Below are 144,179 nucleotides of genomic sequence, written 5' to 3'. Positions count from 1 at the left end.
GTTGTACATTCTGCATGGCAATTGATACTTGGTCTATAGCTTGCATACTTCTCTTGTATTTGCATCGGATACCGCTAGTGTGCAGTGCGGGTAAAAAAATTAAATTACCCTCGTATCAGAGGTGGCAGTGCAACATATTCATAGTGGCTTAACCTGAGAGTAGCTTTAACCAAGCCCCATGTGAAACCTGATCAAGCACCTAGAATTCAGTGTAGCTTCAACACCGTAAGTCTGAAGATGAATTCACATACATGAACAGGAGTAGATGCATATTCATGTCTAAAGGTATATGGGCAAGGCAGGTTGTCACTACACTGAAAAACTGGTATGTAAAGGTGGATAATTAAAGCCATAGCACCAATTCAACTGTAGTCTGGCAAATATTTAGTAAGGGATTTAGTCCAAGCACAAATATTTCTACAGTGATTCTTTCCAGTGTCATCCATTATCTGATTCAAGGTAAATTAACCTTGATATCCTTTATTAAAAAAAAAATATTTTGTCAGAAGTGACTTCTGGAGGCACAAAAAAAGAAGGGGAAAATATAGCAATGTGCTTTGTATGTACAAAGACAAATCCAGGGACACTGCAAAAGTGTTTTTGCGAACCAACCAGTGCAGTAAAAAAAATATGTAGGCAAACACTGAATACCAAACACACTTTGCACATGTAAATCATTTTTAGCAAGGTGGAAGCATGAAGTGATACCTTAGAGACTTAAACTAATAAGATCTAAAATGGTTTAATATTTTAAGTTTTATTTAGCTCCCTGGTGGAAGATGTTACAGAAGTTGCTATACAAACTGGATGCTAATGCAGTAAAGTAAGGCCTTGGCTACAGTGCAGCAATAAAAAATGTCCCCTGTAACAAAAGAAATACTAGAGCAAAGATTCACTTGCATGAGTCAAGCACCCTGCTGAGATCTGCCAGTCAATGAAATTACAAAGTCAAATTACCCTCAGGACTTTGACAGCCAGGAAGCTAGGTGTTGCGGGGGAGGGTTGAAGTAAAAGAACTGGAATTCATTGTCTCACAAATTAGTGCCATTTAAACTAAATTAGAAAAAAGGCAGCAGTAAACAGCACTTTCTGTGTGTTCTGTGACATTTGCACTGTTTCAGTTTTAAGTAGTCATTCAACAGCAAGGAATGTTACTTTAACTATTCTATTTTACTAAGAACTTTATATGCATGCAACATCTATGAAATGACAAGAGCTTTAGGCAAATGCAGGCCTGCATGATGTAACATTTCTGAACAAAACAATGACTTGTGGGATACTGAGTGGCAACCTGATTTATCCAAACCACGTCAATATGCTGTACTCCAGGTGGTCAGAGTCTGTAATTACATATAAAAATATTTAAAATCCTGTAAATAACCCCAGAGTGCTGTTAAAGTGTAGGAAACATCATGCCATGATGTTTTAAATATATTTTTTGAGTCTGTGGGTGCGGTACTCCTTTAAATAAAATTTTAAAAAATGCAAAGCTTTTGGGAACACCCTTCCTCAGTACATAAACACTTAGAACAAATATTTAAACAGAGCACAAGACCCCAACAGCCAGTAAAAATCATTTCCTTTTTCCACTTAATTTAAAATGACAGCACCATAAATAGAAATAAATACTAAATTTACATGAACTTAGGATCTATCTAAATACTGATTGAAAACACTTAATAACATAAACAATCAGTTCAACCTTCTTATGTATTTATTTCAATTTAATTTCTCAACTTTTTAAAATGGGTTTCTAACTAACAGATATATTTAACATGGGCTCTCTATCATCTTGTAACCTTAAAATCTATCTATATTCTACAGCTTCTGTACCATTCAAAATATCACCCCCCTCTTACATTAGGTAAAATCTTTTGTATCACCCTGAACTTAATGGTATCTGCTACAGTATTTTTTTAATATGTTTAGCTAAGCAACTGGTCATCACACCTCCTTACTTCTGATAAATGTTCAGATATACTTTCTTTAAACTACCTGCTGCACTTACCCACATATAAACTTTTACAGGCAACGCAAACAGCTGGATAAGCTAAATTCTCAGTATTAGATGTAGCAGAAAAAATTTAAATAAAAAAAAAACTCAGTTATAGGGTGTTCAATAACAGTGCCCAATTCCAAATACTTACAAAAAGTGCAGTTATAGCATGGGAGGGTTCCTTTCCTTTTAATTTCCATAGGTTCATATCTATTCACATTCATTTCTCTATAGCATATCCTCTGTTTTAAGTTTTGACATTTTTTTATAAGCAAACTTAGGAGTCTTGTCAATATACTTATTTAACTCTGGCACAGCAGATATATATATATATATTAATAATTCCATTCATGTTAATACTATATTGTGTGATATATCTCACACTATTATAGTTCAAGCAAATATTTTTCTTCATAGGCAAATTATGCACCCTAAACATGTTTTTAAGGGCATAATGAAAAGTCGGTTCCTTTGGGTGAGTAGACTCATGACTGATGTGGCGTTATGTAATCAGCAGTTAACTACAGTTAGACATGAGTCTGAAGCAAGAAAGTGTGATGAGGCTCCCCTGAATGAGATGTCAGCTTATGTTAATAAAGAAAGGGAAGGGAAAGCTAGACCTTACTTCACTCCACATCGGACAGAAGTTACTTCTTATAGGGTCGTGAATAATAGTGTGAGCTATATCACATGATATAGTATTAATATGAATGGAATTATTAATATAGTTAGGAATAACTGAAGTATATTGAATGGGATTATTAATATAATTAGGAATAACTGAAGTATATTGAATGCCTTGCCAGATTTAATAAGTATATTGGGAAGACTCCTAAGTTTGTTTATAAAAATGTTAACTAGGATTATTGAATTAATTTTGATTTTGAGGGAGACAGCTTTATGGTTTAACCTTACCAGGGAGGACATGACACTGGATGAGGTACAGCGTTATCCGATATTTGTGAGTACAAGGTCCAGAGAACTGGAGACTCTAGTGGGAGTATGCACTAATTGGTCAAAGGTGTTTGTATTTACAAAGTCCAGGAATCTCTGTGCCTGCAGATTTGAGGCCATGTAGGATTTTCAATCTATAATGGGGTAATTAAAGTCCCCCATTAGCAGGGTGTTTGGGTGGATGGTAAGTGTCTCCAGTAAGTCCACATAAGTGCTATGAATTTCTTGATACATGGACAGTGACCTATAGCTAGCTATGATATGGTATAGGATTTTTATCTATGTTGATCTGCATGTGGAGAAACTCCAGCATGTCACCCTTTTTAATCAAACTAGTAGTATGCTTGCTACAGATGTATATCAAGACACCTCCAGCTATAGCTCCTGTCTGAGCAGCTACTGGTCAAAAAAGTGGAAGGCAGTGAAGCCTTCCACTGAGGGTTTTAAACCATGTCTCAGTAACTGCATGAATGTCTTGTTTTCTTGAGGGTGATGAGAGCTTGGGAGGAGTGTAGTTGTTTGTTTAGGCTCCTGGCATTGAGCAATAACACATTGAGTTTCAGTTGAGTTGATCTTGCCATGTTAGTAGGCTGGTCATTTTGGCATTGCTTAAAAAGGCACTATGGGGATGGATAAAGTTTTAGTCAGTATTTGAAAGCCTAGAGGGGACAGGTGCAGACCATCCCTGGCAAAGCAACGTGTTCTATTAACCATGTCCTCTAATGCTGACACATACTGGATCCCCTTAGAATAACACCAGAAACTCAGCCAGTTGTTAAAATAAATCTTTTGTTCATATTGTGGCATTATCCTTGGTGAAGGTAATAGTCTGCTCAGTGTTAGGCTCATACCAGCCTGAGACATAGTCTGAGAGCTCTATAATGTCTCTCATCCTCATCTAGTCGAGGGAGGCATGTCTCAGGTCTTTTACACGTACGGAGACTATGATGAAATCATACCGGTACCTGTGGTGCAGTGACTTGAGTGCTTGTGTAATTCGGCAGATCCTGACTCCAGACAGGCAACTAGCCATGATCTTCTCCTTGTTCAGCCTGGTTAGAGGGACATCAGTATATCTTACCATGGAGTCCCCTGTGACAAGAGTCCAAGGGAGTGTGTTTGCTTGTCTTATGGGCTTTGTATCTGGAGCTCCATGGAGTGTGGCTGTATATATGTTGTCAGGTGTTGTTTTTGCTGACTAGGGTTGCCAGCTGTCCGTTTTTTTGACAAATTGTCCAATTATAAATTTCATTCAAAACCGGACACGTGAAGTCCAGGTTTTGAATTAGCCAAAATTAGGGACACCTCGGGGTAAACATAGAGGTGATTTTTGTCCTTTTGCATAGGCGCCGGAACCATAGTGCAAGGGGGAGGGGCTTTTACAGCTCAACCTGCAAGACTGTAATGTTTTAGGACCCAACGGAGGACTCATGCCTGTGTGTGCATCACACGCAAACGTGAATTTTAAAAAGTATGCGGGTTCCCTATCAACACACTAAGCCTGCTATCAGAGTCATCACCCACAGTAAGCAAACTCCATTTTATCATGTAGGTACATGAAAAAATCATTGTAAGCTGTACTAAAACACAATGCACAGATTTCCCCTGCTCAGCTGCCTGCACCTGCAGACTTCTTGTCTTCAGCTGAGTGATCTGCTAAAAATAAATAAATAAGCATCCACCTTTGTAAAATCAGGGGAACTTACTATCTTAATTCTGCATATATCAATACACTTTTACATCATCCCAGTGGTCCAAGATTACATTATATTAACTTTAACTCATTTCTTACCAACCTTTCTTATCTTGTTAAAAGCCTGTACTTCTTACAATTAAAAAGAGGGGTACATGCTTGCTTTAACATCTTTTGCATATAAAGCAATCACTGATAAGACCCCTCCATCTCACATTTAAAATACCGCTGGCTGCACTCTATGCAAAACTGCTTTACAATATAACACGCAGTTTATGGCATGAATTTTTATACAACTATTAAGTAAAAAACACAATGGCAAGTAAGCACTAAGAGCTGAGCAGAATATTTAATGGATTAAGCGCTTTCGTCAGTCCTTTCACAATGACTTCTTCAGAATAACACATCAAAGTAAAAAGCACAATGTAAAGCCTCATCTACAAGTAATTACACATGTAATTAACGAATTAATCTATGAACTCCTGACTACTAACATTTAAAGTGACAAGTGCATTTTCCTATCTAAGCAGTGAAGTGCAATACTAATGCCACAAATCCCCCTGGGCTAAATGAGGTTGTATCCCTGGCCAGTTATTTGAAACTAAAATCTGAATTCTACCTATAATAAAGTTTCAAACAGCACTCATATATCCATAGTTATTTTATATATATCATATGTAACATAGGTATTTTTAAATATATTTTATGAATGGTCTTGTTTAAAAAACAAAATGATTTGTTAGGATGTTTTTAGTATGGTAGTACATTTTATATATGCAATTTTGTGTGCACTTCAGTATTGCACTTCACTGCTTAGATAGGAAAATGCACTTGTCATTTTAAATAGTAGTAGTCAGGGGTTCATAGATTAATTGGTTAATTAGATGTGTAATTACTTGTAGGTGAGGCTTTACATTGTGCTTTTTACTTTGTGTTATTTTGAAGAAATCATTGTGAAAGGACTGACGAAAGCGCTTAATCCATTAAATAAACTATTAAGAAAAACAAAACAGCTTTACTTACAGTTACCTCTTCATTTCCGTCAGAATCCTTCTAAATGTTAATGACATATACTGGGATATGTGCTTTGCAGTTCACACAGAAGTATAACAAAGTCAACAGAATTCCAATCCTTCACAACCACTTTTTTCTTGCAAAGACATATTTTATGTCTATTGTTATAGCCAGTGGGATTGTTGTTTTATAGTCTCCAATTTATTGACTAATTTCCATGTTGATAATCTACTTCCTGATCATCTCCATCTCCCAACAACAGTCCCTGATTCAAATGTAAACTACTCCAACTTTTTCTAGTCACCTCCCGAGCTTCCTGTCTCTAAAGCATTTTCCTTTGGAACACTGGAAAAGATTACACTAATGAAGTCTCTCAATGGGCTTTGTTGTGAGAAACCCAAGAAGCAGAGTCCAGTTCTGCTTGCTGGCTCACTGTTTGTTGGATAACCTTTCTTTCTTTCCTCCTAGCCTGTTCTGCATCAAAAATGTCTTTAATCCTCCAGGAAAAAATATTATGAAAGCAGCTGGATGCAGCCACTTGAATCTCATGGCTGCGTCTTGACATCCCCTGATTGTTCTGTTAACTTTCTTCTGTTGTACAGCAAATTATCATTTTCCACAAACACAACACTGTCTCCAGTGGCAGCTGGTGACTTCAAATCAAAGGGGGGACTGCAGGAGACAGCTGAATGGGTGTGGTCAATTGGAATGGGTGTGGCCAACTAGAAAGGGGAAGAGCTATGCTGAAAACCACAAAAACTGTAACTTTAATTAAATACACTGCCCTGGGTGCCAAACCATCATTATGAGAGTCCAATCAAGAAAAAAGGAAAGTGTAGAAGAAAAAAAATATTTCAATCCATTGGCTGCATGGCAGCTTACTTAATATCTTGATGGAAACAAAAAGGTTTTGAGGCATGAAAAAATAAATTACTTTTTAAATACATTACTGGAATGCTAGTCAAAATCAAGTATAATAAAAACAAGCAGCACTCAACTCAAACCACTTCTCCTTGCACTCCAGTTCTAATTATAATTTATATTCAGCTTTATTAAAGTACCAAGTAACATACTGAAAGTAGCAATCTCTGTGATACCCCCCACTTGTAAAAATGTTTCTTATCCAAAAAAGACCTGCTGCCTGACAACAACTATCTACTTGTTTTATGGTGAAAACATGATCAAAGTAAAAAATGAAAAGCAAACAGGAAACAAGCTCAATATACATTGCTTAAAGGATTACTGCACAGGATATGGACCACACATGATAGATTGGCATTCTGTTTAGTTTGCAGGTAAAGCCTGTAATGAGCTCTTAAAATAATGTAATCCTGTCCTTTATTACAAATACTGTCATATGCATTTCAATACCCATGGCTTATATGTTATCTAGTTATGTAAGTATTCTCTGCATGGCAACAACAGAAAGGCTTCCAATGTTGGCAATTCATTAACAGTATGCTTATTAAAAGTTACCTGCATCTTACAATCTCAGACAAGCTTACCAGATGCCATGGTCGTTAAAGCATTGCTACTTAAACACAGAGCAACAGGCACTTTCTGAATAAATTATTCTGCTCTTCAGTAACTTGAACTGAAGCTAGTGTTGGCTGAATTTTGTTATTTGCTAGTAATTACAGGTGTGGGGGTAGCCACATTCTTTGATTTCCTGTCCTTGCATATTTAAACTGGTGCATATGAAATAATTCCTGCTTTAAAACTTCAGCTTGGCCAGCTAAGAACTTGGTTATATTCAACTGGACGTATAAGAGAATTTAAGTACCTTTATCTGCACTTTTTAAAAAAAAAATACAGTATTATACAGTATTTAATTTGATTTAAACTGTGTATGAAGGAGTGTTGAAGGAATTTTTAACTGAAGTTATTCTGCTCTTCAGTTATTCCCACCCACCTGCCCTGATTTTGTTTTGGTGTTAATCTTAATGGCATTGAAACTGCCCGCCCCTCAGCCTGCCTCTGGGCCCATCTCATTTGCTCACTCAACTGAGTGCAGTGAGATCATATTCTGATTTCAGGCACTCCTACTGTGTACAAAGAGAGCATCTGGGAAATAGAAAAAAAAATTAAGCTTATTTCCTGCCTTTCTTGTTAAGCGGTACAGACTATTTGTAGGCTTCTGAGCCCCCAAGCCCTTCTGTGTTTGAGGGAAGCCTTCTAGCTTGTTTTTTTTCTTATAACTAGCCAGTTTTCTAGTTTCAGCACTCAAATCTGTTTCTTTGATCTCAGCACTTGTTCAGAAAAAAAAAAAAAAAAAAATTCATCTGCTTTTACTGTACTTGTGTTTTTACCTACTTCTTTTACTTTTGCATCATCTTAAAATACTCAATTGTATTTATTACTGCTTGGTGTAACTCATTCTAAGCCTTTTGGTTTAAACACTTGGGCTTCGGACCAGTTAGTTGTTTTGCACTGAGAGGGTTTGTGGTCTGCACTGTTGTGGCAGAACAGGTAGCTTACATCCTTCTAGGTTGAGAACTGCTGATTGAGGGCTCAGTGTCTATTATTCTAAAAGTGTATTAATTCTGGTTTAAGCACTTGGGCTTTCAAGCCAGTTATTTTACATTAAGAGGGTTCGTGGTCTGCACTCTTGTGGGAGGAGAGGCTGGACTCTGCCCTTCTGAGCTGGGAATTTCTGGTTAAAGGCTTATAGTGCATGCATATCTGAACTGTTTCTTACTGAAGTTGGTGCCTTGTTTGCTGTGGCATAGACTGGATTCGGGCCTGCTGGATCTAGCTTTGTTTGTGTAACTTGAGCACTAATCCAGACATTCTCTAAAGTATTCAATGGTATTTATTACTGCTTGGTTGTAACTTGATTAAAGTGTAGCTATCATTCAAGTCTTTTGGATTAAGCACTTGGGCTTCAGACCAGTTGTTTTACATTAGGAAGGTTTGTGGCAAGCACTGTGGTGGCAGGACAGGTAGCTTTCATCCTTCTAAGTTGGGAACTGCTGATTGAGAGCCCAGTGTCCAAGTGTATTAGTTCTGGTTTAGGCACTTGGGCTTCAGGCCAGTTATTTTACATTAAGAAGGTTCGTGGTCTGCACTCTTGTGGGAGAAGAGGCTGGACTCTGCCCTTCTGAGCTGGGAATTTCTGGTTAAAGGTTTATAGTGCCTGAATATTTGAACTGTATCTTACTGAAATTGGTTCACCTTGTTTGCTCTAGCATAGACTAGATCCAGGCCTGCTGAATCTAGCTTTGTTTATATGCTTGTTGTTTGTTTGCTTGTTATTTCCCTGGAAGCTAATTCCACCTAATACGCAACTTCTCAGTGCTTCTGTGGATCACTAGTGATATCTGCATTGCTTACTGTACTTATTTCCTTGTTTCACTTGAAAGAAAGTTACTGTATGTCGTTTTTGCATTTAGTTACTTGTAACACATTGCACTCAAGTTACCTGGCTCTTGCTCACTAAAGCAATTATATAAGTCAGCACTAAAAATTAAAAGCACTACACCCTCACTCCCCACTGGCCCTTGTTTTCAATTAAGGATTTCCCAATATTATTCTAGCATGTCCAAAGGTCAGTTGTCAATCTCCTCTCTGGTCCAGCTGGTGAATCTGGGAATCTTGAGGCAATGTTATAACTGCCTCATGTACACAGACAACCCTCTCCTCCTCCCACATAACACAAATACTTGCAGAGATGCAGCTATTTAGCCAAACTGGAGGCTGAGCTCTCTCAACTCAGGACTGGCAAGACCAGACAGGAGGAGAAGGCAACTACACACACCACAAAACCAGCTTCACATAATGCTACCACTCCACTGAATCAAACACATAAACACACAAAGACATACTCGGAGGCTCTGAGTAAAAATTTACCTAAACAGCAGAGGCCTCCAAAGCAGACACCCAAACAACTGCTACCTCAAGACACCCCACAAGCAACACATAAACCACAAAAGCAGTGTGCAAAGCAGTCACAGCCCTTAAGGCCAAATACAGCACCAAACATACTTGTCATAGGTGACTCCATAGTCAGACACACTGACGTCCCACTCACCAGGCTGAACAAGGAGAGGGTCACAGTAAGCTGCCTATCGGGCGCTAGAATCCGGCACATAACACAAGCACTCGGGTCACTCCACGGCAAGTACAAATATGACACAGTCATTGTCCATGCTGGTGTGAACGACCTGAGACGTACCTCCCTGGACTACATGAAAAGAGACATAGAGGAGTTCTCTGATTATGTAGCCCAGGCAGGTATGACCCAAACCCTGAGCAGTATCCTTCCTTCACCAAGAATGATGCCACAATATAGAGACAAGATGATCAGCTTTAACAATTGGCTTAATGTCTGGTGTCATTCAAAGGGGATCCAGTGTCTGTCTGCCTGGGATGACATGCTTGACAAGCCACGCTGCCGCAAGGGACGGCTTGCACCTGTCACCCTGGGATTCGGATATTGGCTAAGGCTCTTGCCACCCCATAGTGCCTTTTTTAGGCAAGGCTCAAATTCTAAACCTACCACCCTAGAAAACAAAAATGGGAAGAAACTGAGGGTAATGCTGCTCAATGCCAGAAGTTTAAATCTCAAAATGCACGCACTCGAGGCCCTTCTCAGTATGGAGAACATCGATGTCTGTGCTGTAACTGAAACCTGGTTCAAGGCTCCTGAGAGCACCCGGCACTATTAGGTTTTACCTCATATCATGCGTTCGGCCCCAAAACCCGGACCACACCACAAAGGAGGGTGTGTATCCATATTCATAAAGGATACCCACACCTCCAGGTTGGTGGCAACGCACAAGCTTGAAACCATCCAGGTGCAACTAACCATAGGCAAAACTGCTTTACAAATTGTAGCATGCTACAGGCCACCCTCTCAAACTCAGGAACCCCACACAGCCTTCCTGAAGACACTGGAGGGTATAAATGTATCTCCAAACACCATCATATTGGGTGACTTCAACTACCCGAATATAGACTGGGAACATTACTCAAGCCCTAACTTTCTAGCCCAACGGTTCCTGGAGTTCATAAATTCAAATGCCATTGAACAGCTAGTCACTGTTCCCACGAGAGGAGAAAATATACTAGATCTCATAGTCACAAACATGGGGACAAAATGCTCCACACCGGAAGTATATCCCTCATTGGTGAGATCTGATCATAAACTAATCTCACTGGAAATCCACATCCCGCCCCCACCCCAAACAAAAAAGACCATAGTGAATAACTTCTCTAAAGCAAACTTCACACTACTCAAGACTGGTGTGGTATCCTTCAAGGCCCCTGAGCCAGAGGAAACCACAACCCAAGCTGCGGAAGCCCTTACAAATGCCTTCTATGAACACCTCCAGGACTGCATGGATCAGGCAATCCCAAATAAAACCAAGACTCTTTCCACAAAGGGCAAACATCCAGTCTGGTGGACCCCAGCCATTAACAAACTTTACAATAAGAGGAGAAAGCTATTACATGATAGAACAAAATCCATAAGAGGGAAGTCACCCTGATCATTATTAGTAAAAAAATACGTGCACTCATAAAATCAACTAAGGCCAATTTTGAGAGAAAAATTGCCATGGATTCAAAGGACAATCATAAGGCCTTTTTCAGCTATGTTAGGAACCTGGGTGGAAACTCCCAGATATGCTCAGAATTAGTTCAAAATGATACAAAAATCACTGAACCCACAGACATTGCCAACATACTGGCAGACAGGTTCAGTGCAAACTTCACCCCTCTCCCCTAAAGGAGAGATAACTATCCCAGCCGAGTGTAGCCTCCCGGACATCTCAAATGCGCAGGTGAAAGCTGCTCTCTAAAGCTAAAACACAGCATCAATGGGACCGGATGGTGTCCCCGGCTGTGTGCTACATGAGCTAAATGAGGAATTAAACCCGCACATAAGGCAGCTGTTTAATCTCAGCCTTACCACAGGATCGTGCCCAAGGAGTGGCGTGACGGCAACTGTGGTCCCACTCCACAAAGGCGCCTCACGGACCCTGGTAATTACCGCCCCATAAGCTTAACAAGTCTAGTCTGCAAAGCTATGGAGAGGATCATAATGGAGCTCATAAACAAAGATATAGGGCACTTGCAGACATTGGACCCGACCCAGTTTCGCTTTGTCAAGGGATGATCTTGCCTTTTGAACTTGGTCGACTTCTTGAAACAGTCACCAAGGCCATTGATGAGGAAAGGCAGTCCATACAGCCTACCTTGACCTTGCAAAGGCTTTCGACACAATACCCCACTCAGGTATTGTAGAAAAACTTACCAGCTTAAATGAAAACCCATATGTCACAAGATGGGTTGCAAACTGGCTTAAGGACAGAACCCACAGGGTTAGAGTTGCTGGCGGTCAGACTCCAAGCCGGTCACAAGTGGTGTCCCACAGGGCTCGGTCCTTGGCCCCCTATTGTTTGGCATCTACTTCTCAGAAGTACAGGCCAACATGGGAGGACTTTGGCTGACAAAGTTTGCAGACGACTGCAAACTGGGCGCCATAGTGGAAAGTGCATCGGACACGGATATCCTTCAGAAGGGACTCACGGAAACAGATAGCTGGTGCCAGAGCCATGGCCTGAAGTTAAACGCCAAAAATGTATAGTCATACCCTTCGGGAAAAACAAGGTAACCCCAAGCTACCATATAGGTGGCAATCCACTAAGCACAGAAGAGGTTATCAGGGACCTGGGGACCCAGGTTGACAGTGGCCTTTCTTTTGACACTCACATTGCTAAAGTGGTTAGAAAGACCTTCTACATTGCCCACCTGATCATGAAGGGATTCACATCCAGATCTAGTGAGGTCATTGTTCCCTGTACTCTTCACTTATCAGACCAATGATCGAGTACAATGCCCCATTCGGGATGTATCTCACCCGACATCTGCAGCAATTGGAGAGACCCCAAAAGTTCCTCACCAAAAGGATAAAGGGACTCCAAAATCTGTCATATGCTGCCAGATTGAAGAAACTCCAGCTCTATTCAGTCGCATACCGTCTGCTCAGAGGTGACATGTGCCTGACATACAAGGCCATGTCCAACCCGGAATTAATGGACATGCTCCACCTCAAAAAATCCAAATCCACCAAAACCACTAGTGCAAGCGACTTAAACCTTAGCACGCCTATAAATAGGACGTGCTGGAGGGATAGATTTATCACTCAGAGACTCCCTATGCTGTGGAATAAAATCCCAGTCCATGTGAGGCAGAGCACCTCGCTGACTCTGTTCAAGAGAAATCTAGACCTGTGGATGGGAGATCGTAGGTTTACCCCGGGAATCATATCTCTGTCACTGCTGGACAGAGGCACAACAAACTAATGGGCACAGTATTTTTTCATATAAGGGGTGGCGTAAGCCACAAAAATTTGGGCTAGGCTTATAAATGCCTTAGGGCAGATAGCCTAGTATAAACCTATGAACCTATAAATCAACAGTATAAAAATATGACAGAAACCAGAACATTCTGCAAAATCAAGGACAGATGAAAAGCCATTGTAGTACTTGTGTCTACCTTGGATGGGGGGATAGTCTGCACATTTACACTGCATAACTGCTCCTTGCCTTGCTTGGACACATCCAGAGTCACTACATGGGGGAGTGGGGTGCAACAAGTATGTCACAATTTGAAATGTCTCTGGCTGACTGCGATGGCCCTGACACATTTGTCATACCTCTCAACCTCAGAGCAAGAAATCTGGACAAAGCCATACATCAAAAACAAAATTGAAGAGAAGTCACCACGATGCTGAGGATGAACACTATTTATTAATAAAACGAGCGCTTTCACGTACTGCCAAGGTACGCTTCTTCAGGTTAATACATCTACTTAAATTCATCCATTTTATACAAAAAAGCTCATCAATTAACTAAGACAATTAAAATCAATGAATTTCATTCTATTTAATCAATCAATCAAACAATTAATTAATTATGCAATCATGTTCCTTTTTATCTTGCTTTTTGAAACGCATAGCCTATATTATACTATATATAAAACCTATCTATAACAATGCCTGTGTTCAAAAGATCTATCTAAACATCTTCTTAATAAAATGAATGTATAAAATACATTTAATAAAAATTAAGATATAATTATGCATGTGCAAAATACAAGGTTTATATGCATTAGATCTCATATTCTGTTAGTCAAAAATATATGCTCCATAATTCCAAGATGTATTGTGTTCAATAATACATAAGAACAACGAATCATTGTATACTTCATTGAGATGTTATATAGAATAAATATACAACTCATGTTATGATGCATAACGTATATATAATGTATAATGTACTAAAACAAAAACCTAACTATGACAATAACTGTATTCAAGAGAATTCTCTCGAAGTATCTAATTAATGAAATAAATAAATAAATCATATATACTCAGTAAAAATTAACATATGTCTATACGTATACTACTAATCTAAAATGTATATTTAAAATATAATGTGTTCACCATTACATGAAAATGACAAATAACAACTACTTCATTACAGTAATATATATCATGAATACATAGTATGCTATTGAACTGGAATATATTATAATGTAACAAATATATCATAATGGATGAATTATGGAACCATTAACTGTCTCTAAGTGATTATAATGGTTCAAATTTTCCATTGGTTATATTATATTTATTCCTAGTCTGAGCTAATTTCATCTCCGCCTTGCTAATATTGGTTTCATACTTATAGCTTGATTCAGTCCTGGTTCCATATGTGCTCTTAACCTCAAAATCCAGTTCAATTCAACAAACTCAAGATAGCCCATATTGTTACCTTCTCTTCTATTTATATGAATTAACTGTAAAACCCTGAACCTAAAATGATGGTTGGGAAACATATAATTGTGTTTGGCTAAAGCATTAGTCAAGATGTTTCTTTTCATATCATAATTATGATTATATATACTATCTTTGAGCCTTCTAGATGTCAACCCCACATAGTATGCCTCACATGCTTCACAGGTAGCCAAATAAACTAGATTTTTGGACTCACAAGTTGCATAAAAATGTGGTGTAAGGGAGTGGGGTGCAACAAGTATGTCACAATTTGAAATGTCTCTGGCTGACTGCGATGGCCCTGACACATTTATCATACCTCTCAACCTCAGAGCAAGAAATCTGGACAAAGCCATACATAGAAGTGGGACAAAGGCCCAAAAATAAGGACAATTTTTAAATATTGCTCTTATAAACTTAGAAAGATAATAGAATAGTAGGTCTTGCATTAGTATGAATTTTCTGAAAGGTATGAAATCTGAAACTGAAATGTCTGTCATTATTTTCTAACTTCAGTCTTTAATGATTTGCCACTAATTTGCCAAAAAAATAAAATTTTATGAAAAATGGACCAAAAATGTGATGCAAAAATATAAAATAGGTTTGTGCTAAGCTAACTGCTCTTGCAAGCCATTTTAAGCCTAGCCAATTATCCCTTGTGAGACTCAAACCCTGCACCTTGCATTTGTAAGGCAAGCACCTTAACCATTAGGCCACCCTCCCACAATACAGCTGGGAGCCTGTCAAAGAAGGGATACTTTTTAATATTAGTACTGCTAACTTGAGCAGCTGACAAATTAAAAGGATCTACATGCATTTCTGAAATAAAAGCAATCTATAACTGATTATTACAGTTATTTATTAATTGTAAACCCTCCATGTTTTCTTCCAAAATTGCCATTTTTGCGGAGGGATTATTAGGGGAAGAGCAACATTTTGAGCCAAAATCAGGGACAGTTGAGAGTTTTGGATATGCCTAATTCTATAAAGCAATTCATTTGCATGTACCTCTCAACCTGTTAATGCAGGAAATCTGGACAAGGCCAAATATATGGGGGGAACATATAAACAGCACTAAAATTGCTCTTGTATAAACTGAGACAGTTGATAGAATAACAGGTCTTGCTTTAGCATGCATTTTTCTGAAGGTTATGAAGTCTGAAACTCAGTGCCTGTCATTATTTAGTGACTTAATTCCTAAATGATTTGACAGAAAACCACAAATGTTATGAGGAACAAATCAAAAATAAGAAGCAGAAATCTCTTCATTCTGCAAAAATCTGGACAGTTGAGAGGTATAGTTCAGCCGGGGCTGTCTGAGTTTGCTGCCCTCTTCCCCCCTCATAAAATCATGGTCGAATGGAGCTTCCCCTCTACAGCCATTCCAATGAACCATTACTTGGCTATTTCACCCCATTTACCATAAACACTAACCGATAAAAGCCAAAAAACAAAAACCATAAACACTAATGTGCATACTGCTTTACTTCTGGGATGATTTGGACTTCATTTGAAAGTTTTATTTTGCATTTTACAGAGCAAACACTAATAGATATCATATCTGCTAAACAAAGCAATGCAGTCTCACAATGAAAACGGACTTAGCATTAAAACTTCTCTGCCCTTGAAAACTCACATTCACTGAAACAGCATTGAAACCCACATTCAAAGAAAATACATTTTGCCAGTGGCAGATTAACTTTGGGTTTGGGCTGTTTTCAAATCACAGGCCCCTTGCACACAAAACATACACATGCTCTTTCATACACCTTCCTGATTGTATTAAATTATATTCCTTGTACAATACAGTACAGTTTTAGAGGGTGTTTAAAATGTATTGTTTTGAATTTTTTCCAGTAAACAATGAAATAAAATGCATGCACCAGTAATGACAAAACTGCCCAATTCAGAACATTTCCATAAAAGTCTACTCAAACTTCTACAGTCCACCAGTATCAGTACATATGCACAATCTCTGAATAAGTAAAGGTCATCTAAATAATTCCACATTAAAGAGATCTGTAACTAATGAAGAGGTTGCTGCTAGCAAACAACTTTGTATTTCATTGTTTCATCTACAAATAGTGCCCGTTACCCTTGAGGAATAAATTGCCTATGTTACACTAAAAAAATGATAAGCTAGCAATACTGCAATAGGGAATGGATGGCAAACAGTAACAGGTTCATAGTTACTAGGTATCTTCCCCAAAAAGGAGTGCAGCATCCACCCCCTTTGCACAGTACATATCAGCAGTACATCTATCTACTGTGGGAGTAGAACCCACAGCCTTCTGCATCAAAAGCAAGCATACCACCTGTTGTGCTATTAACAAGGCAAGCAGACTCACCATAAGCAGCACTAAACCTTTGCTCCCCTGCAGCTCTCAGCTTCTTGTAAAATCTACTCACTTAGCTGTATCTCTTGAACTTTGCAGCACAAAGAAATCTGGAAAAAGCCAAAGTTTATTATGGGGGGGACAAAAGCCCAAAAACCAGGAACACATTTTAAACATTGCTTGTATAATGTTGGAAAGTTGCTAGAATAAAATGCTGTGTTGCAACCATACATTTCACTGCCAAGCCTTAAACCCAGGACCCTGTGCAAAACAATCAGAGCAACATACCACTATGCCATATCAGCTGTTTTGTGAAAGAGGAAGACGGAAACTTAAATGGCTACCATTTAGTGAATTCAGTTCTCACCGTAGCACAGCTGTCAAACTCTTAGCACAAAACACCTGAACAAAGCCAATAATGGGTGAATACAGTCCCCAAACAATTAGTGAATTCAGTTCTCATCATAGCTCTCAATCTCTTAGCAAAAAACACCCGGACAAAGCCAGTAATGGGGAATATAGCCCCCAAACATGTTCAGTGAATTCAGTTCTTACCATAGCTCGCAACCTTAGCACACAAAACCTGGATGAAGCCAATAATGGGGGAATACTGTCCCAAAAATAGGGACAAATTTCAAATATCCATCTTATAAGCTTGGAAAATTGCTAGAATAAAAGCTTTTGTGTTACCATGCACTTTCTGAAGAATATGAAGTCTGATATTCAAATGCATGTCATTTTTAACATTTGTTAACCAGGAAAGTCTGACTTGGAACAAAAGCTAATTTTTAGCAGAGGCCCGGGGAGAAACACTCCAGACAGACCCATGTCTTTGTAAAATAGGGGGACACTAGAGGAAACAAACACAGGGAAGGGCATACAGACTCCACAGAGAAGGTAAGGCACCCCAGCCAAGAATCAAACCAGAAGGTGTCAGGCAACAATGCTACCACTGCACCAATGCACTACTGGCTTTGCAAGGACACAAACATACAGAAACCACAGATTTTATGAGGAATAGAACAAGTATGAGGGAAAAATCTGCAGTGCTTTTACAAATGGTGGTGGGTAGGGAATTCAGGCTCCTGCCACCTGGACTCAAGGTACAGAGTTCAAGCCTTATTCTCTACCCACCACCAAGTAGCAACTGGGGCATTACACACACACACACACACACACACACACTTTTGGCATTGTGTACTGAAGACAGAGCTCTGTTTTCCTTGTATTATTTTGCCATTGCTCCTTATGTCATGGATTAGTGTGTACATGTCCCATGTGTATACATACATAATAAAACTGGTCTATATTTATGACTCCTGCAGTTATTGATTTCTTGCCGAATACTGCTTCATTCTCAAACAGGGACAATACTATATAGGTAATTTGCAGAGTCCGGGACACTATGGCACAGTGCAATGTGGATACATCCTTGCGAATGAATTTATTTATTTATTTATATTTGTTGACCGGGAGTGTCTGACTGGACGTAGGTCCATTTTCAGTGGAGGCCCGGGGAGAAAAGCTCCACAGTTAAAATAAACAGACAGTAGTTACATTGGATTACATAGCGATTAACAATTTAACACAGCAATTACTTACAACATATTTACAGATGAACAACATAGTACATCAGTAGACAACTAGAATCTTTATCTGTGAAGTACATAACAGACATTAACAAATGTTACAATGAGAAGTTCCTGCTGTATAATAAGTACTAGGCTTATGAGCATCTGAGCTTGCTATAATCAAGGTAGTTAGTGGAGTGGAAAGAAAGGTAGTGGTTGGATGGGGTGGGTGATATTAGAGTGGGAGTTGCAAGGGCATAGCCAGCATGTTTTAGGTGCGCTTTTAGTAAAGTTTTGAAGTGGGTGCATGATGGTATGGAGGTAATTGTGGGTGGGAGGGAGTTCCATAATTTGGCTATGGTGCAAGAGAATAGTGCTTCACCAGCAGAGTTATTGGCTTTAGTGATCTGCAAGTGATTTTTGTTGCTGGCTCTTAGTGGTCTGGTGGTGCGATAGGGTTGGAGTAGATTCTGGAGGGATGGGACATTTAGTGGATGGTTTACTAGTTTGTGGGCGAGTGAGAGTTGATACCATTGAAGGAGGTGAGGGAGTTAAAGCCAGCCCAGTTCAGCAAGTGAGAGACAGTAGTGACTAGGGTAGGATGCCCCTTTGGTGAATTTGGCGATTTTGTTGTAGCAGGTCTCTAGCTTGTTTAGATCGCATTGCCTTAGGCTGGTATATATTGGAGAGGCATAAAGTAGGGTGGAGATAAGGTGGGAATTTGCTATTGAAATCTTTGCTGCTTTGGTGAGAAGTTGCTTATTTCTGTATAACGCTCCTAGTTTTTTGTGGACTTTTTTTTATGTTCATGGATATGTGATTGTCAAATTTTAGTTTATTGTCTATTTCCACTCCTAGCAATTTAGTGTGTTCAGTTGGGTATATGGTGGTGTTGACTTTTGCTGTGATGTTAAAGTGAGAGTTGTTTTGAGTATGTTTGGTGGGTTGGAGGATGAGTAGTTTAGTTTTGTTTGGGTTGAGTATTAATTGGGCATCAGATAACCAAGTTTCAACAGAGGAAAAGGCTTCCTGTGTGACTTTTTGCAGATTGGGTAGGGACTGGGCTGAGCAGATGATGGATGAGTCATCTGCGTATTGTATGAGTGTGCCATGTTTGGTGGCATAGGCTAGATTATTGGTGAAAACAGAGAAGAGTAGGGGTCCAAGGATGGATCCTTGGAGAACCCCAATGGAGACAGGTAGTTGGGGAGATATGTCATTCTGCCATACAACAGATTGTTGGCAGTCAGACAGGTAACTCTGAAACCAGTTAGTGACTGATTGTGAGAAGGATAGGTTATTGAGGACAGAGATAAGTTGTTTGTGTGGGACCATGTCAAATGCTTTAGATAGGTCTAGGAAAGTTGCAGAGGAGAGATAGCCATTGTTTTTATGCTGAAGGATAGTGTTAGTAAAGGAGAGTAAGGCAGTGGTGGTGCTATGGTTTGGTCGGAAACCATGCTGAGTATTGGAAAGGAGGTTGTTAGTAAGGAGGTAGTATGAGACCTGAGAGTGTATGCATCTCTCTAGTATTTTGGAGAGTGGAGCGAAAATAGCTGTGGGGCGGTAATTGGTTAGTTCTGTGGAGGGTCCACCTTTGTGAAGGGGAATTATATGTGATACTTTCCACAGTGTGGGAACATAACTTTCTGACAGAGATCGGTTAATCAAGATGGATACTGGGTAGGCCAGAGCATCAGTTGCAATTTGTAGGTATTCACTTGGGAGGTTGTCTGCTGCTAATTTGGTGGGCTTAAGTTTAGTTAAGAGTCTTTTATGTTGGAGGTAGGTACAGGAGAAAAAGAGAAGGCAGTGGGGAGATTACTAGTTGAAGGTGTGGATTGGAGGGGAGGGGGGTTGTGTTGTTTAGCTAGTGTTAGTATGGTTTGTGTGAAGTGTGTGTTGAATGAGGTAGCAATACTTTCTGAGGAGTGAGGGATGTTAGGAGGAGGGGTACTGACTTTACCTGGGTGGAGGATGGAGTTTATGGAGGACCAGAATTGTTTGGGGCTGTGTTGGGAGGAGTCTTGGGCAGATTGGTAGTATTGGAATTTGTCCTGTTTTATTAGCTTTTTGACTCTATTGCGTAGTTCTAGGAATTTCTGTCTAGTTGAGGGGGTTTTGGTTTTGCGCCAGTGCTCCCAGGCTTTATCCCTGTTTTTCATTTCTGACTTAGTGGTTTTCTGTAGCCATGGGGAGGGTTGTGCTTTGATTCTGGAAAGTCTTATGGGGGCATGGTAATTAAGGATGCTCAGGAAGGTAGTATTAAAACATTCAACTGCGTCATCAAGACTGAGGTACTTTAGAGGATGCCAGTTACATTCTTTGAGGGATGAGATGAATGTGAGTGGGTTAAAGTTTATTTTTTATGTGTTTGACGGCAGATGACAGGTTTAGCTTGGTATACGTATTTTTTGAGTAGGAATGTTGTGGAGTGATCACTGAGGCTATCTGATAAGCAGCCTGTTATATATAACTAGGGGCTCTTACTGACTAGTATCCAATCCAGGGTAGTGTGCTTGCTGGAGTTTTTATTTATCCTGGTTGGCGACTGGACTAGTTGGGTGAAGGTATGAAGGTTTACATGATGGGTTGGATGGTTGCCAGAGCAGGATTGCCAGTCAATATTGAAATCACTTAAAATTATAGTTTCCTGGGGAAAGTGGTGGGTAGACCAGCTGAGGAGGTTTTCTAGTGGAGGGATGTTTTGGCCAGGTGGGAAGTAGCATCCAATTATGTTGATGGTTTTGTTTTGGTTTATTTTGAGGTTGGTATATATTATTTCTTCATTGCCTATTTGTGGAGCTGATGATTTTAAGATCTGGATGTTTAGATGCTGTTTAAATATTATAGCTATACCGCCTCCTTTCTTGTTTAGTCGGTCTACTCTTAGTATGCCGTAACCTGTAGGGAGTATTTGCTCACTGGTAATGTGAGGTTTTAGCCAGGTTTCTGTCAGGATGACTATATCTGGGGAGTACAAGTCTATGGTGGCATGGAGTTCATGGACTTTGTTGGATATACTCCTAATATTTAGGATTAGTAGAAGGAAGTCACTTGGCTTTCTATTGGCTGTAATATGGGAGAAGTTATGGTTTCTAGTCTGATTATGAGGATTGGGGTTGGAGATGGTAGGGCCAGGGTTGGGGTGGATGTTTCCACTTAGGGCTAGTTTTGATATGCATGAGGTTATTAGTTTTTTTCAGTTTTTGAATGTGTTTGTTTATATGGGAAACTTTATGATTGTGCTCTGTGGGTAATAGGTATGGTGGTAGCGTTACTATGTTAAGTTGTAGGGATGCTTTATGTTTGAGTAATATAGTTGGTAGAATATGTGGGGGGTGTGTAGGGATGGTTCTTGAGTTGGTGGGAGGGGAGCTGAGTGTGGGTGAGACATGAGTGGTGGTGTGAGTAGTAGTACAGTGGTAGTGGTTGAGTGGGGGAATGATGGAGTTTTGGTAGGATGTAAGACATGCAAGGAGAGTGCATGCAGTGAGCATAGGTAAGGTATGCTTGTACATGTTAGTTGAGGAGGTGTGATAGTAGTGGGAAGATGGAGGAGGTAGTGTTGGGTTAGCACTGTGGTTGGCTATTGGAAAGATAGGAGGGGTTTGTGAGTGTAATAAAGGTGGGACCACTGGGGGTGGGAGAGAATAGGGGGCAAGGTGGGGAGCAAAACGGGTAGAGACCCTGTTAGTTGCTCTTATGAGGGAGCTGGAAACAATCAGGTAACAGAGTTAACTGATAAATGAACATATGATAGTGACAAGGGTGGTTGTAGTTTTAAAAATGGTGCCTGCCACAGGTAATATTTATTATCTTTGGGATTGTCTTAAGGTAATAAACAGGGAAGGGGGAGGGGAGAACAAGGGTGTGAGCAGGCAGTTCTTTGTACTGCTGCTAATGAGCCAAAGCAAAGACAAGTTTGTGTTTAAGAAACAATCACAGTTGACCAAGGACTGCTCTGAAACTGTAAGTCATTTCTTAACCATTTCTCAGGTGGAAAAACAGGATAAACTTGTATCAGTAGGCTACTGTGGTTTCAGTTTAAATTAACAAACACACAGTATTGATCAGTTATGGATACTATTTGCTAACAGAAGTAAATAAGAGAGAAAGTGGAAGATGTGTGTGTGTGTGTGTGTGTGTGTGTGTGTGTGTGTGTGTGTGTGTCTGTGTGTGTTTACAAGCCAAAGCAGAGTGCTCTCCAGGGGAAAATGAATATTGGCTCAAACAGGTACACACATACTCAGAGTTAAACCCGGACTGAGCTTTTTTTATAAGAATGATAAAGGTGGTACCACAGTTGAATACTTAAGAGTGGTGTTAGTTTCAAAGGTAACTTTAGCTGTTTGCAGACAGTTCAGACCCGGACTGCACTTTTCTTATAAGAATGATAAAGGTGGTACCACAGTTGAATACTTAAGAGTGGTGTTAGGTTCAAAGGTAACTTTAGCTGTTTGCAGACAGTTCAGACCCGGACTGCACTTTTCTTATAAGAATGATAAAGGTGGTACCACAGTTGAATACTTAAGAGTGGTGTTAGGTTCAAAGTTAACTTTAGCTGTTTGCAGACAGTTCAGACCCAGACTGCGCTTTTCTTATAAGAATGATAAAGGTGGCACCACAGTTGAATACTTAAGAGTGGTGTTAGGTTCAAAGTTAACTTTAGTTGTTTGCAGACAGTTCAGACCCATACTGCGCTTTTCTTATAAGAATGATAAAGGTGGTACCGCAGTTGAATACTTAAGAGTGGTGTTAGGTTCAAAGGTAACTTTAGCTGTTTGCAGACAGTTCAGACCCAGACTGAGCTTTTCTTATAAGAATGATAAAGGTGGTACCGCAGTTGAATACTTAAGAGTGGTGTTAGGTTCAAAGGTAACTTTAGCTGTTTGCAGACAGTTCAGACCCAGACTGCGCTTTTCTTATAAGAATGATAAAGGTGGCACCACAGTTGAATACTTAAGAGTGATGTTAGATTGGAGAGACGTTGAGCTCCTCATTGGGGCCTGTAGCAGAGTGGATTGTAGTTTTAAAAAATGAAGTGCACCGTAACTTGTTTGTGCGACAACTGCATGTATTGTGTTGTGTTCTTTTGCCATACAGCAACATTCACAAGGCTGCGCAGTTAATTATTTATGAGCCCCCTCATAAGCTTTTGCTGAAGCTATGCAGTGTAGGTATCTCTTTGGAAATATATGAAGTACAAATATTGTGAACTGGCAGTGTTCTGATGAAAAATGTGCCCAACAAATGACAAATAAAGGCAGTGGTGCTGGTTTCCTGTTGTGTTAAACATTTCTATAGCGCTGTAATATTCTCCATATTCCTGATTGTGTTGTGTTGTGGGCCTAGTTGTTTGTTAGAGGCTGTTTTCTGAGCTCATTGTGCAGGCCATCTTAGTTAGCAAAGACTATCCCTCACTTCAGTGAGAGTTTAGTGTTTATGGTCATTGTCTAGTTGGGTCGCCAGGTCTACGGCTTGGAGAAAACACTTCATTGGTTCCTTTGAGCTTTTTTTAAAGTTGTTTCAGGTTTCAACTTTCTGTTACTTAAGAAGTTAACTTGAGTGTTTCAGCCATTACACACAGAGCTGTCTGAGGAGGAGCACCTGATCTGTGATATATAACAATAAGTAGCCTGTTTTCTTGCTTATTTGTAGTAGTTATTGTTCATTCTAGATATTTATAGTAATTTTATTGTATACTGCATACTTGTACTATATTTCATAGCTATTGGCTCACTGCTGGTTTCCTGCTGTGTTAAACATTTCTGTAGTGTTATCTGCCTAAAATAGCTTCCCACCCTTCCTCCCTATTGCTGGCCTTGCAGTTGCCCACCCCTACTCTAAATTTGATCTTTGACACTCTTTCCAGTCTAGTGTCATTAGCTCATTCTTCCTAATACAGGGAGAACATCTGAGAAGGCCAACCCACTTAGTTTCTTTCTTTCTGTTAGTCATTTCCCCCTTTCTTAAATTGCCTGAATTTCCTTGTCTTCTGACTGTGCTTCTCAAACATTTTGGAAATATAGACTATATTTTAGTGCATTTATTAAAACTGTATTTGCCTTAATATTGCTACAACTCAAGTGCTCTAGGTTGCACTGCATCTGAATTGTTTTAGAGTGTTTTAGCTGCTTTTCTGTATATGTAGACTAGCTACTTATTCTACTGTATTACTGCCTCTTAAATTGTTTTTCAGTTGTGCACTTGCCTTGCTTCATTTAAAAAGCTTGAAATTGCTAATTTTGTAGAGTTTTAATTGCATTTACTGTTTAGGGCTACACACTCAAGTGTGTTAGCCTTTTCTGTGTTTATTTACTGTATTATTGTATTGTTTACCCTGTTTTAACTAAAAAAAAATACTATCTTGTTTGCTTGTTTCCCACTTTTCCTAACTAGTATAGTCCAGATCCCAGGCTTAAAAATGCGTGTGTTTGTGCATTTTTCTCATCCACCGTGGGGCCACGGTTAAACTATTCCAAGTGCCAGAAAGTCTGCTCTTTAAAATTTCCCTTAGAAATAGCTGGTTTCTTAGTGGTAGCACTAAAATCTGAACCCCTGTGACTAGTACTTGCTCTAGATTAGAACCTGCTGGAAAGCACTAGGAAGCCTTAAACTGATACAAGCACTCAACTTTCCTTGTTAATAAGGAGAAATTAATCGTAGGCACTAAACAGCCTATAATTGCAAAGTACCTTGCAAAGGTAAGGGAAAACAGCTCTTGTACTTTACCCTAAACAGGCATGTCCAAGGGTCAGCTTCCAGTGATTTCTCCTGTCCATCTGGTGAATCTGGGCATACTGGGGCAATGCAGCAACTGCCTCATGTACACAGACAACCCACTCCTCCTACCACCCAACACTACAACCTGCGAGAGATGCACTTACATAGCCAAACTGGAAGAAAAGCTCTCTCCAGTCAAGATTGTGCTAGACAGTCAAGAGGAGAAGGTTAACACCTGCACTACACCTCAAGCAAAACATAGCCCTTCAAAACTCACACCATCACCCACACATAGCAACATTAAACCCACATATGCAGAGGCCCTTAACATTAACCTACCCAAGCAACAAGGACCTCTGAAGCTGAAATGCAAACAAACACCAGTCACAACCAAAGTGACATGTAGCTCACAACACCAGCCCCTAAGGCAAGACAATGTACCCAACGCTTTAGTCATAGGTGATTCTATAATCAGGCACACTGATGTCCCACTCACCAGATTGAACAAGGAGAAAATTACAGTCGGCTGCCTGTCGGGTGCCAGGATCTGCCACATAACGCATGCACTCAAGTCACTCCACAACAAGCACAAATATGACTGTCATTGTCCATGTTGGAGTGAATGACTTGAGATGTACCTCCCTGGACTACATGGAAAGAGACATGGAAGAGCTCTCAGATCATGTGGCCCAAGCAGGTATGACCCTAGCCCTGAGTAGTATCCTGCCTTTGCCCAGAATGATACCACAGTATAAGGACAAAATGATTGACTTCCACAATTGGCTAAGCTTCTGGTGTCATTCAAAGGGGATCTAATATCTGTCTGCCTGGGACGACATGACTGACATACCACAATGCTTTGCCAGAGATGGTCTGCACCTGTCACCCCTGGGATTCAGGTTACTGGCTAAAGTTGCCACCCCTATAGTGCCTTTTTTAGGCAAGGTTCAAAGGACAAAGCCACCACCGTAATAAATACAAGCATGCAAAATCTGAAGGCAATGCTACTCAATGCTAGAAGTCTAAACCTCAAAATGCACTCTCTTGAGGCACTCCTAAAAATGGAGAACATCGATATCTGTGCAGTAACTGAGACCTGGTTCAAGGCTCCAGAGAGCACCCCTGCAATATCAGGCTACAACTCTTGCCACACTTTTCGGCCACCAAACCAAGACCGAAACACTAAAGGTGGAGGAGTGTCCATATTCACCAAGGATATTCACACCTCCAGGATAGTTGCCCAACACAATACATCTGAAATTCTCCAGGTGCAACTAACACTAGGTAAGACTGCAATCCAAATAGTAGCTTGCTACAGATCCCCCACCATACCCAAAGATTCTCACTACAGCTTTCTAAACATATTGGAAAATATTAAGATACAATCAAGCACCCTAATACTGGGTGATTTCAACTACCCTGCCATTAACTGGGAAAACTACTTGGGTACCAACACCTTTTCCCAACGGTTCTTGAAATTCATAAATTCCAATGCCCTGGATCAACTAATCCATTGTCCCACCACGGACTCCAATATCCTTGACCTGGCCATTACCAGCATGGGAGATAGATGCTCCACACCAGTGGTCATCCCCTCATTGGTCAAGTCTGACCATAAGCAAATCACCCTTGACATCTACATCCCACCCCCACCCCCCAGTAAGGAAACCTCCATAAAACAAACTTCTCCAAAGCCAACTTCATGCTACTCAAGTCAGAAGTGACAAACTTCATGACACCCATGCAGATGGGAATTGAAAGTTCGACTGCCGAATCCTACACTAAGGCACTGTACAAGTACATCAACTCGTGCATGAATCGTGCCATCCCAAATAGAACCAAGATGCTCTCGTCCAAAAAAAGGAAGCCAATCTGGTGGTCCCCTGCCATAAACAAACTATACAACAGAAGGAAGAAACTGTTGCAGAAAAGAGGAAAATCCCAAGATGCAAAAAACTCCCTTACCAGCCTCAGTAAGAAGCTGAGATCCCTCATAAAATTCTCCAAAGCTAGTTACGAAAATAAAATTGCCAAAGATTCCAAAGGCAACCGCAAGGCATTCTATAATTATGTCAAGAATCTAAATGGCAATGCTCAGATCTGCACTGAGCTACAACAGAATGGCATTAAATATACTGATCCCAAAGATATTGCCAATATCCTGGCAGATCAATTTAGTGCCAACTTCACCCTCCTCTCACCCCCTAAAGGGCCCATCTCAATACCAAAAGATTGCCATATTTTGGTAATCATGGCCACACAGGTAGAAACCGCACTCTCCAAAGCTAAGAATACAGCATCCATGGGACCAGATGAGATCTCGGGCTGTGTACTACATGAACTACAAAATGAACTGGCACCTCACCTAAGTGTCATGTTTAATCATAGCCTCACCTCAGGCTTCATGCCACTGAGTGGCGCACAGATACAGTTATCCCACTCCACCTTGTTTCCCGGGAACTACTGTCCCATCAGTCTGACGAGCCTGACCTGCAAAGGCATGGAATGCATTATCATGGAACTTATAACGATCTTGTCTCCTGAACCTGATTGACTTCTTTGAATCAGTCTCCAAAGCTGTAGACGAGGGTAAGGCAGTCCACACAGCCTATCTAGACCTTGCCAAGGCCTTCAACACCATCCCCCACTCTGAAATCATAGATAAACTTACTAAGCTGGGCATAAATCCCTACATCACTCCATGGGTTGCCAACTGGCTTACTGACTGAACCCAGACTGTAAAAGTAGCCAACTCCAAATCCAGCTCCAGACAAGTGACAAGTGGAGTACCTCAGGGTTCAGTCCTGGGACCAGTCTTGTTTGGCATCTACTTCTCTGAAGTACAGGCCAACACTAAGGGACTCTGGCTAACAAAGTTCGCAGATGACTGCAAACTGGGAGCCATTAGTGAACCCCCAAATTATGTGAATATTCTACAAAAGGGCCTTACAGAGATAGATGCTTGGTGCCAGAGCCATGGGCTCAAGCTTAATGCCAAGAAATGTATAGTTATCCCATTTGGGAAAAACCATGTACCCATGATATACCACATAGGTGGCAGTACACTAAACACCAAAAGTGTGATGAGAGGGTTAGGGATACAGGTGGACAGTGGTCTCACCTTCAATAACCACATCGCCACAACAGTCAGGAAATCCTTCTTTGTGGCACACCTCATCACCAAGGGCTTTTCATCCAGAAAAAAGGAGGTCATTATCCCACTGTACTCATCCCTCATTAGACCCATTATAGAGTACAATGCCCCATTTGGTATGTACCTCACAAGACATCTGCAACATTTGGAAAGGCCGCAGAAATACACCACTAAAAGAATCACAGGCCTAAAGCAGATGCCCTATGCTGACCATCTAAAAAAACTCCAGCTATACTCTATGGCATATCATCTACTCAGAGGCAATCTGTGCTTAACATACAAGTCATGTCAAACCCTGAGCTGTTGGACATGCTCCACTTAAAGATATCCCAATCCCTCAGAGCCATACGCTCCAGGGATCTAAACCTTGTCATCACAATGAGCAAAACATGCTGGAGGGATAGGTTCCTGACCCAGAGACTCCCCATACTCTGGAATAGAATACCCATACATGTCAAGCAGAGTGCCTCCTTGGCCCTCTTCAAAAGGAACCTTGACAATTGTATGGGAGACAGGAAATTCACCCCAGGGATCACGTCAGTCACCCTGCTAGACAGAGGTCCAGGAAAGTAAATATTGCAGGAAGAAATATCCTGGAATTGTTATGGCTAGGCTTGTATAGGCCCATGGGCCGATAGCCTAGTACCAACCTATGAACCTATGAATATTTTTTGACCAAACTTTCAGAATAGTCTTATTTGAAGAACTTATTTGATGTCTTAAATTCTTTTTAGTAATTCTGTCTGGAAAGCTGAATTCTCATTTGGTTATGTCAAATGATGTTTTCAGACAGAACTGTGCAGTGAAAGTTTGCAGTTCCTGAGGTGTGGAGTCATAGGTGGTATGCTGCAAATACCATGAGGAAATGTTAAACATTTTTGTGCTCATTTCCACAGATCTTACCAAACCTTGGTTACTTGCCTGTGCTTTGAGATGAGTTTCCACCAAATATAGTGCCATCCAGGAAAAGATAAGTTCTCAGCTTTATTACTGAATTTGTTTTTCACTGTTTAAGTGATTGCTTCCTGTATTTTGCAATTTTCTGAGCATTTAAAGTGCATTTTTACTACAAATCACCTTTTCTCCTTACTGTTTGGTACTTGAAATATTTTGTCTTGTAATCGTCTTGTAGTGGAATGATTTAGCTACTGAATCAGTTGTTTGTTGTTGCATTGCACCTGAGGCTGCTTTTTTACTGTGCTTTTACAATAAGTGGTTTAGGGTCATCCATCTTGTGGCAGAATGTGTTTGCCTGCTCTAGCAGAGCTGGAAAGCATTTCAGAGGGGATCAAAGTGTAGTCAGTTTATTGGCCAGAGGCCTCAGGAGCTAGATTTCACTTTTGTTTCTGCTTGTATAAATTAGGCACATTTGTGCGGCACTACTTGCCACAGTGGCAGTTGGCAGTGTCCTGTACAGACATAAGCACCTGGACAGTTGCATTTACCTATAACACTAGTACTAGGACTGTAACACATAATTTATTGAAGCAGTGCATGGAGTTAAGCTCAGAGCAGCCAGCTTGTGCATCAGATAGCAGTCATACCTTATCCTTGCACAATCTAATATCATATCCCAGCACTATACATCTCTACTCCCTAACTGTAGAGACCACCCTAGGAGATCTCTGTAAAAATTAGTTCTTAAACCCTAACAGCCCACCCTAATACATTGCTGGACAACATGCATATGCAATTTTTGAATGTTTCCATAGCTAGCTTGGTAGATATGGGCATCCTGAAACAATGTAGGAATTGTTTCATGTACACAGACAACTTTTTAATCATTAAAGAAACCAACAGAGTATGCAAGAGATGTACATACATATCTTCCTTGAAGACACAAATCTTGCTGATAAACATGGTTGTCAAAAAGAACAAGCACTCTACATCCAACACACACAGTGTCCACCACAAACATAGTCCATCTTATGCTGAGGCACTAAAAAGCAGCCTCCCTAAACCTCAAAGACATCCTAAGCCTGCAAATGATAGCATACATCCTCAGCAATCTGTAAAGTACACACCAAAAGCAACACCTAACACCACACATATGACTACACTCAATGGACCCCAGAAAACAAAGCCCATATGGCAAGACACGATTTACCCAGGACACCATTGAACGACACACAGATACCTCACTCACTAGACTGGACAAGGAGAAGATTATGGTCAGCTGCTTATCTGGAGCCAGGATCCACCAAGTTATAGATGCATGCAAGTTTTTGCACCATAGGTACCAGTATGATTCTATCATAGTCCATGTGGGTATAAATGACCCAAGACATACCTCTCTGGACTATATGAAGAGAAACCTATGGGCCTCTCTGAATATGTGTCTCAGACAGGTACATAGCTTGCACTGAGCAGCATTCTACCTTCACCAAGGATGATACCACAGTATGAACAAAAATAATTGACTTTAATAACTGGCCTAGTTTCTACTGTCAGTCTGGCGTGATTCAATATCTGTCAGCCTGGGAGGATATGGTCAACAGACCACTCTGCTTTACCAAAGATGGCATACACCTATTTTCCCTTGGCTTCTAGATTTTGGTTAAAACTTTATCTATCCCCTTAGAGCCTTTTCAGACAATGCCAAAGTGGCCAACCTACCAACATAGCAAATAAAACCCTATGGAACTTAAAGGTGTTGCTGCTCAGTGCTAGAGACCTTAACAGAAACACCACACCCTACAAGGTGTCTTCACTCTGAAGAATATAGACAGCTGTGTCATTACCGAGACATGGTTTAAAGCCACAGAATGTACTCAGGCAGTACAATGCTGCAGTGCCTTCCACGCATTTAGACCATAAGCTGCACAGACACGGACTAGAGGTGAAGGTGTCTCTATTTACATTAGCAACAAATATATCTTAAGGTTGGTTAAACAGGATTATTGCCAGGAGTTCATTCATGTGCAAATCAACCTAGATAGAGACACTTACCATATCTTAACAAGCTTTAGGTCACCATCAATGTCACAAGAATCCCACAACTTTTATCTAGATCTACTAGAGGCACTATCCATTCAACCAAACACCATATTCATGGTGGACTTTAATTATCACACTAGAAACTGAGAAACATACACTGTTTCAAATATGCAGGTGTAATGTTTCCTGGATGTTATTATTACAAATGCCCTTGATCAGTTAGTGTGCACTTCAACCAGAGGTTGAAACATACTAGATTTACCTCTCACCAGTATCAAAGTGCACTGCCCCCCTGACGCACACACACGCACACACACACACACACACCCACACGTCATGGCCTCACTGGGGAGGTCAGATCACAAAGCTATCTACTTTGAAATAAAAATCAGCTTGGAAAACCCAGCAAAACCTGTTGCAGTCAGGAACTGTTCTAAAGCAAACTATATCATATAAAGTGACAATTTGTCAAAATTCAACGCCCTGCCTAACACTGAGTTCACAACAGTCTATGCACAATTGCTCACATAAAACTGCACAAACTTGTAAATGGCTGTACAGAAACTGCTGTAGTTAGCAGAAGTAAGCCCTTAACAAACCTAAAAAACAAACCTCATTGGTGGACTCCTCATTTTAACATGGTATATAACAAAAGGAAAGAAGTCTTGGCCAAAATCAGAAAGATCAACTCTCACAACGACAAGAGAACACTAATTAAACTTAACAGGAAACTAAGAGGACTAATTAAATGCAACAGGACCAGTTATGAGGTCAAGTTAGCCTCTCAGACTATAAACAACTACAAGCCATTCTACAGCTGTGTCTGAAACCTCAAAGGTAACACACATCAGTGTGCTGAACTGGTAGTCAATAATAGAACCTTTAGTGAGCAGAGTGACATAGCAAACTTGCTGGTTGACAAATTCATCTCTAACCTCAACCCACACCACCCCCACCATCCTCTGGGAAATCTCTACTAACATAATCCCCCCCCCCCAACTATTAGCAGAGAGCAGGTTATAGTGGCACTCACTATGGCTAAAACCACAATCTCAACAGGATCCGACAATATCATGAGCTATCTCCTAAATAGTTTGAAACATGAGCTATCAGGAGCACTTGAGGTACTTTTCAACAGCAGCCTTAAAATAGGCTGTGTACCAAGAGAATGAAGGATGGCAATGGTTATCCCTCTTCACAAGGGTGGACCATCAACTGACCCTGGAAATCACAGACTTGTTAGTCTAACTAGTTGTGATGCCCGTGCCCTGGCCCAGCAATCAAGGAGCCTCAATCCTCACCACTAACTCCAGTGAGAGGCATCTCATATAGGAAGAAAGGATACAAATACACAAAGTAAAGTGCAATTTCCCTTAAGAACACACATAGATCACAGTCAGTCTGGGGCTGGTTGCTCCCTTGCTCTCCAGGTCCCCAATAAGACTCCCCACTGGCACAGCTATAGGGTCCAGATCTCAGCCTAGCTGGCCAAGCTAAAACCTCCAGCACCCACTCTGTCCAACCAGTGCTTTGTGTCCCTGCCCAAGTAGCTGACACACATACACTTTGAGATAAGAGTTTATACAACCACACAGACACTCCTGGGAAAGGCTGGCACAGGTTCTCCAGCTGTGCCCCTATTACCCAGACTATACAGGAGTGCTGCCTGCCACCACCCAGCTAATGTTTATCAGCTACTCAAAGGCCCTTAAAAGGGCGTCCAGTTATTACTGTGCAGTATTGTTATCCAATTGGTAGTATAACTAAATAGTCAAGACTTATTAGAGTGACTTGGTACAGTAATCACTATAAATATGCAATGTACTCTAGAGCTTAAATTATCTCTACACAAAACAGCCACAGTTGAAAGGTTTTAAAATATTTAATAATAAATAATAAAAACACAAGACAATACTTACTACACAGTGCTAGTCAAGAGTTCAGAGATCACAGAGAAATACTTAAAACAATTCAGTAGTACAGTTCTGACATCACAGAAAAACACTTAGTCTAATCTTTCCAGTTTCTAGCTATTTTCTAAAAGAAAACTCAAGTCTAAGATAACTTACATATGAACAAGACAGTGCTGTGAGTTGGATGGTCAAGACAAAAATGCTTAATAATCTCTGGTTCTCTCTGTTTAAATTGAACTTGCAGTTCTGATTTTCATTACATCATTCTTCACACTTTCCTGGTGTTCCCAGGCTACACATTACATCATTCTTCACACTTCCCTGGGTTCCCAGGCTAAGAGAAATACATTTACATTCTTAACATCTCCTTTTGTTATCCTGCAGCTGGCCAGGAAGCAGAGCAATAAAAATGCATTTGCATGTTTAAATCTAGCAATTTAACCCTTGGTTAAAACAATAGAAATAATTTATTCATCTAGACCCTTCGGCACCACTGTCTACATCAAAGGGTCACCACATGCTTTACGTTTGTCAGTAGAGTGCACTGTTGTCACATTTATTTCCAGTTCCACATGTAACACTATTTCTTTACATTTAAGACAACAAGTCTGTAGTTTACATTCATATTTAGAAATGACAGAATTATCTATACAATTCTCTCTGGCTAGGCTGGCAGCCTTCACACTAGTCTAATATAGAAATTCATGGAATGAATTATTTTGGAAATGATCACTAAAGGCACTGGTAACCTACACACACTGGACCCATCCCAGTTTGGTTTTGTCAGGGAAGGTCATTACTACTCAGTTTGGTAGACTTTTCTGAGAAGGTAACTAAGGCGAGGGGTGAAAGGAAAATGGTGCATACAGCCTACCTAGATCTGGCTAAGGCATTCAATACAATATATCACTCAGGTATTGTACTAGCCATAAATCCATTCATAAGCTGATGGATTGCTAGCTGGCTCACTGATAGAAATTAGGAGAGGCAGGGCACCAGTGGAGTACCACAGGGCTCTGTGCTGGGCCAACTCCTATTTCTCATCTTATTCTCAGAGGTCAAGACTAATGGCAAGGGCCTTTTGTTCACAAAGTTCACTGATAACTGTAAATTGGGAACTATCATAAATTCCCCCCGTGGCACCAACATCCTGCAGGAAGGTCTAACACAGACAAATGACTGACTCCAAGGCCATGAATTAAAACTCAGTACAAAGAAGTACATTGTAGTGCTTTTTGAGAAATTGTCAACACAAGCACATTAATCTATTGATAAGACCCCCTTCAGAGTTGACCCAATAACATATGTAGACTGTAATCCGGCCTTTGATCAACACATAGCCAAGGTGGTAAGAAAATCATTCTACATTGCCAAGCTTATAAGTAAGGGTGTGGCATCCAGGTCCAAAGAAGTTATAGTACCATTCTGCTTGGCCCTTATCTGACACATCATTGAGTACAATGCCCCTTTAAGCATGTACCTGACTAGGCATATTCAACAACTGGAATGCTCACAGAGGTTTCACACCAAGAGAATCTAGAGTATTGACAGATTGTCTTATACAGCTTGCCTTAGAGGCCAACAGTAAACATTCCCTACCTAGCATAACTCCATCCACATAATGTTTTAACAGCCCCCTTACTAACATCCCCACCTAACTAATATCCTCCTCCAATTTAGATGCACATGTTACAAGGGTACGCAGTTGGATTGGGTTGCATGGTTGGCTTATAAAGGGCCTGATGGTCAGCCTAGTATATATCTATGAATCTGTGAAGTTATTGGTGTTTAACTTGCCAGTGAAAAAAAAGAGGTTGTGGCATTTTGGAAAAGAGTCCAAATGAATGAAAATGTGCCTTTTCTGTGTCTTGAGGAAGAAGATGGCCTACACGTTGAAGAGGTAAGTATCTGCTGGAGGGGAGATTACTGTTCAGCAATGAGTTTTAGGATTGTATATTTTAATGGAGAACTGGGAGTATTTTAGGTTACTAATTTGTTTTGAACTGGGGAGATAATTTGCAGTGGGTGGTACAGATATTTTTTTCTTTTCTTGCTAAGTATTGTGAAGGTAAAAAGGGGGGATCATTTTTTGGTAGTACAGCTTTTTATTACTAAGTATTTTGAAAGTAAAAAGGGGATTATGTTTTACTAATGTAATGCTGCCATGCCTTAATTTGGTACTAGATTACTGGAAACTCCCCAGTCTGCTTTAGGAATTCAGGGTTTTTATTGGGTATGAGGAGCAGTATGTGGGCTGTCAGGGTTTCAGTTAACTGTACTGAGAATCAAAGTAGAAAGAGTGTTTGGAATAGATTGATAAATTCTGTGTTCTGACACATCCAATATTTTTTCCTGGTGGAGATATTTTATGTAGCTCATAGGATCATAAGAAGTTACTAGGCTATTAGGCTATTGGCCCCGAGGCCCTTATAAGCCTAGCCAAGAGTTTAGCCCATGCATAGACAAATAAGCACCTAATGCCCCTGTCCAGCAGGGACATGGGTGGAATCCCAGGGATGTATTTTCTATTTCCCATCCAGTTATCCAGATTGCGCTTAAAAAGGGGTAAAGAATTACTTTGCTTGATGTGGAGAGGGAGTCTATTCCATAGATGTGGGAGTCTCTGGGATACAAATCTGTCCCACCAGCAAGTCTTATTATCACAGACCAGGTTGTTCCAAAGTCAGAGTATGATTGCAATTCATAAAATTAGTATTGTTTCAGTCTTTTATGTCAGCCAAAAGTGCTCTTTGCAGCACCCACAATGTGTGCAGTAATTACTCCTTCTGCAATTCGTATGGAGTGACATTGCTTGGTATTGTATTTAAATAGGATTGTAGACTCTTTATTATAAGACCCATTGCTCCTACTGCTATTGGAACATTCTGGGCATCTTTTTTCCACATTGCTCTCATTTATGCTTGCAATTCCTCAGATTTTATGACTTTGTGTCTCTCTGTAGGCAGGACACTGTAGCCACTGATTGTGGTAATTGCAATGATCACAGCTACTTTTGCCTTCCTTTCCTGGACCACTGTTTCTGGTTTTCTAGCAACTATCTTTTCAACTATTGGTCTTGGGTGATCCTATGTGAAGTACACTTCTTCATTTTCTGTGATGCTTTGTGGCTCATATCACTTTTCTGAGGGAATAACAACATGATACAATGTCCATTTTTGTAAGCAATATGGTACATTCATGCAGAAGTCTAACAAAAATAAGCTACAGGGTTTTCATAATTAATCTGTTCCTTTACTACTGGCTTCTATTAGGAGTCGACAAACTGAAGCACTAGCAGTGAATCAAACATCTTTTGCAAGTCAATCATAACACCGGCTTTAAACAGCATTTGCAAGGTTAAGTGATCAGGGACATAGGAATAGTTATCAACAGATACTTTAAATGTGATCCAAACTTATTATTTTTTATGAGCATGACTTCAAGCACATTTGAAAGATTATTAAAAGATTGAAAGATTATTAATTCCTATTAATAAATCAGTGATAACAACCCAACACTAAGTACTGCATAGCCATTTGTATGTGCAGCACTTCACAGAATCAAAAGCAGGGAAGGATACAGTACTATCAAGCTATGCAGATTTCATTTGGAGTAGTAAGAAAAGGGTAGAGTGTTTATCTTTACTTTCTGTTACATATAGGCTAGCCATTGCTCACATGATTCTCATGTAGAAATGTTACCAAATTTACATCATGGTAGCTAATATGGGGGTTGAGTTTACATGTCATTTATATGGTACTAGGAATAACAAGTGTATTTGCTTATGTACTGGCTCCAAGGACTGCTTTGAGTACAAACTAAGAATGACATGGAATGCACCTACTTCAAGAATTAGAAAGGATGATATCCTCTTGACATTTTAAAGCTGTGTGGATGGATTCTTTTGCTTGATGGCATATGACCCCTTAGTAGTTGGTAGCCAACTCCGAGAAAGACTTTCCTGAGGCTTTGAGCTTGATTCACATCTCAAGATGAACACTGATATAAGGTGCTACCAAACTTCTGAACTTCTGTGAGAATTACACTGTGATGCCTGTGCACTGGCCCAGTAATCAAGGAGCCTCAATCCTCACCACTAACACCAGTGAGGGGCGTCCACATTGAAAAAGAGAACAATTACACACACAGTAAAGTACAATTTCCCTTAAGAGCACATAGAGATCACAGTCAGTCTGAGGCAGGTTTCTCTCTTTCTCTTTAGATCCCCAGTAAGACTCCCCCACTGGCACAGCTATAGAGTGGAGTCCTTAGCCAGGGTTCCAAGCCAAGTCCTCCCAGCACTCCCTTTGTCCAACCAGTGCTTTGTGTCCCTGTCCAAGTAGCTGACACACACACACACACACACACACACACACACACACACACACACACACACACACACACACACACACACACACACACACACACACACATACACATACACACACACACACACACACACACACACACACACACACACACACACACACACACACACACACACACACACACACACACTTTGAGATATGATTTATATACAAACACTTAGACACTCCTGAGGAAGGCTGGCACAGGTTCATTAGGTATGCCCCTTCTGCTCAGGCTATAAGGTAGTAATTCACCACCACTAGAACCCCTAATATCAGATACTAAAAAGGCCCTTACCAAAGGGTGTCCAATTATTACTGTGCAATATTATTATCCAGTTAGTGTGACCAGAACCTCTAAGGCTTATTGGAGTGGCTTTCTACAGTATCACTATATACATGCAATGTACTCTAGAACAAAACAGCCACAGTTGAAAGGTTTTAAATATTTAATAATAAATAATAAAAACACAAAATAATACTTCTTACTATACAGCGGTAGTCAAGAATTCAGACATCACAGGAAAATGCTTAAAATAATACTGTAGAATAGTTCTGACATAAATATAGGAAACAGTTAGACTAAACATACTATTTTCTATATTTTCCTAAGAGCAATCACAGTTCTAAATAAACTTACACATAGAGCAAAAGCAGAGTACTGGTGAGTTGTTGTCAGCTTTATTAAAATCCAAAATGCTTTCTCTCTCTCTGAGACAGTCTTTTATATTGATAATGCATCACTGCTGGAAAAGAACAGAAATGTGTATGGACTATGTGCCTGTACAAATGTGTGTTTTCATGGTAGAAGTTGGAACATACAGAGTTAACTTGCAAAACCTCAAGAAAATAAGTGGAAATTGTTTTATAGGTTCATAGGTAGGTACTAGGCTATCGTTCCAAGGGCCTAAGTAAGCCTAGCCAACAAGGTTCCCTGGCTTACGCAACCCAAGAAAGTTATTTTCCTGTACCCCTGTTGAGCAGAGCCACAGAAGTGATCCCTGGGGTGCATTTCCTATTTCCCATCCACTCATCAAGATTTTTCTTGAAGAGTGCTAATGATCACTCTTCTGATGATTCTGTAATCTCTACAGACACAATGTCTAGCATTGGAGGTTTTCCTATTGTCTTAAAACAGAAATAATTACTAGGTTTCAAATGTAAAAGTGTTTAACTGTTTTATGACTTCCAGTTCTAGGCAAACGTCTGAACGATATGCACCTCTGACAGAGAGGTGCTAAATTCTAAGTTTCTGTTAGCCTGGGAACTGAAGGCAAGTGACAAAGAGTGATGTCTTCCCAGCTAACCCAGCAGTGATGTGTGATATGTGTGTGCTCTTAAAAGAAATTGTACTTTACTGTGTGTGTATTTGTCATACTCTCAATATGCACATCCCTCACTGGTGTTAATGGTAAGGATTGAGGCTCCATCATAACTGGGCCAGCACAGGGGGATCACATATTAATTGTTTGGCAGTGGTGGGATAGCCTCATCATATATTAATTGGCTTGTAGTGGTTTGGATATTAAACTCCTATAGCCTGTGTACAGTGGTCACTTAAGGTGTTTGCACTCCTATTCAGCCGTGCAGTGAACATTTAGAGTTCATATCACAATTATTTTATTTTTTGTTAGCTTAGCTAGTCAGGGAGAGAAGGCAATCATGTCAGCAGAGGGGTATGCAAGCTGACAAGGAGTCTCTTAGCTGAGATGTGCCAGGCTAAAGGACTGGTGTGTGCCAACCTGACTAAAGCAGACATGATTGCCTTTAGTCACAGCTGCATCACAGAATAGCAACCAAGAGGACAATCAGACTGGCCGTGGGGATGTACAACTGTCAAAAAAATGGGCAGCTCAACCTTTCCACAGAGGACTTAAAAATCCATCTGGAGTTAGAGAGTTGAGCTAGAGGCCAAACATTTGGAAACAGAAGCAGCAGAGAGACTGAGACATCTGGAGGCTGAGGAAAATGAGAAACTCCAACATCTGAAGGCTGAGGAAAATGAGAAACTGTGACGTCTGCAGGCTGAGGAGAATGAGATGCTGACTCTTCGCCAGAGTCATGGAGGTAATGGGGAAGGGAGTAACTGAACCCCAGAAGCAACAAAGGTCAGTATATTTCTTCCACAATTTACAGAGGGGGATACTTTTGATAGTTTCATTTATATGCTTGAGAGGGTATGTAAACAATATAATGTTGACCAAGGACTCTGGGTACGCTTCCCGACCCCTTTACTCTATGGTAAAGTTGTAACTGTAATGTACAAACTGTCTGATACGGATTGTTTAAATTATAATATTGTAAAGGACTGTTTGCTAGAATATTTTAAGTGAACACCTGAAACTTATAGGAAAATGTTTTGTGAGCATGGACGCAAGGCAGATGAAACTGTGTGTAAATATGTTGCTGAACTAAGCACTTATTTTCATAGGTGGGTGAGTGGATGTCAGATTACCACTTTTGAAGGGCTGGCAGTCCTTTTGGTGAAGGAACAAGCCCTTAGCACTTTGCCTGAGGACATGAGAATCTGGTTAGCTGATAGACAATGCACTACTGTAGATGAGTTGGGGAAGAAGGGAAACCTATTCTTAGCAAGCAGGGCATCCCTGCACAGGAAAGGGACACCCAGTGCTGCTCATGGGTCTAAGGGAACCCATGGTGGGCAGCCCAAACTGTCCCAACAGACCAACAGAGTCTGCCAGTAGCACAGTAACAGGGGAAGCCACTAGTCCAGGTAAATGTCCAGGACCAAGGGTTAAATGTTTTAAATCCAACCAGTGGGGCCATGTAGCATATAGATGTTCATAGAGGCAAGCTCGGGAACAAAAGATGGGAGAGCAAGTAAGTGGGAATGACATGCCAACAGTAGGTTGTCTTGAGACAACAAGGGTACCAAACTACCACAAGAGGTTATATCCTGTCTTAGTGAATGGGAAAGAGGTCATGGCTAAGAGAGACACAGCCCCTGACCTAACCATTGTAAAGCCTGCAATGGTTACAGAGAAGCACTACTTGCTTAGGCAGTCTACTCCAGTCAGAGCTTTAGGAGGGACCATATTCCAAAATCTTTAGCTAGGGTTCATCTTGACTGGGAGGGTGGAAAAGAAAGCCAGCAAGTAGGTGTGTTTGAGGATATCCCTGCAGATGTCCTGATAGGGAATGATTTTGATAATGTAGTGCTGTGTGTTCATGCAGTTACAAGGCTTGGAAACAAGCATGTGGGTCTGCTAGCCTGATGGAGACCCAGACTGACTGCACACTTGCAGCCAGGACTAGTGAGGTGGTTACTCAGGGAGGCCGCTACCCTGTAGCAGTGAGAGTAAAGGTGAGACACAGCTGCTTGTGGGAACTGATGTTCCCTTGGACAGAGTGACTGCAAGGGCAGAGGTGAATAGTAATAACCAGGCTGACAGTGAGGCACCTCTGCCAGAGGATGCCAGACTTCAAGTGCAAGTGGAGCTTGGAAGGGTTACAAACAGAGAGTTGAGACAGGCTCCTCTCAGACCCTACATTACAAGGCCTGAGGGAGGTAGTTAGTGAGGCACCTGATTCTCAAGGGGAATGGGGAATCTGTATACTGGAATAAAAGATTACTGTATAGAGAGTGGACCCCTGAGGGAGAGCTAGAGGGTGAGAGAATACAGCATTTGGTAGTGCCAAGAGCTTACTGTCTGGCACTTCTAGCCATAGCCAATAATATTCCCTTCGCAGGTCATATGGGCATAAAATGTACAAAGAGATATATTATGCAGAACATCTATTGGCCTAGGACTTCCAGAGATGTAACATACTGCAGGACCTGTGAGCAGTGCCAAAAGGTAGGCAAGTCAGGAGACAAGGTGAAAACTCCTTTGATGCCTTTGCCTGTGATTGACAAGCAATTTCCGAGGGTAGCTATGGATATTGTGTGGCCTCTGAGTACCTTAAAGTTCCACAGGAAAAAAGTATATCCTAGTGGTAGTAGATTATGCTACCAGATACCCTTAGGCAGTGGCTCTGTTCTCCATTGAGGCAGAAAAGGTGGCACATGCTTTGTTAGAGATTTTCAGCAGGGTAGGTTTCCCAAATGAATTATTGACTGACAGAGGTGCCAATTTCATGTCAAACCTGCTGGGTTGTCTGTGGAAGTACTGTGGGGTGAAGCACCTAAAGACTGCCCCTACCATCCCCAGACTAATGGTCTTGTTGAGAGGTTAAACTCTGCACTCAAGTCCATGCTATGGGCATTTGCAGATCAGTTTAAGAGGGAAAGGGACAAATATTTGCCCCATTTGTTATTTACAGAGAGGTGCCCCAGGAATCCACAGGTTTTTCACCCTTTGAGTTGTATGGGCATAGGGTAAGGGGACCTTTAGATGTGATTCGAGATGAGTGGGAGGGTGAGTGTGAATCCCACAAGGAGTCTGTTGTGGTATATGTCCTAAACCTCAGGACAAGGCTCAGGGAACTCATGGGCTTTATTCAGGAGAAACTGGCAGAAGGCCAAGAGCAGAAAAGGGTCTGGTATGACAGGAATGCTTGAGCTAGAGAGTATGCTGGGGGCAGCAGGTAATGGTTCTCATTCCTGTCAGACACAATAAGCTGCAGGTAGCTTGCAAGGGACATACAAGGTGGGTAAGGAAGGTCAGTGATGTTAACTACATTGTACCATGTTAACATGATGAAACCTTACCGTGACAGGGAAGCCCTTGTGTTGAGTATTTGTAGCATATTGCAGAAGTAGTCTGATGGGGATCTGTTGACTGATCTCCTCAGTGAGGCTCGGACTGATACCTCAGTGGAAATGGTAGCAGTGTCCTAGCAGCTATCCCCTACCTAGGTTTGAGAATTCTGAGCACTGTTACAGGAGCTTGGGGACATGTTCACTGGGAAACCAGGGTGCACCCACCTGGTGCAGCACCACGTTTATAGAAGATCTCAAAGGCCTATTAATCAGACCGCATATAGGGTGCCTGAGAGAGTCAAACAGACTCTGAGGGAGGAGATACAGGAAATGTGGTTACTAGGGGTAATTCAAGAGTCCAGCAGTCCCTGGGCCTCCCCAGTGGTGCTGGTACCAAAGAAGGATGGCAACACCAGGTTCTGTGTGGACTACAGGAAATTAAATAGTCACACAGAGTCAGATGCTTACCTCATGCCTAAGACAGCTGAAGCCCTAGAGCAGCTGAGTGGGGCTAAGTATCTTACCACTATTGATCTTACCAAGGGTTACTGGCAGGTGCCCTTGACTCCCACTGCTAGACAGAGGTCAGCCGTTGTGACTCCTTTTGGCTTGTATAAGTTCAGAAAGATGCCTTTTGGGATAAGAAATTCCCCAGTGACTTTCCAGAGGCTGGTAGATCATATCCTGGTAGGAGCAGGAGATACCTATATGATATTGCCATCTACAGCCATTCCTGGCAGAGGTCTCCTACCTGGGACATACAGTGGGGAGTGATAAGATCAGGCCAGAACCTGCCAAAGTGGAAGCCATTCAGGCATGGCCTGCTCTTGTTACCAAAAAGCAGCTGAGGGCATTTTAGGGACAGCAGGGTACTACAGAAGGTTTGTCCCCAGTTATAGTATCATAGCTGCTACCCTCACAGATCTGACAAGGAAAAACAGGCCAGATAAGGTAGTGTAAACCCCAGCATGTGAGCAGGCATTTCAGAAGCTTAAATGAGCTTTAGGTGAACCCCCCTGTGTTAGCCAGTCCAGATTACAGCAAATAATTTGTTGTGCATATGGATGCTTCAAACCATGGGTTAGGGACTGTACTTAGCCATATTTACTCAGAGGGAGAAGAGTACCCAGTGGTATATCTCAGTAATAGGCTCCAACCCAGGGAGGAATGCTATGCAGCTGTAGAAAAGGAATGCCTAGCCATAGTGTGGGTACTGCAGAAAATTCAGCCTTATCTGTATGGAAGCAAATTCACTGTAGTTACAGACCACAATCCATTAACATGACTACATTGAGCCAGCCAGCAAAATGCCAAGTTGCTAAGGTGGAGCCTGGGGTTGTAAGCATATATGACACTGCAGCAGCGCAGTGGGGTTAGCAATGCTGACACAAATGGGTTTTCAAGACAGGGAATGGGGTAAGGTATTCCCAGATAGGCTCAATCCTGTCAAGCAACATTTCTCAAGGGTCACTTGAAAAACTAAGTTGAGTTTTTGGGGTGGGGTTGGGGAATTGTAAGGCTGCCAGCCCAGCTAGCTGGAATTTTGTAAATAATTCTATGTCATTTTTGAATATTAATATGATTCATATGCTTGTCTTACAAATGTAAGAGAATGGTATGTTATGTGGATATTAAACTACTGGTGCAGAGCTGTTTGTTGAACTGTATGTTATGTACTGAGCTTCAAGAATGTAACCACATTGTACCTTACTGGAAAAGAACAGAAATGTATATGGACTATGTGCTTGTATAAATGTGTGTTTTCATGGTAGAAGTTGGAACATACAGAGTTAACTTGTAAAACCTCAAGAAAATAAGTGGAAATTATTTTATGATTCTGTTATCTCTGTTTCAACTCAGAGCAGACACAACATCTAGAGTTGGAGGTTTTCCTATTGTCTTGAAGCAGAAATAATTACTAGGTTTCAAATGTAAAAGTGTTTAACTGTTTTATGACTTCCAGTTCTAGGCAAACTTCTGAGAGATATGCACCTCTGACATAGAGGTACTACATTTAAATTTCTGTTAGCCTGAGAACAGAAGGCAAGTGACAAATAGTGATGTCTTCCCAGCTAACCCAGTAGTAATGTGTATTATTAATTTTGTGTTTGTCTTTGGATCTGACAACATCCACTCATCAGCGCTTGCCTTGCTAATAGTAACTAGATTACAGTGATTTCTCTTAGAGATAGATAGGAATACAGTAAGATTAGTTTAGATGTTTTCTGTATTTATTTGAGAATGTCATGCAATGTTGTTTTAAAATATTTCCTGTGATTCTGAACTATGTAGTTACTGTATTATTTTAGTATTGTCTTGTTCTTTTATTATTCATTATTAAATATATTTAAACCTTTTAATTGTGGCTGGTTTGTTTAGAGATATTTAAGCTCTTAGAGTGCTTGCATATGTATTTGGTGACACTGTATAGGCCACTCATAATAGCCTTGGCCTTGGTGACACTTACCATTTGGATAATAGTAAAATTACACAGTAAGATTGATCACCCTTTGGGAAGGGCCTTGAAGTAGCTAACAAGGGGTTCTGGTGGCAGTGCTAACTACCTTATGGTCTGGGCAAAAGGGTTATAGCTAGTAAACCTATGCCAGCCTTTCCCAGGTGTGTGTTTGTGTATAAATCAAATCTCATTGTGTGCGTGTCAGCTACTTGGGCAGAGACACGAAGCATTGGTTGGACAGAGAGAGTGCTGTGAGGACTTGGCTTAGAACCCTTGCTAAGGATTGAGGCTTCTTGTTTACTGGGCCAGTGCAGGGGCATCACAGAATTAACTGTGGAAGCCAATAACATTGACTCTTTAATTACCTCAGACTTGCTGTTTGAACAGTACAGGCAGCAATACAAAGATATTTTTTTGAAAATTGATAGATCAGGGACATCAAGAAGAGTAAGGAGAAGAAAATGGACAGGGACAAGTCTGAATATTCTGAAGGGCGTACATATCCCATAATTCTGGTGGCCAAATCCAACAATTCTAACTTATATGATAATCACCACCTATTGGACAGAGATGAACAAGCACTTAACACTGAGGAGGTGGCCATCCCTTTAGAGCAAGTCCCTGTCAGGAGATCAAAGAGATTATGAAATCAGCGAGTATGTCAGCAGGACTCCCCCAGGCACAATCCCAACTCAGGGAGCTCACAATATGGAAGGAATATGAACCCAGACCCATGCAAGAAAAGCCGGTTGTGGAGGAGGTATTAATGGGCTGTTCAGCCAACAAAGATGATTTTTTTTTGGTTATGGTCCCCAGATCATGCAGAACCTTTCAGGTGATTTTAAACTATTTAATTTCTCCAACCAATGTTTCAACATTGCCTACACTGACTTGTTTAGCAAAGGATACAATTTTGTTTCCTCCTGTCATGCACAAATTGATAAGGTATTGATTGACTTAAACATTTTTTTAAGGAAACTGAATTTCAAGATTGTGTTTAATGACAGACGGTATTGTTCTGAGATTCTGCACTGGAGCAGAACTTTCACCCCCCCCCTTTCATTGCTTGTTCTGTTATTTGAAAAACTTTGTGAGAATGACCTGAGACATTTTTGGTAAGGCATTCACAAGAACAGGTCATATTATAATTTAACCCAGATTGAGTATTCATTGCTGACTGAATTAGCACACAATAAAGACCTAAGGGTAATGAAACCTGATAAGGGGGTAGGTGTTGTTATTATGAACAGAAATAATTATTTAAATAGAATGAATGAGTATGTTTTGCAAAACAGTTTTTATGAGGAGGTTTCATTCAATTTTGTCCATATTGCTTACAAGAAGATTGACTATTATTTGAAAGATTTGTTTTATCAGGGACGAATTACTTTTAAACTATTTCAGTTTTTTGAAATGAAGTACCCAGTGATGCCCACTTTGTTTGGTATTCTTAAGATTCACAAAAGCACCACCGACCCACCAGTGAGACCTATTGTTAGTGCACGGAGTTCTAAACCCCACCCTCTTGCCAAGTATATTGACTATAAACTTAAAAAGTGGCTGGAATCTTTTTCACACTTGTGTCAAGACTCCCGGGATTTCCTGCTCAAACTCAAGCGGTTAGGATATTTGGAAGATTTCATTTTTCTTACAATTGATATGGTTGAATTATTTAATGTTATACCACATTCCATAAGACTGAAGTGGTTTCACGATTTTTTAATTGAATCCATGTCCTTGGACAACAACGACATCAACATTCTTACTTTATTCATGGAATTTGTTCTTAAGAACAATGTTGTGTACTTAGATGGGCAATATTTCCAACAGATTTAAGGAGTCGCTATGGGGGCATCTTGTGCCCCTATTTTTGCAAACATAGTTCTTATACAATGGGAGAAACAGTTTGTGTTTAACAACTTTAGGTCCCTCCCCATTAAGATGTATTTACGTTATTTGGATAACATTTTTATTGTTTGGGGGGGGACCCAGCAATGGTATTGAGCACTTTGAGTATTTAAATTCTACTGACCCTTTTTTGAAATTCTCTTTTGTTTATAACAACTTGGCCATTAATTACTTGAATGTTAACATTACCAAAGATGTCAGCAACAGTTGCGTTGTGCATATGATTTATAGAAAATCTACGTACTGTAACAGTTTACTACATTACACCTGTAATCATCCAGAGCATTAAAAAAGAGAGATTATTAAAGGGCAGTACATTAGGTTGGCCAAAATGGTATCGGAAGACAAGCTGTTTGAAGAAGAATGTTTGAAACTAGTGGATATGTTTGTGGCAAGGGGGTATCCTTCCAATTTGGTCAAGGACATTAGCCCTAGTGTTGCACTGAAAAGAGAAGAGTGGAAGCTTTTACCTCTGTTAAGGTCTTTTTAATAATGTTCAAGAGCTGTTTGCTGATTCCCCCAAGTAGGTGAAGGACAATACCTTATCTTTTATTGCTGAACACACCTTAGAGTCCAGGCACATTAGAGAAGTCCTGGGGAAAAACTGGTGTGTTTTTTCATTCTTTAATGGTGCAGCCGAAAACGTGGGTGCAAAACCTTTGGTGGTATATCATAAGACGAGATCCCTTAAGAATATGCTGGAAGTAGAGAGCCAGGTTGGTGGTCTCACTAGTAATAAAAGACATGGTATGGCCAAATGTGGCTTCTGCCTCAAATGTAGATACATCCTGGTGGGTGATTCTGTCAAGGTTAATCAGAATGTTATAAAACCCTGTTTTCACTGTAACTGCAATGCTAGATCTATTGTTTACCTTGCTGTATGCCAACATTGTGATGGGTTTTATGTGAGGAAGAACCAAAGAAAGTTGAAAGAAAGTATTTATGAGCATCTTTTAGACATCAGGAAACAAAATGTTAAGAATGCTTTGTATAAGCATATTTCAAACCACCCTGGTCATCATTTTTTGTTTTTTGCTTTGGAGCAAAACCTCAGGAATCCAAGGGGTGGGCCCTGGGAAGATTATGTTGAAAAAAAGAAACTACTCTGGCAACTAAACTTGAATGCTACTGTTTTACCTGGTCTCAATGACTATGCATCTTTTGTCAGTGTTCTTAGGCTTAAATCTTACTATGTTTAAACTGCATTTGGTCCTGCTTGGTTCCTGATTTTCACACCTGTTCAGGTTTTAATTACATTCCAATTACATTTAAAAACAACAATAAGTGCTGCCAGGGGATAAATGCTCCTTAAGCTCAAATAGAAGATATAATAAAACAATAAATAGCACAGGAGCAATCCACAGCTATATGAGGCAGTTCTCATAGGCAAATTCCTCAGCTTCAAAGTGAAACATCCAGCAAAACGAAGTATTAATATGAAGTCAGTTTATTCTCAGAACAAAATTGGTTAGCGCTTTCACCCCATGTGGGCTTCCTCAGACTAAATACAAATCATTTGAAAAGCACTAAAATATATACACCTGTTGAGTGAGTCATAGTGACATCACATCCTAGCCACTGGAAACGTATAAAAACTACTAAGAATTAATACATTGCCTACTTCAACGATTCATTAATAATTCATTAAATATAATATAATGTAAAAATTGGTACTTGCGTATTATCGCAACCAGATTTGGAACTCGCCCTCATTGCTAAATTTAGAGGGAAACTACTTCATGTTACAGTGGAATGGGGTGTGTAAACTCCAAATTACTTTTTATTGCATTGCTTGTGAAACAGAAAGGGAACAATGGAGAAAATACTCTTCCTGGGTACCATCCTTTAGCACCGTGAGGGAATGGGAAGTTTCGTTAAGGCATTCTGTAGCAGCTTGCCAGTAAGAGCAGCTATTCGGGGTTGTGATTAATGTGTGTCTTTACATGTACATTTCTACCCATTTTCTTTTGGACTGACTTAATGGAGGGCTGAACTAAGGCATGCAATCAGTTATTTTATTTTCCCTGCACTGATGTGTTGGTTATAAGTTGTGTTTTGGTATTTATAGGGCTGCGAACGACTGTAACATGCTTCGTTTGGAGAGAGACTACAAAGCCCATGTTGTTTACATGCCGTTCACTGATTTCTATTTTCCTGGGAATCGGTTTTCTGAAATGACTCTTCAGTAAGAGTAAATAGTATGATAATTACATTTCACCGGGGAAGAATCTGGGCTTATTTATGTTATAAGTGCTGCATTATTTCTCTTCCCTGCTGTTTTTCCTTTGCATTTCATTACGGTGCTAAAGCGCTACCCAGGAAGAGGAATTTGGCTGTTATTCCTGTTCCTCATTTGGAACCCACATGAGACAATAGAGATTTTCAGTGCACAGACCCCTTTTCAGTTTACTATAAAGTCGTTTTGCAATAATATCAGCAATTACACCAGGTTCAAAATATGGTTGCGATAATACGTAAGTACCTAAAAATCAATTATACGAATATATTAAAACATATAAAAAAAAAAAATATATATATATATATATATATATATATATATATATATATATATATATATTTATAAAAATAACACTTTATATACATCATATAAACTAAAGCACTTGATAACATTCAGACAACATTGTCATATAATGTTCATTGTATAGATACATAACATTAAAATCTTGTAGAAATATATATTCACAATTAGCTAACAGTCAACCTCCTAGTCTTAGGCTCAGGTCTAATAGATATCGTATCATTTAAGCCCGGTTTATGGTCAGCCCTCAGCCTGATGATCCATTTCAACTCACATCTCTCGGTGAAGTTCCTAATATCTCCACCCCTCAAGCTAGGTGTATTGGCCTGTAAAACTAAAAATCTAAAGCTATGATGTCAAGAACATGTTTAGATAAGGCATTTGTAGTAGATTTTATATGTATATTGTAGATATGTTCTCTTATTCTTTCTTTTTATCATCTATCTGTCTTACCTACATAAAATATGGTGCAGGCTATACACCTAGCTAAATATACAACATGTTCAGTTTGACAGCTTGCTCTAACCTTAATTTGATAACATTTAGATGTGACAGGATGTGTAAAATGATTATCGCTATCTAAAAAAAATTACAAAAGTTACAATTATTACATGGTATAGTGCCACCTTGTGGAATATCCCTTGTATGGCTTTTTGTGCCCTTTGGATAGCACAATAATCTATGTAAATTCATCCTATTCCTATATAAGAATTGTGGTTTTTCACCTATAACTTCCCTAAGGTTAGGGTCCACTGTGAGAACTCCCCAGTTCTTATAAAAAATGTCTCTAATGTTGTTAATATCCTGTGTATAATAAAGAGACATCTTAACCTCTGAATTTCTTATAGGTGTACCTTCTTTTGAAAATTCCAAGTGACTATCTACTCCATTTTTATCAGCAAAATAAGGGTAGGCAACATTTCTCCTTAATGAATGCACCCCTTCAAATCCTATTTGTACTTCTTTCATTTTATAGGATCTATCCATTAATCTATTCCTCAGATTCGAAGGTTCACATTCAAATCCTTCATTAGTTGGATTAAGTCACGATGCACGCATAGCTTGACCTCTAATGATGTTCTTAAAGACAAAAGTAGGATGCATGCTATCTCTATGTAACAAAACATTCTTATGGCAGGATTTCCTATGGACACCTGTATTTAGTAGCCCATTATCAAATCTCTCAATATATACATCCAGGAATGATATTCTGCATTCAGATTTTTCTATAGTAAACTTCAAATAGTCTGTAAGTGAATTAATTTCATCAAAAAATTGTTGTAACTCTGTGTCATTACCTGTCCATAAAAGGAACAGGTCATCCACAAAACGAGTATAAAAAATCACATTCCTATTAAGGTTGACTAAAGGAAAAAACTTATCTTTCTCCCAAACAGCCATGACAAGATTGGCGTAGCTATTGGCACATGAAGTGCCATCTTTTTGAATGTAAACTACATTATTAAAGAGAAAAATATTGTTCTCTAATATGACTTCCAATAATGAACATAGTAAATCAATATGTGAGGCACTATAGTTGGTATTTTCCCTTAGACATCTTTGTATACTTTCCACTCCTTTCCTGTTTGGTATAACAGTGAAGAGTGATTGTACATCAAGTGTAACCATTTTGTAATGGAAATCACTAGGTAACTCAGCCGTCTTACTATATAATGTTAGCAAGAACTGTTTTGTACATTTTAAAATATGAGAAAATTTATCTATAACAGGTCTTAGGGATTTTTCAAGGTACAACGATAATGGTTCTGTCACCCAACCCCTAGAAGCAACAATAAGCCTCATAGGGGGCTGTATAGGGTTTTTATGGACTTTCAGTAGTCCTTGGATGATAGATAGCAGAAGATTTTCAACATTCAAAAATTGAAAAATCTCTAGTTTAATAATTTTACTCCTAACTAAATCTTCTAACATATGCAGGATTCTCCTAACACGTAGTTGTATTTCATCCATAGAGATATTAGAGTAAAACTTCTCATTACTCGACATACATATCATACTCTCATAATAATTAATCCTGTCCATTACCTCTACTGGTCCACCCTTATCTGCTGGTCTTATCACAATTGTTTCATCATTTCTTAATCTGTTAAGGGCTGTTCTTAATTTGATTGTTAAATTACCAAACCATTTCTTCTGACTGTTATCACTGTTCAGTTTGTGTAGGTCTTCCTCAACCAACTTAACAAACGCATCAAGTATGGGATGTTGATTAGGTATATAACAACTGGGTATCCTATAAACTGGGACTTCTCTACCTGTGGTTGAATTACCAAAATCCAACCTCAGTTGCACATTGCGACTGAACAATTTAACATTAGTAACTGTATCTGCCAAATTACTCTTAACAGAAGGTTGTTGTGTTGTGTCTTTCGGCTTTTCCCGGTTAGGGGTCGCCACAGCGGAACTCTGGTCTGCTAATGATTGGTAGTTGATTTTTACGTGCCGAATTACCAGCCCTGCCACACAACCTTCAACGAAGGTACGCCCATTCACGCATGTCTCCACTCAGAAGACTTTCTAGCTGAGAATCGAACTGGACAGCGTCTTACTGTGAGGAGACAACACTACCACAGCACCACCACTGCGGGTCACACGGTATAAATGATAAACCTTTATTTAAGACTTCTAGTTCATCTAATGACAAAATTTTACTGGAAATGTTCCATACTAACGTGTGGGCACCCGCTCCCACATTTTCTTCAGGGTTGGTCCAACATGCTCTTCCCCAGAGATATCCTGCAAATGCTGGGCAGCTGAGAACTATGGTAGGTGCTTGCTTCATGTGGGGGAGGTGCTGTAGTTTATGAAAAAAAAATGTACAATCAGTGTTTCATCTGCCTAAGCTCATAGGTAAGTACTAGGCTAGCTGCACTTGAAGGCCATTTTAAGCCTAGTCAATCTCCCTTTTGAATGAACTTATCCCATGTGGTTTGAGATTGGCCTTACCCATCCCATGATCGATAATTATATATTAACCCTAATGAGAATACATGGGATCATACCATAGATAATTTGAGGAGACACATGCTTGGGATACAGAATTTAGGATCTGTCTCTGTTCAGTGGTACAGAGGGCAGTCCTGGGGTAGATTTTCTGTTTTTCATCTATAGATCCAAGTTGCATTTAAATATGGACAGGGATGAACTTTGTTTTACGTGGATGGGAAGTCTGTTCCAGAGCAGCAGCATCCTCTTCAAGATATACCTGTCCCTCCAAACCATTCTTTCGTAGAAGTGGTTTATATTCCTAGACCATGTATTTTTGATGCCATTTGACTTGCTACTGTGGAGTAAATCCATCAGTATTGGGTCGGAGGATGTCTTTCATGTCAGACACACGTCACCTCTTAGCAGAGTGTAGGATACCAAATATAGTGACAGGGCTTTGAGATGGTCCATGTAAGATATGTTGTTTAGGCCTTGGATTATTTTAATAAGGTATCTCTGTGGGCATTGCAGGTATTACATGTGTCTGGACAGATAGATGCCAAAGGGGGGATTCAATTGGTTATAATTGGTATGGGGTGGTGATAGTGTAGGTGGAAGTTAAAATTCCCATGACTGTTACTGGAAAGAAAACCATACAAGAAAAGAGGAGTTTGTCTGTTATCCTGGACAGACCCTGACATTCAGAACAGTTTTCACATCACGTAAGCTGAATTTGCATAAAGATTGACCATGTGCTGGTAGGGGGCAGTTCAGAGAGGCACTGAGTATGTTTGTCGAAACCCTAGAAATATTGTGGCTTGTATAATATGCACATGATGCTAAATAATATAGAAGTGAGCAACATTATTAAAATTCTGGCAAATGTAAATGAGAGTAAACAATATGGTGGTGCAATACAGAAACGTACATATTTTGTGCCAAAAAACACTAACTCCAGAGCTGTTGAGTATGGCTAAAGCTTGGAGTTATAGGAGACAGACCTCAAAAACATGCAAGGGCTAACTACCACCTAGTAAATCTGTATATACAAGAGATTGTTATCACTATTGGCAGTCAGGGTGTTGCATGTGATAACCCATGGCAGCAGTGAGCCATCCATCCATGCCTAACATATGCTGTTTACAACTCAGAAACTGTGGACCACTATATTGTGGATAGAGACACCAAGAAAGAGCTGGTTGAGACGTGTGACCCTTATGTGTAGGCCCTGAGGATGCATGGAGTACATATTACTGTGGACACCAAAGTAGGTATGGCTTTGAGAGTATGAGCTACAGGGACCATTCAGCAGTCAAGGAGGACTAATGATAGGTGTGTACCAGGCATCTGCTTCAAGAATCCTTCACCAATTCCTCAATAATATGCTGCAGCTTGTAGGGAAGGATACATGATTTCCACACACTACAGAAGAGATAACCAACATCATGTAGACTTTTTATGATGTAGCCCATTTTCCAGGTTCATATTATATGATTGAATGATAGAAATAGCAAACAATCTATTATCTAACCCAAATTCACAAAACCACAAAATTTCAAAGGTGCGGATCAGAGAATTTTTTCCCAGGGGAAAAATTTCCATATCCAATAAAAAAAAAAAATAAAATAAAAGAATGTACAGGCAACATAAAGTGGGGGCTTCGCCCCCACATCCCCAGATGTGGGGGGCTGTGTCCCCCACCTTAAATATACTAACTCCGAAATTGCACCACAGTGAAGAAAACAGCAATGTCTGGAGAATGGCCCAGCAAGTTTTTCCCCTGGGGAAAAAAATTGCTGATCCATTCCATCGATATTCTGTGGTTTTGTGCATTTGGGTTTGACAAATGAGTGTTCCTATTTTTAGAATCCGCTCATGTAATAGGAACTCCATGTTCCTGAGGTACTGAGGGCCATAGACTGCAACAACTGCAACAACATAGCAATCAAGGCACCACCTGGGGAGCATGAACAAAAGTATATTTACCTCTTCAAACTCAGTCTGGTTGATTGGATGGGTAACCATAAATTCACCCTGGGGATTCCACCTGTGTCCCTCTTGGACAGGGGCAATATGTGCTGATTGTGGAAATAAGGGTAGAACTTGGCTAGCTTTGTAAGGGCCCTAGGGCCATTAACTTAGTAACTTCCTATGATCCTATAAGGGGTTCAACTCTGTAAACTTCCAGGTGGTGTGCACTGCCCAGGGAATAGTATATAATGTGGCTGCAGGCCACCCGGGTAGTGCCCCCATCTCCCAGTGATTTATGTGGATTATTTTATCCAGGGACATCTTATTGGTAATGACATATATGCCCAAAGAACCATGGTTAATGATGCCTATTAGAAAAGCCCAGACCATGTTAGGGAATAGCTACAGCACTCCCCTGTCACATACCTGGGCAATTGTTGAATGTGCATTGCCCAGCTGAAGGCCTGCTTGGCCTGCTTCTGTTGTCTAGATATATCGCTGGGTGCAGTGCCATGCAGTATGACTCTGCAGCATGAAGTAAAATCTTCGTAGTCAGTGCACTGTTACACAACATCTGGCCACACTGTGCATCAGGCATTGGCTATGCATTTAACTGAGTACTGACTGTAGGGGATAGTTATCATTATATGCACAGGTGGGGAAGACCACAGTGACAAGTGTCAACAATGGGCATTTTGGGAGTGGGTGGTGTTTGATCAGTATTGGTGTGTGTGTGTGTGTGTGTGTGTGTGTGTGTGTGTGTGTGTGTGTGTGTGTGTGTGTGTGTGTGTGTGTGTGTGTGTATGTGTATGTGTATGTGTGTGTGTGTGTGTGAGGGTGTGACATATCCAACAGTATTGTGAGAGTGGAGTAGACTGTCCAGGCAGAGAGTGCTGTCTCTAATGCTGTGTGAGGGTATGGTATTGGGCACAGCAGATGTATGTGCTGACCGTGCACTTCCCTGTCCATGGGGGTACTGTATCCTAGGTAAGTCACAACCACGATCTATACCACACTGAGAGGACAGAGTGCTCCATGACCATCATATTGGGATGGACTTGGCATGAACACGCTGTCTACATATACAGCCATGTGACAACAGAGGTCCCTCAGCACTGGATGGCAGAGTGAGGGTGTTGGCACCACATGTTCCTGACTGTGCCCTCCCCATTCCTTGGTGGGCCTCTGTCTGGATATAGAAAAGAACCGGCCATGGCAAGTGCATCACCCATGATGTGCGGTTGTAAAGGTGCACCTTCTTCACTCAAATTCCCAATGTTATATGCCCATGGTGTTACACATGCCACCCATGCATTCCCTCAGGTCATCACACAGACCATATACTACCCCAACCTGTTCAGCAGTGCATAAATAGGTGCCTGCCCACCCTTGTATTATGGCCTTCACAAACACTTTGTAGCAGCCATAGACACATCTAACTTTGGAGGTGGATGGTACCCATGGCATGCTCAGCTGCTGGTACTCTGTCCCCTGATGTTATCTTGATGTTATATAGAGCTTGTAGTAACCAGTGGGGATTACGTATGTGCTGACCGTGCACTTCCCTGTCCATGGGGGTACTGTATCCTAGGTGAGTCACAACCACGATCTATACCACACTGAGAGGACAGAGTGCTCCATGACCATCATATTGGGATGGACTTGGCATGAACATGCTGTCTACATATGCAGCCATGTGACAACAGAGGTACCTCAGCACTGGATGGCAGAGTGAGGGTGTTGGCACCACATGTTCCTGACTGTGCCCTCCCCATTCCTTGGTGGGCCTCCATCTGGATATAGAAAGGAACCGGCCATGGCAAGTGCATCACCCATGATGTGCGGTTGTAAAGGTGCACCTTCTTCACTCAAATTCCCAATGTTATATGCCCATGATGTTACACATGCCACCCATGCATTCCCTCAAGTCATCACACAGACCATATACTACCCCAACCTTTTCAGCAGTGCATAAATAGGTGCCTGCCCACCCTTGTATTATGGCCTTCACAAACACTTTGTAGCAGCCATAGACACATCTAACTTTGGAGGTGGATGGTACCCATGGCATGCTCAGCTGCTGGTACTCTGTCCCCTGATGTTATCTTGATGTTATATAGAGCTTGTAGTCACCAGTGGGGATTATGCTGCAGGTGATGAGATCCCTTCTCTGGCAAATCTGTCTGTGTTTTCCTGTCCATGCGTGTCATCCTGGTTTTGTGGGTGGGTTGCACAGGCACAGAAGCTGTGTTCTGGAAAGGGATGGGTCTGTTGCCATCATACTGACACTGTGACACCTGCCTGTGTTGTGATTCAGCTGTCATCATCATCAAAGCCTGATAATTACCTAACATCAGGTATTTCTATAGCCATAGAGGATAACCCTGATAATACAGCATCTGTGAAACACTAAAAAGATCCCCCTAAACTGTGTAAGAACCCTTTATCAGTAGCTGCATTCCTGTGAAAAAGATACTACTACATAATGTGGTGATACAGGAAAGTACTAAATAATATAACTTGTACAGGTGGTCTCTGAACCTGAAACCTTAAAAGTTTCTGAAAAATGAAGTTGCCACAGTTGTATGCTCTATAAACCCAGACACAGTTAGTATGGTAGGTAGTTGTCCATGTTAAGACATACACACCTGAGGCATCACCGAAAGATATGTGTGGAGGTCTAATTATCTCTGCACCAATGTCTGCTTCTCCACCATGGATGCCAGAACTGTCTAGTACCCCATACACAGATGCCAACAACTCATCCATCTTTGTTACTATTGGTTTGGTCAGCAGACTGCCTCCTGTAGGCCTCTGCTCCTGTGCCAGGTTGGCTGTCTGAGTAATGGCAACACTGATCATGTTGGTGACCTGTTGTATGACTTGAATGTAATTTCAGTTTTGAAAATCTACCAGCAGAAAGAGCAGCACAGGCAACCACAAACTTTGTAAGAAGCCACTGTCGATAATTCTAATAGTTAAAATAGCAATCTATTGTGCACAACAGTACAAACGGTAAGCGCTTTCACTATTGGTTCATCAGACCTTAAATACAAAACACAACAAATGGTCTGCTTTTATATTGATGTTAATCAGCTAATTAAACCTAGTTTAGCACCATTCAATTGTAAATCTTCTTCTTCTTTCGGCTTTTTCCAGTTAGGGGTCGCCATAGCAGATCATCTGTCTGTTCATGATTGGCAGTGGAGTTTTACAGTGTCGAGTTGCCAATCCGGTGCCCAACCTTCCACAGAAGACACACACACACACACACACACACACACACACACACACACACACACACACACACACACACACACACACACACAGACACAGACACAGACACAGACAGACACACAGACAGACACACAGACAGACACACACACAGACACACACACAGACACACACACAGACACACACACAGACACACACACAGACACACACACAGACACACACAGACACAGACACAGACACAGACACACACACACTTTTAGAGTGTCCAATTCACCTACTGCATGTCTTTGGGATGTGGGAGGAAACCGGAGCACCAGGAGGAAACCCATGCGACCACAGGGAGGACATGCAGATTCCACACAGAAGGCACCCCAGCCAAGAATAGAACCGGAGAACCTCTTGCTGTGAGGTGGCAATGCTAACCGCTGCACCAATGTGGCCGCCCATCAATTGTTAATGCTATACACTAATAAAACTAATAAAAACATGACAACAATCAGTGATACAAAACTATGCAGAATATTAAAACCACATACTATAGCATCTATACATAATGCCCTCCATAATAATAAAACAAATTGAAAAATATGCATTTTGAGACATCCAACTCTAAATGCTTCTACACAACTACTAGAGAAGCATCTACATGGAAAATAAAAAGGGAAATGAAAAAATGTGCAATAAAGAATAAAAATAAGAATAAAAATAAAATAAAAAATATAAAATATAAAAAATACAACTAACATTGCTCACCTAGCCTTGCATCCCCTTGATTTCAATACCGGTCTTAATGAAGCTCTCTCATTGAGACCCTTTCCGTAATCAGCCCTTAATCTCATAATCCAGCCCATCTCCCTCTTTTCACTGCCATTTTTGATGTCTCCTCCACATTTAATAGGCTCTATAGCATCTATAACCTTGAACCTAAACCAATTCTCCACACCATTAACTTTAATATGCTTAGCTAAAGCATTGGTGGGTGAATTGATCCTGATAGTATATAAATGCTTCCTAATCCTAGTTTTTAACTCCCTGTTAGTCTTTCCAACGTAAAATGACCCGCAAAGGTCACATATGGCTAAGTACACAACATGTGCAGTGTCGCAACTGGCCAAAACATGAAACTTGAACAACTGTTTGGTTTCCGGCTGCAAAAAACTGTCACTAGTGTCAGTGTAAGTACAAAAGTTACAATGACCACAAGGAAAGGAACCAGAAACATTCATTACCTCCCTATCCTTATAACTCATATGATGACATAACATATTCTTTAAATTAGGTTTATTTTTAAAAATAAACTTGGGCTCATCACCAACCAATGCTCTAATATCAGTGTTTGTAGTCAAGACTCCCCAATGTCTATTGATAATATTTGACAACATCTTATTGTCAGCAGTAAAAAGCATAGGTATACTAATTTCCATCTGCACAAATGCTACTCTGCTAGACTCTCCACTCATTAAGTTAGAAAAATATGGACTAGCCCTATCCTGTCTTAACACATTCATATCCAGCAATCCTGTATTCACCTCTGCTTCACTATAACCTCGATCAACCAGTCTTGTCCTTAGTGAGTCCAATTCAATTGTAAAACCCACTTCAGATACATTAAGCCTGGAGGCTCGCATTCCTTGACCCCTTATGATGTTCCTAAAAACGTATTGCGGATGCATACTCCGTCTGTGAAGTAGGGTATTCCTGTAACATTGTTTCCTAAACACCCCAGTGTTAATTAAACCACCATCTAGTCTCTCAACATATATGTCCAGATAAGCAATCTTGTTCTGTGTATGAGTCATAGTAAATTTTAAATAGGTAGTCATGTAGTTCATATCCTCAATGAATCTTTCCAACCTATATTGACATCCTGTCCAGACGGAAAAAAATATCGTCAACAAAACGTCGATAGAATGGGACAGACTCTCTATACTCATCCAGAATGAACAATTTATTTTCCTCCCAATGGGCCAAGAACATGTTGGCGTAGCTATTGGCACAAGATGTGCCCATAGCCATGCCATCAAGCTGTAAATAAATCACATCATCAAATAAGAAGATGTTGTTCTTCAAGACCACTTCCAAAAAAAGACATATGAGATCTCTCTGTTTTTCATCATAATCACTATACTTCATTAAATATTGCTGTATAGTGGTTACCCCTATATCATTGGGGATGACTGTAAATAGACTGTACATCCAACATTACAAAAATGGCATTAGGGTCTAACTCCACACTACCAATGAAACTATACAAATCTAGCAGAAATTGCTTCATGTCTTTCAAAACCACCTCATTCTTATCCAGAATTGGTCGCAGCATTCCCTCTATGTAAACAGAGAATGGCTGGGTACACCAGCCACGGCCTGAAACAATAGGTCTCATGGTGGGATTCTCACCATTCTTATGAATCTTAGGGAGACCATTGATTACTGGTATCATCGGGAACTCTACTAATAAGTATTTATATAACTCACTAGTGATAACATGGGTTCGAATTAAATCATCTAACATATATTTTATATTTTGTATAAGCAAAGGCACTTTTGTATGTCCATAATTCTATAATAGCTTATATCACTGAGCATCTTTCTCATAGTCCTTAAGTAGTCATCATTATTCATGATGACTACCGGACCACCTTTATCTGCAGGTCGAATAGCTATGTTCTTATCAGCCTGTAATCTGCTTAAAGCTTTCCGTTCATCATAAGATAAATTATATCTAGTTGTCCTATATCTATGGGAAAAACCTTCCTCTTGTTATTTCTTCTAAACATCATTTTCTACAAGTTTATAGAAAGTTTCTATGAGAGGATGATTAGTGGGCATATATAAACTTGGTTTCCTAAAGTTGTTAACAACACTATCATTACTAGTACCAAATTCAAGTTTTAAATTCACATTCCTACTAAAAAGTTTAACATCTGTCACTACATCAACAATATTACTACATTGAGTTGGAATAAAACTCAAACCCTTTTCAGGAGCGAAAATTCATGTATGTCCAACTCACGTCTGGAAATATTCCAAACTAAGCGGTCACTACTTGATTCCACATCTTCTTTATTGTCTGAGTTTAGTGTCTCTCAATCGAGGATTTGCATTTCTGCCTGCCATGGCTGACCGACCGTGTCCTGGTCACACCTTTCTCCTCTCTGATCGGTAAAGGGAAATGATAACACCCCAAAGCTGCGGCAGCACCATTGCCTTTATTATGATTAACATTCTCTATTTGAACTAGTTTAGGCCGTACATCCATGTGCACCATTTCACTATGTGTTAAAGCTTCATTCACGGTCTGCAACCCAATGCGTGGGTCGATCTGGTCTTGTATCCCGGTACCACCAGTTCTTACATTATTAACATCAACCATGCCCGAAGTGGACGCCTGATTGCTGTCAGCTACTGAGGACAAAAGTTTGTCTTGTCCACTACCCATTCTCTCTTGCCTGACAAGCTCTACAATCGAGCGGTTATTGGAACGATTGTTAGAAGCATTGGCTTTAGGCCAAGTAAAGACATGGCCTTCACGAAAATCTCGTACATCCCTTTCTATCTTAGTTTTTTTGTGCTGAATCAATCTTCTTTCGTAAACTAGCACACCATCCAATACTCCATTTAACAGTGGATTAATCACACGGTATGGAAATTTATTATACAAAGCCTGTTGCTGCTCCAAAACAGAGTCTCAATGACTCTTCCTCTGGTTTGAAAAAGTCAATAAGTAAATAAATGTATTTCATGCTCACCTCAAGATTTAATTGCTGCCATTTCGTTAGCAACGCTGGGTATTGTACACCATATGCTGGCATCTTGAGCACCCGTAAGCCTCTTGGTATTATTTTCCTTTCCAGGCACACTTCAAAGTGTTGCCTCTGTGAAGTTAGCCGCTTCAATTTTAAACAGTCCCCTTCAAGTTATTCAATCACATTCGCTAACATATCAGAGTCAACGGCAATGCCCAGAGCCTCCATATCACCGGAACTAACCTCAAATGACTTGAGTGGATTCTCAACATTCCTCACACATACTTGGAATCTGTCCAGTAGGCTTTCTCCCCTTATATCAGACCCGACAGGTCTGTATTCCAATTCCATGTCATTCGATAAACCTTCAGCCATGTCTCCATTAAATGCAGCACAAATGAACAATAAAAATCCAACCAACAAAACTGCAACAAACGGAGCAAATGTCTTGCCGCTACTGAAATAAATAATGAAAATCCACCTGCAGAAAGAGCAGCACAGGCAGCCATGAACTTTGTAAGAAGCCACTGTCGATAATTCTAATAGTTAAAATAGCAATTTATTGTGCACAACAGTACAAACGGTAAGCGCTTTCACTATCGCTTCATCAGACCTTAAATACAAAACACAACAAACGGTCTGCTTATATATTGATGTCAATCAGCTAATTAAACCTACTTTAGCACCATTCAATTGTTAATGCTATACACTAATAAAAACATGACAACAATCAGTGATACAAAGCTATGCAGAGTATTAAAACCACATACAATAGCATCTATACATAATGGCCTCCATAATAATAAAACAAATTGAAAAATATGCAATTTGAGACATCCAACTCTAAATGCTTGTACACAATTACTAGAGAAGCATCTACATGGAAAATAAAAAGGGAAATGAAAAAATGTGCAATGAAGAATATAAATAAGAATAAAAATAAAATAAAAAATATAAAATATAAAAAATGCAACTAACATTGCTCACCTAGCCTTGCATCCCCTTGATTTCAATACCGGTCTTAATGAAGCTCTCTCATTGAGATCCTTTCCGTAATCAGCCCTTAATCTCATAATCCAGCCCATCTCCCTCTTTTCAGTGCCATTTCTGATGTCTCCTCCACGTTTAATAGGCTCTATAACATCTATAACCTGAACCTAAACCGATGCTCCACACCATTAACTTTAATATGCTTAGCTAAAGCATTGGTGGGTGAATTGATCCTGATAGCATATAAATGCTCCCTAATCCTAGTTTTTAACTCCCTGTTAGTCTTTACAATGTAAAATGACCTGCAAAGGTCACATACGACTAAGTACACCACATGTGCAGTGTCACAACTGGCCAAAACATGAAACTTGAACAACTGTTTGGTCTCTGGGTGCAAAAAAACTGTCACTAGTGTCAGTGTAAGTACAAACGTTACAATGACCACAAGGAAAGGAACCAGAAACATTCATTACCTCCCTATCCTTATAACCCATATGATGACATAACATATTCTTTAAATTAGGTTTGTTTTTAAAAATAAACTTGGGCTCATCACCAAGCAATGCTCTAATATCAGTGTTTGTAGTCAAGACTCCCCAATGTCTGTTGATAATATCTGACACCATCTTATTGTCAGCAGTAAAAAAACATAGGTATCCTAATTTTCATCAGTGCAAATGCTACTCTGCTAGACTCTCCACTCATTAAGTTAGAAAAATATGGACTAGCCCTATCCTGTCTTAACACATCCATATCCAGCAATCCTGTATTCACCTCTGCTTCACTATAACCTCAATCAACCAGTGTTGTCCTTAGTGAGTCCATTTCAATTGTAAAACCCACTTTAGATGCATTAAGCCTGGAGAATCTCGTCCCTTGACCCCTTATGATGTTCCTAAAAACGTATTGTGGATGCATATTCTGTCTGTGAAGTAGGGTATTCCTGTAACATTGTTTCCTAAATACCCCAGTGTTAATTAAACCACCATCTAGTCTCTCAACATATATGTCCAGATAAGCAATCTTGTTCTGTGTATGAGTCATAGTGAATTTTAAATAGGTAGTCATGTAGTTCATATCCTCAATGAATCTTTTCAACCTATATTGACATCCTGTCCAGACGAAAAAAATATTGTCAACAAAACGTCGATAGAATGGGACAGACTGTCTATACTCATCCAGAACGAACAATTTATTTTCCTCCCAATGGGCCAAGAACATGTTGGCGTAGGTATTGGCATACAATGTGCCCATAGCCACACCATCAATATGTAAATAAATCACATCATCAAATAAGAAGATGTTGTTCTCCAAGACCACTTCCAAAAAAAGACATATGAGATCTCTCTGTTTTTCATCATAATCACTATGTTTCATTAAATATTGCTGTATAGTCGTTACCCCTATATCATTGGGGATGACTGTAAATAAAGACTGTATATCCAACATTACAAAAATGGCATTAGGATCTAAATCCACACTACAAATGAAACTATACAAACCTAGCAGAAATTACTTAGTGTCTTTCAAAACCACCTCATTCGTATCCAAAATCAGTCATAGCATTCCCTCTATGTAAACAGAGAATGGCTGGGTACACCAGCCACGGCCTGAAACAATAGGTCTCATGGGGGGATTCTCACCATTCTTATGAATCTTAGGGAGACCATTGATTACTGGTATCATCGGGAACTCTACTAATAAGTATTTATATAACTCACTGGTGATAACATGGCTTCGAATTAAATCATCTAACATACCTTTTATATTTTATATAAGCAAAGGCACTTCTTGTATGTCCATAATTCTATAATAGGTTATATCACTGAGCATCTCTCTCATAGTCCTTAAGTAGTCGTCATCATTCATGACGACTACCGGACCACCTTTATCCGCAGGTCTAATAGCTATGTTCTTATCAGCCTGTAATCTGCTTAAAGCTTTCCATTCATCATAAGATAAATTATATCTAGTTGTCCTATATCTATGGGAAAAACCTTCATTTTGATATTTCCTTATAAACATAATTTTCTACAAGTTTATAGAAAGTTTCTATGAGAGGATGATTAGTGGGCATATATAAACTTGGTTTCCTAAAGTTGTTAACAACACTATCATTACTAGTACCAAATTCAAGTTTTAAATTCACATTCCTACTAAAAAGTTTAACATCTGTCAATACATCAACAATATTACTACATTGAGTTGGAATAAAACTCAAACCCTTTTCAGGAGCGAAAATTCATGTATGTCCAACTCACGTCTGGAAATATTCCAAACTAAGCGGTCACTACTTGATTCCACATCTTCTTTATTATCTGAGTTGTGTGTCTCTCGATCGAGGATTTGCATTTCTGCCTGCCACGGCTGACTGACCGTGTCCTGGTCACACCTTTCTCCTCTCTGATCGGTAAAGGGAAATGATAACACCGCAAAGCCGCGGCAGCACCATTGCCTTTATTATGATTAACATTGTCTATTTGCACTAGTTTAGGCTGTTCATCCATGTGCACCATTTCACTATGTGTAAAAGCTTCATTCACAGTCTGCAACCCAGTGCTTGGGTCGATCTGGTCCTCTATACTGGTACCACCAGTTCTTACATTATTAACATCAACCATGCCCGAAGTGGATGCCTGATTGCTGTCAGCTACTGAGGACAAAAGTTTGTCTTGTCCACTACCCATTCTCCCTTGCCTGACATGCTCTACAATCGAGCGGTTATTGTAACTATTGCTAGAAGCATTGACTTTAGGCCAAGTAAAGACATGGCCTTCACGAAAATCTCGTACATCCCTTTCTATCTTAGTTTTTTTGTGCTGAATCAATCTTCTTTCGTAAACTAGCACACCATCCAATACTCCATTTAACAGTGGATTAATCACACGGTACGGAAATTTATTATACAAAGCCTTTTGCTGATCTAAGACAGAGAGTCTCAATGACTCTTCCTCTGGTTTGAAAAAGTAAATAAGTAAAGAAATATATTTCATGCTCACCTCAAGATTTAATTGCTGCCATTTCATTAGCAACGCCGGGTATTGTACACCATATGCTGGCATCTTGAGCACCCGTAAGCCTCTTGGTATTATTTTCCTTTCCAGGCACACTTCAAAGTGTTGCCTCTGTGAAGTTAGCCGCTTCAATTTTAAACAGTCCCCTTCAAGTTATTCAATCGCATTCGCTAACATATCAGAGTCAACGGCAATGCCCATAGCCTCCATATCACCAGAACTAACCTCAAATGACTTGAGTGGATTCTCAAAGTTCCTCACACATGCTTGGTAGGCTTTCTCCCCTTATATCAGACTCGACAGGTCTGTAGTCCAATTCCATGTCATCTGATAAACCTTCAGCCATGTCTCCATTAAATGCAGCACAAATGAACAATAAAAATCCAACCAACAAAACTGCAACAAACGGAGCAAATGTCTTGCCGCTACTGAAATAAATAATGAAAATCCACCTGCAGAAAGAGCAGCACAGGCAGCCATGAACTTTGTAAGAAGCCACTGTCGATAATTCTAAGAGTTAAAATAGCAATTTATTGTGCACAACAGTACAAACGGTAAGCGCTTTCACTATCGCTTCATCAGACCTTAAATACAAAACACAACAAACGGTCTGCTTATATATTGATGTCAATCAGCTAATTAAACCTACTTTAGCACCATTCAATTGTTATTGCTATACACTAATAAAAACATGACAACAATCAGTGATACAAAGCTATGCAGAGTATTAAAACCACATACAATAGCATCTATACATAATGGCCTCCATAATAATAAAACAAATTGAAAAATATGCAATTTGAGACATCCAGCTCTAAATTCTTTTACACAATTACTAGAGAAGCATCTACATGGAAAATAAAAAGGGAAATGAAAAAATGTGCAATAAAGAATAAAAATAAGAATAAAAATAAAATAAAAAATATAAAATGTAAAAAATAAAAAATACAACTAACATTGCTCACCTAGCCTTGCATCCCCTTGATTTCAATACCGGTCTTAATGAAGCTCTCTCATTGAGATCCTTTCCGTAATCAGCCCTTAATCTCATAATCCAGCCCATCTCCCTCTTTTCAGTGCCATTTCTGATGTCTCCTCCACGTTTAATAGGCTCTATAACATCTATAACCTGAATCTAAACCGATGCTCCACACCATTAACTTTAATATGCTTAGCAAAAGCATTGGTGGGGGAATTGATCCTGATAGCATATAAATGCTCCCTAATCCTAGTTTTTAACTCCCTGTTAGTCTTTCCAATGTAAAATGACCCGCAAAGGCCACATATGGCTAGGTACACAACATGTGCAGTGTCGCAACTAGCCAAAACATGAAACTTGAACAACTGTTTGGTTTCCGGCTGCAAAAAACTGTCACTAGTGTCAGTATAAGTACAAAAGTTACAATGGCCACAAGGAAAGGAACCAGAAACTTTCATTACCTCCCTATCCTTATAACCTATATGATGACATAACTTATTCTTTAGATTAAGTTTGTTTTTAAAAATAAACTTGGGCTCATCACCAATCAATGCTCTAATATCAGTGTTTGTAGTCAAGACTCCCCAAAGTCTATTGATAATATCTGACGCCATCTTATTGTCAGCAGTAAAAAAACGTAGGTATCCTAATTTCCATTGGCGCAAATGCTACTCTGTTAGACTCTTCACTCATTAAGTTAGAAAAATATGGACTAGCCCTATCCTGTCTTAACACATCCATATTCAGCAATCCTGTATTCACCTCTGCTTCACTATAACCTCGATCAACCAGTCTTGTCCTTAATGAGTCCAATTCAATTGTAAAACCCACTTCAGATGCATTAAGCCTGGAGGCTCGCATCATTTGACCCCTTATGATGTTCATAAAAACATATTGCAGATGCATACTCTGTCTGTGAAGTAGGGTATTCCTGTAACATTGTTTCCTAAATACCCCAGTGTTAATTAAACCACCATCTAGTCTCTCAACATATATGTCCAGATAAGCAATCTTGTTCTGTGTATGAGTCATAGTAAATTTTAAATAGGTAGTCATGTAGTTCATATCCTCAACAAATCTTTTCAACCTATATTGACATCCTGTCCAGACGAAAAAAATATTGTCAACAAAATGTCGATAGAATGGGACAGACTGTCTATACTCATCCAGAACGAATAATTTATTTTCCTCCAATGGGCCAAGAACATGTTGGCGTAGCTATAGGCACAAGATGTGCCCATAGCCATGCCATCAAGCTGTAAATAAATCACATCATCAAATAAGAAGATGTTGTTCTTCAAGACCACTTCCAAAAAAAGACATATGAGATCTCTCTGTTTTTCATCATAATCACTATGTTTCATTAAATATTGCTGGATAGTGGTTACCCCTATATCATTGTGGATAACTGTAAATAAAGACTGTATATCCAGCATTACAAAAATGGCATTAGGGTCTAAATCCACACTACAAATGAAACTATACAAATCTAGCAGAAATTGCTTAGTGTCTTTCAAAACCACCTCATTCGTATCCAAAATCAGTCATAGCATTCCCTCTATGTAAACAGAGAATGGCTGGGTACACCAGCCACGGCCTGAAACAATAGGTCTCATGGGGGGATTCTCACCATTCTTATGAATCTTAGGGAGACCATTGATTACTGGTATCATCGGGAACTCTACTAATAAGTATTTATATAACTCACTAGTGATAACATGGCTTCGAATTAAATCATCTAACATACCTTGTATATTTTATATAAGCAAAGGCACTTCTTGTATGTCCATAATTCTATAATAGGTTATATCACTGAGCATCTCTCTCATAGTCCTTAAGTAGTCATCATTATTCATGACGACTACCGGACCACCTTTATCTGCAGGTCTAATAGCTATGTTCTTATCAGCCTGTAATCTGCTTAAGCTTTCCATTCATCATACGTTAAATTATATCTAGTTGTCCTATATCTATGGGAAAAACCTTCCTTTTGATATTTCCTTACAAACATAATTTTCTACAAGTTTATAGAAAGTTTCTATGAGAGGATGATTAGTGGGCATATATAAACTTGGTTTCCTAAAGTTGTTAACAACACTATCATTACTAGTACCAAATTCAAGTTTTAAATTCACATTCCTACTAAAAAGTTTAACATCTGTCAATACATCAACAATATTACTACATTGAGTTGGAATAAAACTCAAACCCTTTTCAGGAGCGAAAATTCATGTATGTCCAACTCACGTCTGGAAATATTCCAAACTAAGCGGTCACTACTTGATTCCACATCTTCTTTATTATCTGAGTAGTGTGTCTCTCGATCGAGGATTTGCATTTCTGCCTGCCATGGCTGACTGACCGTGTCCTGGTCACACCTTTCTCCTCTCTGATCGGTAAAGGGAAATGATAACACCGCAAAGCCGCGGCAGCACCATTGCCTTTATTATGATTAACATTGTCTATTTGCACTAGTTTAGGCTGTTCATCCATGTGCACCATTTCACTATGTGTAAAAGCTTCATTCACAGTCTGCAACCCAGTGCTTGGGTCGATCTGGTCCTGTATACTGGTACCACCAGTTCTTACATTATTAACATCAACCATGCCCGAAGTGGAAGCCTGATTGCTGTCAGCTACTGAGTACAAAAGTTTGTCTTGTCCACTACCCATTCTCCCTTGCCTGACACGCTCTACAATCGAGCGGTTATTGGAACGATTGCTAGAATCACTGGCTTTAGGCCAAGTAAAGACTTGACCCTCACGAAGATCTCGTACATCCCTTTCTATCTTAGTTTTTTTCTGCTGAATCAATCTTCTTTCATAAACTAGCACACCATCCAACACTCCATTTAACAGTGAATTAATCACACAGTATGGAAATTTATTATACAAAGCCTGTTGCTGATCTAAGACAGAGAGTCTCAATGACTCTTCCTCTGGTTTGAAAAAGTCAATAAGTAAAGAAATGCATTTCATGCTCACCTCAAGATTTAATTGCTGCCATTTCGTTAGCAACGCCGGGTATTGTACACCATATGCTGGCATCTTGAGCACCCGTAAGCCTCTTGGTATTATTTTCCTTTCCAGGCTCACTTCAAAGTGTTGCCTCTGTGAAGTTAGCCGCTTCAATTTTAAACAGTCCCCTTCAAGTTATTCAATCGCATTCGCTAACATATCAGAGTCAACGGCAATGCCCAGAGCCTCCATATCACCGGAACTAACCTCAAATGACTTGAGTGGATTCTCAACATTCCTCACACATGCTTGGAATCTGTCCAGTAGGCTTTCTCCCCTTGTATCAGACCCGACAGGTCTGTAGTCCAATTCCACATCATTCGATAAAGCTTCAGCCATGTCTCCATTAAATGCAGCACAAATGAACAATAAAAATCCAACCAACAAAACTGCAAAAAACGGAGTAAATGTCTTGCTGCTACTGAAATAAATAATGAAAATCCACCTGCAGAAAGAGCAGCACAGGCAGCCATGAACTTTGTAAGAAGCCACTGTCGATAATTCTAATAGTTAAAATAGCAATTTATTGTGCACAACAGTACAAACGGTAAGCGCTTTCACTATCGCTTCATCAGACCTTAAATACAAAACACAACAAATGGTCTGCTTATATATTGATGTCAATCAGCTAATTAAACATACTTTAGCACCATTCAATTGTTAATGCTATACACTAATAAAAACATGACAACAATCACTGATACAAAACTATGCAGAGTATTAAAACCACATACAATAGCATCTATACATAACGCCCTCCATAATAATAAAACAAATTGAAAAATATGCAATTTGAGACATCCGACTCTAAATTCTTTTACACAATTACTAGAGAAGCATCTACATGGAAAATAAAAAGGGAAATGAAAAAATGTGCAATAAAGAATAAAAATAAGAATAAAAATAAAATAAAAAAATATAAAATGTAAAAAATAAAAAATACAACTTACATTGCTCACCTAGCCTCGCATCCCCTTGATTTCAATACCGGTCTTAATGAAGCTCTGTCATTGAGACCCTTTCTGTAATCAGCCCTTAATCTCATAATCCAGCCCATCTCCCTCTTTTCAGTGCCATTTCTGATGTCTCCTCCACGTTTAATAGGCTCTATAACATCTATAACCTGAACCTAAACCGATGCTCCACACCATTAACTTTAATATGCTTAGCTAAAGCATTGGTGGGTGAATTGATCCTGATAGCATATAAATGCTCCCTAATCCTAGTTTTTAACTCCCTGTTAGTCTTTCCAACGTAAAATGACCCGGAAAGGTCACATATGGCTAAGTACACCACATGTGCAGCGTCACAACTGGCCAAAACATGAAACTTGAACAACTGTTTGGTCTCTGGGTGCAAAAAACTGTCACTAGTGTCAATGTAAGTACAAAAGTTACAATGACCACAAGGAAAGGAACTAGAAGCATTCATTACCTCCCTATCCTTATAACCCATATGATGACATAACATATTCTTTAAATTAGGTTTATTTTTAAAAATAAACTTGGGCTCATCACCAACCAATGCTCTAACATCAGCGTTTGTAGTCAAGACTCCCCAATGTCTATTTATAATCTCTGACACCATCTTATTGTCAGCAGTATAAAACATAGGTATCCTAATTTCCATTGGCGCAAATGCTAATCTACTAGACTCTCCACTTATTAAGTTAGAAAAATATGGACTAGCCCTAGCCTCTCTTAACACATCCATATCCAGCAATCCTGTATTCACCTCTGCTTCACTATAACCTCGATCAACCAGTCTTGTCCTTAGTGAGTCCAATTCAATTGTAAAACCCACTTCAGACGCAATAAGTCTGGAGGCTCACATCCCTTGACCCCTTATGATGTTCCTAAAAAGGCATTGCGGATGCATAATCTGTCTGTGAAGTAGGGTATTCCTGTAACATTGTTTCCTAAACACCCCAGTGTTAATTAAACCACCATCTAGTCTCTCAACATTTATGTCCAGATAAGCAATCTTGTTCTGTGAATGAGTCATAGTAAATTTTAAATAGGTAGTCATGTAGTTCATATCCTCAACGAATCTTTCCAACCTATATTGACATCTTGAATTGGACTCACTAAGGACAAGACTGGTTGATCAAGATTATAGTGAAGCAGAGGTGAATATAGGATTGCTGGATATGGATGTGTTAAGACAGGATAGGGCTAGTCCACATTTTTCTAACTTAATGAATGGAGAGTTTAGCAGAGTAGCATTTGTGCCAATGGAAATTAGGATACCTATGTTTTTTACTGCTGACAATAAGATGGTGTCAGATATTATCAATAGACATTGGAGAGTCTTGACTACAAGCACTGATATTAGAGCAATGGTGGGTGATGAGACCAAGTTTATTTTTAAAAATAAATCTAATTTAAAGAATATGTTATGTCATCGTATGGGTTATAGGGATAGGGAGGTAATGAATGTTTCTGGTTCCTTTCCTTGTGGTCATTGTAACGTTTGTACTTACATTGACACTAGTGACAGTTTTTTGCACCCAGAGACCAAACAGTTGTTCAAGTTTCATGTTTTGGCCAGTTGTGACACTGCACATGTGGTATACTTAGCCGTATGTGACCTTTGCGGATCATTTTACATTGGAAAGACTAACATGGAGTTAACAACTAGGATTAGCAAGCATTTATATGCTATCAGGATCAATTCACCCACCAATGCTTTAGCTAAGCATATTAAAGTTAATGGTGTGGAGCATCGGTTTAGGTTCAGGGTTATAGATGTTATAGAGCCTATTAAACATGGAGGAGACATCAGAAATGGCACTGAAAAGAGGGAGATGGGCTGGATTATGAGATTAAGGGCTGATTACGGAAAGGGTCTCAATGAGAGAGCTTCATTAAGACTGGTATTGAAATCAAGGGGATGCGAGGCTAGGTGAGCAATGTTAGTTGTATTTTTTCTATTTTCTATTTTTTATTTTATTTTTATTCTTATTTATATTCTTCATTGCAAATTTTTTCATTTCCCTTTTTATTTTCCATGTAGATGCTTCTCTAGTAATTGTGTACAAGAATTTAGAGTTGGATGTCTCAAATTGCATATTTTTCAATTTGTTTTATTATGGAGGGCATTATGTATAGATGCTATTGTTTGTGGTTTTAATACTCTGCATAGCTTTGTATCACTGATTGTTGTCATGTTTTTATTAGTGTATAGCATTAACAATTGAATGGTGCTAAAGTAGGTTTAATTAGCCAATTGACATCAATATAAAAGCAGACCGTTTGTTGTGTTTTGTATTTAAGGTCTGATGAAGCGATAGTGAAAGCGCTTACCGTTTGTACTGTTGTGCACAATAAATTGCTATTTTAACTATTAGAATTATCGACAGTGGCTTCTTACAAAGTTCATGGCTGCCTGTGCTGCTCTTTCTGCAGGTGGATTTTCATTATTTATTTCAGTAGCGGCAAGACATTTACTCCATTTTTTGCAGTTTTGTTGGTTGGGTAATTTCAGTTTTGCCCACCATCATCATTCATGTCAGCAATGAGATCCTGCCAGTTGTATCTCTCATGCCTGATCATTTGCTGATAAAGATGGAGGGCCTGTAGCAGGATATCATTTTTTCTGTGGGAATATTGCATTTTGTCTGTTTCTATGACTAAGGCATGATTGTTGGAAACTGAAGGGAGTATTCCTCTGAGCAATGTTATGGTGCTACTTGACATAGCCCTATGTATCTACAATGTCTGAGGGGCAGAGGTGATAAAATGGTTCCCCTTCAAAACATCTAAAACTCATAGCATCTAAAATCAAAGCATCGAGACCATAACATCTCAAATCTACAACATCTAAAACCCTTAACATCGAATTTCATAACATCTGAAATGTATAATATGTAACAGTGTATCATCAAATGTGTAAATGTCATAGTTTAATCTGTTAATCTTGTGGTATCACTATGAGATGTTGTAGTTTTTATTTCTGTAGTTATTATTTATATAGTGTAGGAATTTATGCTATTTATATAGTGTTTATTTTGCCACTCTGTATGTGGTTTTTAGGCCATGCAGGTAAGTGATATAGACATTGTGCATATTCTTTATGGTGATTGTGATACAGTGGGGTAATGAAATTAACTTTTTCCCACTGTGGTGCAATCTCAGAGTTGGTATATTTAATTTACAGGGGGTGTGGGGGGAAGAGACCTGCACATGGGGGTGCAAAAACGTAGGAAAAAGTGTGTTTGTTAGTTTGGTGTCATTATATGTGGAGGGGATGTTAATTTAATGTGATTTGTAGTGTTTGATGTTGTGATGCACATTTTGGATGTTGTGAAATTCGATGTTTTGGGTTTTAGGTGTTATAATTTCGATGTTATGATTTTAGATGTTATGGGCTTTAGATGTTTAGAAGGGGAACCGATAAAACACATAGCGTTGAAATATGTAAGGGTAGCTACATATACACACACACACACACACACACACACACACACACACACACACACACGTAAATGTGGCATCCTGGGAAGGTGTGTTATGTGCATGGTCAGAGCGAGATGTCACTAAATATAATAGATGATGGCATGGTGTGCACACATGCTGTTATGTGCATTGGTACAAGAACTTGTAGGCCCAGTTATCAAACATATGTCCTCAAATTGTCTGCAGATATCCCTGTATGTGGGTAAAGAAATATACAAATATGAAGTATCACTGACCTCACATAATGCAGTGTCACACTGTTCCACACTGAAGAGTATGTGTTACACAGGCCATGGGAGACAATACACTTGACCGATACTTCAGTGAGCCCAAATAAGTGTGTTTTTTGGAATGGTTTGGATCCACACAGTAAGGTACATGCAAAACATTTCAAGTACAGCCTCCCAGCACCCCATATAAATAAGTAGTATCCTGGATGACCTGGCAACATATGAGGAATGTGCAGGTTTGTTGGGGTGGGGGGGCACAACCATAACCAGTAGAAGCTTGCATGGCTCCTACATGAAGTTCAGCAGTGTGTATGCTAGGATTTTCAGTGTTATCTGTTCTTCCACCCCCCCCCCCCCCACCACCAAATATACAATCCACACTATACAACTCTCACAGCAACTTGCCCAAAACTCTTACTGTAATGGCATTCAGCATGTATTCCACTGACTTATATAAACACACAACACACATCCTCCCATGCACACACCAACACAGCATAACTTAAGTCATTAGAGAAGCAACATTTGTTGTAATTTACACAGTGTACAAGTCCTCAGAAAGCTTTCATATCTTTACACATTAGCATGAACAGTTACTCTTTGATGTACAAGTGTGCGTTGACTGAAATAACAGGCACATTCATGAAGGATGCGGAAGTTGCCCAACAACCTGATTAGCCCACCCGTTTAACCTGCAATAACAGTAGACCCTCAGTTAAAGTAACACTTCCCAGCAAAGTGGCAACATTGCTGTACCTTGAATGAACAAGATAAACAATCGGTACAGTAGCAGTGTGTCAAATACATCATGAAGCACCATAAAAATACATGTATAACAAGTGATAACAATACATTTCTCACACATGTATCTGTCAGACACAGCTGCTTCATGTACATATCCTTCTTAGCAGTCTTCAATAGTGCCTGGTTTATTGCTGCGCCGCAGTCCTCTGTAACATACTGAGCCCCTTGGAAGATAAGGGAGTTTATATTGCACGAGTCTGAAGTTTCTAGCACATCACCTGCGCTAAAGATGCACAAACTAACAAATGCACCTGAATCTCACATTTTCCTCATTGCAGCATGGCTCACTCATCTATGTACAGTTACATGAGCACCTGTAAAGCGCAATGAGTACTTATGGGTGAGTCAGTGACCCCCCCCCACTAAGATGTGGGGAAATATTTATTTCTGTAGCCTATAGAGGTATTAAAACTATATCAGAGTTAGGCACCATAAAGCTTGTACACATTTTTCCATGCCAGTGTTCACACCATAACACCACAACACCATCATGCCATGCCATCTATTTCTGCTCTAAGCAATGGTGGCACCATAACCTGGAGAACTTAATTGTAGACTCCTGTAAGTGGATGCCTGGCAAAGTCTTGTCAAGGTGGTGTCTGATGTCACTTGCATACCTCACTCTTAGCGAGCAGTGCGGGCATCACTATAGTGACCTGCAGAGGTACCACCCTGACCTTTTTAGCTAGTGAGAATAAATGCTTAGAGTAAGGGAATCTGACATGTATCGTAAGTAGCTTTACTATTCCAGTGTCCTGTAATTTATTTTCTAAGTTGTTCCGATTGTAATGGACATGTAATTAAAGTGTTTTTCCTGTGTTTTACAGCTTAGGTGGAGATCACAGAGAACACCCCCCATTTCCATTAGAGAATGGAACAGCTGTCAAGGCGATGAGATGCATATGATTCGCTGACAGATTATGGAGTATTTGGTAATATCACTGCCAGTTGTGTGCGCATTCTACAAGAACGAGTATCTGTAATAGTGGTATTACTTTGTTGTAGTAGTACATCTTGTATGTTACAAGTGAAGCAATTCTCATACTTCTCATGTCAAGATATGTACTCTTCATTAATAGTAAGTTTATTTAGGACTGACTGGTGCCAGAAGATTCTATAGGTATAACTGCATTATGAAGTAGCATCTGTTACTACAGGGAAACAAAAGGCCTTGTACTTATAGACACTGTTCTTCACACACCCACAAGCAGGGTACATGACATATGGGTTACACCAGCATGTGCTTCTTTTGATATGGACCCATCTGTCCTGCTACAGTGCATCTACTGGTCAGTGACATGTAGCATGATTTTAAATGCGTGACCTGTATATGTTAGAGTGCATTAAACAGTGAATAAAGGTTGAAAGTAATTCTGTTACAAATATGCAAAATAAATAAGGTATAAAATAAAGCTTGCTTAAATGTAGAAATAGAGTTTAGTAATATGTGATCAGCATCCATACTAAATGACTGTGGCTTGCAAAATAAGGAACGTGCTTAATGGACATGTTTTCCTACAGAAAGAGCAAAAATGTAAAAACAGGATGTATGTTTCCACATTGTCAGAAAAAAGCTAATCTGGTTTCTTAAAGGCTGGACAACAGGAAAACAATCTGCATCATATGACATTGTTAAGTAGGAAAGTTTGAAGTCAGCATTTGCACAAGAACAGATGTTCTCATATAAAGAGCAAAAATGTGACAGTGTTAAGCAAAGATGCTTAAAAATAATATCATCAAGTCAGCATCTGCAACAATCAGCATTGTTTCTACAGGATGAGCAATTCTCCAAAATAGAATACCATTATATGTGTGTGCATGACTAGAACAGTATATAAGATCTGTATTAATTCAGTTATGTTAGAGGTATGGGTAGGGACACATTTGTTCCGAGGTAATATTGTATCTCTCACATCATCCATGTTCAAGAAGTAAAGTAGAACAGTACATGAAACTGCAGTGTTAGTCCGTGTGGTTTGATATAAAAAGTTATTTGTTACTGCTCTGTGTTTGGTGCTGCAAAGTATATTCTCTCATCAGTGTATATTCTGCAAGTTTCTGTATGCAACAGACTGTGAATGCAGCTATAACCAGAGTTTGATTTCAGCAAAACCCAGCCAGCAAGACTGAGTGTCTTAAGAAGACTTTGGTGCCATCACAGTAAGAATCACAGTAACAGCACCCTGGTTTAGCACCATAAAATTAATTTTTCAGTATACACTGTCTAACTCAGGCTATACCAGTTTTTGAAGGGGCTTCTAGTTGTATAAGAGACGAACGTGTTTGAGCAGTTGTCCTAAACTGGTAAGTACTGTAAGTTGTGGTTTGGGGGTGGTATTAGTTTTGTGGGGGGAGAGTGTTGGGGACCTACATTGATTAGTAGCTGTCTTCTCACTAACACCACATTGCTCACACTTCCACTTCAACTTATGTCACTGTTGGTCATACTTTTCCCTTACTTCATATGAGCTGCTGCATACAACATCCATATACAATGCGTTCCTACACATCTTAACACAGGGCCTTGGGCTAATGCATGTATGAGGAGGTATCTGACATGTTTTAGCTGAAGTTGTACCACTCCACACTTCTGTGTAGTACTATGATTGTCATATGCCACATAGATAATATTAACTTTTTTCTCTGTCCCTTTCTTTGTTGTTATCCTTCTGCTGTTTTATATCTGTCCATTTATGTTTCCATGTTCCGCACCATCTGCCATGGCCATGCCACTGATGCAACCAAATCTCCCACTCCCCATCAGGCTCAGACATCTCCTGTTGGGTGTGGTGGAAGGTGGACAGGTTGTCTCCTATGGCCTGTGGTGGTCTTTCACTGGAGGGGATAGTATTGCTCACTCTGGTGGCATTGTCAGGGGCTTGCAGTTTGTATTACAGTGGAAGTTGGTAGACGGGAGTTGGTAGACTGATGGCTGGAAGTCCACATTGGCTCCCTGGATATGGTCCTCCTGTGGCTTCAGAAATCATAAAACTGCTTGTGTCTGCCTTCACACTTCAGGTGGAGTTCAATGTGGAGGATAGTCAGGGTACTGACTGACCTCTCCCTGGGTATAGACCAGGCAGTATGGAAAAAGGAAGGTAATATCCACCTTGTCCCCCTTTCAGGTACCCCCTTTCATAAGCATCACTTTCCTCCCCTATTTGTTATCCTCTCCTCCCTATCACTAATGTCTTCTCTTTTATCTGTATGTCTAGAATTCTACTGTCAACCCTCCACCTAAGTGTATCAGCACCTCTCCTGTGAATTTTTGTCTGTGTTTTATGTTTGTTTGTTTGTGTGACCCTGCTTCCAAACCTTTTCCTCTTGCCACCCCTTGCCTTACCCTTACATCTTCCAGAACTTTCCTTCTCTAAAAAAGTGGGTGCCTGTCTCAGAAAAAAATGTATTCCCTTCGTCCCCACTCTAATTCATTCCTCTCCTGATTCCTTGTGTGGTGTTCTTCTGCTTGCTGTATCCCCCATTTCTACATTCCTATACATTCACTTCCACTCCATTTAAAGTAATAAAAATACATGCAAACACTGATGAGAGTCAATTTCCGGTGGCTTTCAGCCATTTCCATACCATCACTATGTAGCTCATGTGCACACACTTAGGAGAGCACCTACTACTTGCTTTCAGTTTCTCTTTGCACCATTTCTGTCCATATTTGGGGGAAATTCTGTCTTGTGCTTGCTGTCCCCTTCTTCTTCCGCCAGGCTTGACATTTAAGCAGGAGTGTTTTGTAACAAGTACCAGTGGGCTATGAAATTGCAGCTAGTTAAATGATAATTGGATTTGGGCCATATTGTGCTACAAGGCATACCTACAGTAACCTCAGTGAAATTGTTGGAGCCATGTTTCTGAATCCCAGAGAGAATTTCCATAGTCTGTAAAAATGATACCTTGTGCCTCCCTGAAAACAAGTAATAGACTTATTGGGACAACATTAGTTATGAAAGTTAAAAATAAATATAACAGCTTGAGTAGCTTACTGAAACGTGCTTTTGTGAAGGGTAGTTTTGTGAGTTAAACTCAATGCATTTTGATGAATACTTTGCCTTTAGTACAGCATTTTTGCAACCTTGTAATTACATGTTTAAGCAATAACATTTATTGTCAAGTTTCTTTTCTTTTCACTTTAAAAAATTCTGTGCGCATTAATACTATTTTCTCTTGTTTTTATAGAAACTGTATATTGAAATATATATCTTTGTGAAACTAGATGTTCTGAAAAAAGGCATTGTCTATTGATTTCAAGTATAAACAAATAAATGAAACAAAAATTAATTGAAACCTAGGGATTGCCTTTAAATTTATTTATAAATACTTGTGACTACCTTTCTCTTCAGCAATAGACTGTCTCTGAAAAAGTAATGGTAAACCTGAACAAACGAGCAGGGAAAATCAACAATAAAAGAAAAAGTTTCTGTGCATTAGTAAAGTATGATATCATTTTAATTGCCTTGTTTTATTTGCTAAAAGAGAAATAAAAATATAACAGAAGTGATACTAACAGCATTTTATTACAGCTGAAATTGTTCTATTTATCACCTAAATTGAAAAAATGAACACAATGAAAAAATGCAGTGTAAGTACAAAAATAAATAAATATGGCTTATTCTAGATACTGTTTTCACTAGCTTTTTGGTACCAAAAATGGTTCACTACATACAAAATGCTTTGTTAATGACATGTCTGATATAAATATTTTAAGTTGCGATTAAAAATACAATGTAAATTCTGTTCCTTACACATAAACACTGATACAGAACAAAAACTAACACTGGTACCTTGTGTGTTTAGATTACATGTGCACAAAACAGACAATATGCATTTTATGTTATCAAACACTTTGTGAAGACACTTGTTTCATAAGTAGCATTGTGACAAATAAGGCATGTAAACCAAATTCTATTTCTTGTGAGTCGGAACTGGGATAAATACTGTAACTAGCTAACTGCACAGCTAGAAGCCAAGAACAGTACTTTGTATATTGCACTTTTATCTTAGCTACTAGACAAAATACACTTTTTGCAAAATGAAAGGTCACACATATCAAGTGCAGGTAACATGATACCACATTTTGTTTTGCCATCAGTTTTCTTTATTTATTTCTCTGTGTTGCCCTTCCCATGACAAGCAATGAAGCACAGTTATATCACCAGTACAGTAAGAGATGGAGTCAAGGAAATGTTTGTTCATGGTGTGGTCTGAAACTTAGTTGCACTGTTTCTTTGTATTGCCTTAATGTATTTGGATTTCTACAGTTAATATTCTATTTAATATTCACACATAGCACACCACACACACACACACACACACACACACACACACACACACACACACACACACACACACACACACACACACACAATAAAAATTTAAGCAGTCAGGCAGCACACCAAAAGAAGAGCATTTTAATGCTTGCAGTGACAACAGTTCAGGTTCTTAAGTGCAGACTACTGGTTAATGGGACAACAGTTTACATGTGTCAGACTGCATGCTTTCTGTAAAGAAATGGGTTATTTGGTCACTTTTGTTTGCTACTGACCCCTAATGGTTCTGATAGGTGGTCAGGCTGAGAACCAGTGCTGCGGCCATATTAACAGAAATGGCAGATTTCTGAATATCAGAGGTATGAATTCACTTGGTCAGGAGGCCCTGTACAGAGGGGTGTACACAGAAACCAAATATAGAAGAATGACCCAAACTAATAAGTAACATATGCAGACAACCTTGATAACACCTGTAGACAAGTATGAAGTCCAGCTCCTACAGTTCACTTTAGAGACAACAGTAGGACATTTGACATACATTAAAACAATAAATATGAGCATGAAAATAAATACATGACTTTGTTTCATTCCTGTAATGTAAAGTAACACTACATGTTATTTTAACACATATAATAAAGAGCATTTAACAACTTAAAAAGTGTTTTTGTCCAACACTGGATAGATGGTAAAGGTACAGACGGCAGCAGCAGCAGCCTTGACTATGGGATGACAACTAAATATCTATTCCTCCTAACTCAGCAATATACTGCTATATCATGCAAAACATTTAAAGTTAGGCAGAGAATTTACAATGTCAGTGTCTTACTTCTGGATCAGACAGCTTTCCTCTAAAAATGGTTGCTTTGCACAGGAAATCTGCACAATTTACCAAAATGTTTGCAGTAAAAAATATGCAGTAATCTTCTGCCTTTGTTTTACCCTAAATAAATTTAATGGATTCTTGTGTGAAAGTCCTATGTATAATCTGAAACACTTCAAGATTTCTGTAAACACAGTTTTTTTTATCCTTTTTTCAGATATAATTTTTACATAATGTACAATACTGTATAAACACAACTTTGTCCAATTTTATTTCACTTAATTTTAGGAGAAAATGTCGCTGTTATAAGTAATGTTTTTCAAAGCATCTGCATCCATTCTGGGCCTCAGATTTTAGGCCAGCTGTGCTTACCTACCAGATTTCAGCAGAGATAGATTAGTAAAGGCAGGTTTACACTGGAGTTAATTCACTTCCACCAAAAGCAAGTCTTTTGGAACTGGGCCCTAAGATTACTGGGAAAACTGTTTCTACCACATTGTCATGTTATGGTTATTATTTTATGATAGCCATCTCTGTACTATCTTTGCCAGTTCAGTCATGTGCTATTACTAACTCACACCTTCCCAATTCCCCTTCTTTACCGCTAAATAAATGAGATTTCTTTCTTTATTGCTGCATTATATGGTACCAACCCAACACAAAGTCACAGAAACTGATAAAAGACAGTTATTTTTTAGGCCTATTCAGTCTCATTATTTTCATATGTACAGCATGAACCACTAATCGTATTAGAGCATCTGACATTTTCAACATCTTGTCTTATTAAAGGGCTTGTTGAGGCTTAACCGGTACATTTTGATTCTTATTGATCATGTTTCCATCTATGCTATCCACAGTGAGGCTTTTCAATCCCTGCATCCCTGCTGTATAAATACACTTTGGATCATCACCCATTCCTTCATTGCGTAGAAGGATGCCTAGTTATTCATGAAACACTTTTCCAAGAAGGCTGCTCTGTTTTACTTTAGAATCTTAAAAAAATATATATTTTTCAATCATCTGTTTTCTCTTTCTCTTTCTCTTGTTTTTCCCACATTTTCACTTTCTTTCTCGTGAGCTTTTATCTCACAAGACAGTATTAAAGCTATTAGAAATCAACTAATAGAAACATACTAGCATATTTGTCCTTCATGCGAAGAAAAATAATCATTTACATAGGAAAAAGTACAGAAAATTCAAACATTTTCTGGGTCATAATTTAATTTCTCAGGTGGCCCTGAATTTGAATTATACCTTTATTCTGTTCTCAGTAACATTTGGTAATTTAGCAATATGTCTGTCAACACTTTTAAGTAAAAAAAATAAAAGATACCAGACATTAGTGTTACATACTTGTTTTTTGGGGATTGCATTAATTCCTACTTTGCAAACTCCTTTGACATTTTTTTTTGTATACAGTGATCTTTATTTAATGCAGCCATGTTTTTAGAGTTTTGTCATGATTCTGGTAATTTACCACATGGATGATACACCACTGAGTGTTGACAGAAAATACCCCTTTATACTCTGCAAAGATCTCTACTTCAGTCAATGACGGGCTTCATTTCTGTGATGAATACACATCTATGTAATTAACATGGATGAATGGATAAAAAGGTTTTCATTCACGTATCTATAATGCACTTTTGCATAGAAAATAAGACTGGTATTTACTCCCACATAATTAAAAATCTAAAACTTGTATCAGTTTTGATGTGCTCTCCGTCTCATATTGTTAAATGTTAGACAACATTGTTCAAGTCTTTATGTGGCCCTATGCCAGTTTATGAAAATATACAGATGGAGGCATTGCACAAAAGTAGAACTTTCATAGACCTATAACACTATTGGAACATATAAAAAGGTAATTAACAAAACAAAATAAATAAATTCTGTTTACCTGATATAATCTTCCCCTAAAAACTCACTACTTATAAAATTGAATAAACTGATGCTCCACTCTAGTTTTATACATGTTATAAAAGCTCCCATTTACTAAAATCCCTTTGACAACAATTTATCCTGTGCATTTGCTGAGGGAATAAAATATTGCTAATTAGGGACCTGTTTTAATGTGACAGATGAAGTAATAGTTATCGCAGTTCAACGGCATTTTTATAGCTGCATGAGTAGCTACTTTATAATATTCAGTATCTTTAAATTGCACAGTTCAGATTGACTGAAAAGTATTGAAATGAGGCTCCTGCTACAACCTTTTTGTCTAATCAACACCTCACCCTTTTGTAAATCTCATCACAGTCCTTCCCTGCCCAGGTTATTCCTTCAGAATATCAACACAGTGAGATTTTGAGTATAGCAGGACATATTGCAACAGTGAATCTTTCTACAAAAATGGATTTTTTCCACTAGTGGAAGTTTGTTTATAGATAGGCTTTTAACATCAAGAGTTAAAATCCTTTATGTTTAAAGGATTTTATCTTTGTCCAGGTTGGCATAAAAACAAGCAGTTTCTTATGAAATGCTAAACACTGCGCTTCCATTGTTCACACCTTACTTTAGTAGTCTCTAATCACTTGGTAGAAAACAACTGAAATCCTGTCTTTCTGTCTGTGTTTCTCTGCTTACTTCTCACTCTGTGTTTCTTACCTCTCTGGTCTATATCTGGATAAGGTCTCTGAATCTCTGACTGAAAGCTTGAAACCTGTTTAGATTCTTAGACCTTAAGTGTCACAGAGTTTCTTATTTTTCAGACTCTCGGAGTTCATATCAACAACAATAACAGATTTTCTGTATTTTATACAACTGTTGGTAAATTACATTAAGGGCTGTTCTGTCATTGTAACAATATATGGCAAAACAAAAACAGCATAGTGCCTTTACCACGGTCTGAGATACTTCACTTTCAGATATCTTGTTCCTTGAATGGCTATCTGGTCATTTACCTCAGTTTCTTATGTACAGAGATGGGTTCCAGGAACACATGAATAATAAGTGGTAATGCATGGTACATTATTGGAATGTCTTGTCCCAATCTCTGTTGATTCCACTAGAAGGTTTTGTCTCCAAAGATCCATTTTCTCTGGCTATTTCATTACAAAATGAGGTGCTACTTGAAAATTCATTTCATTTTCTACAGCCCGAGTTCTAATGTATAGTTTCAGTTCCTGGCGGAAGTCTCAATAAGTGGAAAAATCAGGTTTTTGAAAAACTCAAAACACTAGATGGAGTTGTTTTAACCTTATTTTGTATGTAATAATGTTTTTCATGTCTATAAAAAATTATTCCAGTAACTAAAATAACTAGAAGAAAGACTATAGGCATGACCAATGTCCAGTGCACTCGTTGGGATGCAGCTTTTTCCGGTATTTTACCTAAAAAGAGAAGACAGGCTGTAAATACAAATGAGCAAGTTACCTTTGACTAGCAGAAATAATAACTTAGATGAAGGCTTTAGTCACATTATAGAATTACTAGTGGTATCACACAAGAAAATAGCTGGATGCTCTAATTTAAGTTAAAGAGGAGTGAACTTTGGTAATCAGTCGAATGCCTGGTGATGATGGGTTGCTTGGAAGATATAATTTCTGAAGACAGTGACTACAATGAAAGAAATCAAGGTCTTACACAAGGACTTGCCAAATTCTGCACTAACTGGGGCATGAGGCTGCAGACTTTTCCTCAGAACTGGTATAAAGTCAGTTTATAGTACAACTGTGTGCAATGCCATTACCAGCACAGCTTTCACAAAGTCTGTTTTCAATAAGAATGCAATAGAAACGCACAACAATCTTATACAAATGGAACTTAAAACAGTCATTGTCGATGATTATATATTTTGTCTAGATGATTCTTTTGCCCTTGTATCTGCTGACCTTCAAGCCTCCCCTGGATCAAACAGTGCCTATTCATTTCTCTACTCTGGAGAGTCTACCCAGAGTCAAGGCAGAAGCTGTCCAACATGGGCCATCATTCAGGCAGCCATGAGGCTTCTTTATGGTCTTGTTTAAATGCCACTAGTGCACCAGTGAAAACATTTTGGACTCTGTCTTTACTTGGGTGGGGGGGTATTCTGTCACTGCATTTGTCATCAATGCCCTCCTCTCACAAGGGCATGCTTTTGCATTCTTGCTATTAAAGCTATAAACCAATCAGATGCTGAGTGTGCCTTATACTCCTCATTAATTCCCCTCCTCCCAGGGACAGTGGTAGTGCACACTGCTGCCTTCGTACCTCCCACCCTCTAGGATGTTCCCGCCCATCCTTCCCGTTTGCATAATTAAGTGCCCAAGCTACTAGCTGAAATCAGGTTACTTGAGTCATAGTAAGAGCTTCATCTCTATATACCGCTAATACTGACCCTCAGTGACTTATACCGAGTTATTTTAAACCCCTGTGGTTATTACGGTCTTAGAATACATATTTCTTGGCTTATGGTATACCAATTTAGCCATAAGTATATCACTGCTTCCATTTTTGTCCCATATTTTAGTCACAGCTAAAACAAAAGGCATGTGAGTTGACAGCATCAATCAAAAGCAACAACATGTACAAGATCAAGTCAATAATGGGGCTCAAAACTAGTAAATACTGCCAACTGCAGCATTTCCATTATGTTTAAAAACAGCATTTTTTCTTATCATGTCACCAAAAGCAATGGGTCCGTGCATTTATCTACAAAGTCAGCTAAATCTAAGATTAACTGTTAACTATTTTGCTGTAGAAGTAGTGCTTACAATTATTAAGTATTTTTATCTGGATACCCTTGTAGCCTCTTAAGGTCAGAATAAACATCCACTTAAGAAGACATAATACCAACAGACTAATTTTGTTCTGGGATGATGTACACCTGTTTTAAAGAAGGAGCTACTGTACTATAAATGACCTCTTATGGAGGCACTAACAGAAGGGAACCCTCCAGGAATCTGGGAGGTGGCCACATTTAGACTGATAGCCTTTTTTATAAATGTTTTGGGTCATGACTGAAAAAGATAATTTTGGATTACCTATAAATTGTAATATATTCATACTTACACAAGTATTGAGCTACATTACCTGGAAGGAGACTGAAAACGTTGGTTACTGTCTGGTTCACAGCCTTGTTTCTTAGTATGAAACTATAAGTTGCATTGGACTGTACATGCACTGTCAGGGTACTGGTCACTTGGTACAGGCTGTTCTCACTTTGCTGAAAAGATGTCTGTATCAGCTCAGAGATGTTTTCTGTGCCACTGCTGTGCCACTCTATTTCTGGCTTTGGATATCCCTTGGAGAGATAGACGAAGGTCATTGTATGGGCCTGTAACTCTATCACAAGCTCAGGACTGGTGAAGAATGCTGGGAAAAACAAGAGAAGGTCAGAGTTTAGCACATTCTCTGCCACAATGCACATCATTCAATCCTCAGCCTATGTGACTTTTAGGTTAATAATAGTTTTGAGGCATCAGGTAATTAGGCTTCATATGATTTTATGAAGAATTTCAAGATCTGACTACTACTGTTTCATAAAAGATGAACTGATTGGTTTCTGAAATACTAATTCATGAATCTGAAGTCTGATGTGACTTGCTGTAATGATTTTTTTAATGTGAATAATAAAGACTGTCATAATATTATAAATTAGGATCATAAGTTCCAAATCTAAACTTTCATTGCAAAAATGTTTTCAAGTGTAATTCACTTTGTAGAAATAAAGGTGTTTAGTACTGCAATCCCAGAAACTAAAGTTCTGAAAATACTTAAGAACCAACTAAACAATTTCATACATAAGACTCAAATAATCACCAATAAGTAAACTTTCTGCAGGTCATCTTAAAGCTGTAGTAATACAACAGCATACCTACAATAAGCTGGTCATTCTGATCTTTCTCCAAGGCAAGAAATAATAAAAAAAGTTACATTTTGCTATCCACTCTCCTCCAACTAAATATAAACTTTCCAAAGGATGCTAATCCTGGGGTAAATGGCATCTTTAGCGTATGAGTAAAGAGAGACTGTTCCACTGGTCAGCACTTAAAGTTTGTGTTCTTTAAAATGGCAATATTCGGTTATCCCCTTTTTCAAGAAGTATTGTTCATGAAGATATGTTTGAAGAAATAGGCAATGATGTGACTTTAAGTATGGCACAAAGTGAAAACTAAAAGTAGATGGTACTTGTGCATAGATTGGGGTGACATAGTAGTCACATGGTAAAATGATTAATACTCTTGACACTTCTGAGGTAGAAAAAATCTCACTAAAGCAAGTTAAGTGTAATTTTGTAATAATGATCTCAAAATTGTTAGGTGCAAAGAAATGCTAACATTAAGAGATTACTGAAAGTGTACAGACAACTGCAATTAATCAAAGTATTTGCAAAAAGACAATTTACAGAACTAATGGGTAAAAAGATCACATAGACAAACCATTCAGTACAAACTGCTAGAAAGGCCCAACCAAGCTAGAGTCTTCACTGTGTAATGCATTAAACCTCCTGAGGCCCATTGGATACATGAAATGACTCCGTAAGGACATACCAGTGTGCATTAAGGCCAATAAGAAACAAACCTCAGTAGCTGTAGACAATTCATGTAAATGTAAGCTGTGATTTGTTAAAAGGACAATATGTATAGAGTAGTTATGTTAGTTTTTATATAATGTTGCAAGTGAACTTCTCAAAGAAAGTGCATTTTGTATTTTCTTACAATAACAGGTGTTAACAGTGACTAGGAAAGAGTGTTTCTAAAAGGTAAGTCTATTGTGTGTGTTGTGCTTTGGTAAGAAAATGCTGTCAAAGTTTTTAGAAAATTCTAATCTAATCTGATATATGCAAATGAACTGGACTAAGTGAAAAGTATAAAAGTCAAAAGTGAAATGAAAATAAGTTCCATAAAGCCAGTGCAGTACCCTACACTTTAAAGTCTAAGACAGAGACAGAGATACAAAGGGTATAAAGTATAGAAATAATGTCTAAAGCTGAATGGATGAAATGGGCAATATCTATTGTATTGCACTAAAGGAATTCCAGGAAATTCCAAATTTTTGGGGACTTTAAGTTCATTATGACACCAGTGTGTACAACACAATGTCCATTGTCCAGGATGGAAGAAATATTAACATCAATGACTGGATGAGCATTTTAATGACTTAGTAAAAAACAATGCATTCAAATGAAGCTGGACAAACCTCTGAAACAAGTTTTGTACATTCACTCACAGAAAAGTCTATTCACAGTCTGGTGTTTGGAGTAATGTCTGCACCAGCTATAACTAAGTGTGTCAGAGGGAACCTCAAACATTTAGTGCTATGTGATGATAGGCTGATGACAGGTCACAAGGATGACTATACGAGCAATTTAAAATGAGATTTAGACATACCAAGAGAGTGCAAGCTCAAGGCTAAACCAAATGTGTACATTTTCAAAGTAGAAATGTCATATTGTGAGCATGTTATTGACCAATATGGACTGCTTATGAAGTGGAAGCTGAACTAAATAAAGGCTGTCTGTCGTTTACAGGCTAAACCCTAATATACACCTCCTTACTGTAGACTTACACGTGCCCTCCTACTGTTTCTATGGACTAAAATCTGTATCCCACTTTTTTACTGTCTCAAGGTGAAACAAAAACAATTGTAGACACAAATATATTATTACACCTATCAGTATCTGTTGCTGTATTATTGCAGAATATTTGTTCATACAGCTGATTTTGTGGAGCTAAAGGTAAAGGCAGTACAGAGATATACATCACTATTAATTGTATAATGTATTGAGAATGTTAACTCTGAATATGCAACATGAATGCATCCCTCTAAATTGTATGCAAATGTTATTTATATTGCACTCCTTTCATGACTGTAAAAATGAAGTTTTCACACAGATATCACTAATGTTAATGATATACAGTAATGAGAATAAAACTCTGTATACTGTATATTGTAATGTGAATTCCATACTGTACAATGTCTGTAAATGTTGCTTATGTTATACTTATTTTGTTTTAACAGAGATTTTTTATCTCTGTATGTTGTATACTGTATGTATCTTATGTCTATGTATTTCTGTTTTATGTCAAATGGAGCTTTTTTCCCTATGCCTTTGCTGGAAAGAGTTTTTTATTGTCCAGTCAGACTTTCACGGTAATCAAACCCATGAAATAAATAAGTCATTGCTACATACTGTTGACTACTCATTGTACAGTTTTGCACTCAGTGATGCCTCCGTTGAAAGCACCTGAGTGTGGATGTGCATGGACTCTTGTGAATGACCCTACAGGGGCTTAGTGGACATGTTCATGTTGAATGAGGTAGTAATATGTATATGTCCACATGGTTGCCATATGACACTTCATTTTATTGAACTCCAACTTGCCATGCAAGTTCTTAGACAGCTTAGATACCCTTCACTTTCACATCACATTCGTTTACAAAAGATGAAAGTAATTGTATCCAGACTGACTGAAAAGTGTGTAGCCTAGCATGAGTGATGCATAACTTCTACCAGATTTTGTACGGAAGAAGGTTTATGATTGTGATTCATTATCAGCCATTATCTTTTGAGTTTCAGTCCAGCAAAAGGAATTATAGAAATGACTGCATTTATTACTTCAAAGTTCCTCCATGTTTTAGAGGATATGCATTCAATAGCAGCAAAGAACAGCACAGTACTGATGGGATGTCTAAGTTATCATATAAAAAGGTGAAGGAATGTAGCACTGCTGAGCCATTGGAAATGTATTACATATCTGTAGTGGCGCAACTTCTTATCACCAATGCAACTGTTCACAGGGAAGCTGCTAATGACTGTTGGGCGTACAAGGTATAAAAGCTGCAGGAAGAAAAGATCTATAGATGGTAATGCGCTACTCCCAGGTTTTGCCCTATGAAATTAGTATTTGTCTATGTTCAGAGCACACTCTTGTGTAGACTCTGAATAGTCATTCATGAGAAACTGTAGCCTAGACTATTGCAGTCAATCCATTAGGATTACCCCGGCATAGTAAAAATACATTTTGTCAATGTTTTTCATCAACTAGTGAAAAAGCCTGTACAGCAGATTGAAAATCATCTGTATTGTCTTTTTTTTATCAAGATTGTGGAATAGCGGGATTTGGGAAAGTTGTACTTTCTCCATTGTAGTACAAACTCAGAGCTTGGTGTATAGAATTAGTAGTGGATGTTGGGGAATATCACATGTTTTCAATAATTTCACGTTTAAAAATTAGGCATTTGATGGTAAGAAGTTAGATTTTGTGACATTTTGATGGAATTTCACAAATCCGGTGAAAATAAATCTATAGCAAAACTGTGCATGTGATGGCCTGCCATTTGCAAACAGTCCAAATAAATGGCAAGCAGATGTGTTGAGGATCAGGTGGGAGGTAGGGAATGCATTGCAGGTACTGTTGCACCCATGGGAGTATCCGACAGCTAAACACACACACACACACACACACACACACACACGCACGCACGCACACACACACACACACACACACACACACACACACACACACACACACACACACACACACACACACACACACACACACACACACACACACACAATTAGGTTTTTTTTAAGAAACACTTGTGTGCAGTGGGCCCACCCATTAACAAATAAGTAAAGTAAAATAAAAAGAAATTCAGGTCCAGGCACTCTCTTGCTGTTTGGAAGAACATCACATATGTATAAATATTTCTTATCTATTTATCTCCTCAATAAAACTATTGCAACAGAACTGATCAAATCCAAAGATGTAATGTGATCCTATCTCGCCTACATTCATTAGTGACGGGCTCGGAGCCGAGAATCGGCTCCGACTCAGCCGCTATAACTAGCATGAAGTCTCTCATTGGCTGGGCCAACCCTGTATCCCAGGATGCACCACGCTCAAACCCTCAGATCTCGTTTGCCACTCCTAGAGTAACGACGTGGTCTCGACTTGGCTGTGGCTAAGTACCCTCTCTTTTTTTGAACTTATAGCTGTTGCTCGAGTTATTATACCAAAAAAGCTATTCTAATAGCTACGTTGTCTGTTGTATCCATTTTTTGTGACTGATTGCATTTGTTGTTAGTTAATCTTTCTGTTTGGTGGGCTAGGCCCGTTTAAGTTAGAGGGCCTTTGCCCTATTTGGTGTCGTTATTGTTCGGGCGTTTAAGTTAGAGCCCTTTCCTCCCTCCCTACCTTGTGTTGCTGAGTGTGCTTCCTGTTCATTTATAGTTTAAATCGAATTTTTGTTGCTCTACTTGTAGGTTGTGTTCCTTATGTCGGGCAAGGAACCAAAAGAACATAAGCCATCTGGCTTTAAAAAATGCGCCAAATGTGCGTATAAGATGTCACTGACTGATGGCCACGCCATCTGTGTATATTGTCTTGGTGCCATACACTTACAGGAATCCTGCAGTGTGTGTCATGCCTTCTCGTCCAGGGTTTTACAGGAGAGAAAAAATAAACTTATCCTTAAGGGTTTGATTAAACCCTCCTTTGAGGAAACTTTGGCGTCTTCTCCTCCCTCTGTGAAATCTAGGTCCAAGAATAAAATGAAGTCTCCGGCTCCGACTAGTTCATCGGTGCCTCCAGAGAAAAGGTCAAAAACTATATCTCCTTCCTCGGCTCTACTGGTCTCAGAGCCACAGGAGGTACTGTCCAAGGCTATGTCTCCTTCCTCGGCTCCACTGGTCTCGGAGCCACAGGAAGTCTTATCTGTTGCGGGGTCGGCTTCTTTGACTCCACGGTTGTTGGTGCCAAAGGAGGTTGCAGTGGTTCTCGAGCCTGCTTTGTCTCCAATCCTTTTGGAGCTGATTCAGAGCCATTCCCCCAGTCTTGTCTCGGTTCCAACAGAGAAGGTTTCTCGACCCCCTTCTGTCTCCTCCAAGTCCTCCAGGCTCTCGGATTCGGATGTCGATAGGGTGGTCCAGAGGCTCCTCCAGTCGCCAGTGTTAACTAAATTATTTTTGGCTCCAGCCCAGTCGGCTCCAGAGCCAGCTACTATATCGGTTCCGTTTCTTCCTCATCCGACAACCTCGATGTCGTCAGAGCCGGAGTCTTCCGAATCGAGTAAAGTCCCTGGGTCGGCTCCGAAACCTCCTGCTAGTCTTTCGGATCCGACCTCGGCTCCAACCTTTTCCATTCCTTCTACAGGTTTTGGTACTCGGGTGTCCTCAGTCGAACCCAAGGGGGATACATCGGGGCTTCGGGCTGTGGCTCTGAGTCTCCCCCTTGGTGCTTCGGCTAGGGGTACCCCGACTCCGGTCATGGTCTTGGAGGTGGGTTTTTCATCCGATTCTGGTGGACCTGCCTTCAAGGCTATGAGGAGCACACGGGCCAAGTCCATAGTGACTTCATCTGAATCAGCAACTCCTTTCCCAGATGCTGCGACTAGAGCTTCTGGTGCCCCCCCTATCTCTGGACAGTGGGGCTTCTAGGCCTGAGGATATCTCCATGTGTGGTCCCCTACTTTCTGAGGGCCCTTCAGAGTCTGTGCCTGAAGAGCCTCCCAGGAAGAAGTTGTGTAAGAGGAAGCACGTAGACTCCCAAGATGAGTCTGCCACCTCGGATACCGACCTCAATGATGCCGAAGGGTCCCCAAACTCGTCCTCTGATGATGTCTTGTTCTCCGATATCCTGGAGATCTTGAGACAGCGGGGCGACTGGCCATCCAAAAACTCTTCTGAGGAGGAGTCAGTCTTCCTCAAGGCCTTCGGAGCCCAGCCTTCCGCCTCCTGGGTGTCTCCACCCTTTGATGAATTATTGGACTTTATTTGTCGAAGGGTGTGGGAACACCCTGACTCTGTGGAGACAGTTCCTAGCCGCCCTAATAAGTTCTTATCTGCGCCTCCTGGAAAAGAATTTTTGACCAAGGGAGTACCTGTGGATGCTATGGTGGTGGCGTCTGCCACTCAGCAGGATGTGGCAGAGGCTTCTACTTCCATCCATCCTCCTAATAAGGAGTCTAGGAGTATGGATAGGTATGGGAAGCATACCCTGGCTTCAGCGACCTTTACCTTGCGGTCACTGAATTACTTGTGTCATTTTACGTGGCTCCAAAGGGATCTCATAAAGGATTTGGGAGATACCCTGTCGGGTAACTTGCCTGAGGCGTTGGCCCAGCCTGTTAATGCCCAGCTGTCTACCCTTTCTTCCATCGTCAACTCGTCCATGAGGCTCATATCTTATGCAGCCAAGGGGGCGGGTAGAGCAGCAAGTTCGGGCGTAGCCCTTAGGAGGCAAGCTTGGATGCACTTGTGTCATTTTGCGGAGGCTTTCAAGTCTTCTTTCACAGATGCTCCATTCGATGGGTCCTCCCTTTTTGGACCCAAAGTGAAAGACACCCTCACTAGATGTGAGCAGGAGGGTAAGACCCTGTCTGCCGTTGGGGCCCATTTTGCGCTTCCCACTAGACCTTATCCCAAGGCTCAGAGGGGAGGGAAAATGTGGTTCAGAAAGTCTCAAAAGTCTTCCCCTGCCCATCAAAGTGACCCCCCCCTCCAGGGGCAGAGGAGGGGGGAATTTTAATGGAAGGCATCGTCCTAGAGGCAGAGACTGCAAGTCTTTTCGTGGTTCCTCCTACCAACATCCCTGAGGGATTACCCGACTGTGCATCTCCAGAGCCAGTTGGGGGACGTTTTTCAGAGCATCTTCAGGCCTGGGAGTCCATCACTCAGGATTGATGGGTGCTTCGTATCATCACCGGAGGTTACACCATTCCCTTTATCCGTCCCCCCCGCCATCAAGGAAAATCCCGGATGTCCCACCCAGTCAACGGGATCAGGCAGCAATAGCGGTCTCAAGGCTGCTAGAAAAAGGAGTCATCCAACCAGTCCCCGCAGACCAGATCGGATTAGGAACTTACTCAAGATTATTTTTGGTGCCAAAAAGAACAGGGGACTTGAGACCCATTCTGGATCTTAGCCATTTAAACTGCTTTGTAAAGAAGTCCAATTTCCGAATGGTCACGTTGCAATCCATTTTCTCCTTGCTGGAAAAAGGAGTATGGGTATGCTCCATCGATCTCAAGGATGCCTATTATCACATCAAGATAAACAAGGCCTCCAGGAATCATTTACGCTTCCGTCTGGGAGCCAGTCATTTTCAATTCCGAGCCCTGCCCTTTGGTCTCACCACAGCCCCCAGGGTGTTCACCAAGTGTCTGGCAGTGGTGACAGCTCACCTGAGATGTCTAGGATTCCAGGTGTTTCCTTATCTAGACGACTGGCTCCTCACCGCCCCCACCAGGCATCTACTTGTTCAAGCCATGAGAGCTACTGTCAAATTGGGCCATCTACTAGGGATTTCATTCAACTGGGCAAAATCTGTATTGCTGCCATCACAGCATGTTGCCTTTATCGGCGCAGAGCTAGACTCTGTAGAAATGCGAGTTTTCCTACCGGCAGAGAGAATAAAAGTGTTACAGGCCCAAGTTCTGGATTTACTACCCTGGGAAAAAGCACAAGCCAGGATGGTTCTTCAGTTGTTGGGATCAATGGTGGCTATCATTCTTCTAGTTCCACTAGCCAGGTTACACATGCGATTACTTCAGTGGCTTCTTTCGGCCCAGTGGTCATATCAGGATCATCCCTTGTCCCATCCGATTCTCATCACAGAGAGATGCCGGCAGGATCTGCGTTGGTGGCTTCTCTCGTCTAACCTGAATCAAGGGAGACCCTTGTGCCCCCCATCCCCTATTGCCACAGTAACCACAGATGCCTCCCAGATAGGGTGGGGGGACATTATCTGGGTGAGACGGTTCAAGGTATGTGGCAAGTCCACGAGGTTCACTTGCATATCAATGTTCTGGAGATGAGAGCGGTGCTTCTAGCATTGTAGGCACTTCACAGCTCTCTTCCCAGGGGAACTATTGCGATTCTTTCCGACAACATGTCCGTTGTCTGGTATCTGAACAAGCAGGGAGGAACCAAGTCCTACCCCCTTTGCAGGGAGGCCATGAGAGTGTGGAATTGGGTGATCACTTCTCAGCACTTTCTAGTGGCAACGTACATTCCGCAGAAGTCCAATGTGAAAGCAGACAGGCTGATCAGAGCTATTCTGATGCCTCATGAGTGGTCCCTGAATGATCGAGTGGCTGCTCAGATCTTCACCAGGTGGGGCCTTCCCTGCTGCGACCTCTTTGCCAGTCCCCTGAATGCGAAGTGCAGCAATTTATTCACTCTGATCCCCCCACAGGGGGAGTCACCCAGGGATGCTCTAGTCCACAATTGGCCCTCTAGTCTGCTCTATGCCTTCCCTCCGGTCCCTCTTCTACCAAGAGTGATTCAGAAGGCTACCTGCTTGGGAAACAAGATGATCTTGATCACACCACACTGGCCCCATCAAGTTTGGTTCCCCTTCCTTCTAAAGTATGCGGTGGATGGTCCTTGGATTCTGGACCCAGTTCCAGACCTATTGACTCATCAGTCAGGACAGCTCCATCCATCCCTACGAACTCTCAAGCTCACTGCCTGGCTTCTCCACTTCCGACCTTAGTCAGACAGCATATCCTTACCCCGGAAGTAGTACATATTCTGTCCTCCTCCCACAAGTCTTCTACTAGGAAAATATACTCTAGTAAATGGAAGAGATTTGCAATTTGGGCTCAGCAACGAGATCTTGATCCCCTTACAGCCCCTGTGTCAGCGGTGTTAGATTTCTTGGCAACACTGTTTAGACAGGGTTCGGCTGCCTCCACTATAAAGGTGCAGTTGGCAGCGATCTCTAATTCTCATGTTGCACACGAGCCCTCCCTCATGGGTCATAAGCTGTGTAAAGCTTTCCTGAAAGGAGCCTGGTTGCTTTCCCCCTCGATTTCGCAACATGTTTTGCCATGGGATTTAAATGTGGTGCTCACAGCTTTAACATCTTCTCCCTTTGAGCCGGCAGCCTCTTGCAAATTGAAATTTTTGTCATGGAAGACTGCCTTTTTGGTAGCCATAACGTCAGCCAGAAGGGTATCGGAGCTTCAAGCCCTTTCTGTTAAACCTCCTTATTTGATTTTTCATCAGGACAGAGTATCAATGAGACTTAATCCTTCCTTTCTCCCTAAGGTCTCTTCTGCCCTTTGTCTCCACCAGTCTATTGAGCTTCCGGTCTTTTTTCCATGATTTTCCAACAAAGCGGAATACAAATTTCACCAGTTGGATGTGCATAGACAACTGAGGTTTTATTTAAATAGGACACAACAGGAGAGGAAATCAGATCAGTTGTTTGTGCCCTTTTCAGACAATAGAATTGGCAGATCTGTAGCTAAGGGCACCATAGCTAAGTGGATTAGGGACTGCATCTCATTTATTTATGCATTAGTGGGTAGGGATCTTCCCTTTCCAGTTAAGGCGCATTCTACCAGGGCTATGTCAACTTCAGTGGCTTTTCATGCTAGACTATCCATAGATGAGATATGTGCAGCGGCTACTTGGACTTCTCCACATACCTTTATTTCTCATTACAAACTGGACGTGGCCTCTAGAGGTCAGGCTTCCTTTGGTTCCACAGTGCTCAGGAGTGTTTTTCAATGAGCTTCCCGGGATTTAGGTGCTAGGGACGCTGTCCTGTCAGTAATGAATGTAGGCGAGATAGGATCACATTACATCTTTTAGTTATGTACTTACCATAACGATAGATGTATGGGATCCATCTTGCCTACATTCTTACGTATCCCCCCTCCTTCCCCCTATCTGTTGGACTTGGAGGAAACTTGTATTCTGATCCCTCTGAGGATATTATTTTTTCTCTCCTCTTACCTATATATCCTTGTGGTGTGGTGTGTGTGCCAAGATAATATTGGGGCAAACAAGATCTGGGGGTTTGGGCGTGGTGCATCCTGGGATACAGGGTTGGCCCAGCCAATGAGAGACTTCGTGCTAGTTATAGCGGCCGAGTCGGAGCTGATTCTCGGCTCCGAGCCCGTCAGTAATGAATGTAGGCGAGATGGATCCCATACATCTATTGTTATGGTAAGTACATAACTAAAAGTTTCTGACCATGTTCCATAAAGAGCTTTATTCTGTGTTAGGCAGTGTTTGTAACAAAACTATTAACATGGAGTTCTTTATTGAACTGAGTCAGCAGTTTCATTCTTTAGAACCTGCTGACTCCTTTTAAGAATGTACTTACATGCTGGAATAAGCTGTTTAGCCATCTGATGCAGACAAATAACCTGTGTTATCACAGAGTGATAAGGTCATTAGCTGCTGACAAACTTCATTCAGTAGTCATGGGTTAGAATTCCTCAGTCTCCACTCACAAATTATGTGACTCTAATTAGCACACTTATTAGACAGTGACGCTTCTGACCATTTTCTACTGTTTACTTAAAACAGTACAAGGGAAAAATGATAAATTTCAATAATTGGCTAAGTTTCTTTTGTCATTCAAAGGGGATCCAGTATCTGACTGCCTGGGATGACATGCTTAACAAGCCTCGAAGCTTCGCCAGAGATGGCTTGCACCTGTCATCCCTGGGATTCAGGATACTGTCAAAGACTCTTGCCACCCCCATAGTGCCTTTTTTAGGCAAGACTCAAAAGACAAATTCACCACCGTAACAAGTACCAGTGACAAAAAACTGAGGGTCATGCTGCTCAACGCTAGGAGTTTAAACCTCAAAATGCACTCTCTCGAGGCACTCCTCAATATGGGGTGCATTGATATTTGTGTAGTAACAGAGACCTGGTTCAAGGCTCAAGAGAGCACCCCAACGATACCAGGCTACAACTCATATCACACATTTCGGCCACAAAACCTGGACCTAAATACAAAGGGAGGAGGCGTATCCATATTCATCAAGCATAATCACACCTCCAGACTGGTTGCAAAGTATGATGCCTCGGAGATCATCCAAGTGCAACATACAATGGGGAAAACTGCAATTCAGATCATAGCTTGCTACAGATCACCATCCCTGACCCAAAACACCCACTCTTTGTTCCTCGAGGTACTGGAAAACATGAAGGTCCAACCGAACACCCTTATACTGGGTGATTTCAATTACCCAAACATTAACTGGGAAAACTATGGAAGCACTAATACCTTTGCTCAGTGCTTCCTCAAATATATAAACTCAAATGCCCTGGACCAGCTTATTAGCACCCCCATGAGAGGTAACAATATACTGGACCTGGTTATCACCAACATGGGGGAAAAATGCTCCACACCTGTGGTAAATTCCTCATTGGTCAGATCAGACCATAAACTCATCACCCTAGATATCCACATACAACCCTCACCTCCTCCCAGGGAAACCACGGTAAAAAACTTCTCCAAAGCAAACTTTATGCTACTCAAGACAGAGCTGGCAAACTTTGTTACTCCCACGCAGAATGTAAATATGATTGAACCTGCTGTATCCTACACAAAAGCACTCTACAAGCACTTACACGAGTGCATGAACCGTGCTATCCAAAAAGAGGAAAACAGTCTGGTGGACCCTGGCCATAAATAAGCTCTACAATAGAAGGAAGAAATTATTACAAAAAAGAGTAAAAACCCAGGAATGGAAGGGATCCCTGACCAACCTTAGCAAAAAGCTAAGAACCCTCATAAAAACCTCTAAGGCGAACTTTGAAAGAAAAATCGCAACAGACACCAAAGACAACCACAAGGCATTTTTTAACTATGTCAAGAACCTAAACTGCAACACTCAGATCTGCTCTGAGCTACAGCATAATGGTTCAAAAGTCATGGAACCAACTGATATCGCCAATATATTGGCAGATATGTTCAGTGCAAACTTTACCCCACCCTCACCACCTAGAGGGCCCATATCAATGCCAGCCGGTTGTGCTGCCCCTGAAATCACAGACACCCATGTGAAAACAGCACTCTCCAAAGCAGAAAACACAGCATCCATGGGACCTGACAGCCTCCCAGGCTGTGTGATACATGAACTCCAAAATGAATTAATCCCGCACCTTAATACCATGTTTAACCACAGTCTCACCTCAGGCTATGTGCCCACAGAGTGGCGCATGGCAACAGTCATCCCACTCTACAAAGGAGGTGCCACCACTGACCCTGGGAACTACCACCCCATCAGCCTGATGAGCCTAGTCTGTAAGGCCATGGAGCCCACCATCATGGAACTCATAAACAAAGACATCGGGAATCTACAAACTCTAGACCCTACACAGTTTGGGTTCGTAAAGGGACAGTCATGTCTCCTCAGTCTGGTTGACTTTTTTGAAAAGGTCACTGAGGCAATAGATGAAGGGAAGGTGGTCCACACAGCATACCTTAATCTTGCCAAGGCCTTTGATACCATTCCCCATTTGGGAATTATAGACAAACTCACTAACCTAAACATAAACTCCTACATTACAAGATGGGTTGCCAACTGGCTCACGGATAGTACCCATTCGGTGAGAATAGGGAACACTAGATCAGACTCCAAACCTGTGACTAATGGAGTACCACAGGGCTAAGTATTGGGACCCCTCCTGTTCGGCATCTATTTCTCTGAGGTACAAGCAAACACGCAGGGATTATGGCTAACAAAGTTTGCAGATGACTGCAAACTGGGTGCCATAATTGAGACTCCTACTGACGTAGACATCCTTCATGGGGGTCTCACTGATACAGATATGTGGTGCCAAAAATCACGGCCTCAAGTTTAATGCCAAAATGTGCATTGTCATACCTTTTGGGAAAAAACAAGTACCAATGAATTACAACATAGGTGGCAGCCCACTTATCACAGAGAGTGTGATAAGAGACCTAGGGACACAGGTGGATAGTAACCTCTCCTTCAACAACCACATTGCTAAACTGGTTAGAAAATCCTTCTCTTCTACATGGCCCATCTTATCACAAAGGGGTTTGCATCTAGGAATAAGGAAGTTATTGTCCCCCTCTACTCATCACTCATTAGACCCATAATTGAATACAATGCCCCATTCGGGATGTACCTTACAAGACATCTGCAACAACTGGAGAGGCCTCAAAAGTACCCCACAAAGAGGATAACGGGCCTTAAACACATGCCCTATGCCACGAGGCTAAAAAAACTCAAACTATACTCGGTGGCATACCGACTACTCAGAGGTGACCTATGCCTAACATACAAGGCTATGGTAAACCCCTAATTGCTGGAAATGCTCCACCTAAGGAAAACCCAATCCACCAGAGTTACACGCTCAAGGGACATTAACCTGACACAACAATAAACAGGACTTGTTGGAGGGACAGATTTGTGTCCCAAAGACTCCCCTTTCTTTGGAATAAGGTCCCCATATATGTGAGGCAGAGCCCCTCACTAGCACTCTTCAAGAAGAATCTTGATGAGTGGATGGAAAACAGGAAATTTACCCCGGGAATCACGTCTGTGGCCCTGCTCGACAGAGGTGCAGGTAACTAAACCTCATGGGAGGTGAAAGCCAAAACATTTTGGCTAGGCTTAATTATGCCCTAGTGCCAATAGCCTAGTACTTACCTATGAACCTATGAACTTATTTTGTGATTAAAAGAAGCTTAAGAGAGCAACCCCTATAAACAATACCCCCTGCCCCCCACTGTCAGTGGATAACTTATTAATTGTGCAGTTAGCAACTCAAACATATCTTATCTTGAGACGTTACTGGTAGCTCACAGATGTCTAGGTAACTGGGAAAGTCCAGCTGGGTAAAGCCCATTTTCAGCAGAGGACTGGGGAGGAAAGCTCCATATCACAGATTTTTTCATGGGCAATAGTACGAGCTAAAATAAAAATAATACTACATAAAACTGAATTATATATAGAGTAACAGTTAATCACCATGTCAAGAGCACTATACAATATTTAAAGCATAAAATCACTCATATCTAAAGAACATTCAGCATTATTTTACAGTTTATGTACAATGTCACATTAAAATTTAAGTACATAGACAGCAGATGAGACATATGCATGTTTCATCCAGTTATTTACTTGAGACGTAAACAGGAGACAAAGTGTAAGAATTTTATGACAATTAATTTGCATAAAGAGGCTCCTTAGTAATTGTGCAGGTACAACAGAAGGATTATTTTGATAATAAGTAGGAGTTTATTGGGATTTTAAAATACAGATGGGAAATGATTTGACTCAGTAATGGGGATGTTACAAGTTCAGGAACATTTTGTTTACAAGTAGGTTATCAATGTGATTTTAAATAGTCACTGAGGTATTTCTGAGGTTTGTTGGAAGATAATTCCATAGTTTTGCTGTATAGACAGAGTATAGCCAGTCACATTATGATTTTTAGATTTTTGAGTTAGCACTAAATGTTGGTTTGGTGAATGCAGTTCTCTGTGCAAAGATGTTAGAGGATCTGTCTGGGCTGTAGGAGATGACGTGGGCTCTCTTAATGTGAGTGTAGATTAATATGTAAGGCAGCTCAAGCCAGTTAAGGGACTGAAGTACAAAACAATTGTGTTCAGTTAACATGGTTACTTGTACGTAAGTAAAATAGAACATACTGCATTGGATACTGTTGTATGACAACCGCTTAACAAAACAGTCTTGTTGTGACATCTATATTTGAAGCCAAAGTAATAATGTTAGTATTGCGTTTAAAGCAAACTAAGATGAATATTTTTTCACTTGTGCCAAGAAACTACACAAATCTTGGGAATGATTACATGCACATTTTCATTAATTTCAATCTGTAGTGCCAGGTGCTTGCCCATTCCCCTACCAAAGCGCAGAAACAAAGCAGACAATGTAATGTGAGCATGGTGGCTCATAAATTAGAAAAAAGTATATATAAGTGGCCATGAAGTGACATGCTTACATGCAGCAGTAGGATAACCCCTTCTGGATCTCACAGTGAGCAGTAGGAGTTTGTTGGAATCAAACCCATGTAAGCTGAATATACCAAGCTAATTCCAGCCTCATAAATCAGAGCATCCAGACAGTACCTTGAGTAACACATCATAGTTCCCCATGATTTCATTTATATGATCTACTGTTTTAAAAAAAGTTACTGTTTAGCATCACACGACATACAGTTTTAAACACTAGCTTGTAATGGACTAAGCTCCCTACCCCTGTGGGGCAGTGCTGTACCTAAACAGTTAAACTTTTCAAATAATTGTCTATTTCATAATAAATAAGAAGAGTTAATTATTGTAGGCATTGATACAAGCTAGAAGTTGTTACTGACAATGTGGAGGATAAGGAATTTAAAATTTCATATTAAAACTTTTAAAGATTAAACGTTTTGTAACTCTACCCCTTATAAGCAATGAGCATAAGAATCACAGCAGCTATCATTTAACATGTTACAGAGCACTTCTTTAATAACCTGAACTTAAAGACGTGTGGACACAAACACACACACACACACACACACACACACACACACACACACACACACACACACACACACACACACACACACACACACACACAAAAACACCACACAGTCTAATGTGACTGTATTGAGAAGAACATTACCTGCAAAGGACAACTGTAGCGTTGCTTGATTACTCCCATATGAGTTGCTAACGAAACATATGTACTCGCCCGCATCCTTAGGGCTTACTCCTTCTAACTTTAGAGAAGCATTTCCATGTTTAAATTCTGATGGATAAAGGCTGGTTCTGTTGAAAAAGCGCAAACTCTGTTTTTCTAGCTGGTTCTTTCCATAGTAGAAGCTATGCACAACTTCCTCAGATTTTACTGTTTGCCATGTGATGACTATGTCTTCCAAAGAACTGTCTTTATTAATGGAAAAACTGCATCTCAGCAGAACATATTGACCGTGGATGCCTGTCACTGAGGAATCTGGTATTTTGACTTCAAATACAGCTGTAAAAGGTTTTAAATGAAACATATTAAAAGTTATGTTATCATGCCAATAGCAATACTCATATGAAGCTAGAAGTAAAAAAGTATGCAAATATTGCTGACACATTTAAATGGCTGTAGAGTACTGGAACAAAACTTACAGTAGGATTTTCAGAGACTCAGAAATTCATAAAGCTGTTGTAAAATGGATTATTTTGATCCCTTTAAGCATATTTACAATGCTGTAATGCTATTTGGCTTTTTTTTTTTTTTTACTGGCAAGCACACCATGATGGCATTCATGGTTCCATGGCAAATGACAGAACGTGATTTTAGTGAAAACAGTGTGTGTTGCAAAAAAAAAAAAAAGTTGAGACATTTAAAGAAACATTTTTTTTCTGTAGTAGTAAGCCTCCTCATATCCTCAAGCAGATGCTGTCACCCTTCCACCCCTGAACTCTGATCCAGTTTTAAACATGTTTGTACCTTAGGGGAATTTGTTGCAAACTTAATGTAATCTCTTGTTATTTCATCACTGTCTACATAATTGCAATCGTTGACTAGGAGGTTTAACCTAGTTACTTACTGTTCAGATAACTTTTAATTTTTTTAACTCTTACTTGACAAATATGCTCATGTTTGGTACAGCATGCTGCTCAAGGAGCAAGATTGAAGTATGAGTCACAACTGATCAACACTTGAGTGCAACAAACAAACTGACTGATTAGGTACTTATACTGACATTGCTGTAGCTTAAAAAATCCCTTTTACTTCAAAGTACTGTGATCTTGGACTTGGTAAACATAAGTAGCAATGATGTAAAACCCCACAGCAAAAAGAGCTTTGAGATAGGTAAAGTGGTATTTGGCTTTCATTGTTTTCTTAGAAGTCACAAGCAACTGTTGTATATTTCATAGGTTCATACTAGGCTAACTGCCCTTGCGAGCCATTTTAAGCCTAGCCAGTTATCCCCTGTGAGATTCAAACCCTGTATCTTGTGTTTGTAAGGCAAACACCTTCACCATTAGGCCACCCTCCCAACCCTCTTGAATGCTGAACATTATTTAAGTGACCTTTAGTTGCACAGTCAATGCAAAAACTTGACAAAAATAAGTGGAAAGTTCCTTTTCATCATTAGGTTGTAGTGAACAAGTAGTGAATGTATTTCAACCCTTATCGCTAGGCTAGAACAGCAAATAACTGTCCTTCTCTGCTTCTGTTTTAGAGCATGATGTCCAACAAACACAAGTTCCATGTGCTGGCTGCATCTTCTGCACACTTTTGGCAAGGTGAAGAAATCCCGTTCAGTAGAAGGCATTACTTTTGTGGCCAGGCATATCCTTTATCTTGATGTTTTGCCCAGTCTTGATTCTTCCTGCCCCATTGAGAAGGTTTGCACAAGCAAAAATGTACTCCACGAATATTCAAAATGGTTCATGTAGGGGCAGTTGACACCAGTTTGCCCTGTAATGGTCATTGCTTAGACTGATTTTCACCCAGAGTGATCCCATGCTGAAAACATGTTTTATTCTGAGTAGTGAAATCAAGCTTCTTGTGATCTTCTACTGACTTCTGACAATTCATCCTTTTATTTCTGAAGATTCATGCCCTCATTTCTGACACAGTGCATTGTTCACCTTTATTTTTATTCATGCAAGCATACCATACTTGTCTTCATCTTGAGCAAACTCTGTAGGTTTTGCCAGCTATATGGAAAGGGGGAATAAAGCTTGGACTATAACTCACATGACCTAAGTTAAACTAGTGTCTGGGGTATTTAAACAGATGGCCAGGTATGGATGGAAGTGAACAGCCACTGTTAGCTCATAGGTTCATAGGTTCATAGATAGGGACTAAGCTATTTGCATGAAGGCATCTATAAGCCTAGCCAGAATGTGTTGGCTTTCACTGCCCCCCTTAGATTAGTTCCCTGAGCGTCTGTCCAGCAGAGCCACTGAAGTGATCCCTGGGGTAAACTTTCTGTTTCCCATCCACTCATCAAGGTTTCTCTTGAAGAGTGTTAGCGAGGAGCTCTGCCTAATTCAGATTGGAATCATGTTCCAAAGCATGGGAAGTCTCTGGGACAGGAATCTATCCCTCCAGCACATTCTATTTATTGTTGTGGTGAGGTTTAGATCCCTAGATCGTGTGGCTCGAGGGGATAAGGTTTTCTTTAGGTGGAGCATGTCCATCAATTCTGGGTTGGACATGGCCTTGTATGTCAGGCAGAGATCACCTCTGAGCAGGCAGTATGCAACCGAGTACAGCTGGAGTTTCTTCAGTCGAGCTGCATAGGGCATCTGTTTGAGGCCAGTAATCCTCTTTGTGAGGTACTTCTGTGGTCTTTCCAGCTGTTGCAGGTATCTTGTAAGGTACAACCCAAATGGGGTGTTGTACTCTATGATGGGTCTGATGAGTGATGAGTAGAGGGGCACAATGACCTCTTTTGATCTGGATGCAAACCCTTTTGTGATTAGGTGGGCCACATAGAAGGATTTTCTAACCACTTTGGCAATGTGATTATCAAAAGAGAGATTTCTATCTACTTTGGTCTCCAGATCCCTTATTATGTTTTCCATATTTAGGGAACTACCACCTATGTGGTAGGTTGTGGGTACTTTGTTATTTCCAAAGGGAATAACTATGCACTTTTTGGCATTTAGCTTGAGGCCATGATTTTGAAACCAGGTATCCATCTCAGTGAGACCCTTTTGGAGGATGTCTGTGTCAGCCGGTGAGTCAATTATAGCCCCTAGTTTGCAGTTGTCTGTGAACTTGGTCAGCCATAGTCCTCCTGTGCTTGTCTGTACCTCTGAGAAGTATATGCCGAACAGGAGAGGTCCTAGGACTGAGCCCTGAGGAACACCACTTGTAACTGATTTAGAGTCAGACCTAGCTCCCACAACTCTCACCATGTGGGTTCTGTCTGTGAGCCAATTGGCAACTCATCTTGTGACATAGGGGTTTATATTCAGGCTGGTGAGCTTGTCTATAATACCAGAATGGGGAATGTATCGAAGGTCTTTGCAAGGTCTAGGTAGGGTATGTGTACCACCTTTCCCTCGTCTATAGCCTTGGTAATTGTCTCAAAGAAGTCCACCAGGTTTAGGAGGCATGATCTGCTCTTAACAAAGCAGAACTGGGTAGGGTCCAGTGTTTGGAAGTTCCCAATGTCTCTGTTAATGAGTTCCATGATGATGCACTCCATAGCCTTGCAGACCAAGCTAGTCAGGCTTATAGAGCGATAGTTCCCGGGGTCTGTTTTGGCTCCACCTTTGTGGAGCGGAATAACCGTTGCTGTGCACCACTCTATGGGTACATAGCCTGTGGAGAGGCTGAGTTTGAGCAGTGTGTTTAGGTGAGGGGTTAGTTCATCTTTGAGCTCATGTAGGATGCAGCCTGGGACACTGTCTGGTCCCATTGATGCTGTGTTTTTGGCTTTGGAGAGGGCTATTTTAACCTGAGTGTCTGTGATTTCAGAGGCTCTACATTCTTCTGGTATGGTTATGGGCCCTTTTGGGGGTGAGAGGGGGATGAAGTTTGCACTGAACCTGTCTGCCAGGATGTTGGCAATATCGGTTGGTTCAGTGTATTTTGTGCCATTCTGCACTAACTCTGAAAAGATCTGAGCATTGCCACTTAGATTCTTGACATAGCTAAAGAATGCCTTGTGGTTATCCTTGGAATCCTTGGCAAGTTTTCTTTCAAAGCTAGCCTTGGACAATTTTATGAGGGATTGTATTTTCTTGCTGATACTGATCAGGGATGTCTTCCCTTCTTGGGATTTTACTCTTTTCTGTTCTAGTTTCCTCCTTCTATTGTATAGCTTGTTTATGGCAGGGGTCCACCAGACTGGTTTCCTTTTCTTAGAGGAGTGAGTCTTGGTTTTGCTTGGGATAGCACGATCCATGCATTCTTGTCGGTGTCCGTAGAATGCTCTAGTAAAGGATTTTGCAGCTTGAACAGCATTATCCTTTACCATGGGGGCTTTGAAACTTTCCACCTCCGTCTTAAGTAATGTGAAGTTTGCTTTTGAAAAGTTTTTCACGGTGGTTTCCTTGTCCGGGGGTGGGGGCGGAATGTGGATTTCCAAAGTGATTTGTTTATCGTCAGATCTAACCAACAAGGGGTTGACCTCTGGTGTGGAACACCGGTTGCTCATGTTGGTGATGACCAGGTCCAATATGTTGTCACCTCTGGTGGGAGTGTTGACCAGTTGCTCCTGGGTGTTTGAGTTTATAAATTCTAGGAAATGTTGGGCAAGGGAGTTAGTACTTAAGTAGTTCTCCCAGTTAATGTTTGGGTAGTTGAAATCACCCAATATTAGGTTGTTTGGTAGGACCTTTATGTTACCCAGTGTTTCCAGAAATGCAGAATGGGGGTCCTGGGACATGGTGGGTGATCTGTAGCAAGCTACAATTTGAATTGCAGTTTTGCCCATTAGTTGCACATGGATAATGTCTGAAGCATCGTGCTGTGCCACAAACCTGGAGGTGTGGGTATCCTTGATGAATATGGATACTCCCCCGCCTTTTGTATTTCGGTCCGGGTTCTGTGGCCAAAATGTATGGTATGAGTTGTAGCCTGGTAGTGCTGGGGTACTCTCTGGAGCCTTAAACCAGGTTTCTGTTACTGCACATATATCGATTTTCTCCGTACTGAGGAGTGCCTCGAGTGCGTGCATTTTTAGGTTTAGACTTCTGGCATTGAGCAGTATTACCCTCAGATTTTTGTTACTTGTGCTATTTACGGTGGTGGGTTTGTCTTTTGAGCCTTGTCTAAAAATGGCACTATGGGGCTGGCAAGAGCCTTGGTCAGTATTCGAAAGCCTAAGGGTGACAGGTGCAAGCCATCTCTAGCGAAACAGTGTGGCTTGTTGAGCATGTCATCCCAGGCAGACAGACACTGGATCCCCTTTGAATGACACAAGAAACTTAGCCAATTGTTGAAATTTTTTTCTTTATACCGTGGTATCATTCTTGGTGAGGGCAGGATGTTACTCAGGGTCAGGGTCATACCAGCCTGGGCTACGTGATCAGAGAGATCTTCAATGTCTCTTTTCATGTAGTCCAAGGAGGTACGACTCAGGTCATTCACACCAACATGAGCAATGACAGAGTTGTATTTGTACTTGTCTTGGAGTGACCTGAGTGTTTGTGTTATGTGGTGGATCCTGGCACCTGACAGGCAGCTAACAGTAACCTTTTCCTTATTCAGCCTAGTGAGTGGGACGTCAGTGTGCCTGACTATAGAGTCACCTATTACTAGTATGTTGGGTATGTTATTTTGCCTTGAGGGCTGTGATTGCATAGCACACTGGTTTTGTGAAGTATGTGTTTCATGGTTTGTGTTGGGGGTGGAGCTTGCTTGGATGTCTGCTTTGGAGGGCTCTGTTGCTTTTGCAGATTTTTATTTAGAGCCTCCGAGTATGTTTTCATGTATTTACGTGTGTTTTTTGCTGGTGCTGGTTTAATGGGTCTATGTGAGACTGGTGGTGTGATGCCAGTATTTCTCTTCTCCTCTTGACTGTCTGATCCAGTCTTGGGTTGAGAGAGCTTAGCCTCCAGTTTGGCTGTATAATTGCATCTCTCGCATGTATTAGTGTTTGGTGGTAGGAGGAGAGGGTTGTCTGTGTACATGAGGCAGATTCACAAGTTGGACTGGAGAGTACATCTGAAACTGCCCTTTGGACATGCCTGGATAGGTACAGTAAACTGTTTTACTGAATGGCTGGTAAGGTCGAATAGAGAGCCTTGTCCTTCTGTAGTGCTAGGGTTTATAAGTACTTGCTATGAGTTTTGAGCAAGTGTCGGGCTGAGAAATGAATGGCTTGACTGCTTAAGTTGAAAGTTTGTCTATTTCCAAGGGAAAAATTGAAGAGGAGACTTTGTGGAACCGGGAATAGTTATACCCTAGCTAACCGGTGCTGCCCGGCATGCAAAACCGGGCAAATGCGTTTTTTATAACAGGGAAATGAAAGAGATAGAAATTAGCCCAAAATGGCTAATAAACTACTAGTTTCTGGGCTGAAACCACTTCTCCAGGGACAGTTAGGCTGCTCAAAGCTCCCCTCTCTCACAGGTGAACAGATAAACTTCCTTCTATCCAAGTAAGGTATGGGCAAACACAGAGATTTGTAACACAGTCCTGAATTCAGCACTAACCTGAAAACTGGACTATACTAGCTTAGAAAGGCGGGAAGCAAGTATATATATTTTTTTCAGAAAATAAAGCAGATACAATCAAAAAACACTTTAAATGTGCATAAAAAGATGCTTATTGTTATATATCTCAGTTCAGAGTTGTAGTCAATGCCCCTAGTAATAAAGTAGGAAGAAATACGAATGCAGTAAAAGCAGATGAATAAAGTGCAATTTTTTTATAAATATAAAACAATAGAAAAGCATACTTCTGAGTTAAGCATTTATTTTCATAGGTGGGTGAGTGGGTGTCAGGTCACCATTTTTGAAGGGCAGGCAGACCTTTTGGTGAGGGAACAAGCCCTTAGCACTTTGCCAAAGGACACTTTAATCTGGTTGGTAGACCGAGAGTTTAACTCTGCAGATGAGCTGGGGAAAAAAGAGGATCTGTAATAGTAAGTCGGGTATCACTGCACAGGAAGAAGATAGCCAGTGCAACACATGGATATAATGGAACCCATGGTGGGCAGCCTAAAGCATCCCAACAGAGTCTACCAGTAACAGGGGACGCCACTAGTTCAGGTGCATGGTCAGGATCAAGGGTTAAATGTTTTAAATGTAACCACTGGGGCCATGTATCATATAGAAGCAAGGTGGGGAACAAAAGATGGGGGAGCCAGCAAGTGGGAATAACAGTATGACAGTGGTAAGTTGTCTGGAGATAACGGTCACCAAACCATCACCAGAGTTTATATCTGATCTTAGTGGATGGAAAACAGGCCACTGCTAAGAGAGACACACAGCCTCTGACATAACCATTGTGAAGTCTGCAGTGGTTAAAGAGGAGCAGTACTTGCTTGGGTATTCCACTCCAGTCAGAGCTTTAGGAGGGACCCCATTCCAAATACCTTTGGCCAGAGCTCACCTTGGCTGGGAGGGTGGAAAAGGAAACAGGCAAGTAGATGTGTTTGAGGATATCCCAGCAGATGTCTTGATAGGGAATGATTTTGGTAATGCAGTACCTTGTGTGCATGGAGTTACACATAGTCAGGCTTGGAGACAGGCATGTTGGTCTGGTAGCCTAGGGGGAAGACCCAGATAGACCCCATACTTGAAGGCAGGACTGGTGAGGTGGTTATTTCAGGGAGGGAGTTACCCTGTAGCAGTGAGCCTGAAGGTGAACCACAGCTGCTGGTAGGTACTGATGTTCCCTTGGACAGAGTGACTGCAAAAGCAGAGGTGAATGGTAGTACCCAGGCTGACAGTGAGGCAATGTTGTCAGAGGATACCGGGCTTCCTGTGGAAGGGGAGCTGGGAAGAGTTACAAAGATAGAGTTGAGACAGGCTCAGCTCTTGGACCCTACATTAAGAGGCTTGAGAGAGGTAGTTAGGGAGGCACCTGCTCCTCAAGGAAAAGAGGAGTCTGTATACTGGAACAAAGGGTTACTGTATAGCAAGTGGACCCCTGAGGGAGGGCTAGAGGGTGAGGTAATACAGCAGTTGGTAGTGCCTAGATTCTACCATCTGGCACTTCTAGTCATAGCCATAACATTCCTTTTGCAGGTTATATGAGCATAAAGCATACCAAGAGACATATTATGCAGAACTTTTACTGACCTGGGTTTGCAAGGGATGTAACAAGGTACTGCAGAACCTGTGAGCAAGCCAGGAGACAAGATCAAAGCTCCTTTGATGTCTTTGCCTGTGGTTGAGGAGCATTTTCAGAGGGTAACTATGGATATTGTGGGGCCTCTGAATACCCCAAATTCAAAAGGGAAGAAGTATATCATGGTGGTAGTAGATTATGCTACCAGATACCATGTGGTGGTGGCTCTGTCCTCCATTGAGGCAGAGAAGGTGGCAAATGCTTTGTTAGAGATTTTCAGCAGGTAGGCTTCCCAAGAGAAATACTGACTGACTAACAGAGGTGCCAATTTCATGTCAGACTTGCTGGCTTGTCTGTGGAAGTGCTGTGTGGTGAAGCACCTAAAGACCACCCCCTACCATCCCCAGATTAATGGTCATGTGGAGAGGTTAAACTCTACACTAAAGACCACGATACAGGCATTTGCAGACCAGTTTAAGAAAGAGTGGGACAAATATTTGCCCCATCTGCTGTTTGCATTCAGAGAGATACCCCAGGAATCCACAGGTTTTTCACCCTTTGAGTTACTGTATGGGTATAGGGTGAGGGGGATTGATTTATGATGAGTGGGAGGGTGAGTGTGAATCCTACATGGAGTCTGTTGTGGTATATGTCCTAAACCTCAGGACAAGGCTTATAGAGGTTGTGGGCTTGGCCCAGAAGAACCTGGCAGGAGCCCAACAGCAGAAAAAGGTCTGGTATAACAGGAATCCCCGAGCCTGAGAGTTTGCTGTGGGACAGCAGGTTATGGTTCTCATGCCTGTCATATACAGTAAGATGCAGGCAGCTTGGAAGGGCCCCTCAAAGTGGTAAGGAAGGTCAGTGAGGTTAACTACATGGTAGAACTGCTCAGCTGGAGGCAAGGGCACAGATTGTACAATGTTAACATGATGAAGCCTTACCACGATAGGGAGGTTGTGATGCTAAGTATTTGCAGTAGGAGACAGAAGGAGTCTGAGGGGAATCTATGGCTACATTGAGTCAGCCAGCAAAATGCCAAATTATTAAGGTGGAGTCTAGGCTTGCAGGTATATGATATGAGTACACAGTAGTGGGGTTAGAGGTGCCCATGCAGATGGGATCTCAAGACAGGGTATGGATTAAGGTATTCCCAGACAGGCCCATTCCCCTCAAGCAATGTTTCTCAAGGGTCTCTTGAGAAACTAGCTTGTGTCTTCAATCCGGGGTGTGTGTGACTATGTGAGGTATGGGCATAGGGTGAGGGGGATTGATTCGTGATGAGTGGGTGTGTATGACTATGTGAGGTATTGTCAGCTATGTCAGGAGAAGTAGGGCAGTCACTGTGTATCATATGCCAGCACAGCTAGCTGGAGTTTTGTAAAGAATTATATGTAATGTGTATATCAAACTGATTTGTAAAGATGCTTGTGTTGAAACATGTATTTGTAAAGCTGCTTGTGTTAAAAATGTAGCAACAGTGGGTCCTGAATTTATTGTAACTGATTAAATGTATATGTTTTAACAGATGATACTGGAAGAGAAGAGGTTAATCTGAGTCCAGCTAACTTTGAAAAGTAGTAAGAAATTATATTGCTTAATTTATTGCACAAGGATTGTATCTTACAGTTCTGATTGCAGCCAGAGATAAAATGTCTGGGAAAACAAGTATGAGGAAGCCTTTTGTATTGTCTTTAACAGTGAACTAATTGCTACTCTGGAAGGGTAGAAGTTTGAAATTGGTTTATGGTTTCCAGAAGCTGTGACAAATCTTAGCAAAGCTCTATCCGTCTGTAATATTGACACATATGTACTAAATTCTGGCAGGTTCTAGCCAAGTGGGTAGTATGGGAACCAGAAGTCATACCATAGGATCATAGGAGTTTACTAGGCTAACTACCCCACTGTCCTTACAAGCCTAGCCAAGTTCCACCCATGTTCCCAAGGGTGTCTGGTTCAAGCAATATGACCAGATGTGTGTGATGTCATTCTATAAGCCAGCACTATTATTATATTTTTAATGCTAGATGAGACTGAAATCTCAAGGCACTCTGTTTTTGGAACCTGACATAGAAAGATTACTCACCTACTTCATCTTGCCTTGTTCTAGTAAGTGAACCAAGAAATAGTAATTCTTTATATCAGTCAGGAAAATATGATGAGATTAATTATGTACTGTTTTTCTGTATCTGTGTGAATCTATTCATCTATGTTGTTTTAATATTTCCTGTGGCTGAAACTCTGGTGTTTATTGTAAATAGATATTTGTATTTCCATGTTCTTTTATTATTATTATTAAATATATTTAAACTTTTCATTGTGGCTGGTCCCTTAGAGAATATTTTAACCTTTGAGAGTACTTATAACTATTTGGTGACTCTGCGGCCACTCCTGAAAGCCTTACTTCATTGGTCAAAACATCACCATTTGTACTAATATTAATTTCACTCAGTATAATTGGGTACCCCTGGTGCTCCGGTTTCCTCCCACATCCCAAAGACATGCTGTAAGTGGATTGGACACCTTAAACTGGCCCTAGGTGTGAGCGTGTGCATGTGTGTGCCTTCCGTGGAAGGTTGGGTGCCGGCCTGGCAACTCGACACTGTAAAACTCCACTGCCAATCATGAGCAGACAGATGATCTGCTGTGACGACCCCTAACTGGGAAAAAGTTGAAAGAAGAAGAAGAAGATAATTGGGTACCCTTATAAGAACCTTAGGGTAGCTGGCTTTGGAGTGCCTGGTGCAGCAACTTCCTTATAGTATAGGCAGAAGGGGGCATAGCTAGTAAATCTTTACCAGCCTTTCCAAGGTGTGTGTGTGTGTGTGTGTGTGTGTGTGTGTGTGTGTGTGTGTGTGTGTGTGTGTGTGTGTGTGTGTGTGTGTGTGTGTGTGTGTGTGTGTGTGTGTGTTGGGTGTGGGTGTGTGTGTGTGTGTGTGTGTGTGTGTGTGTGTGTGTGTGTGTGTGTGTATGTATGTGTGAAAATCAGATCTCAAAGAGTGTGTGTGTGAACTGCTTGGAGCAGGGACACAAAGCACTGGTTTCAAAGAAAGGGTGCTGAAGGACTTGGCTTGGATACTCATCTGTGGACTCAGCTCTACAGCTGTGCCAGTGGGGTGCTTTAGTGAGGACCTGGTGGGAGACAGAGACAGAAACCCAGACCCCAAACTGAGTGTGTTCCTTGTGTGCTCTTAAGTGAACTTGTGCTTGATGCAGAGAGCTGCATCTGGAAATACCGTGTGTATCTATTTTTTTGTTCCAAGTGAATATCCCTCCCAAATGTCAGTAGTGAGGATTCACGCTCCTTGATTTCTGGCCCAGAGTGGGGACATCACACTAAGGATTGCTCAATCTGCATGACTCCTTTAGGATTGATGCAATGTCACATCCCTAGTTCTTGCAAATTGCCAGGAAAAAGGAGGAGATAACTCCCTATCCTTCCACATTTGCTCACTCATTCATTCATTTACTGATAGTCATTGATTTAAAAGGTTTCTGATTTTTAATTTTCCTACATTTTTTGGTTCCTGATTACAAAGAAAACTCATACTCACCAGTACAATTCAGGGTCAGTGCCAGGAGCAAGAGGAGAAAGAAAAGATTCTCGCAAGTTGACATTGGATTAAATTACCAGATGAAGGAACTGCAAAGAGACAAAAAAGTGGGAAAACTAGTTAAGTAAAGAAAAAAATATACTATATTTTGTGGTGAAGATGATAACACATTGAAAATTTCTGTAAATACCATTCAGAAATTATGCAAATATAAGGCAGACCTGTGGCATAATTGCACAAAATTTATTTGGTTTGTGTCCTTACTTGGCTAGTGGTGGCTCATGTACTAAGAGGTCATCTAATGGTTCAACTGAATGGTCAAAGGACAGCTATGTAGATCAGGTGGAGTATGTGGTCTAAGCCACTGCTACAGACTACTCCTCTCAGTGGGGATGAAGGAATCTAATGGTAACAGATAATTCTGCTACCAAGATGCAGGAATGTGACAGAAATCTGTGGTATGGTACACAGTGATGTCAGGCTATCGCTGTGGGTGAACAACCCTGTAGGGAGAAGTTAGGAGAAGTTAGGAAAACATCACCTGCTGATGCAAAGAAATTCTGTTGAGACACTTTACCTCCTTTATGCATTCCCCACCCTTACAAATCAGCTCTACATGCAATTCTGAAAGAGGGGAACTAATGTGGCAGTGGGAGTCAAACAAACATTACAGTCCAGGTGAGAATGAGAGGTACTTGAGATGACTGGGAGGTGGCTGAGAAAGAGGCAAACAAATGGTAGAAGTGTTAATTTCATGTTGGTAGAAGTGTTAATTTTATGTTGTAATTAACAAGAATGTTGGAGAAAGTCCAGAGCAGTTGGGAAGGGGGCAAAGGCCCTAAATCAGTGACATTTTAAATAATGTGCTTATAAACTAAGAAAGTTGTTAGAATAACAGGTTTTGCTTTAGCATACATTTTCCGAAAGACACCAAGTCTGAAATTCAAATGTCTGTCATTATTTAGCGACTTCAGCCCTCTATGATTTATGAGAAAAACACAAATTTTATGAGGAACATACCAAAAATGGAGGCAAAAAATATGGACCACTGCAAAATTCAGTACAGGTGAGATATATAAGCAATTGCCAAAAAGATTATCTAAATGACTTCTACTCGGGTAAATATACTGTGGTCTCAATCATCACTGATAGCTTTTCATTTTTTTTTCTTGATGATCATATTTTTCCCTAACCATGATTTTTATAGCTATCCAAATTAAACCATATCACTATGTCTAGACACTTTTGAGCTTATACATCCTGTGGCCTTTGTTTTCTGTAGTAACACTAGACATTGACACCCTCTTATAAAGCAGCTGCTCAGATGTGGTGACTGTAGTATTCTTTAGACTGTGGAGCTATCGTGCGTCACAAGTTTAGGCTCTCTGTTGTAGAATAAGTCCCATTATACGCTCTCCAAACCCGTTAGAGTGCTGGTTCTCCCTAGGATCAACAAGTAAAACCAAAAGGAAAAGCTTCTTTGTTTGAAGTAAACCATTGTTGTATTCATGTAGGTATTTTCCAGGCAGACAACTAACCAGAGTAGATTGTACACACTCTCAAAATCAAGCAATGAAAATGTCATTGCTTGAGTTTGGGAATGTGTACAATCTACTCTGGTTACCTGTCTGCCTGGAAAATACCTACAGGAAATACAACAGCAGATTACTTCGAACAAAGAGGCTTTTAATTTTGTTCATGTATTTATATTTATTTATTTGTATTTGCCATGCAGTCCTACAGTAATATGTACTATATAAGTAAGAAAAGGAAAATGCATGAGGAACTGTTACATGAAGCAATAAAAAACTGCCTGCTATAGAACTTATTGTTTTCATGCCATAGCAGAGAGAGAGAGAGAGTGAGAGAGGGAGAGACAAACAGACTGAAAGACAGTGGTGCATGTGAAAAAGGCACAACTAACACCTACAGCAGTGAATTTTAATTTCTAATTCACTTTTTAAACTGTTATATTCTAATGTAAAACTTCTAAATTTGCAGTGGAACAGTTCTGCTTTTTGTGTATAATTTTATAGGTCTGGATCTTACATGCATTCTGGGTAATTCACAGCTGATGACATGAATGTGGAGTCATTAATATTTGCACTTCTGCTGCTTTCACATCTTCTCCCTAGTCTGTATTTCAGATGGACTCTGCAATCACTTCATCTACCTCTTGCCTACATTCTTTTTTTTATTAATGATGTTAGTAAAATGATTATCCAGTACGGGGAGACATTCAACAGTGATTTTTTTTCCCCAAGGGATAGAACATTAGGTTAGTTACTAGAGCTTCATACACAGTGTGGTGGTACTTGCTTTACTTTTGAATTTACTATTTGGATTTTTTTGGCAGTACTTTCAGTGGAAGGAGTCCTTTACTTGTGCCTTCCCTGAAGGTTGGACGTCGAGCTGGCACCTCGGCACCCGTAAAAAAATCTACTGCCAATCATTAGCCATTAGTGGACCAGAGTTCCGCTGTGCGAACCGTAACTGGGAAAAGAAGAAAAGAAGAACAACTAGAGTGAGGTAAAATGTGACATTCAAGTTCTGATTCTATTAACCGAGCTGTGAAGATTTTGTTTTCTCTTTTGCTGAATAAAAGGCACCTTAAAACAGGATACCCTTAGTTTGGTAAGCAGAATTTTCTCTCCAAATTATTTCTGTTTTGTATGTTTTCATCCATTTCCTGACCACACTGCTCCATATTGTAATTTTCAAGAGAAATTATTTCAACAACATGTATCATGTTCATTTAAATTTGTTGAACAATGCAGGACTAAATATCTTAACATTTATTCCTACTGTTTGCATCACCTTCTTCTACCTTACAAACCCATTGCACTCAACTTCTTAGCACAAAAATCTGGACAAAACCAAAAATAATAGGACAAAGCCCCCAAAATAGGAAACTGTGCGTAGAAATATTGCTTCATGTTATTCTTTCCTGAAGTGCTTTTAGCTATGTTTTATACCCTTCATCTCCAAGCATCCCCATTTCTGACACATTCTGTACTCTTCTAACCTATCTCCTTTGTAATATTTATTATTACCCTTGTTTTGTTTTTATCAGATATAATTAGCAAGATGTTTCAGCTTCATTTTGTTCAGATTCAACACAGTTTTTTGTTAACCTTGTTTTGAATTGCTTCCAAGTTTTCTTTGTCATGATGCAGCTGAGGCCTGTAAAAATGGACTCATAAGGGCAAGGGAGGACTTACCCCTGACTTGTATGTTAAAAAATAAATAACTTTGCCTTCTTCACCCTGTTAGGGACACGTCTCTCCATGTACCACAGAGTTCATCTGCTTTATTGGACAGGATTTTCTTCCTCCCAAATACCTATGCTGTTTTGTTATAAAATCGATATTTTTTAGTCTTACCATGCTATTGTCTAGACTTCTTTGACGGAAGTATGGAATCTTAAACTTACTTGTATTTAATCTCTAGTGTCATGCTTTAGAGTATCCCTTCTGCATGTCTTAAGGGATTCACACCTTCCCTTTTATCTATTTTGCAATACCGTTGATAACATGAGAATGAGATCAGAACCAGTTCTAGTGATAGCAAGTTAGTTACAACACTTTCTTCTTACTGAGTCACATGTATCTTATCCTTCTGCATTCTGACTCAAAAATGCACACCCATGCACCCATATACATCCTGCAATGGACTGGTGTCCCAACCAGGATTGGTTTCTCTCCCATTTTCAGGCTCCCAGTCCCAAGTAACTGAAAAATAAATGAATGAATAAATTATTGTTTTTACTTTCTGGTAATAAAACTACAAATGAGAATTAACTATTGAAAAAGTTATCAGAGCTGTATCAACCCAAGATGTTAGCAATGTGCTTTGATGCCTGACAAAACTGTAAGCTCATTAAATACTGCCATTACAGCCATGTTGACTTGTATGTAACAAGTCATGTTCATGTGCTTGGTTTATCTATATATGATGTCTTTACCTGCTTATGTTACATGCAGTCTCATATTATGAAACTCCCATGTCCCATGTACTACCATGGCTCATTTCCTGCATGTGTCATCTGCTCCTGGCAAGAATGATGACAACGTGGCAGAAGAAGTTACAAAGGTTACATCAAACAACTGTCTCTAGTTATAACTCTTCCCACCCAGCTAGTATCTCCTCACCAATAAATGAAAGCATTAGTAGATTTAAGTTACAGACGTCAGTATAACGTGTGTTAGAAAATTATTAACAGAGATAAACCTTCCCACTTTAACTGACTTTATCCCTTCCAGGATCAGCAAGCTTACCTCATACCCTTGGACTATTCTGCTCAAAATTGTAATAAATCATGATATAAATGAAGGATCTATTCCTACTATCTGGAAAAAGCATGACTTTTATCTTTGCAACTATACAACTTCTGAGCTCCAGCTACTTTGAATATTTGTGTAAAAATCATGAACCAATTGATGAACCAGTCACCTGAGTGATTAGATGAACTTTGTGTCCATTCATTGCAAATCCCAACATTTATTTATTTAACATTTGTTTACCAGGAAAGTCTGACTAGGGCAGAGCCAATTTCCAGTGGAGGCCCAGGGAGAAATTCTCCAGACGCATGTCTTTGGAATGTGGGAGGAAACTGTAGTACCTGGAGGAAACCCATACGAATGCAGGGAGGACATGCAGACTCCACACAGAAAGCACCCCAGCCAAGAATCAAACCAGAGAACCTCTTGCTGTGAGGCGACAATGTTAACTGCTGCATGACTGCACTACTCATTGTTTAGGAAAGGGCACAGAGTACATACAAAGAAGTCTAAATAAACAATAAGTAACCAATGTACTGTTTGTAGTTGTTTCTTAGGTATTCAGTCAGATATGCCATGCCTATCAACTAGCATATTGCTTACATGAAAGAACCATATTTGTACAATCAACTGGTTATATACCCACCTATCTGACAGAAAGCACAAAGTAAAATGGAAAACATTAGTTGGTGTGGAATTTAGCTCATAAAAAGGCATTCTCTCAGGGATCCATACTGGGGCCCCTTCTGCCATCCATATACGTCAATGATTTGGCACAGTGTTGTTATTCCTTGCGGATAGTGCAATATGTAGGTGATACTGTTTTTCTTTGCAAAAGAGCATCTCACATTTCAACACTTCAGCCCAGACATTGCTACAAGTTGTCTTTACCCTTTTCTTTGAATAGCAGCTTCAGTTAAATGCCAGTAAAAACAAATCAGTATTATTTTGTTCAAATTGATATTGAAATACTATCTTCTCCACCCTGGATATTGTAGTTAGAAGTGGGTAAAATATCAAATACTTTGACAATGTCAGATACTTGGGAGTGATTTTGCATGACTTTATTTCTAGAACTATCTGTAAACAAATGTAACTAATTATTAGGATGCATTTACTGTAACAAAGATTGTTTATTACCTAGTACTAAAATTAAGCTAATTAATGTCTTGATAGTCTGAGAGTTATTTAGTGCAGATATAATATTCTGTTTATTATCCTGGATTCTAAACAAACAACTACAAGACATAAATAACAAAGTTGCTAGGTTTGTTCTAGTTGTGCTTTTTAGAACACAGCAGTGTTTCTTCAGAAAAATCTGGATTTTCTGCCACTTATGTGGAAGTTTAAATCTCTCCAAATACCTCTAAGATCCACTCTAACCAGAGTTTTCAAGTTTTCAACTATTATAGCACTTAATCAATTCGTAACTGTGAATCCAACAATTTGGGACAAGCTTCCAAGGAAAATCAGATCCATCAAAAAGTTAAGAAAAACTACTGTCTGTACCAGATGTCCAACTTTATCTGTCTCTGTGAAAATAATCATTCATCTATTTTAGGTCTGTAACACCTGGCCACAATCTTATCATACAGTGCATTAATAAGATTATTTGTATAATGCAGACATTATGTTCAATTTGCTACTCTGGTTTGACTGTGTAACAAGTAATCTTTGTACAGACATAGCTTTCTTAGTAAGACTTACTTCAGTATGATAAGGTTTTAGCTGTAGTTATTGATTATACAGCCAATCAAAAAATGACAACTTTAAAAGTTTTTATGGATTCTGTTGCTGTGTGAGTCCTTTAACTCAAGTGTGTTGCATTTTAATGCCCACATCTATCCATGCTGTGTCTGTACCTATGGGTTTTTCATGAGCCAAAGTCTATCCATTAAGCTTTAGTCACAGTGCCTGTTACTTGAAATCCATCTATGTACCATTCAGAAGGTATGCACACACACTGTATATGTGGTGTGTTTATTTTTTAACAGGTGAAAGAGACTACATTTGCAGCTGTTACGATATGATGATTTCCTCACACTGGATTGAACTAACAGCCTGTGAATAAAGTTGGCTCATTTTTCTGACTTGGTTGAAGCCTAACAGGTGACACTTACATACAGTGTGACCGCAAATAAGCTACTTACCCAGAATGTAGCTGCTATCTTATCACTAAGACGAAGCATTTCTCTGCCACGGACACTACAAAGTTACAAACTGTTAAAATAATCAGTACACAAACAGCTGGCATCTATTACCTGGTCTTTTTATATGGATAGACAGGTAGCAGACACTCCACAATGTGTCCTCAATACTTATAATAGACAGACACTTAGAGAGAGAGAGAGACACACACACACACACACACACACACACACACACACACACACACACACACACACACACACACACACACACACACACACACACACACACACACACAGACACACACAGACACTATATGTACACATAGTGAAGAAGTTATAAAGCTGTAGAGTTTATTATGTCAGTGTGCAAGGTGATTAAATGACAGTTCTGCACTCCTGTTCTGCAGGTAACAGCACTGCTATGCTGATAAGGGACATCAGAGGCCATGTGCAGACCAGCTAAGTACCATAGTCAGTAGGCTTTAATGAGGACTTCAGTAACACAGTTTGCACGTGGCAGATAAAGTATCTTATCGTCTTATTACAGCCTTCAGTGTAAAGCTAAAGGTTTGCAGATGGTCAATTTCATCTGAAAGTGTGCTTTTTCATTAACCAAAAACTGTCATAAAACATTCAGTATTTTCCACTAACACCTTAAAATCTTATGACATATAACAAAACCATCAAGACTCACCCACTGCTGTTCAGTCTTTCGTATATTCCACGCAAGAGTCCACTCCCTTCCTTGTGCTGTAGTTGTCTGCTTGAATATCATGTGCGTATGAAACTTTATAGTGTTGTCGGTGACTCATTAAATAAGGGCGGGTTTGTCTCCATAAAACAAAACAAAACACGTACTTTGCCATAGTGAGAGGTCATTGAGCTGCAACGCAATGCAGAAGTGGAAGGGAACAATCCTTTTTTTGGAAGTTAGACATAGCACTGAGATTTAAAAACATTTTTTTTCTCATGCAGGTAAAACTTGTTAGGTAAGCCCACTGGGCACACAATTCTGTTTTGGGGACAACCTGGGAGCAATGTATAATTAAGTGACTAGCTACGAATCACATGAGGCAGATGCAGGTAGTGGGAATCAAGTGCAGGACCACTGCAGAATCTAGGGCCAACAGCATATAGAGTTAAATCTCTGAACCACACTGGCATGGGGCCAAGATTGTTTCTTTCCCTACAGCATTGACAGAATAATTCTTAAAGTGTGCTTACAGATAAGTATGAATTAAAAAAAAAACATTTTTCTGGGCCAGTCCTGATTTTGCCTTAATATTTTGCTGTGTCCTTTGAGGAATGTGTGCATTATGACATGGCACTCACTACAGTCAGAAACAAACTCCAGACTTTACAGTTACTCACTTTGTGTCTTCATAAAATATATATTATATAATGGTTGCTTTTATTTTGTTACAAGGAATTACACTGAAAGATAAAAGAAGGAAAATGCATATGACTTTTAGCTAAAACAGATAAAATGATCTGTCAAATTCCATCAAGTGCTTCAATACCATTGTAGAAACAATACATATCAGTAATTAAGATATGTGAGACTTAAAATAATGAACAGCAATTACATGGTTAATATTATCATGGCCTTGGATGTGAAATTTGTTAGAAAAGGTAGCTAGATCTTATTCCATAATGATCATAGGTTGGGGTCAGAGAATGTAGAAATGGGAGCCCAGTTATGATGGTGGTTGAGGTGAAGTTTGTACTGTTTGTTGGCTAGGATTATTAGGCATTTCTTTGGAATCAGAATGGGTGATATCATTGTGAATCAGTTCTGAACAATGATGGGTATGATTTCTTAACTTTGTATTGCAGTTAAAGAAAGATTTATAACTACTTTTGGTATCAGGGGCCATTTCAGTTCATAATCCGCTCTGTGTTCTCTGACTGCTGCCATAAGTTCTTTCTTAGCTATTTTGAGTGCCTTCTTAAGATGGGAGTATGACTGCATAGAAGAACTTAACATTCACATTCCTTTTGTTGTGCAAATATTCCACCATAAGATTTTGTTTTTACATTTTCCCCAGTACACTGTATAAACAGGTACTACTATCAAAGTAGAACTATTTTGGAGAGAGTAGAATTCAGAATTAAAGGCTTTGGCTCTCTTTATATGGTCAGTCTAGGTAGGAATATAATAGGAATTATTTAGGTCACTAAGTAACTGCAAGAGGTTTACTTTTGAGATGTCCCTGAATACCAATGTACTTGTTTAGGGAGATGCAGCCAGTATTATATATGAACATCACCAATCCGTAGTCTGATATAACAAAGAAGGATGACACCCCTCGAGGTGTACAAGACACAGCTGTTTGTAGGTCTGAGAGAATTATAGGTACTGAACCCAGAAATAGGGTGGTGCCTTCACTGTACTGAAATCAAGTCTCTGTGGCAACACATATATGTGTGTATTCAAGTTGCAGGAGTGCCTCAAGCTCTGATATAATTTACAAGACTCCTGGCATTGAGTGCAGCCAACTTAATGTGTTACGAGTTGAAAGTTGCTGGTTAATAATGTCAGCTAGTTGAAATCTGTGTAAAACTGGCACTATGGGATAGCAAATACAAAGCCAGAATGTGAAAGCCTTTGTAAAAGAGGTGCAGATCATGCCTTGCAAAGTAACAATATCTGCCAGGCATCTTGTCTCAGACAGAGACATACTGAATCTCCCTAGAATACTTAAGCAATTTATCTTGTCTTGTCCTGGCATTATTCTAGCTTGTAGTAAGATACCACTCTTAACCAGTGTCTTTCCTGCTTTCTACAAATGCACAGTAAGGCCAGCCATATCCTTCTGCATTTCCTCTCGGGTGGCTCACCTCAGGGCATTCACCCCCCCATGTGGGCCACCACTAGGTCATAGTAGTATATGTCAGGATGAGGGATCAAATCTTGGATCCCGGTAAGTGTAAAGCTACCTCTTCTGCAGTCATAGGGATGGCAGTATGGAACTTTGGGGCCTGTGCTTCTTTATGCTGTGAAAGTTGGCTGGGGATTGACCAAGAGCAGTTTTGTACTGAAGAAAGTACTATTCAAACAGTACTGTCTGTCCATGTCTGTTCTCACACCATTAGATTTCAATGTCATACACAAATTTAAGACCCTTATAACAGTATTATTCCCTTTTTTCTTTGTTACTGCAGTAGGCAGTCTGTTCCATCCATCTACCATTGCTTAGATGAACTGTAATTTCAGACTGTTGATGTTATATTTGCCTCTGTAAGACCCTTAAATCAGAATCCCTCAGGCTTTTATTCCGTGGTCACTCCTGAGACATAGATGGTCATTTTCCTTGATAATTTACCATTCAATATAATTATCATGCATTTGTTTTGCTTCATATCTACTTATGTAGTTTATTGTGTTAAACTTTAATTAACAAACAATAAAGCTTAAGTTTTAACTTCAGACATGTTCAGTTTTAACTTCAGATATGTCATGCTAACTGTACACCCTTTGCTAATGATACCAGTATATATTTATATTGTCCATGCAATGATATTTCTAATATTTTAACTGCCATTGAGGTTTGCTAGTTGGAGTATAAACTTACATAAATGTCTAATAATACCTCACAAAAGTTCCAAGCAAACAAAGGAAAATAGCCGTAAAAGGCAAAATAATAAAAAAAGAATGGCTAAAAACACAAAATGACTTTATTACATAAAAATCCAACTGGTAAGTGCTTTCATTCCCTTCATCGAACTTCTTAAGACCAAGTTGTAAAATGAACACACTTATTTAAATACTTAATAACAATAACATGTGACCCAAAGCGCTTAATACCTTAACCCTTCCTTTTCCTTCTAAGAACAACTTTAAAGTTTTCCCTATCATTTAAACTAGGATATACACATGCATTCTGCCTGATTTGCCAGCAATATTCTCTCCAATCCAGTTCTTAATTTCTTTCATATATTGACATAACTTACAACTGTTACATCTTTTCATCCCCACTTCCAAAACATTAGGCATACTTGAGCATAAATTAATTTTCTTAAAAAAGCCTTTAAAACTCTTTCCTCTTTTATAGACAAAGACAGGGTCTCCCCCTATAACATTTTTAATTTCTTGAAAATTCATTAAGAATCTCCAATTATTCTTCATTATTTTTTTTATTTTACCTTTGGTTGACATTTAATTATGGGAAGGACAACATTAATTTGTTTGGACCTGAATGTGTACAGATCTAGCAATGCTTTAAAAGTTAAGATTTATAAAAAGGAAGTGCAAAGTAACAGCTATCTCCACTACAACAGCATCCATACATTTAGCCTAAAAAAAAACATAGTGAGGTGGCAGTTTACTCGAATAAGCAGGTTAACAGATGAGGCAGTATGTTTTGAAAAAGAACGTGAAGAACCCAAAAGGAAATTTCAAGAAAGAGGGCACCCCAAGGACATCAGTAACAATTCCTGGATGGAAGTAAAACATGTAAGGAAACATAAGACAGCAAATGTAAATACCAAGTCAAAAGAAAATGAAAAGGATTTTTCCTTAGCATGTATTTTAGACAATTCAGTAGATGAAAGTAAAATCAAAGGATTAATCAAGAATAATTGGAGATTCTTAATGAAATTTCAAGAAATTAAAAATGTTATAGAGGGAGACCCTGTCTTTGTTTCTAAAAGAGGAAAACATTTAAAAGACATTTTTAAGAAAAGGAATTTATGCTCAAGTATGCCTGATGTTTTGGAAGTGGGGATGAAAAGATGTAACAATTGTAAATTATGTCAATATATGAAAGAAGTTAAACATTTTGTAGTGACAGCAAGAAGCTTTGAAATTAGGTTGAATAATTTGCATAACTGCAAGTCCAAATATATGGTATACATGGCTCTGTGTGAATTATGTCCAGCAGTTGATAAAGGAAGAACCGTTAGAGAATTCTACATGCGAGTGAATGAACATATAAGAGCAGTAGACAAGACTGATGTGAGCAATGCCTTGGCAAAACATGTTAAGCAAAGACATTTGTTAGATAAAAATAAGGCATGCTTCAAATTTGTAATAATTGATAAAGTCAATGGTTTTGATCATAGGATTGATGCAGAAGATGAACTGGATTGGAGAGCATATTGCTGGAAAATCTGGCTGAATGCAGGTGTATACCCTGGTTTAAATGATAGGGAAAACTTTAAAGTTGTTCTTAGAAGGAAAGGAAATGGTTAAGGTATTAAGTGCTTTGGGTCACATGTCATTGTTATTTAAATAAGTTTGTTAATTATACAACTTGGTCTGAAGAAATTCCATGAAGGGAATGAAAGTGCTTACCAGTTGGATTTTTATGTAATGAAGTTATTTTGCGTTTTTAGCTGTTTGTTTTTTTATTATTTTGCCTTTTACAGCTATTTTCATTTGTTTGTTTGGAAGTTTTGTGAGGTATTATTGGATTTTATGGCTTTTACAAACAAAGATTTGGCTCCACAACCTGAGTTAAATTTGAGTTTTTGTTGGTACCATCAGGATTTACTATACATGACACAATTAAGGATTCATTGTTGGACAATGGCAGAGGTTTGGTGGAAAAAGTGGCTTCCCATTCTGAAAGGGCGAATCCTGTTAACAGCAGTGCGGGTGCAGCTGGACATTTGAATTTGGGTGGTATTCTGAAAAGATTTAATAGCACTTAAGCTGAATCTGAGCCCACAGGCAACTTGTTGTTTGATTGTCTCAATGGGCCAGATAATCCATTTTTATTGGAACTTAATTTGCTGAACAACACTGGCTGCTATTGAATTGTTAGTAGTTGATGAATTCAACACATTAGAAAAAATGTGTTGAAATATAAGAGACTACAGTGGGAAACTTTATTTTTTGAAGCCTGTTTATCATCAAATAGAGTACCTAGGGGCTTAAGTGTAAAGTGTGCACCTGCAGGAGACAATTTTTCTAAAGAGCTCTTAGATGCTTGGCAAGCCCTGAATGAAATTACAGGGCTTCACTATGTGAGGTTATTGTTGGAAGAAAACACAAAAACTATGAATACATTGAATAATATTATTTTGAGCTATAATAGACTCAAAATACTATTTCAGCAAGCAACTTTGAAGCTAAATGGTCTAGGGTTCTAGACAAAGTTGCAGCTGAAAATGAGACTCAAAAGAAACGTAAAATGAAAACATTTTGCAAAAGACAGAAAGGATTATGAAGAAGGGGTGAACTGTTTCTTTAACAATAGTAATGAGTGCCCTGAATCTGCTGCCATTCAAACTAATGAAGAGAATGAAGTGGGCAGAGTTGCAGGAAGTGCCAATGATGTTGCTAGGCAGAATATCACAGCAAAGTGCAGGAGAATGAGTTCTGAAGTGTTGTCAGTGGACTATGTGACTAAAAACAGAGGGAAACAATTCACAAAAGAAAGACAAGAAAATAATTATTATAGAAATACTAGCACCAAGCCCAACAAAGGAAATTTTCAAAAGTTGGATGTATATCAAGATGGAGGCACAGGTATGAAATTGTGGGCTCAAGTAGCAGCCCAGAAACCACAACAACAAAGGGGGAATCAATCGATAAAATTTAATTTCTTCTGGGAAAAAAAGGAAGATGGCAAGAGGGATTTCAGGGCAAAATGAATTACAAAGGAAAAAAGTGGAACAACAATTACAACCATTGAACCAAGGTACTGTAACTGACTCATTTAACATTATTAATTTGTCTAATGTGATGTTAAACAAACACCATATTATGGTATTAAGCAGGGGATTGACTTTTGTGCCTTCTGCTAGGGCTGACATGATAAATACCATAAATGCACTTAGAGAGTTTATCAGAAAATTAAATTTAAAATGCTTATTTAAAGACTGTAACAACTCTAATAAGGTTCAGGAAAAGCATTATTTAGAAAACATACCATGTTTAATCCAATTCTTAGGCCAGAATTGGAAGATTTTTTGGCAACATATGAGAATGATATGACAAAATTATTGTATGACAAAAGTGAACCTGTATTTTACAATTTAAACAAAGAAGAAAAAATGCATTGTTTGAGATAAAAAATTACACTAAGCTGCATATTATGAAAGCAGAAAAAGGCCATGCAATTGTGGTGCTTAATATGACATTTTATGTAGAAAAAATTACCTTGATGTTAAATGATGACAAGTTTTACCAAATAATAATGTGTGCATCTGTTAAAAAAGCATCTGGAGTTGTTGATGCTTGTATAGAAAAATGGTTTTAGATAATTTGATTGACAAAGCAACAGTTTTTTAGAGTAGAAAAACCCAAACTGGGAAGGCTTTTTGGACTTCCTAAAGAATCCATAAAAATCTGAATTGCCCTGATTTTAGACTGATAATAGCCATTCAAGGCAATAAGACGGAACCTCTAGCCATCTTCGTAGATAAATATTTACAGAAATTGGTCTTATAAAGTAAATCTTATATTAAAAATTAATTTGAATTTAAAAGTTTAGTAAAGAATGTGAAAATAGATGATTCCATGTGATTGGTTACAGCAGATATTGCTTCATTATATACAGTCATATCAAATGTAGAAGGGTTGGAAATGGTGAATAGGGAGCTTCGTACAATATTAGACAAGTGAGATTGTTCACAGAAATGTTGGATGTTATTTTTTCATATATTTTTTTGAGTATAATGATGAAATATACAGATAAAAATGGTGCAGCTATGGGGTCTGCCATGGCCACCAGCTATGCAAATATAGTCCTGATGAAATGGGAAAAGCAGTTATTTTAAAATCAGTTTTTGGAAAAACATAACATCAAGTACAGACATTTTATTGATCATTTTTTTTTTATTTGGGAGGGTTTTGAAAAAGAACTCTTAGATTTTAACAAACATGTGAATGAATCCATGAGTTACCTTCAGTTGACATTTAATTATAGGAAGGACAATATTAATTTGTTTGGACCTGAATGTGTACAGATCTAGCAATGCTTTAAAAGTTAAGATTTATAAAAAGGAGGTGCAAAGTAACAGCTATCTCCATTACAATAGCATGCATAAGTTTAGCCTGAAAAAACATAGTGAATGGGTAATTCACTAGAATAAGCAGATTGACAGATGAGGCAGTATTGTTTGAAAAAGAATGTGAAGAACTCAAAAGGACATTTCAAGAAAGAGGGCACCTCAAGGACATCATTAACAATTCCTGGATGGAAGTGAAAATGTAAGGGAACATAAGGTAGCAAATGTAAATAGCAAGTCAAAAGAAAATGAAAAAGATTTTTCCTTAGGATGTGTTTTAGACAATTCAGTAGATGAAAATAAAATCAAAGGAATAATCAAGAATAATTGGAGATTCTTAATGAATTTTCAAGAAATTAAAAATGTTATAAGGGGAGACCCTGTCTTTGTCTCTAAAAGATGAAAGAGTTTAAAAGACTTTTTTAATTAAAGGAATTTATGCTCAAGTATGCCTGATGTTTTGGAAGTGGGGATGAAAAGATGTGACAGTTGTAAGTTATGTCAATATATGAAAGAAGTTAAGAATTTTGTAGTGACAGCAAGAAACTTTGAAATTAGGTTGAATAATGTGCATAATTGCACGTCCAAATATGTGGTATACATGGCTCTGTGTGAATTATGTACAGCATTTTATATAGGAAGAACCATTAGAGAATTCTACATGTGAGTGAATGAACATATAAGAGCAGTAGACAAGATTGATGTAAGCAATGCCTTGGCAAAACATGTTAAACAAAAACATTTGTTAGATAAAAATAAGGCATGCTTCAAATTTGTAATAGTTGATGAAGTCAATGGTTTTGATCATAAGATTGATGCAGAAGATGAACTGCATTGGAGAGAATATTGCTGGCAAATCAGGCTGAATGCATGTGTATACCCTGGTTTAAATGATAGGGAAAACTTTAAAGTTGTTCTTAGAAGGAAAGGGTTAAGGCATTAAGTGCTTTGTGTCACGTTATTGTTATTAAGTATTTAAATAAGTGTGTTCATTATACAACTTGGTCTGAAGATGATCCATGAAGGGAATGAAAGCACTTACCAGCTGGATTTTTATGTAATAAAGTCATTTTGTGTTTTTAGCCGCTCGTTTTTTTTATTTATTTTTTTATTACATACATGTCTTCTATTCCCAGTTCGTATTTTCTATAGCTATCATTTTAATTAACTAAAATAGTAAAATAGCTGCATATGTAAAATATTTAGGCATCACTTTTTCAGAGAACAATATAAATCACAGCGATCACTGCATAAGTGTCTAATGGGACAAAAACCAAGACATAATTAGATAGAAAGCAATTCATTGTCTAAGGTTTCATTTATTACAATGTATGTTTTCCTTAAAATCTTCTTTTCATAAACTTTTCCTGCCAACTATTTCATTTTTTAACTTAGTCCTTGACATTTTAAAATTGACATGGCTCCCTGAATGTGTCCATATACCATACTAACATCTGCTGGAGGCCTTAACACCTTAACTGTGGGTGCTAATCATACTAGGCACCACAGTGATGTCCTGTCATTGAGATGCCAAGTATACTTGACTTGAATACTTTTACATCAGCCCAAACCCAATTCTGAATAAACAAAAAATTCATACTCTGGGCACTAGCAAGGTAATTATTTGGCTAGTGCAGTGATAGCACTAGCCAGATAATTAGCTCATAGCTTCATATTAAAATGAATGGAAAATTGTGTACAGAAAAGAGAGGTTATGCGATTCAACAACACAAATTCTCACTTCCAGCTCTCTGATATAGTAACAAGACATGGAGTGTCCTATCTAATTCTTGTTCTTATGCTTGCAAAACACCCGAGATTGTCTGTTGAGACCAACTAATCTTAATGTTATAATTCCAAATAAACTAGCGAGCCCAAGAATGGGAGAATACTGCAGTGCTCTAAAATGAATTTTATTAAAACAAACACATAAGTGCTTTTGCAGATTCAACTGTTTCATCAGATGTTATCAAAGTAAACCTAGCATCCATTAAATACTCTAATTTAACAATGTAAAAGTCAGATGACCTTCAACAATTTATTCCTAAAAGAGATAAACACTTAAAACTATCATCACCTCATTTAATACATATTAATTTAAAATAAACGCATCCTGATCAGGATAAGATATTTACCTTTAATACTTATACCGTATGTAATTCTGTTCATATAGATTATCTGGCACATTGCACAGTATGTGCAAGATTCTATATAGACTAAAACAATGAGTGAGAAGGTCACTGAAAAACCAATCAGTAAAAACAAAATGAAAACTCCAGCAAAGCTAGAACTTCCACTGAGTGACCTCCCAAACCTCTTGTATCAGAGGCACATGGGATGTCATGGTCATTCAGAATCACAAGATTCTATATGGGGAAGACTGATAGTGTTCTTAGAGATCAAATAAAATAGCGTATTTACCATATTAATAGAGGGAGTGATGCTAGTGTACTTTTTAAACATGTTCAATTGCATAGTATGTGCAAGATTCTATATAGGGAAGACAGACAGAGCTCTTATTTATTGAATAAAAGAGCATATTTACCATATTAATAGAGGGAGTGATGCTAGTGCACTTTGTATATATGTTCACGATACAAATAGTACACATACATTTTTTATTTATGGCAATAAGTAGGATTGTTGAGAGTACTATACAGGGCGATGTTAAGAATAGTACAGAACAGTTAGAAGCTAAATGGATAATTAGACTCAGAGTTGACTATGGGCATGGACTAAATGATAGGGTCCCTATTAGACCAAAATGAAAAAGTAGGCCTTTGTGTAGGTGAATATACAGATGAATTTTAATTGTTCGCATGAAAAAGATTTAATTTTATTTTTATTCCTATTGTAGGTATGATAATGGTTAGTTTCATGTGTTTATTTAAATTAATATGTATTAAATGAGGTGATGATAGTTTTAAGTGTTTATCTCTTTCTGGAATAAATTGTTGAAGGTCATGTGACTTTACGTTGTTAAGTTAGAATATTTAATGGATGTTAGTTTTACTTTGATTACATCTGATGAAGCAGTTGAATCTGCGAAAGCACTTATGTGTTTGTTTAAAAAAAATCATTTTAGAACACTGGAGTAGTCTGCCATTATTGGGTTCATTAGTTTATTTGGAATTATATGCATTGCTGTGTTCTGTGGACCTGAGTTCTGGATAAGGGGCGTGGTTGCTGTTTTTTGTATCTTTTAATCTTAATGTTAACCTAGCAATGTCTATTCATCTCACCAGAATTTGTTGAACGTAACTGATGCTTAAATCTTCAGTGATAGTACAAAATGCCTAAAACATAATTCAGTGAGGTTTTTTTTTTATTTATTATAGCAGTCATGGTGAGGTATGAGGGCTGCAACAACAAGATGAAATCCAACACTGTGGCCATTATTTCCTCCGGTTTTGGTGATCACTTTGTAGGTGAGTGTCAGAAGTAGGTGCCTGCTGTAAGAGAGTCTGTGGAAGAAAGCAAAAAGTCAGTTAGGTGATTATAATAACGTGATTGTTATGTTGGCTTGGAGGAGAATGGGGGCAGGGTATGTATGTTTGAGAGCAACAATTTAAAATGCATTACTGTTGCTATTTGTTGTTTCACTTTCTTCCCAAACTAGCATTGGAGAGGTCGCAAATAAGGTGGCAGTCTTTTGGGGAACAGGGTATTAGTCTGTGAAAGCATAAAGCAGTTAAATGATCATTGTTGAATGATCAGTTATATTGTTTGTCTAAAGACATTGTATATGCCTATGATTAACAAGCTGAAATAAATTACTGCAGTTGTTATTTCTTTCATTTGCTTTACAATCACAAATCAGAATTTTGCAGAGAAAGTGACAATGTTTTTGGGTGGACAGACTATATGTGAAAGGAGAAGCAATTACAGCTTGTTGGAGGGCAGTGTATACCTACCTGAGAGCAATATGTTGAAATAAATTAGTGCTGTCATTATTTCTTTTATTTTCCTTAAAATTAAATATGAGAGATGTGCTCATAAGGAGTACATCTTATAGGGTAGGGGTGAAAAAGCATACTATGCATGAAGGCCCAGGGCAGTTAAATGATCACTTTGAAATGATTATTGATATGGCTTGTTGGGGCAGTGTATGTATCTAACAGCAGGAACATTAAATGCATTACTGTGACCATTATGTCTTTCACTTTCTTCTTAAGAAGACATTAGAAATGTACAGAATGTGATCACCCTTTGGGGAACAGGCCTCACAAGATCTATGTTGAATTATCACTGACATGGAGGAGCAGGATATGTCTCTGAGAGCAATGTGACCATTATGTTTATGTGATATCTTCAAACTCAAACTGGTGTACTCTGTCAGGAATAGCACACTCCTCTGGGACAGTATGTAAAAAAAAAGCAACTGAAGCTAATGCCTGGAGTAATTTTAGAAGCACAGTAAAGCCATAGCTTGTGTTTTGGCTTTGAAGTTGTTATTTTATCATAATTTTAGAACCTATCAAATGTAAATATTTTTATATGCAGTTCAAAACAAACATGCACATTTTTACTGTTCCTCACAAGGACAAATATGTAATATAAAACATTATGAATACATTTTACTTCTGTTACATAAAACTGAAAATTACTATTTTTGTCAATAAAAGTGATATTTTCCAGCATTTGAAATGATGCAGAAAAACAGAAAACATGGAAAGGAATTGAAACTGTTCATTTAAAAATTCAGTGTGCAGTGGTTCTATAACATCTGCACCTAGAAACACAACCTACTTACAGTTTATCACTGAGTATATAAAGCTTTCATCGAAAAAACCCCCCAAAATATGTCAGACTGCTTCAGAGGTAAAATCCTGAATTGGTCTTCTCCACCAGTACACCCGCATCACCAGTAGAATGTGTCAGGTTGTCAAGTTTTTTTATTTTCAGTTACCTTGTACAGGATGGTGGAATGCTACCCATGTCTAGAATTTACTTTTATTGTGTTGTTAATATATGTATTTCATGAGACAAGGCAAAGCTGGCAAAATGTCTCTTCATGCGCACATAAAGTGAGAACTGAACTTCATGTACTGACAAAAGTAATCTGCTGCTTTGTGATGCAGTGAAATCCTTTAGGTGGAATGGAATTTTTGAGTGTTTTTTGTAAGTGAGTATCACATTAAAATTGTCTGAGATGTTATTAAAAACTCCCTCAGGGGAACAGACTATAACCCTACTATCACTAGCGAACAGGTCCTTAATGCTCTCTTTAAAACCAAGAACACTGCATCAATGGGCTCAGACAGTATCCCAGGATGCCTTCTAAATAGCATGAAACATGACCTATCAGGGCCTCTGGAATTACTATTTATTTCTGTACTCTTATCTTAAAATCTGAGTTGTCATTACTTCCCCTCTAAATGGGGGATTCCTTATGCATTGGAGATATACGAATAACTTTAACATATTGTTTTATTGCCTTTTTTCTAAATTACACCTTTTAAGTTCTCATGCTACGAATCGGAATCCAAGCATTATAATGCATGTTTATATTACATCATGTATACTGTACTGTTTGTAAACATTATTATGGTGTATGTAATACTTAGCAGAGCTTTTCTACCTGGGCCTCTGGTGAAAATGGGTGCAAGCTCAATCAGACATTCCCAGTCAATAAATGCCAAATAAATAAAATAACAAATTTAACTGTAGCCTCCAAACAGGTTTATAAGTCTCACTAGTCTTATATGTAAACCCATTGAAAGAATTATCATGGAAATGATCAATAGAGATATAGTAAACCTCCAGACACTGGACCCTTTCCAGTTTGGTTTCATCAAGGGTAGCCCACGCCTACTTAACCGGTGGATGTCTTTGAGAAGGTCACCAAAGCAATGGATGAGTGCAAAATTATGCACACTGCCTACCTTGACCTGGCCAAGGCATTTGACACAATACCTCACTCCAGGATTGTTGACAAATGCAGAAGGTTAGATACAAACCTGTATGTCACCCAGTGGATAGCCAACTGGCTCACAGACAGGACCTAAGAAGTTAAAATTGGGGTCCCACCTCTACAGAGAGGCCAGTCACAAGTGGAATCCCTCAAGGATCAGTCCTTTGACTGCTGCTTTTTGGCATTTACTTCTCAGAAGTCAAGGCCAATGTCAGTGGACTCTGGCTGACTACATTTGCAGATGACTGCAGATTAGGAGCTGCCATTGAATCTCACAATGACACAAATATTCTCCAGGAGGGGCTGACACAGACAAACAACTGGTATCAGAGTCATGGATGAATAATAAATGCCAAGAAATGCACAATACTATCCTTTGGGAAGTCATCCATCCCTGGTAACTATTGTGACGCCCATGCCCTGGCCCAGCAATCAAGGAGCCTCAATCCTCACCACTAGCACTAGAGAGGGTGTCTCATATATGAGGAAAGGATAACAAATGCACACAGTAAAGTGCAATTTCCCTTAAGAGCACACAGAGATCACAGTCAGTCTGGGGCTGGTCACTCCCTTTCTCCCCAGGTCCCTAATAAGACTTCCCACTAGCACAACTATAGGGTCCAGATCTCAGCCTAGCTGGCAAGCTAAAACCTCCAGTACCCTCTCTGTCCAACCAGTGCTTCGTGTCCCTGCCCAAGTAGCTGACACACACACACTTTGAGATAAGTATTTATACAACTTCACAGACACTTCTGGGAAAGGCTGACACAGATTTTCCAGCTGTGCCCCTTTACCCAGACTATATGGTAGTAATTACTGCCACAACCAGCTAATAATTATCAGCTACCCAAAGGCCCTTAAAAGGGTGTCCAATTATTACTGTGCTATATTATTATCCAATTGGTAGTATAGCCCAGGGCTAAAGCTATAGGAGTGGCTTAGACAGTAAACTCTATAAATATGCAGTGTACACTAGAACTTAACTTATCTCTACGCAAACCAGGCACAAGTAAAAGGTTTTAAAAATATTTAATAATAAATACTAAAAACAATAGACAATACTACCACACCACAGTGCTATTCAATAGTTCAGAGATCACACAGAAACTTAAAATAATTCCGTAGTACAGTTCTGACATAACAGAAAAACACTTAGTCTAATCTTTACAGTCCTAGTTATTTTTACAAGAAAACATACTTCTAAAGTAACTTACCTACATAGAGCAAGGCAGTGCTGAGTTGATATCCAAGATCAAAATACTTAATAATCTCTGGTTCTCACTGTTTAAATTGCTATTGCAGTTCTGATAAAACATTACATCATCTTTTTACACTTCTGGAGTTCCCAGGTCGACACATTAACTACATTTACATTCCTAACATCTCCCTCTTGTTATCTTGCAGCTGGTCAGGAACAGAGCAATAAAAATACATTTGCATGTTTAAGTACAGCAATTTAACTCTTGGTTAAAACAATAGAAAGAATTGTTTCATCTAGACTATTCAGCACCACTGTTCCCTTTAAATGGTGACAACATGCTTTTACTGGTCAGTAGAGAGCACTGTTGCCACATTTTTTAACAGCATTTCTTTACATTTAAGACACAAGCCTGTATTTTACATTTATATTTACAAATGCCAGAATTATGTATCAAATTCTATTTGACTAGGCTGGTAGCCTTCACCCATCTCTACTCAATCTTCACAACTATCATATTGACAATACACCCCTTAGAGCTGACCCAGTAGTCAGGGACACATATAGATAGTAATCTAGCCTTTGACCATCATGTGTCTACAGTGGTAAGGAAATCATTCTATATTGAGCAACTTATAAACAAAGGTATGGCATCTAATTCCAAGGAATTCACATTTCCACTCTATTTGGCATTCATCAGACCTATCATTGAGTACAATGCCTCCTATTGTATGTACCTAACCAGGCATATCCAACAACTGGAATGTCCACAGACGTTACTCACTAAAAAATGTAGGGTGTAAGTAAAATGTCCTATGCAGAACCACCTGAAGGCACTATTACTGTATTTTCTCTCCTACAGGCTTTTGAGGGTAGATCTATGCCTGGCATACAGGGTGTTGTCAGACCCCACTCTGATAGACCTCATGCATATCCACCAAATAAACAGCACCAAAATTACCCATTCTAAAGACTTAAACCTTGCCTGTCATATAAATAGGTCCCGTTGGAGAGATAGGTATGTATCCCAGAGACTACCACGTCTGTGGAACAGACTCCCAATCCATTTGAAGCAGAGTTCCTCCCTATCCCAGTTCAAGTGCAACTTGGACAATTGGATGGAAAACCAGAAATCCATCCCTGGTATGGCACTTATGTCTCTAATGGACACAGGTAACCTGTAAATAGTTCATCTCCCAACCCCCCTGCTTACACTTATCAAAGGTATCAGAATTTGTCAGAGATTTGGGATGCATGGCTAGGCTCAAAAAGGCCTTTGTGGTTGTTAGCCTTGTAAACACCTATGAACCTATGAACATATGGTCTCTTGTATACACACATAAAATCCAGTGTTTCAGAGGATTTTTATTGACACAGTCTGGCATTATACCTGGTTTCCACAGGGGGACTGTTCAACCTCTGTTCAAAAGACTGAATGTAAGTAATGTCCTGAGTACATGTGCATTATGTTTGTGTAACATCAGAGGTAGGAACCATTTACTTTACATCAGTAAAACTTCTATATATGTTGGTGTAAGAAATTGATGCATTTGGCCAAGTGTTTTAACCCAGTTAACAAGCAAACAAATAATTTAAGAAATAAACAAATAAGTAAATAAACAGTAACTTTGTATTTTTTACTTATGAGTTATGACTGCTTCCTTCCTCCCCAGTTTAGCCTCATGTGCAGTAAACCATGAAGGTATAGTTGAGTATATGGCTTTATCTGGATTCACTAGTTAACTGGGTTCCCTAGGTGAGGTTCATGGCACTGTTCTGAGAAGTTTACTATAATATTTCTTGTGGCTGCGGAGATATGGTCCCATGTTTCTAGTTAGCATTACTATTCATATTCTATTTTGAAGCTCACTTTTTATTATTCAATTCCAAACAAACATGTATAGATTGCTTTTATTAGACTGACAAAGTCTGCATTGTATTTTCAGCATGTTCGTATGAAATCAGAACCACTAGTAATATTGTTTTCCCGGAAAAGTGATTTCTGGCATTTTATATGTTATAGCAAAATATATACATTAACTTTAATGCTGCAAGCAAGTACATATTCAGAACTATTATTTGTGTTTTTTTCTTATAGCTACTCAGTTTGAGATATAGACAATAAAAGATTGATCATACAAGGGTCTTGTTCCAATTATTTTATAAGAATATTTTAAGCAGTTGAGATTTATTGTTATTTTAATTTATGTTAAAATTCCATGCAGAGTAGCCTTTTGGAATTTATAGACTGCATGATATGTGTATCAGTCAGGTAAATAATGTTTAGTTTTTAATTTCCTTTAACACGAAAACTATTAAAATTCATAAATTTATAAAGTTCTGATTTCAGTCCTAAATTGATATATGCTGTGAGGCCCCCAGTCTGGGCCCATGATAAAGGAGCCTGAATCTTCACCACTGACACTGGAGAGGGACATTCACTTGGAATACAAATGGATACACTCAATATTTCTAGATGCAGACACCTCTGCTTCAAGGACAATTTCCCTTAAGAGCACACAGGGTGCACACACAGCCCTGGGTCTGGGTATCTCTATCTGTCTCCCTCCAGGTCCCCAGTAAGACTACCCACTGGCACAGCTGCAGGGTTAGGTCCTCAGCTGTGTCTAAGCCAAGTCCTCCAACACCTTCTCTGTGAAAACAGTGCTTTGTATCCCTGCTCCAAGTAGTTGACACACACACTTTTTGAGATTTAATTTTCACACACACATGCATAACCACACACACACACACACACACACACACACACACACACACACACACACACACACACACACACACACACACACACACACACACACACACCTGGAAAAGGCTGGTACTGATTTACTAGCTATGCCACCTTCTGTCCAGACTATAAGGTAATTTGACTGCCACTGGTCAGTTACTATAAGGCTCTTAAAAGGGTATCCAATTATACTGAGTGAAGTTAATTTTAATACAAATTAAATTGTAGTGTTGTCCAAACAGCAAGGCTTTCAGGAGTGGCCAGAGTTATCACCAAATAAATATGTGCAAATACTTTCAAATCTTAAACATTCTCTAAAATGGCCATCTACAATGAAAAGTTTAAATACTTTTAATAGTAAATAATAAAAGAACAAGAACATACTAAATATCTATTTATAGTAAACACCAGAGTTCCAATCAGAGGAAATATTAAAAATAACACAGCTGGAAAGATTCACACAGTTTCAGAAAAGCAATACTTAACTATTCTCACTATGTTTTCTTGACTAATCTAAAGAGTAGTAGCCCCTGGTCACTTACTAGCACAAGGCAGAAGGAAGTGGGTGACTGGTCTTTCTCCTTTGTCAGGTTCTAAGAACAGATTGCTCCTGACACTTCAGTCTCTTCAAAGATTAAAACATTAGTTCTGTACAAAATGACATCACATACATCTGGTCATCTGACTTTTTGTTCAGATGATATCACCAGCACTAGAAGATGGCAGGATTTTAGTACTTACATGTCAATAATAGATGCACAAAAGCATTGCTCAGATATAGCTGCTGGAAGTCATAAAACCATAAAACACTTCCACTCTTCCTACAGGAGCTAATAAACCATATTTCATGCAAACAGTGTGTCTCTGGCTTCTTTCAAATCTGTGAGATAACATCTTTATGGCCTAGGCCCAGTAGTTTAATTTTCTTGCTATTTTTGAAGGTTGAGATTAACCTCTTCTCTTCCAGTATCCCCTCAAAACATATACATTTCATTCAGTTATAATAATACACGTTCATTTCTTTTCTTTCCAGCAGGGCACACTGTTGGTACATTTTAACACAAGCAACTTTCAAATACATTTTTAAACAGAAACATCTGTACAAGTCAGCTTGATACACAAATGACATATAATGCTTTCCTAAACTCCAGCTAGCTGTGCTGGCATATGTTAAAACATCCACTGCTTTGCTTTTTCTGGCATGGCTGGGAGTACCTGCTATCATCACATATGTATCTGCACATTTTGTTTCATTAGTTTTATGCTGAGGCATAAAATTGAGATACCCTGGGATTTATTAATGGACATGTACATCTCTTGCTAAGCTTACACATTCCATCCACGTGAGAGTGACATACACATTGCTCACTGAATATGTAAGCAAACCTACACATTTAGCAGCACCTGTTTGTGGTCAGAACACCTGTTTAGCAGCCATGAATCAATGTATATGTGTGTGTATATATATATATATATATATATATATATATATATATATATATATATGTATATATATGTATGTATATATATATATATATATATATATATATATATATATATATATATATATATATATATATATATATGAAGCTACCCAGAATGTGAGCACTTGCGGATAGCTGTATACAAAGTAAGGCTACTTGATTCTTCTAATTAAGAAACAGGGGAAGCTAAATGAGGAAAGTTTACTTAGATATAGTCAGATTATTGCACACGCTGCAGTAATTAAATATATTTTGATTTATACAAGTAATCCTAATCACTTAGGGACACGTACATAAATAAAAAAGCAGTGCTGACAAAGGATGTGAGAGGGTCACAAGGCTACAGTTTAACAAAGAGGAGTAAATGTGATAAAATTCTTTTAAACTGCTAAGTTGGGGTAACAATTAGGGTATGAAGATTTCCTGGATGGAACTAATAGCCTGTGAATAAAGTTGGCCCATTTTTCTGACTTCAATGGAGTCTAACAAGTGACACTTGCATACAGTGTGACCGCCAATAAGCTACTTAACCAGACTGTAGCCTCCTCTAAAACCAAGATTTTCTCTGCCACAGACACAACAAAGTTGCAAACTGTTAAAATAAACAGTACACAAACAGCTAGCAACTATTATCTAGTCTTTTTATATGGACAGAGACAGACAGCAGACACTCTGCAATGTGTCCTCCATACTTATAATAGACAAACAGACAGGCAGAGATACACACACACACACACACACACACACACACACACACACACACACACACACACACACACACACACACACAAAGACACTATACGTACACATAGCGAAGAATTTATAAAGCTCAGAGTTTATTATGACAATGTGTAAGGTGATTACATGACAGTTCTGCACTCCTGTTTTGCTATGCTTATAAGGGACATCAGATGCCATGTGCAGACCAGCTAAGTACCATAGTCAGTAGGCTTTAATGAGGACTTCAGTAACACAGCCTCCACATGGCAAAAAAAGTATCTTATCTTCTTATTATAGCCTTCAGTGTAAAGCTACATGTTTACAGATTGTCAATTTTATCTTAAAGTGTGTTTTCATTAACGAAAAACCATGTCATAAAACATTCAATATTTGCCACTAGCACCTTAAAATCTTGTGACATATAACAAAACTATCAAGTCTCACCCACTACTGTCCAGCATCTCATATATTCCAAGTATGAGCTCCACTCCCTTCTCACTGTTCTGTCATCTGTCCATGATGTGTGTATGAAACTTCACACAACAGAAAGCAGCGTTATCGGTGGTGCATTTAAATAAGGGGAGGGATTTGTCTCCACAAAACAAAAGAAATACTTTGCCATAGTGTAAGATCATTTTACAGCTGCAACTCATTGCTGAAATGTTATGTGAACTTTCATTAGAAGGGGAAGAGAACAAACCTTTTTTGGAAGTTAGGTGCGGCACTGAGATTTAAAAAAAAAAATTTTTCTTATGTAGATAAAAGTTGGTAGACACGTAAGCCCACTGGGCACCAATTCCATTTCAGGGACAACGAGGGAGTAATGCATAATTTAAAAAAAAAGAACAAGTACAGGAATCTGTCTAGTTCCAACCACACCAATGCGAGTGTTCAGGAAAATATAAAAAACAGCAAAACTAGTGGCCTTTAAACTTCGGTAATAAGCTCAGTCACTATAATTTCTGAAAATCATGAAACCCAGGTAGTGTTCCAAAGTAACAAGCCTTTATTTGTCACAGACAAGCGATCCTCAGTAACAAAAAATCTGAAATATTTTGACAATGTTAAACACATCAGCTTTACTTAGAAGTAGATGTGGAAAATATATGTATTGTTTAATTTTAAACCAGCCTATTCATTGCAAACAATATAAACAGGGATGTAAAAGTGCATTTTAGAACAAGTACCCACCCCCCACCCTACCACTGATTAGATCAAACTAAATCCTAGTTAAGAAAAACACTACCTATATATTTGCAACCCACATTACAAAAATCAGGTATTAAGAAAAGCATACCATATACATGTAAAAAAATATACTTAAAAAGAGTTTTAACTGAAACCAGTTTTAACTTAAAAAGAGTTTTAAAAAAGAGTTTTAACTAAACTGAAAAGTCTTTTTATGTATATGTTATCCTTTTCTTAATAACTGATCTTATTACACAGAATTACATTGAAGGCTAAAAGGAGGAGAATGCATATGACTTTTAGCTAAAACATAGATAAAATGATCTGACCATGTTGGGCAGACAACCTTTCCATCAAGTGCTTCAGTACCATTGTAGAAAGAATACACATCAGTAATTAAGATACGTAAGACTCAAAATAACGAACGAGTAATATTATGATGGCCTTGGATGTTGCGACATTTGTTAAAAAAGGTTGGTAGAACTTATTCCATAATGATCATAGGTGGGTTCAGAGAATATGGAAGTGGAAGCCCAGTTATGATGGTGGTTGAGGTGAAGTTTGCATTAAGTTTGTTGGCTAAGATTATTAGACATTTCTTTGGAATCAGAATGGGTGATATTGTGAATCAGTTCTGAATAATTATGGATATAATTTCTTAACTTTGTATTGCAGTTAAAGAAAGATTTATAACTACTCTGGGTATCAGGGACTATTTGCAGTTCATAATCAGCTCTGTGTTTTCTGATCATAAGTTCTTTGTTAGCACATTTGAGTGCCTTATTAAGATGGGAGTAAGCAACTGCATACAAGAACTTAACATTCACATTCCTTTTGTTGAGCAAATATTTCACCATAAGCTTTTGCTTTTATGTTTTCCATAGAACAAGGTATAGGCAGGTGCTACTTTCAATACAGAACTATTTTGGAGAGAGTAGAATTCAGAAGTGAAGGCTTTGGCTCAATTTATATGGTCAGTCTAGGTAGGAATATAGTAGGAATTATTTAGGTTACTAAGTAACTGCAAGAGGTTTCTTTTGAGAAGTCCCTGGATACCAGTGTAGTTGTTTAGGGAGATGCAGGCAGTGTTATGGGGGCACCCATGACCAATTTTTGGACTTTTTTAATTACCTCAATTCCACTACTCACTTTTTGACCTTCACTCACACCATTAGTGACCACGAACTCCACTATCTTGATGTTACCTTGTACAAAGACCAACATAACCATTCATTCCAACCCAAATTGTATAGGAAACCCACCTTTTCCAACTCTTATTTACATTTTCAGAGTGGGCACCCTTTTTATCAGAAAAAGGGTATTGTCAAAGGGCAGTTCATTAGAGCCTCCAGGATGTCCAGCACTCTTGTCGACTTTTTAGAAAAGATTAACTTTTTAAAGTCTTTGTTTATAGAAAGAGGCTACCCTCTTCACATATCACCACTCTAGCACAACAGGTTATTGATAGCAGGGAAACCAGTTACCCCCCACTTTTGGGTAAAGGTGCACTTTTTAACCAGACAACTGATAACAAGGTACCTGACGAAATCCATGGTAGTTTAATTTACACCCATTGCCTTAACTCTTCGGACATCAAAGAAGTGGTACAGAGGCACTGGCCATTTCTCACACTCCACGATGAACCGAAGAACACAATACCAGCATATCCCAAGTTCATTAGAAAGAGAGATACTAATCTTAAAGAAATATTTGAAGGGAAATGTATTTCCCGAATGAGCACACAGGTTTCCAGAACAGGCACCTTTAAATGTGGGGCCTGCAAACAATGTAATGTTATTTTCAACACCTCGAGTTTATACATTCCCTCAAGGAATTTTCTTTTCAACTCCAATGGTTATACAAACTGTTGGAGTAAAGGGGTGGTTTACTTAGGGTTTTGTATCACCTGCACCGGTTTCTACATAGGTAAAACCGAGAGGCCCCTTAGGAAAAGAATCCACGAACATTTTTGTGATATTCTTATGCAGAAAGAGTCAAATGCCTTTTTTAAGCACTCTCTTGTATGTCCCAACTTTGAGCTTAGATTCTTAGTTCTAGAACAGGTGTTACCTGATGCTAGCGGTGGTGAGTGGGAGACTACCTTAGAATACAGAGAACTTCTCTGGCAACTTAAGCTGGATGCAAGTAGACCTCCGGGTTTGTATGAGAGCATTAATATTAGTAGTGTTCTTAAGAATAGAATGGCACACCTATGCGAGCTCTATTTACATAGTTTCTAATGCCAGCAATTATGCTATTGAATTTTTTGCCCTTTTGATTTTTTATTTCTTTATTCATTTCTTCTTTTTTATTATTTTTTTATTATTTCTTAACTGGAACATTTAATTGTTACATGGTTTATCTATCTATTATTATTTTTTCTTTAATAAGCGATTGTCTACTGTTACATTATTCTACATTTAAATGTATTTTTAGTTATTTTTGGACAACATTAATGTTTTATGTGTTCTTATATTTACTTTCTTGTGCAAATGAGCTTTTAATTAGATAATATTTATTATCTTTTTTGAAATATTGCTATACTGTTTTAACTTGTTCAGCTTGTTTCTTTGACTTTTTATTGATTGTACTAAATTAATTAGTCATGTGACTTTGAAGGGACTATTTAATGTTGCTATTAGCAGTTCAATTTTAACTTCAGAAAGCTTGGTATTCAGCCGAGCGAAAGCGCTTGTTTTATTGATACCATTAAAGTATTCGCATTACTCGACCTCTTCTGGTTTGCATTCGTCGCCTGAATATTGTTTTTCCTGGTTTGGTCACTCTTGACTTTTTTACTTGTTTGGATTATATGTGAACATCACCATTCTGTAGTCTGATATAACATAGGAGGATGACACCCCTGGAAGCGCACGAGAGGGCTTCCCCACAGTTGTTTGTAGGTCTGAGAGAATTATAGGTACTGAACCCAGTGGCGGCTGGTGACTTCAAATCAAAGGGGAGCTGCAGGAGATAGCTGAATGGCTGGGGTCAATGGGAAGGGTGTGGCCAACTGGAAAGGGGAGGGGCTATGCTCAAAACCACAAAAAATAACTTTAATTAAAT

General features: G+C 39.4%; 1 protein-coding gene across 2 annotated transcripts; it reads right to left on the bottom strand.

Annotated features, from left to right (window-relative positions):
- Positions 1-79,619: 79,619 nt before the first annotated feature.
- LOC122792281 (CD276 antigen-like) lies at positions 79,620-140,424 on the bottom strand. Of its 2 annotated transcripts, none has more exons than XM_044060047.1 (5): positions 140,370-140,424; positions 113,472-113,560; positions 101,842-102,195; positions 85,513-85,794; positions 79,620-83,831 (listed from the first exon to the last, which is right to left on the bottom strand). In XM_044060047.1, the coding sequence occupies exons 2-5, from the start codon at positions 113,533-113,535 to the stop codon at positions 83,653-83,655; spliced, it is 879 nt and encodes a 292-aa protein (XP_043915982.1). In that variant the 5' UTR covers positions 113,536-113,560; positions 140,370-140,424; the 3' UTR covers positions 79,620-83,652. The 2 variants fall into 2 exon arrangements, with proteins under 2 accessions (XP_043915982.1, XP_043915983.1); XM_044060048.1 differs by lacking the exon at positions 140,370-140,424 and adding an exon at positions 120,596-120,663.
- Positions 140,425-144,179: the final 3,755 nt, after the last annotated feature.

Source organism: Protopterus annectens, chromosome 1.part2 (genome assembly GCF_019279795.1).
Source record: "Protopterus annectens isolate FY-2018-M chromosome 1.part2, PAN1.0, whole genome shotgun sequence".
Classification (NCBI taxonomy): Eukaryota; Metazoa; Chordata; order Ceratodontiformes; family Protopteridae; genus Protopterus; species Protopterus annectens.
The sequence above is the reverse complement of the archived record's forward strand: the minus strand, read 5'-3'. Positions and strand labels throughout refer to the sequence as shown.

Bases quoted from the DNA above. Each gene is read 5' to 3' on its own strand.
- LOC122792281 (XM_044060047.1), bottom strand. From the start codon at position 113,535: ATGTCAACTTGCGAGAATCTTTTCTTTCTCCTCTTGCTCCTGGCACTG. The intron at 102,196-113,471 runs GTGAGTATGAGT...AACCTTTTACAG, and splicing joins ACTGACCCTGAATTGTACTG to CTGTATTTGAAGTCAAAATA. The intron at 83,832-85,512 runs GTAATGTAGCTC...TTCTCTTTTTAG, and splicing joins CGTTTTCAGTCTCCTTCCAG to GTAAAATACCGGAAAAAGCT.